The sequence below is a fragment of the Liolophura sinensis genome, chromosome 9, assembly GCF_032854445.1.
Source record: "Liolophura sinensis isolate JHLJ2023 chromosome 9, CUHK_Ljap_v2, whole genome shotgun sequence".
Lineage (NCBI taxonomy): Eukaryota > Metazoa > Mollusca > Polyplacophora > Chitonida > Chitonidae > Liolophura > Liolophura sinensis.
In genome coordinates, this window is record NC_088303.1 from 31,824,478 (window position 1) to 31,968,656 (window position 144,179).

A 144,179-nucleotide genomic window follows, 5' to 3' on the forward strand; every position below is an offset into this window, starting at 1 on the left:
GACAGTATTAACCGTCATCTAATATCTGTGTGTAATTCATTTGACACCTTTCCCTCTCTTGTGCTCTGTACAATGAGAATGGGGCTGAGCGCTCTTTACGGTGACCTCTTTAAATATACATTATCGACGGTCAGTCAAGTAGTGAATGTAAAGATAAATGTGAAAATGCATCTCATTATTTTCTTGACTGCCCAGCCTTTGCCACTCATAGAAAGCATATGCTAAAAAGTGTCCTAAGAATTATGTCTCCTGAAGTTCACCCTTCTGTACGTTTGACTAGTTGTTCTAAACACATTTGTACTATATTCTTATTTGCTTCACCTGAACTAAGCGTGAATAATAATCAGTTGATCTTAAAATCTGTACATAATTTTATAATCATGTCCAATAGATTCACCATCTAAGCCCAGCAGTAATATGATTTGATTTTGATCTTTCTTTGTTCCCATCACTTTATTCTGTACATGTACATGTCATTTGTTCTCTTTGTTGTCTATGTTATTTTATGTATATACTTTGATTTTATGTTGAGGAGATCCCCTCGTGACTATAGAGCTGTGGGAAATCCTCAGTAAACAAATAAAGAATTACAATTACACAAACACTACACACTACCTACAAGAAAGGAGATACACAGCGTGTAAAATGCAAAATGTAGTCCCTTCAACCCACTGAATGACAAATGGATGGGGAGGCCGACAGATCGACCTGCCACTATAATAACTTACCAAAGGACGGAGGGGCCAATTTACCGATCAATCTAAATTCTCTATGGGTAATCCTGTCCAAAGTGCGTCTGTAAATGCAAGAACGAAATGTTATCGGCTCTGCTAACTGTACTCAAACTTTCACAACATTGCCATGTGTTTAGACTTACGCATTTTGTATGCATCTCCTCTAACATTTTAAAGCGTCAGTTTTTTTAGGCTTACCGGTATAGGAAAACAGAGGTGTACGTACACATACAAAGACCCCCCTGGCCTACTATAAGGCACAGGTCTTGTACTCTTTTGCTTTTTTCATAAATTGAAGTCAATTCGGCCTGTGTAAGAAATATGTAGGTTTTAAATAGACCTATTTGGGTAAACGGTAGGGAGGGATAACATTTTGAGATGGCTGTTTAACAGTTAAGGCGCTTAGAGTTATCTCCCTTAAATAGTTGCTCCTATACCTTACTTCCACATGCTGCCATTCCACTTCCAGTAGCCTACATACAGGTGATGTCATTGTAGAATTTCATCAATAACTGATATTTGTTCCGTCTGTTCCCAAGCTGATCGCACATACACAGTTTATAAATCATTTTAAGCTATATATCATAATTCAGAATATATAGGTTGAGTGAAATTGTAAGACAGCTTGACCTGAATGCGAAGGCCCAAATGAAAGAGCTTAAGGAATCTTGCCGGTTGACGCCGGTTTTTTAAATAATGCCATATAAAGGCATCTATTCATTCATGTCATAAGTCAATCTGCTTAAGCAGAAAATGACGTAACGTTGTTATTATTAAAGCAAAAATGTTTGGAAGATGAAAACCTACCGTATACAGTTTGCTCAAGACTCGTTTTCAACATGTTTCAGAAATGCTTTACCGATGCCGGGTTTCACATATTTACGGTTGGCTCGTATCAGAGAATCGGTGGATAGCCAAAAAAAAAGAAAAAAAAAAACAAGGGTAGGGTCCGAGCAGGCCTTTTCCTCCTGGGTATCTGACCAACCTTTTGGCGTATCACTGTGATGTCAGTTTCAAGAAACATACTTACATGCTTCATGTTTTTACAACATATGTTGTGAAGGAAGTTAAGGCTAAATTTATGGCTGTGTGGGCTTCACGAAACCTGTCCATGCGTGGACATTCCTTGGCAATGTTTCGCAAAGGTTTGCGAGAGTATATATATTTAGTGTCTGCAGTGCTAAGTCCCTGTGGATATTGTACGTACCGGTATATTTATTTATTTATTTGATTAGTGTTCTAAGCCGTTTCCCAAGAATATTTCTCTCATATCACGGCGACCAGTTTTATGGTTGGAGGAAACCGGACAGAACCTTAGTTACGTACCTTTATATGTGTGCTGTCTGCGAACGTAAGTCTCTGTGACAATGGAACGTATGTGAGCTGTCTGCGACCGTAAGCTTATGTGACAGTAGAACATATATGTGTGTTGTCTGCGACCGTAAGGCCCTGTGACAATGAAACGTATATGAGTGCTATCTACAACGATAAATTCATGAGACAATGGGCGGCATATGTGTTTTGTCTGCGGCCATGAGTCCCTGTGACAATGGAACGCATATGTGTGCTTTCTGGGACCGTAAGTGCCTGTGATTCATTCATGAGTAAGGTCTCAGCACAGTGTATAACAGATAATGGTTATGACACGCCGGTTACCCAGACCATTGGTTAACCCTTTATATGTCCTTATCCTGACGACAATAACAGAATAAAAACATCACCACACCGAGTACGTCAAATCTGTGACTCACTAGTTTAACCTTTCTCGTGTCCAAATATGACAACTCTTCAGAAGTAAGGCTAACCCTTTATGGTTTGTTTACAAAATACTTCCAAGTATGCATTACCCCGAGTATAAACTGAGGATAATAGTGGTAACTATTTTGCACAGTGGTGCTTTAGTGGTAACTAAATAATGCTCAGATTTATGGCATCTGAAATTTATTATGTTCCATTTCTTTTGTGTTCGTAGATGCTTTTGACTGAAGTCCCGTTCTTGCAGCTTAAGACGACGCAGTTGGCTTAGATGAAGTCCCGAGTGCCAGTCTTGTTGTTGAAATACTGCTTTTAGGAGCACTTCCCTTTCGGATATCGCGCCCGTCAAATCAGAGCTTTCATTAAATCAGTTACTTTGGTAATTGTTTTTTCTTGTTTGCTTTTACAATGCTAAATAGCTATTTACATATGTACATTAGTTGTAAGTTTGCGTTTTTTTTTACAATAATATATTCTTGGATTATTGGAATGCATTCTAGAACTTAATTATTGGTGTATGAATAACAATTGAGATGAAGAACAATGAAAAGATGTGTTGACAGAAACAGAGGTAGAAGTGTTGATAGATAATGGCTCCCTTGCTTTCTGCTCATGTGACGTGATCGTCGATTGCTTTCGTCACTTATGCCGGACGCCGTCCACGAAAAACCAGCGTACTGGAAACATGTAGGTGAGAGTGAAGGATAACGGACCCTGGGGGCAAAACGGACTATAGCGCCACAGCTTATGCTTTTTGTCGTACCGTTTTTATGGTCATTTCTCGTGTTGATATAGCTACTTGTATAACACAAACGCTGCCATCAATGTTAAACAATAATTTGATCACCTTTAATCTATGGTAAGCATATTTTTACCCCCAGTGTTCAAAGATTTTGCGGGGGTCTATAATTGCATTAGTTTCATTAGTTTTCATGACAATATCATCAACCAAAAAATAAAGAAAAAAAGACCAAGAGGTAAATGATTGATGAGCTTCTTTTGAAACGTGTCAACTTAAAAAAAACATTAATGGATAGAGGGTGTCTAATATATGTTCAATTAAATGCCGTAATTTAGGCAAACACTCCCTAGTCTTTCAATAATACCAATTTGAAAACAACAGTCAGAAAATAGCAAATCAGAAGCCTAGTATTTATACAAACGTATGATGTATGTTGTTTAAAATATATGAAGAGTGTATAATGTAGACTTTCACAGCAGCCTGAAATGGTAGTCCACGATGAGAAATTGAACCCCCAGCACTACACATATTATTTTTCCTAATTAATATTGTAAAATTATCCAAGCTGAAAACATGTTACAAACTATACGCCTGAATATAGAGGATAGACCTGTATTTGACTTCTCATTCTAAAGTGCAAACTATTCCAGATTATCTGCCTGCACTAAGATGAATAACAAAGACTTAATATTGAGTGAGTGCTTGGGGTTTAACGTTAGGGTTAAGGTACCTAACAATTTTTCAGTTATATGACGACGAAGGAGTCCTTAGAGTGTATGTAATGTGCCTTCTTGTTGCACGACAGATTTCCACCGCTCCTTTAACTAGTGCTGCTTCTCTGAGACGCCTTACCAAAGGCAAGTAAACCGCCCCACCCGATTCATTATACAATTACAGGTCAACCAGTCGTGTCACTTCCCCCTAATGCTGAGTTCCAAGCGAGGAATCCACAACTGACCCAACCCAGGATTGAACCTGGATCTGCCGCACCTGAAGCGGACGCTCTGCCAACTGAGCCATCGAGACAGGTCAGACTTAATAGGTGCAATGTATTCAACGGTTAGACACCCTGTAAACTTTGGAACAGTCTGTTTCTTATCGATTCTATTTTATGTTGGTGCATGACAAATTGCTTAACCACAATAGCATGCACAGAGAAACATTTTATTTAACAAAAAACAGAACAGATAAATGAAAATGAAGGAAAATGTACCAACATAAGTATCTGCAATATATGCATTTAACAAAGAACTTTACAGGGATTCAGATTATTGCAACCTCTGATACTGCTGATCACGTGATCCGTGTATAATTCATTTTCAGCTGCATATTGCTATTTAGACGGATATACATATTTTAATCATCTATATGGATATATTTTCATTATCTACAAGTATTGGCCCCTATATATTTAAATCAACCTTTTTTTAATTTTATTTCAATATGTATAGTTTATCAAATAAAACGAACGAAAGAGAACGAAACAAGGCAGGGGCTCCATAGGTTAGTGAGTGTTGAAAATATACATTTTTCAGGAAAATGAATTACTTTAATAATGAAGTATATATGAATGTCATGGGACATTTCTTTGAAAATATGTTTTACTTTTAAACTGAAAAATATATTAAAAAATAAAATCATGCACTGGCCTACATATGTAACAACTGTTTTCTTATACGATAAAATAAGTATGCTTCATATATAAAATTCATCTGCTAATGAAGTGCGAAAAAAAGTTATTGAAAACACTGTATATAGAAGTGAAAAAAATGATATTTGTACCTTTTTCACACCGGTATGCATGTGTAAGTAGACCATCGCAGTTGTACGGCTATCTATATCATTTGCAGCTATGTATATTGTTCGATGTATGTTATAAATCGTTTGTTTACCTCATTAAAACGAAAAGAAGGAAAAGAATAATACCAGTGCAATTAGGTGTAAAATGTCTAATGGGGAAAAACGGATACCTAGGTTTTCTCAGGTAAGTATTTTTTTCACCTGCTGGCGGAACTGCATGTCGACATGTGAGGTTCCTGGCTATATATGTTTATGAAAGTTTACGTATAGTCTATTATAAGATGATCGTTTGAACACCATCATGTGGAACTACTGAGACTCGCACTTAAGCCTCCAAGGTTAACTAGTCCGTTATGACCCACTCTCCCCTATCTTAAACAAGTGCGACAAGTGCGTCCGTCTTGCGGCCCTTTTTATAATTGACGGTCTCCGATCATCAGCGGTGCCATCTAGCTACTTAGAATAAACTTATCAACAATCAAGACACAACTGTTGCACCACGCTTTACTCTCGTAACTCAAACTGTGACATTTACCCGATTACTAGAAATACCTGTGCAAAGATAATTTCACTCCAGAGATTATCTCAGTCCCATTCCACATGATTAATAACGTGTGAACAATTAATGTAGAATGTCTCTAAGGTTAAAATTATCAAGATTGTGCTTGGCCAAGGACGACGCCAAACCGGCGTCATTGTGAGCCCCACTGAGAAGCCATCATGAATTACGTATAGACGATTAGAATCAAGTCTTGCAGACGTAACCACAAGTATGGGCTCATGTTTATTTTGTCCCCACATTATTAATAATTCCTTATCGCGACATAATTAACATAACGAAAAGTGGTCACGTGGTAAATGACAAGAACACAACGAAACAAACGACTTCGCAGTTTGTTATCATCTTTATTATTGAAAGGAGTTGAAATACTCTAGTATAAGAGTATAAGAGTTACTACATTAATATAATTAAGAGTTACTAAACGCGGCTGGTTTGTAACACGAGATATAATGCGGAATATCCAGGGTTTCTACAGAGCTCTGGTACATTAATTCTAAAGTAGCTGTTTTACAGAATTTAGCTGGTTTGTACCCAAAGATATACAAATGTTATCAGTTGATTTAGAATTAATCATAAATGAAGTTGGTATTTAGGCATAAATGGTATGACATGCGATTTGATAGCTCATTGCCACCCTCAGAAAGCTCAAATGTGAAATGTTTCGAATTCAGCTGCATTCCAACAACCTTTATTATCTGTTCAACTTTCAGCTGTTTTTGTCTCCGCATTCGGATGTGCTTTCGTTGCAGAGAGGCCAGTATTGATACTAAGAAACTGCAAGTGCTGTATTTAACCTAAAATTTCGAACTTTTCAATGTAAGATGACAACTGTTTGGCAAAATGTATGTTTCAGAAAACCAAAACTAAGATTTTGTGATCATTATTTGCCTCAAAGAATGCTTTTTTAATGAAAATTTGTGGCGCATGTGCAGTAGATATACATGTATATGAATTGGCTTAGTTCTAATGGTTACTTAACGAAAAGTGAGGAAATGATTATATATATGTTTATATACTTTCAAAAAAGGTCATCCCGTCAAGAAAAAATAATAACTACGTGAATTATATATAGGTCTATTTTTACTTTTGTTTCAAAGAAGGATGATGGATAACTCTCCAGGTTCCGTTTCACATTGCGCATGTCACATTACCATGGTAACGCCATAGCCGCAACAATGGCTGCCGTATTTTCGTTCAGCTCGTTCGCTGTGTGAAACGTTTCCTGGTCAACACTTCATTTTCTGACTGTATGACGGGATAGATTGCGGACGACTGCTTTTTTCTGGATCCAGCTTAGGCGCCATCGTTACATGAACAGCTTGTGGGGCTGAGTATGAGGCCAAAGGCTCTACACTGTGAGCAACAGACCGGCAGGCCATTCACAGAGCCTGTGTAACTGCTGTTGCAGTTATCGCATTGCTCACCTTTCCAGCAGGAGGCATCGTTAATCACACCTGTGAAACACGGAAACACTTATTTAGGCATACTTATTTATTTATTGGATAGTTTCCTATAGTAAGCTCAACGCACTTTATAAACGTCCCATATGCCATACAGGGTTTGATAACTATTGCGGATGGATTTGTTTTTAAATTACTTAATGCTGTACCTTATAAGTACGACGTACCTTTATGATAACGATTGATTGATTGATTGATTGATTGATTGAATGATTGATTGATTTATTGATTGATTGATTGTTCGACTGCTTATTGTTTAACGCCATACTGGAGAATGTTTCTACTAAATACAATAGCAGTAATTTTATTGGCCGAGGAAACTGGAAAGCTCTGAGTTAAACCACCGGCCTTAGGCAAATTACTGACTATTTTTTTTTTTTTTTTTTTTTACGTGTGGCGTAAAGAAATGCACACCATTCTGGTGGAAGTCAAGCTGTCTTTAAAACCGTTGAACTGTGGAAATGGTCTCTCGATGGTGGTCAACTGCTTAAGTCAAAGCGTTATTCACGAATAACTAGATTGTATGAAGTCAGAATTACATGTGCTTGAGAATTAAAGGAAACTTGTTTTTGTGGGGTAGAACTTTGACATGCTGAAGACAACACACCTGAATAGAAGGATGCAGAGTTCTGAAAGCTAAATTGGAAAGAATGAAATACTTTTTGTGCATTACGATGGAGGTCAGTTTTTATGAATGGATGAACATGCAAGACCCAAGTTAATTCATTAACAAACTTGCTGCCTTGAAATCTATTTTATTTTATTTATATATTTTTGTTTAGGTCTTTCTCACTTACACTTTTTCACTTACTAGCCTATATACGATGGCGGTCAATGGATTTATTGAAGGAAATCTGAGTGATTTATTGAAGGAAACCACCGACATTTGGCAAATCACAGACGAACTTTCAAAACGTACTCCTGACGTACCGATTTGGCTGTTGTTGGAAGACAAGTGGTCTTTCAACGAACGTCAGGCCTCGACGGCTTCATGCAAGACCCCTCAAACAGCTAGAACAGCTGGCATTCACAAATTCCTTGTTCATGGCTGGGATTGAACCTCCAGCCGGCATCTTACATCTGTGGTACAGTATTGATTTGTGTGTATATATATATATATATCTGCATACTCACGGTCATATTGACATGTGCATGCTGGTGTAGGAGTGCTTCTGTAGCTGAAGTATTTACTGCTGCATCCTTTACAGCACACTTTCACCTGTACGAGAGGGTTGATCTGCACAATACCGTAATACCCCTCGGGACAATTGTCGCACGCACTCCCCACTCCACAGTTAGCTGGAAAAGAAATTGGAAACAAACTTTCAGATCAATCATTTACATAGTTTGATTTTACCGATGTATAAAAAAAATTTAAAAAAATTTTTTTTTTAGATTTATTCGCATTAGAAATGCAATTTTATGCCGATGTATATGCATTGCATCTGGTGTAATAAAATTTTAGATTTATTGTGATTAGAAATACAAATATTATAAAAAAAAGTGTGTAGCCTACTCTGTGCTTTGGTGAGCAGCACATGACAACCCAGGGTAACCACGGCGATCAAAATAACGGTCTTGAGTGACATCCTGGAATGTTGAGCCCAACTCTGCAAAAAAAAAAACAAAAAAAAAAACATAATCAATAAAAATATTATTGTCTGTGCTTTTTATTTAATTGTTTATTTATTTACCGCCCTACTCAAATAGTTTGGCGATTTGAAAAAAAAAAGAAAAAAAGATGGCGATTCGGTCAGTGAGTAAACGTAGGCGCGGTTTCTGGATTAAAATCATCTTTCAAAACCCGGTTCTTGTATAGCTTGAAAATCTTATGACTTTTAATACAGATCGCAATCAAACAGAGTATGTATCTATGTATGCTTGGGGTTTTACGTCGTACTTAACATTTCTCTTCAGCCGAAGAGTCATTATGTGTGTACATGCTGTGTCTTCTTGTTGCAGGGCGACAAAGTATCACGTCAATGACACCCGATATGACACCAGACCCTGTCCCATTACACTGACACCAATTCAACCAGTCCTGTTTCCTTGCCTACCTTCTCAGTTCTGAGCGCCCAGTGAGGCAGCAACAAGTAATTCGGACTAAGCTGAATTTTAACCTCTGTACTCGTCTTCTCGATTTTATACTTTGCTCAAAAAATGGAATGTATGTGTGTATATTCACGTATTTATTTCATTCTTGTTTACCGCAATACTCAAGAATTATTCACTCTTATGACTGATGTCAGATTTATGCATGGATGGAGGAATCAGGAGTGCATGCGGAGTTACACTCCAAAAATGAATCTGTTAAATTTAACAGACAGTTTTTTATCTGCGTGATGCTACATCTATTCTGTTATTGTAGTAGATTGTTCTGTTAATATAAAACACATATTGTATTAATTCAACATAACCATTCTATTAGACTAACATGGTATTATGTTGAATATGACACAGTATTGTGTAATAATAACAGAATACATTCTAGCTTCATGCAGACAAAACACTTTCTGTTTTTTGTTGTTGTCTTTTTTTTAGTGTACCTAGAACGAACTTCGTCGCCGCTCACTGTCACTGAGGTCATTTATTTATTTTATTGGTGTTTTACGCCACATTCGAGAATGTTTCACTTATACGAAGGTGACCAGCATGATGGTGGAAGGAAATTGGGCAGAGCTCGGGGGCATTTCGTATTTGAGAATAACGGTCAAAGTGTAACATTTGACAAAGTGTGAAAGGACTTGATCAATTTCCAACCCCAGTCCCACCCTACCCTCACCTTGATTTTTAGCTATCGAGCACTTTGTCCACTATTTGATATTACCTCCAAAAGCTAATATTGCTTTTTTTTCTTTCAGGACACGAAACATTCCCAGTACATACAGTACATACTTGATTTATCATAGGCATTTTATTTCCTAAGTTATTTATTTTTGATTAGGGTTGAACACCGCACCCAGGAATATTTCGTTCTTATGAACTTGGAGAAATCCACCGCATTTCTTCATTTATACCTGAAAGTATAATTAGTAATATGGCCACTATCGGTAATATCACTTTGGAAAAAAAACATTCAAAAATAAATTTTTGTCATACTCACTGCACGAAACAACCTTGAACAGTTTCTGTTTCCTTTGGGGATGAGCGCTGAAGATAAGAAATGTTTTCCGCTCTTGAAGTCATCTGAGCTTCTCGTGCTCTTTTATAGGGTCGGTTTACAGCGGGACTACAGCGAAAGCCTGTCACAATATGCCCCGCCCACTTTATATCGCCAACCCCTCCCCCTCACCCGTCCCAAAGCCGCAACAATATAGTCATTGAGCGCTGAAGGTGTGTGTTGTTCACGCCACACAATCCGTTCTAAATGTAAACAAGTTTGGGGGATTCCCCCTTGTATTCAGACATTTGACCTTCACTGGCGTTAACCTTCAGGCGTTGTCTGACATTCAGCATGCAGTGAATTTTCTTCAATAATACTCCTTTATAGGCCTGTATACAGAAGTTGTATGGATAAATAGGGCACAAAGTTTGAGAGAATTGCGAAATATGTAGAAGAAAAGACGTATACTGGTAATTTTCCAGCATGGAAGAACATGTGCATGTGGTTCATTCTAAATAAACCTTGAAATCAATTTTATTCCCAAAAGCTGTTAGCAGATCAAAAAGTTACACCAATGATAAATACTGAAGAATCTGAAAACAGTCAGAAAACTCTAAAGTACCAATTCAAGCGAAAGTGAAAGATAAACAAACTTATTAGTAAATACTGAAACATGAGAATGCATTCAGTCCCTGCTTTGTCTTTAATATTTATCAACGAAAGACATTTAGGGCAGGCATACATTGAATATATTAACATATCGTGATAAAAATAGTTTTCAAAGTAGTTACCACGTGTTCGTCCTTTTCATGGAATTTCGCAAGGTGTTTTTTTTTTTTTTTTTTTAGAAACGCATTGGTACTGGATTAAGACCTATATTATGATATTATGTATGGATGTGTTGTTAAATTCAGGTTAAGATGACGTCTTTTGCTGAGGTACCTTAGACCCTGCAGCTCAATGCAAGGCTTCGTAGCTATTGACCCTGTATAGCCTACATAAAAGATTTTACATTATTGGGTAGCGGCAGATTTTCCTCTCACAAAAGGTGGCGATAGTATGAATTAGGACTTGCCCGTCCCTGTCTCATGTTGTCTCCCATTCTATGTAAACAGACGCTGTAAACCCCAAGCCACATACAACTGTCAGATTTCTTAACACAGTTTTTTATGCACGATCCAATATTAACTGAACATACCTGGACAGGCCCATGCAAAATCTACCTTAAATGAAAGCTGTTTTTAGGCTTGCACATGAACGATGCTTTATATGATTGTGCTTTCATTTAAGGTACCAATATCCACCTTGAATGGAAAACATTTCATTTAAGGTAGATGTGGCATCTGAAAGAAAGTGTATTTTGGATATTCGTTTTGTCTCAGTTTGTTACAGGAGTTAGTTGAATTGTCTTTTGAACAATCGTTATGGATGAAAAAAAAAATCCATTTTGGATTCAAGGCACACATCGTACAATGCATGTTATATTAATTTGTTTGTTTTATTGATAGGCTATGTTCGAGAATTGGACTTTCACTATGGCAGTTAGTTTCTTGGGTACATGAAGGAAAATTTTAGAACGTCGCCTACAAAAGAAAATTCCATCGAAATCTCTGCATGACTTTTTCTGGAGATGGAAGGACAAAGAAAAAGACAGAGTAAGTAATAAAGTTTGTAAACCCCAGTGTTGCATGAAAGCAGAAAAGTTCGTTCGCCTTTTAAGGTCCTCAGCTGACTTACATAATTTTATTTGAATGGATTGTAATAGATATCAATAGTGTCTCAGTTTGTGTCTGCAGTTCTCCATTAACGTTTTCCCTATTATGGTCTTTTAATCACGAAACACTTGTCCACTTAGCACTTTTCGGCACGTAAATTTATCGACACTAATCACTTTTTAACACTAACCACTTTCGTCAAACATCATCTCTATTACACTCTAAATGATCATGAATTAATTTTACCCGTAGGCTCTAAGTGAGTAGTCTGTGTGATGCCGAAATTTATACTCTGATATGATGGCATAGTACTGTGTCACGTTAAACGTGCCATCCTATTAGTTTAACACAATCTTCGTGTTTAATCAATTAAATATGTGTGCTATTTTTAACAGAATACCCAGCTAATATATCAACAAAATACGTTCTAGCATCACTCAGCTACCAGATTTTCTGTTACATATAACACATCATTTTTTGAGAGTCGAAATAAATCAGACAGAGTAATAACAGACTATTTATGTGTGTACGTGCGTGTACGAATGCGTGTGTGTATGTGTGTACGTTCGTATGCGAGTGCGTGTGTATGTGCGTATGTGTGGCGCTCGATTCTCTCCACTCCATTCTCGCTGAGGGTGTCCCTGAATGGAGTAAAAACGAAATGAAATAGATGCATACCATTTACACAGGGTGCATGATCGATATGAATTGTACATTTTCAAGGGGAATTGTTTTAAGTAAGAGCATATCATCACCATTACAATGAAGTAAGTGTGCTTGAGATTTTGCGTATGGCGACGTGAAGTCATTGTATTGTGTGTACATATATGTGAACTGTGTCTTCTTGTGGCAGGGTGAGTTTATGCCGCCAAGGAAGTATCATGCCGAAGACACCAGACGTGACACTCCGCCCAGTCACATTATACTGACACGAGGCCAATCAGTCATATTTCCTTGCTCTAACCTCACAGTTCTGCGCACCAAGCGCGTCAGTAACAAATACACTGTAAATATGAACGACGCACGACAAAGTATTTATAAAAAACATGCGCATTAATGTGCAAACGCCTTGCTGTTTTTATTTGAACGCAGGCGACTTATCCATAAACGCGTTAGCCCCTTCATGTGTATGGTAGGATCATACATGCATACGTTTTTATTAAAACATAGACTGGCATCCTTGTATAACATTGACGTTTATCTTGATATCGATATCGATATATGATATCGTTGTCGTCTATACCAAACAATCAATGTCTCATGTGACCGTCTTTCGCCGCTGGAATCTTCAAAAATGAACAACAATTGTTGCTCTTGTGCGGGTAAACGATATCCCGGATGATATGACACCGGGATCTGAAAATCCGATTTTCGACAGCAAATGTTGTCCTTGTGCGCTGGACTGTAGCAATTGGAACACATTGGAGTCATACCGAACCCATTGCCGTCATAATTTTATGTCGAGGTTATCTGTCAACCAATCTGTGATTGGTTTGCTCTAATCACGTGCTGTTGATATCTTACCAACTGTGTTTTTCTTCGCTGAACTATTTGATATGATCGTGTCAGTTGCATGATTATCAATGGTATGAAGAGAAATCACAGTATAAAGGAAATTCTAAACAGTGGATCAAGCGACCTGTTTCTTACCGTTACGTCACGGACTGGGCAGCCTCGTTTTCAAATTCAAAACTTACACACGGAGTCAGGCCGTCTTCGTTACGCGTTACAGTAAAAAAGCTACACGCTTCCCCCCTTTCTCTGAATACTTAAACTACCCCAGTTCCTATCTATCTTTATCTATCTAACAATTAGACTGCAGAAAATGTGTAGATTCTTGGCAGTAATCCTTTAATCTCGTGTTATTTTGACATAAACGTAAGCACCTATTGTTTAAAACGTATATACGGCTGCATGACACAGAAATCTATTCAGTCAAACACCAGGGCGCATTACCATGTAAAAGTCTGGCGAATCTGGTAAACATTTCACATGTTCACAAGCAAGAATACAAATCAAATTTCAAGTGCCATATTCATGAATACTCTTAATGCTGAGGTAGAGAAGTGATCTCATATCTATGTCAGGCCAAAATGTGTCTTTTATGAGAAAAAAATACGCGCTGACTGGATATATAAATGGCCGAATGGGGTTGGATAGCATCAGAAGAGGAGATGTATGTCAAAACTGGTGGCAGAATGCTATATTTTGAGACATTCAGTATAGTTGAGGTAGGGTTAGGTGGGCTGGCGTTTCCAGCCTTAATTTTTTAGAAGGCTTATAGGGTATAGCATGGTATAAACACGGACGATCTACTAATTTGATACAAGGGACTGCGGCTGCTATGAAGCTCAGTGTAGACGAAGGTAACGATCTGTATTTGATCAGCTTTTAACTGAAAATCGTGCAGCTCTGAAAATAAGTTTATGCTACACATTGGTGGTTAGGAAGGAAGTGCTCCTTTCACTAATAAAATAATTCTAAAGTTACTAAACTAAACTAAAGTTAAAACTGGGTTTAACTGCTAATACACTTCTCGGCCCAGTTGTTCAAAACTGGTTCAAAACTTAATACAAGACTTAACTTTAAGCCAATTCTTCAGTGTCGCTCTTAGCCTTAAAATTGTGTAACGGTATGTTAAATGTGAACAAAAACTGCTGCTGTTATACTTTGTCGTCAGAGGAATGCACTGGCTGCTGAGTTTGGCTAAAAATTTACGTCACCTAATTCCTTTTTCTAACATTAGTGTTTCAAGAACTCATTACGTATAACTGTACAGCTCGATCCCGGATTTCTGTGGTTTTCTATTGAAGCGGATCCTCTACATTTGGGTCACCGCAATGCAGTTGTTGACGACCGAGAAAGACTGACATCGGGTCACTTGACGCGAAAAAAGGAAAACATATATCTTGCATAAACATGCAGTCTGGTTATACTGTAATAAAGGGGAATAAGAAAACTGTTTAGCTCGCACGAAGAAAAAAGTCCAAAAACATAATTGCATACAATCTATATATTGCTCAAGGAGCTGTTGCAGTGTTATGCTCTGTTGAACTTGGAGTGAGTGAGTGAGTGCTTGGGGTTTAACGTCGTGCTCAACAATTTTTCAGTGATATGACGACGAAGGAATCCTTAGGGTGTATGTGATGTGCCTCCTTGTTGCAGTGCGGATTTCCACCTCTCTTTTATCTAGTGCTGCTTTGCTGAGACGACTTACCGAAGGTAAATAAGCCCGCCGGAGCCATTATACTGATACAGGTCAACCAGTCGTTGCACTATCCCCATCATGCTGAACGCCAAGCGAGAAAATGACAATTTCCTCTTTTGAAGTTGAGGGGTAACTTGACCCAGGATTGATCCCGGATCTACCGCTCCCGAAGCGGGTGCTCTAAAAAAACTGTGCTCTCCGGGCCGGTTTGAACTTGGACAAATTGAATATTTATGACTGGACATACGCTGTCGCAATCGCCTGTCATCGTGTTTTTGTTGACTTTGTTGTGAAATCCGATCTCTTGTTAATTTATCTCCGCCAGGGATTGGTTCGGACCCTCCATGCGAATGCTTAAAACCTAGCCACCTACACGCTCCTTAGCACCATGACTTAAGCAGAATGTTACTTGCAATTCATTAGATGTCATGAAGATAACCAAAAGACAACTAATAACTTATGGGTGTATTTTTGTTATTTTTTCCTTTTTATCCGTGTTGAACCTGAAGGTAAATAATTGTTTACTTATATGACCTGTGAATCCTTAAAAAACCTTAAAAACATATTCAAATACATAAATAACTATATCCCTATGTGTCTATGAATGAAGGGGAAGGATGGACTATAATCTTATAATTCGGCTGGTTCACCCCAGTCGATGTAAATTAAGCTCAGAAACAGTAATATATAGGCTTTATAGGCTACGGACCGGATATAATTAATATAAACAGACGAACATCTGTTAACAAAACATGTACTCATGTTCATGAGTACCCGCACCCGGACATAGAATGAAATGTCCACATAGCTGTCCTCGATTACAAAACATCCGTTAAGGAAAATTACCGATATCAATACAGATTCAAATGTCATCGTTCATTGTTCAATGCGGCCTGTTAAAATGCGCGCTGAATTTGCATTGAAAGATTTCACAAGACTGGTGTTGAATAAAACCCCCCCATTTTAAGTCTGAATTGCTGACGCAGGGTAACCTTAAGTTATTGTAACTATTTTAACACACATTTGCATTTGACCTCAAATTTCGTGGGTGCCTAAAGATATTCATATTGTTCTATTTCTGTGAGCTTATGTTAAAAAGATGTTTTGAGATTTGGAAGGTAGGATATTAGCTTTATGGTAAATATATTTAAATTTCAGCAACAAAACTAATATTTTACGAACCTTAATTTGCATATGTTAAATGTCCTTTTTTTCCTGTGAAAAGTTATGTCAAATACCGTACATAGGGACATGCTACATTTCTGTATAAGGGACGGGTTTAAATGTGAATGGGGTAACCAGTTCCAAGTTTGAACTCTGTTAATGTTAAAGGTAAAAAAGTCTTATGCTGTACTATGTATTCAAAAATATTAGGTAAGTATTGTAGATATGACACTATGGCGTTTTACCATAGTTATCTTACGCAAAATTTGTAGACGTGTAAATTGTGGTAAATTTTGGTTATTGATGTAGACGTACCAGGGGAAAAATGCAGGAGACAAACGTTTGTGAACTTCGGGGGTTCCTGACCGTAAGTGGTGTCATTTGTGTTTCCGGATGTCGAGCAGACAAGTGAACGATTAAGTAATGTCTACAAAAGTTGCCTAACATGTTTGACAGTTCTCTTGATAACCAGTGATACTTTTACCTAAAAAAGATTTCAATCTCCAAACCGCCCTGTTATAAGATGCCTAAGGGGTATAAATAACAAACAAATGGTGTCATAAGTCGGCCAGCCGCGAAGCCGATTAAAGAAAGGATTTAACGTGACAAATCAATGCATGCCTGTAGCCAGAATTCTGAAGACAGAGTTCGTTCAATTAAAGGAAAGGCAAGAGTAAAACCAAAGCAACGACGATTGTGTGATAGCAGGCAAACGGTCACACGTGTTACCAGTGAAATCCGACATATTGTCAATCTACCTTATCAGCCAGGGCTTTGTTCTGACTGTTTTGTAGATATGTTAAAAAATTAGCAACGTACACTCTGTCTAAAAAAATGTCTAAAAACATTTCCCGTGCGTTATTTCGGGCGAAAATCACGAAAGTTAAATTCTTCTAGAATGTATACAAAATCCAATGTAATCTCAATTTCCAATGCACAACGTTTAATTCCGAGAGATCGCGGTGAGTCCATTTTTCTTCGGGAAACAAATATCATAGTAAGGAGAAATAACTTAAGAGAGTCAGTGGAAACTCCTTAAAGGACTTTTGCCTGTTTCGATAACAAAGAGAGTGCCTCTGTGGCCTGATGGTTAACGTGGTAGCAAACTACAGCGGCTCAGGAGCCTCTCAACAATGTGATCGTTGTGAGTTCGTCCAGCTCCTGCTGGCTTCCTCTCCAGTCGAACATCGCCTCTTGAGAAGGTCTTTCAGCACCGTGCGGATTTTCCCCGTACTCTGCCCGGTTTCCTCTTACCATAATGCTAACCGCCTTCAAATACGTGTGTATAGCTCTCTGGCAAACTTCAAAGGGGACAGGTGTGAGAAGGGTAACGGTATAAACGGTTGGCTTGTGTTTGGAAGTAAAAAGGCAGCTATAAAGCTATTCGATGGAAGGGATGACACAGAAGACCTGTTCTTGACCGCCATAGTAAAGTGGCGGGCGGAACGCATGGCAACACAGAGCAACCACGTGCAGCAGTTACACTGAATGCTGGTTATCCTCGAGGCTCATTCACAAGGCACACATACACATCAGACCTGTTTGTCACTGCCATGGTAAAGTGACGGGCGGAACGCATGGCAACACAGAGCAACCACGTGCAGCAGTTACACTGAATGCTGGTTATCCTCGAGGCTCATTCACAAGGCACACATACACATCAGACCTGTTTGTCACTGCCATGGAAAAGTGGCGGGCGGAACGCATGGCAACACAGAGCAACCACGTGCAGCAGTTACACTGAATGTTGGTTATCCTCGAGGCTCATTCACAAGGCACACATACACATCAGACCTGTTTGTCACTGCCATGGTAAAGTGGCGGGCGGAACGCATGGCAACACAGAGCAACCACGTGCAGCAGTTACACTGAATGCTGGTTACCCTCGAGGCTCATTCACAAGGCACACATACACATCAGACGTGTTTGCCACTGCCATGGTAAAGCATAAGAATCCATTCCTCGAGTCCTAATTGACACAAAGTGGCCGACGTGACAACGCCGCCTCCAGTGAATTTGTACGTCACAACGCAAAGAGACAATATACAGATAGTACATGCTGTGAGGTAGGAGATCAGGAATAGCCAGCTCGAGAGAAGTGATACCCCTAAAATACTTCAGTTGGTGGCCTAATGGCTAGAGCGTCCACCTCGAAGTCGGAAGACCCGCAATCAATCCGAGGTCGGGTCATACAAAAATGGTAATTGTTGTTATCTCCCTTGACACTCAGCACTCAGTGGTTAGAGTTACATGAGAGGCCAAAGCAAGGAAACATAATTGACTGGTTGACTCGGTGTCTGTATAATGTGACTAAGTGGGTGTCTTCGGTATGGTATTTCAGTGGCGGCAGATCTTTGGTGACATAAACTCGCTCTGCCAAAAGTAGAAACGGTATATCTACACACACCTAATGATTACTTGTCGTCATATGACCGAAAACTTGTTAAGTACGATGTAAACCCCAAAGCATACATATATGCACTTTCTCCAAGATTATACATGCATATAAAACCCTTACATGCCGACAATGCTGGCTGATAGCAGTGAGTTTCCTTTACCCATGGTAGAGGTCAGCCAAAGCTTATGCTTGACCTGACGCCTGTCACAGCAGTGTTTTCAAGGACTTCACATTCCCAAGAAGTTTAAATTTAAAATGTAGTCTGTCCAACCAACCTACCGGCCTCTACAGTGATGGACAGGTCGACGTTGGATGGGGGGGGGGGGGGCTGACTGACCGATCAACTTATCAACAAAAAAACAAGTTCTGTAATATTCACATTTTACATTCTACAGAAGACCGTCAAATCATTTTTACGTCACATACAAACTGCATTTTTGTAAAGGCAAGACTGTGACATCTCCAGGGCGCCACAATTAACATCAGTTGCCACGAGCACAAACTACTCTATAGGTAACCCTGCAGCAAATTAATATTCTTTTGCAATCCGAGATCGGGTCATACAAAAATGGTAATTGTTGTTGCCTCGCTTGACACTCAGCACTCAGTGGTTAGAACTGCATGAGAGGCTAAAGCAAGGAAACATAATCGACTGGTTGACTCGGTGTCTGTATAATGTGACTAAGTGGGTGTCTTCGGTATGGTATTTCAGTGGCGGCAGATCTTTGCTGACATAAACTCGCACTGCCAAAAGTAGAAACGGTATATCTACACACACCTAATGATTACTCGTCGTCATATGACCGAAAACTTGTTAAGTACGATGTAAACCCCAAAGCATACGTACATGCACTTTCTCCAAAATTATACATGCATATAAAACCCTTACATGCCGACAATGCTGGTCGATAGCAGTGTGTTTCCTTTACCCATGGTAGAGGTCAGCCAAAGCTTATGCTTGACCTGGCGCCTCTCACGGCTTGTTACTTGCATATCACGTGATGGCAATCTTTTCAAGGACTTCACATTCCCAACAAGTTTAAATTTAAAATGTAGTCTGTCCAACCGACTTAGCGGCCTCTACAGTGATAGACAGGTAGACAGAGGGGCTGACTGACTGATCAACCTATCCACAAAAAACAAGTTCTGTAATATTCACAGTTTACAGTCTGCATAAGACCGTCAAATCATTTTTACGTCACATACAAACTGCATCTTTGTAAAAGCAAGACTGTGACATCTCCAGGACGCCACAATTAACATTAGTTGCCACGAGCACAAACTACTCTATAGGTAACCCTGCAGCAAATTAATATTCTTTTGGCCATCATTGTCAAGTCTCATGGCCAGTTTTGTGAACAGCATTTCTGCTTCGTGGATACAGGCTGTGTCATGACGGGTCTGCAATCATTACCTTTATTTAATCATGTTCGCGATGTACGATGTCTATAGTGGGAGCATCAGCCTTTCTGACAGCAAGGCAACCACCATATACAGGAATGTGCTTTTGTTGACGTCACGGGCTAACTATGACGTCTTACCATAGTGACGTAACAATCGCACAATTCCAGAGTTGATACTGATGTTCAAGTATCCCGCCAAGAATGAAGATCGTCAGAGCATTGCCGATACTTTTGTTACTTATTGGTTTGAAGTGGGTCGCAGATACAACCCTTATCTTTCTTAATAATGAGTAAGTACATAATTCAAGCATTACATGGTTCTAATAGAAGTTATCTTCCATATAACAAACTGTAGCAGTTCCATTCATCTTTGAATTTTGCTTAAGTTGGACATGCTTTGTGACACCGGCTTTGATGAACTTGATTAAAACGTTCAAGTCTTATCTTTTGCTAATCTTAGGATAGGAATTTGACATTTAGAGGTACAATCTCCTTCAGCTCGTTCTCACCGCTTCAAGCTCAAATCAAGAAGTTAAGTAAAGTTCAACTTAAGACCGCCATTCAGACATCGCGGGGATATGATGTGATCAATATCGAACACCACAAAACCCAAAGATACCAAGGTTAAAGTTCGCCAGTTACTGGCCAAAGGACAATTGTCCAATTTCCTTTATTCATTAATCTTGCCTCCATCTGGTTTAAGCTAAAATGTTTGAATATTACGTTAAGTAACAATCAATCATAAAATAAGTAAATCGATAAATAAAGAATATGAATGACATGCAGTATTATGTGAATTTATGTCATATAAGTAATCCTATTTACTTTAATCAACTTAAAAGGTGCAGGAAACACTTGTTTCATTTCTTAATGCGTAGTATAAGCTGTGACCTAACATAGAAAAGTGCAGAAATGATTTTCGGCTACCTTCTTTGGGGCATAATAATGGCTTTAAACTCAACTTTTCTCAGTCCCCAGTGGTCAATCCAAATATTAAATACCCTACTATGGTGACGTCAATGGTGATAGCCGTCAGAACAAATTTGCTGGAGGGCGACTCCAAATTGGGGGTGCTGAGCTAGCCCCGCGTTCCCAATATGTTCATCCACTGACGGAAAATATTCATTAAACAGAGCGGATATATATTATGAAATGCACAATATTATTTTTTTGAACATATCTTTCTTCAATTTTATTAAAACCGTACTCTTCGTTTAATAGTACCTTTTCATGGATCCGTTAACCAAAGTTTTCTGAGAACTATATTTTGTTTCTATCCCAATAGGTGTTATCAGGAGGGGACTTTTGAATCTCTTTTCAAAAAACTTCTGGTTCTCCTCAGAATAAAGAACCCTACTGTACCAGCGTGGTGGGCGCCATTGTGCAGCCTTACAAGTATACAAGGTAAGGCATGCAGTATTTATCTTGCATATTCTGAATTTTTTGTTAATAGAAACTTCCAGACTTTATCTATATTGTTGTCTGAAAACAAATCTGAAATTTATGAAAATGATTTCATGTCATTTAAAGAATCAGAAGAAAAGAAATCAATTAATTTAACACATACAGCTATACAGAATTTAAAAAATATATTCAAACAGAAATAAATGTTATACATAATACATCATGAAAATAAGAAAGAATCCGATTTAATGTCAGCAAAAAGAGGCATAAATTTTGAAATTGTCTGCCTTTCTTTATTACAGGTTATTTTGATCCAGCATTCGCCATGTTGACCCTGGCTTGGTATCTGTATGCTTTTCTGCAGCTGAAACAGGGAAAAGGTATACTTCGGAAGGAAAAACGTTTTTTCATACACATGCATTGCATATATATTTCTGCCATATGGTTCCAAGGGTATTTGAGAGTAAACATGAACCACACTCCTTTCCCGTGGTGCGTGAGAAGGTCTGACAGCAACTTCCGGTTAGCCAAGATTTTCCCTCGGGCTCTGTTAGGTTCCTCCCATCACAATGATTTTGGAATTGTCTTAAAGGATTAGTGTCCATGTCCATTATGTATTCATAATTAGCTACCCCTGTATACCCTTTGTTAAATTGAGTTAAAGATATTACAAAAGGCACATTTATCTGATTTCATTTTCAGAAAATACATTACGAAGAAAATATTCAAAAGTACTATCACTTCGAGGAAAGAAAGGCAAACGTAAGTGGCAATTTTTCTTGTTTAATTGTTTTTGAACACCGCACTGATGAATTTTTCATTATATGGCGGCTTTCGGGTTTATGTGTGGTGGAAACGGATGTGCCCAGAGAACTGCCCTTCTCCAGGCATGTTGTAAAGCTTAAGCTCTAAACAGCATGCTATAAGTGGAAATAACTGGATTTGAACCTCCAACCTAATTGCCCAGCAGACTGACAGCCTCAGAAAATCAGGGATTTTAATCCCCTGAGCCAAGGAAGTGTCTCAAAACATGTATTTCTAAAGTAACAAAGTAAAACCGGAAATAAATTGTCATACGTGTCTTGTGATTTTGTTTTGTTCAATTAAATCTGTCTAGGAAAGCTTACCAAATTTATAGCTATTTATATGTTATATATTATTTATTCCAGGAAAGCGCATCTCCGAGTGGCTAGAAGTGCTGCCAAGAAAACGTAAGTTCTTCTTGGCGACTTCACGCATCATAAGCATCTTTTAGATTTGACTGTATTGGCATCCATTAACGTCGTTTTAGAAATGTAGGCATACAATTATATTCATTGGCTACTGTTTTAGTTAAATTCACATATATTTAATTCACAGATCTTTTAACTAGGTTGTCTATATCTTGCAGGTCCATGTTGGAACAACAACAACAGTAACTTCTGCAGGGCTTTGTTGCCCAGACCACCTGCCATCGATGGGAAAATATTTATCAATCATGTAAGAAATAAGTTGAGTCTCAGTGTAGTATATATTGTACCCCATTGTGGTATACAACCACATGCAAACAGCTACATGGCATCCAAAACAGTTAGTGGTTGCAGATTAGATTCCATTAGTTTAAATCCCGCTTTGCATATTTGAAATAAATGACATGAAAAGCTGTGATATATTTTAAACATAAAAACATATAGCAAAATTACTTGCAAAATGACATATTTGTAATTGTCATATAATTGAATGGTTTAATGGATAACAATATATACAATTTGCTTTTATACACGGGTTATACATGTTTAGTCAATACAAAAATAATTCGCTGATCGACGGTAAAGGCATATTTTGTTATTTTGCAATATTTTTTTCTGTTTTAAGGTAAACTCACGCAGGGAGCGACTGCACCAAATTCTGTTGGGGCCAGTGGCCAGGACGCTTGAGGCCATCCGGCTCGTCCTGGCGGCCACGTTCCAGACGCTGAAGATTCCGGCGTCAGCACTGGCCTGGTCGTCCAGGGTCGACACGCATGGGAACCCGGAGTTTCTGGGAGTCCGGTCCCAGGACATCCGGGTTGATGTGCTGCTGGACCCAAGACAAGGCATCAACATCGATGTACAGCGTCTGGGTCCAGCACGCGGCCGTCTTCGGGAGGTGGCTTATTGGTGCTACCAAGTGACCTACAGGGGCGTGGTTTGTACCGAGCAGGGTACTAACGTCCTGTATGGTTCACGCTGGGACCCTTAAGCCATTGGCCGTTTACTGGGAAGGGTGTCTGCTTCAACAGGCAAACTTTCGATAGCCACAATCTTCAGCAAAATTTCACAGTTTAAAGCCCAAAAATTACCTTTCTAAATAATTAACCTCTTCTCGAAAAACATTTTTAAGGATTGTACATTTTTCGAGCTAGTAATTTATTTTCACAGTCTATACCCTTCCCATTAACCAGCCGCTGACCATACCAGCTTGTCACCATGCTAAATTTCTTCTGCAAAAAACAAATCAATACTATTACTAAACTTTGCACCTTTCTATTCGTTTCGATACAGATAAAAAGCTGGCACTGGGATATTGCGGCTTTAAGACGAACTTGTATGGTTGGTTTTTCGAATAACGCCGTGTGCACTGTAGAACATTTTTCCGACATAGGAAACCCTTTCGGGTTGATAACGAGCCGGATTCGTGTACAATCGTCACTGGCCCTGGGATGCACAACATTCAGGAGTACTCAGCATCTGACCACACAGATATATATGCACTATACCTAAGGTTTCGTTGTACTTTCTTTATCCTTTACAAATAAACTCGTTATGTTGCTGTCAAGAAATGACTGTCTGTGGTAATTTTTCTTTCTGCCAGCTGTATATATAGATAAACAGATTGATTTGTTGGTTCATTGATTGGCGATATTCAGCTCAGAACAAAATCCCAGTTTGTTGGGTAGAGATGTATTTATTTTACATTTACATTTACTGAGGGAGAGGAAGCCAAGTATGAGCTGGACTTGAATTCACAGCGACCGCATTGGTAGGAGCTTCTTGGTCATTGCGCCGTCCTTGTTTGCTACACCACTCGGCCACGGAGGCTACCAATCTGATTTATGGGTAAAGGGAATCGAAAGCCGCGTTTGAATCACCGTGCATGTTTATACACTCTTACTAGTAAACACTCTTCCATCTGTTTCTATCTGCTGTGTTCATACTTAATAAAAATGTTTTCACTGAACTCTACATTTAGATAGATTGATTGAATATTTGGTTGATCGATTGGCGATATTCAGCTCGGAACCAGATTACAGTTTGGGGATAGAGATGTATTTACATTCAGTGAATTTTAGTATGGAAAAATTATTCGAGATTTTTTTGTATATTTTACGTATTTGATTATGTTTCATGCTGTATTGAAGAATTTTTCACTTATCTGATTTCTTTATTTATTTCATTGGTGTTTTACGCCATACTGAGAATATTTCTCTTATACGACTGCAGCCAGCATTTTGATAGAAGGAAAGCGGGCAGAGCCAAGGGGAACCCACAACCATCCGCACGTTGCTGTCACCCCTATCCACTTACAGCCGGAGATCAAGCCAGCATGAGTTGGACTTGAATTCACAGCGACCGCATTGGAGAGATACTCCCGACCGGCCACTGTAATAACTTACCTCAAGACTTACCGACCAACCTAAATTCTCTATGGGTAACCCTGCACCAATATAATACATTTTCGGTCATTACTGGCAAGTCCCACGGCTCCAATTACAAACATCACATCTCCATCATGGACATAAGTTGTCAATCACGGGAGTCTGTAAACATTATCTCTATCTAAATTTTAATCATGTTCACAACGTCCAACATCATCTACGATGTCCACAGCGCAGCATCAGCCTTTCTGACGGCAAGGCGACAAGCATATAGACGAGCGTACTTTTGTGAAGCTATATGACGTCACGGGAAACTATGACGTCTTACCATAGTGACGTAACAATCACAAAATTCCAGAGTTGATGTTAACGTACCAGTATTCCGTCAAGGATGAAGATCGTCAGAGCATTGCCGATACTTTTGTTACTTATTGGTTTGAAGTGGGTCGCAGACACAACCCTTATCTTTCTTAATAATGAGTAAGTACATAATTCAAGTATTACCTGCTTCTCATAGAAGTTATCTTCACTAACCATGGCATCTATACGAACAAACCGTAGCAATTTCATTCATCTTTGAATGTTGGTCGGGTCGGACATAATTTGTGCCATATGGGTTGATCAACTTGTCTTTAACGCCAATGTCTTACATTTTGCTAAAGACATGATACGATCTCCTTCAGTTCATCCTCAAAGATTCAAGCTCAAACTTTAAAAGTTAAACACGCCACTTCAGACATCGTGAGGATATGATAATTCAAAATCTAACGCGACAAGAGCCAAAGAATCGACTGTCACATGTGGGAAAGTTCGTCAGTAGCTTGCCAAAGGTCAGTGGTCCTATTTCCTTCACCCATCAACCTTATCGCAATCCGGTTTAAGTTAAAAATTCTTGAATATAACGTTAAGCAACGCCCAATCAAATAAATAACTATAAAACAAAGATTAAGAATGACAGTGTTGTCTGAAATCATATCAGCTGAAATGATCCATGAAACGCTTGGTTTGTATTTCTAAATTACCAGTATATAATGTGGCCTGGCCTATAAAATTACAAAAAATAAGCTTCTTAGCTTTTTATTTGGAGGGGGGACACAAAAATGAAAGCTACAGTTTTCCTCAAGCTCAGTGGTCAATCCGAAAATTAATTAAGTTGTGATGACATCAAAAGTGACACCGGAACAAATTTGTTGGGGGTCAGGGAGAGAGCCCAACTTGGGGGAGTGGTTTTACCAAGCTTGTCGTTCCCAGTATGTTCATCGATGACGTCCTTTCCGAATATTCCCGACTACTGACGGAAAATATGCATAAAATACAGGGGTCATTAAGAAATGCAAAATACTTTTTTGACTTATCTTTCTTTAGTTTCCTTCAAACCATACTCTTCGTTTAATAGTACCTTTTCATGTATCCTTTTATTTAACATAAGCTTTCTCAGTACTTTATTTTGTTTTTGTCCTAATATAGGTGCTACCAGGAAGGGATTTTTGAATCTCTCTTTACAAAACTTCTGGTTGTTCTCAGAATAAAGAACCCTACTGTACCAGCGTGGTGGGCGCCATTGTGCAGCCTTACAAGTATACAAGGTAAGGCATGCAGTATTTATCTTGCATCGCCTGAACTTTTTGTTAATAGAATCTTCCAGACTTTATCTATATTGTTTTCTGAAAACACATCTGAAATTTATGAAATTCATGAAAAAGTCATTTCAAGAATCAGTAGAAAAGAAATCAATTAATTTAACACATACAGCTATACAGAATTTAAAAAATATATTCAAACAGAAATAAATGTTATACATAATACATCATGAAAATAAGAAAGAATCCGATTTAATGTCAGCAAAAAGAGGCATAAATTTTGAAGTTGTCTGCCTTTCTTTATTACAGGTTATTTTGATCCAGCATTCGCCATGTTGACCCTGGCTTGGTATCTATATGCTTTTCTGCAGCTGAAACAGGGAAAAGGTATATTTTGGAAGGAAAAACGGTTTTTAATACACATGCATTGCATATATATTTCTGAAATATGGTTGCAAGGGTATTTGAGAGTAAGCATGAACCACACTCCTTTCCCGTGGTGCGTGAGAAGGTCTGACAGCAACTTCCGGTTAGCCAAGATTTTCCCCGGGCTCTGTTAGGTTCCTCCCATCACATTGCTTTTGGAATTGTTTTAAAGGATTAGTGTCCATGTCCATTATGTATTCATAATTAGCTACCCCTGTATACCCTTTGTTAAATTGAGTTAAAGATGTTAAGAAATTTACATTTATCTGATTTCTTTTTCAGAAAAAACATTACGAAGAAGATATTCAAAAGTACTATCACTTCGAGGAAAGAGAGGCAAACGTAAGTGGCAATTTTTCTTGTTTAATTGTTTTTGAACACCGCACTGATGAATTTTTCATCATATGGCGGCTTTCGGGTTTATGTGTGGTGGAAACGGATTTGCCCGGAGTACTGCCCTTCTCCAGGCATGTTGTAAAGCTTAAGCTCTAAACAGCATGCTATAAGTGGAAATAACTGGATTTGAACCTCCAACCTAATTGCTCAGAAGACTGACAGTCTCAGAAAATCAGGGATTTTAATCCCCTGAGCCAAGGAAGTGTCTCAAAACATGTATTTCTAAAGTAACAAAGTAAAACCGGAAATAAATTGTCATATGTGTCTTGTGATTTTGTTTTGTTCAATTAAATCTGTCTAGGAAAGCTTACCAAATGTATAGCTATTTATATGCTAGTGACAGATCAGAGCTTTATCATACACCTAGCCCTACATGTATATTTTCTGTTCCAGGAAAGCGCATCTCCGAGTGGCTAGAAGTGCTGCCAAGAAAACGTAAGTTCTTCTTGGCGACTTCACGCATCATAAGCATCTTTTAGATTTGACTGTATTGGCATCCATTAACGTCGTTTTAGAAATGTAGGCATACAATAATATTCATTGGCTACTGTTTTAGTTAAATTCACATATATTTAATTCACAAATCTTTTAACTAGGTTGTCTATATCTTGCAGGTCCATGTTGGAACAACAACAACAGTAACTTCTGCAGGGCTTTGTTGCCCAGACCACCTGCCATCGATGGGAAAATATTTATCAATCATGTAAGAAATAAGTTGAGTCTATATAGTTGTAGTATATATTGTACCCCATTGTGGTATACAACCACATGCAAACAATTACATGGCATCCAAAACAGTTAGTGGTTGCAGATTAGATTCCATTAGTTTAAATCCCGCTTTGCATATTTGAAATAAATGACATGAAAAGCTGTGATATATTTTAAACATAAAAATATATAGCAAAATTACTTGCAAAATGACATATTTGTAATTGTCATATAATTGAATGGTTTAATGGATAACAATATATACAATTTGCTTTTATACACGGGTTATACATGTTTAGTCAATACAAAAATAATTCGCTGATCGAGGGTAAAGGCATATTTTGTTATTTTGCAATATTTTTTTCTGTTTTAAGGTAAACTCACGCAGGGAGCGACTGCACCAAATTCTGTTGGGGCCAGTGGCCAGGACGTTTGAGGCGATCCGGCTCGTCCTGGCGGCCACGTTCCAGACGCTGAAGATTCCGGCGTCAGCACTGGCCTGGTCGTCCAGGGTCGACACGCATGGGAACCCGGAGTTTCTGGGAGTCCGGTCCCAGGACATCCGGGTTGATGTGCTGCTGGACCCAAGACAAGGCATCAACATCGATGTACAGCGTCTGGGTCCAGCACGCGGCCGTCTTCGGGAGGTGGCTTATTGGTGCTACCAAGTGACCTACAGGGGCGTGGTTTGTACCGAGCAGGGTACTTACGTCCTGTATGGTTCACGCTGGGACCCTTAAGCCATTGGCCGTTTACTGGGAAGGGTGTCTGCTTCAACAGGCAAACTTTCGATAGCCACAATCTCCAGCAAAATTTCACAGTTTAGAGCACAAAAATTACTTTTCTAAATAATTAACCTCTTCTCGATAAACATTTGTAAGGATTGTACATTTTTCGAGCTAGTAATTTATTTTCACAGTCCATACCCTTCCCATTAACCAGCCGCTGACCATACCAGCTTGTCACCATGCTAAATTTCTTCTGCAAAAAACAAATCAATACTATTACTAAACTTTGCACCTTTCTATTCGTTTCGATACAGATAAAAAGCTGGCACTGGGATATTGCGGCTTTAAGACGAACTTGTATGGTTGGTTTTTCGAATAACGCCGTGTGCACTGTAGAACATTTTTCCGACATAGGAAACCCTTTCGGGTTGATAACGAGCCGGATTCGTGTACAATCGTCACTGGCCCTGGGATGCACAACATTCAGGAGTACTCAGCATTTGACCACACAGATATATATGCACTTTACCTAAGGTTTCGTTGTACTTTCTTTATCCTTTACAAATAAACTCGTTATGTTGCTGTCAAGAAATGACTGTCTGTGGTAATTTTTCTTTCTGCCAGCTGTATATATAGATAAACAGATTGATTTGTTGGTTCATTGATTGGCGATATTCAGCTCAGAACAAAATCCCAGTTTGTTGGGTAGAGATGTATTTATATTACATTTACATTTACGGAGGGAGAGGAAGCCAAGCATGAGCTGGACTTGAACTCACAGCGACGCATTGGTAGGAGCTTCTTGGTCATTGCGCCGTCCTTGTTTGCTACACCACTCGGCCACGGAGGCTACCAATCTGATTTATGGGCAAAGGAAATCGAAAGCCGCATTTGAATCACCGTGCATGTGTATACACTCTTACTAGTAAACACTCTTCCATCTGTTTCTATCTGCTGTGTTCATACTTAATAAAAATGTTTTTGACTGAACTCTACATTTAGATAGATTGATTGAATATTTGGTTGATCGATTGGCGATATTCAGCTCGGAACCAAATTACAGTTTGGGGATAGAGATGTATTTACATTCAGAGAATTTTAGTATGGAAAAATTATTCGAGATTTTTTTGTATATTTTACGTATTTGATTATGTTTCATGCTGTATTGAAGAATTTTTCACTTATCTGATTTCTTTATTTATTTCATTGGTGTTTTACGCCATACTGAGGAATATTTCTCGTATACGACTGCAGCCAGCATTTTGATAGAAGGAAAGCGGGCAGAGCCAAGGGGAACCCACAACCATCCGCACGTTGCTGTTACACCTATCCACTTACGGCCGGAGATCAAGCCAGCAACAGTTGGACTTGAATTCACAGCGACCGCATTGGGTCGGGTCAATCGGGTCAATTTTCTTGCTTTAACCTCTCAGTGCTGTGCGACAAGCGAGGCGGCACTGAGTACCAGTTTGAAAGTCTTTGTTATGACCCTACCCGTGTATGATCCAGGGGTCTTTGAATTTCCAGACTAACCCTGTAAGCATTTAGCCACCGAAGCGGCCTCACTCATTAATTTGGTCAGGGCCTTAACCGCCAGAGCCATATATAATATGTTATGTCATTTCCAGCAATTCCGTGAGAACTGCGGATATTGACTCATATCGGATAGAGTCTAGGAAACAAAAACACCTGACAGACATAGCAGGTCCTACTGACCATCGTGTGGACAAGCGCTCACAGCTATATACAACCCAGTCTCTAACATGAGTTTAGGTGCAGATAATATTTCGTGAACACCTATTCATTTGAAGTATTTGTGTCATTTTAATGAGAAACACTCAGGGAAAGCATGCACTTCATGGATTTTGATGGATACACTGATGTATTATTAAATATTGAAGATAAAACTATGTGCTTTTTCAGATGTACAATTATGTGAATTTGAGTTCTGATCAGGAAGATGTACATATTTCCATGCAGTGTATAAAACTAGCTATCAGGTTATCGTGGTGAGCATAGATGACGAGTGATGTGAAATGTGACACGGGGTTACCCATGCATCTATGCATGCACCAAAGATTAAAAGAGTATATGCAAAGCACTTGTAATTGTATCCTGAAATACATGTCTATATAGCATAAAAGGGGAAAATAGCAATTTGGTTAGCATGGTAACTCCAGAAATAGACAACTGTAACGCACGGATACATCGTCATATCTGCATATATCAAATTCAAGATGGCAGCACTTCTGACGTCAGCAATGGAAAACTCGTAAAACTCCTTCCAGCCTGTACCAAGACGCTCCGAAGTTGTGAACTCACTTGTTCTTTCCTTTATTACGTCCTAATTATTGGTGTACGTGTGCTCAAAAAACAAATATATAGTACATACACGTATACATAAATATATAGTATAGTACACACGCACTGCAACGACATAGAAGAAAACGAAGCGTTCTACTGTCATTTGGACCGCCTGTGTGGCTTTTCCTCGAGTCTCCCATAACATTTATTGACAAGAAAGGAGATACATAGCATGTAAAACGCAAAATATAGCCCATCCAACCGACTGACTGACAAATGGACGGAGGGGCAGACAGATCGACCGGCCACTGTAATAACTTACCTCAAGACTTACCGACCAACCTAAATTCTCTATGGGTAACCCTGCACCAATATAATACATTTTCGGTCATTACTGGCAAGTCCCACGGCTCCAATTACAAACATCACATCTCCATCATGGACATAAGTTGTCAATCACGGGAGTCTGTAAACATTATCTCTATCTAAATTTTAATCATGTTCACAACGTCCAACATCATCTACGATGTCCACAGCGCAGCATCAGCCTTTCTGACGGCAAGGCGACAAGCATATAGACGAGCGTACTTTTGTGAAGCTATATGACGTCACGGGAAACTATGACGTCTTACCATAGTGACGTAACAATCACAAAATTCCAGAGTTGATGTTAACGTACCAGTATTCCGTCAAGGATGAAGATCGTCAGAGCATTGCCGATACTTTTGTTACTTATTGGTTTGAAGTGGGTCGCAGACTCAACCCTTATCTTTCTTAATAATGAGTAAGTACATAATTCAAGTATTACCTGCTTCTCATAGAAGTTATCTTCACCAACCATGGCATCTATACGAACAAACCATAGCAATTTCATTCATCTTTGAATGTTGGTCGGGTCGGACATAATTTGTGCCACATGGGTTGATCAACTTGTCTTTAACGCCAATGTCTTACATTTTGCTAAAGACATGATACGATCTCCTTCAGTTCATCTTCAAAGATTCAAGCTCAAACTTTAAAAGTTAAACACGCCACTTCAGACATCGTGAGGATATGATAATTCAAAATCTTACGCGACAAGAGCCAAAGAATCGACTGTCACATGTGGGAAAGTTCGTCAGTAGCTTGCCAAAGGTCAGTGGTCCTATTTCCTTCACCCATCAACCTTATCGCAATCCGGTTTAAGTTAAAAATTCTTGAATATAACGTTAAGCAACGCCCAATCAAATAAATAACTAAAAAACAAAGATTAAGAATGACAGTGTTGTCTGAAATCATATCAGCTGAAATGATCCATGAAACGCTTGGTTTGTATTTCTAAATTACCAGTATATAATGTGGCCTGGCCTATAAAATTACAAAAAATAAGCTTCTTAGCTTTTTATTTGGACGGGGGACACAAAAATGAAAGCTACAGTTTTCCTCAAGCTCAGTGGTCAATCCGAAAATTAATTAAGTTGTGATGACATCAAAAGTGACACCGGAACAAATTTGTTGGGGGTCAGGGAGAGAGCCCAACTTGGGGGAGTGGTTTTACCAAGCTTGTCGTTCCCAGTATGTTCATCTATGACGTCCTTTCCGAATATTCCCGACTACTGACGGAAAATATGCATAAAATACAGGGGTCATTAAGAAATGCAAAATACTTATTTGACTTATCTTTCTTTAGTTTCCTTCAAACCATACTCTTCGTTTAATAGTACCTTTTCATGTATCCTTTTATTTAACATAAGCTTTCTCAGTACTTTATTTTGTTTTTGTCCTAATATAGGTGCTACCAGGAAGGGATTTTTGAATCTCTCTTCACAAAACTTCTGGTTGTTCTCAGAATAAAGAACCCTACTGTACCAGCGTGGTGGGCGCCATTGTGCAGCCTTACAAGTATACAAGGTAAGGCATGCAGTATTTATCTTGCATCGCCTGAACTTTTTGTTAATAGAATCTTCCAGACTTTATCTATATTGTTTTCTGAAAACACATCTGAAATTTATGAAATTCATGAAAAAGTCATTTCAAGAATCAGAAGAAAAGAAATCAATTAATTTAACACATACAGCTATACAGAATTTAAAAAATATATTCAAACAGAAATAAATGTTATACATAATACATCATGAAAATAAGAAAGAATCCGATTTAATGTCAGCAAAAAGAGGCATAAATTTTGAAGTTGTCTGCCTTTCTTTATTACAGGTTATTTTGATCCAGCATTCGCCATGTTGACCCTGGCTTGGTATCTGTATGCTTTTCTGCAGCTGAAACAGGGAAAAGGTATACTTCGGAAGGAAAAACGGTTTTTAATACACATGCATTGCATATATATTTCTGAAATAATGTTGCAAGGGTATTTGAGAGTAAGCATGAACCACACTCCTTTCCCGTGGTGCGTGAGAAGGTCTGACAGCAACTTCCGGTTAGCCAAGATTTTCCCCGGGCTCTGTTAGGTTCCTCCCATCACATTGCTTTTGGAATTGTTTTAAAGGATTAGTGTCCATGTCCATTATGTATTCATAATTAGCTACCCCTGTATACCCTTTGTTAAATTGAGTTAAAGATGTTAAGAAATTTACATTTATCTGATTTCTTTTTCAGAAAAAACATTACGAAGAAGATATTCAAAAGTACTATCACTTCGAGGAAAGAGAGGCAAACGTAAGTGGCAATTTTTCTTGTTTAATTGTTTTTGAACACCGCACTGATGAATTTTTCATCATATGGCGGCTTTCGGGTTTATGTGTGGTGGAAACGGATTTGCCCGGAGTACTGCCCTTCTCCAGGCATGTTGTAAAGCTTAAGCTCTAAACAGCATGCTATAAGTGGAAATAACTGGATTTGAACCTCCAACCTAATTGCTCAGAAGACTGACAGTCTCAGAAAATCAGGGATTTTAATCCCCTGAGCCAAGGAAGTGTCTCAAAACATGTATTTCTAAAGTAACAAAGTAAAACCGGAAATAAATTGTCATACGTGTCTTGTGATTTTGTTTTGTTCAATTAAATCTGTCTAGGAAAGCTTACCAAATGTATAGCTATTTATATGCTAGTGAGAGATCAGAGCTTTATCATACACTTAGCCCTACATGTATATTTTCTGTTCCAGGAAAGCGCATCTCCGAGTGGCTAGAAGTGCTGCCAAGAAAACGTAAGTTCTTCTTGGCGACTTCACGCATCATAAGCATCTTTTAGATTTGACTGTATTGGCATCCATTAACGTCGTTTTAGAAATGTAGGCATACAATAATATTCATTGGCTACTGTTTTAGTTAAATTCACATATATTTAATTCACAAATCTTTTAACTGGGTTGTCTATATCTTGCAGGTCCATGTTGGAACAACAACAACAGTAACTTCTGCAGGGCTTTGTTGCCCAGACCACCTGCCATCGATGGGAAAATATTTATCAATCATGTAAGAAATAAGTTGAGTCTCAGTATAGTATATATTGTACCCCATTGTGGTATACAACCACATGCAAACAACTACATGGCATCCAAAACAGTTAGTGGTTGCAGATTAGATTCCATTAGTTTAAATCCCGCTTTGCATATTTGAAATAAATGACATGAAAAGCTGTGATATATTTTAAACATAAAAACATATAGCAAAATTACTTGCAAAATGACATATTTGTAATTGTCATATAATTGAATGGTTTAATGGATAACAATATATACACTTTGCTTTTATACACGGGTTATACATGTTTAGTCAATACAAAAATAATTCGCTGATCGAGGGTAAAGGCATATTTTGTTATTTTGCAATATTTTTTTCTGTTTTAAGGTAAACTCACGCAGGGAGCGACTGCACCAAATTCTGTTGGGGCCAGTGGCCAGGACGTTTGAGGCGATCCGGCTCGTCCTGGCGGCCACGTTCCAGACGCTGAAGATTCCGGCGTCAGCACTGGCCTGGTCGTCCAGGGTCGACACGCATGGGAACCCGGAGTTTCTGGGAGTCCGGTCCCAGGACATCCGGGTTGATGTGCTGCTGGACCCAAGACAAGGCATCAACATCGATGTACAGCGTCTGGGTCCAGCACGCGGCCGTCTTCGGGAGGTGGCTTATTGGTGCTACCAAGTGACCTACAGGGGCGTGGTTTGTACCGAGCAGGGTACTAACGTCCTGTATGGTTCACGCTGGGACCCTTAAGCCATTGGCCGTTTACTGGGAAGGGTGTCTGCTTCAACAGGCAAACTTTCGATAGCCACAATCTTCATCAAAATTTCACAGTTTAGAGCACAAAAATTACTTTTCTAAATAATTAACCTCTTCTCGAAAAACATTTTTAAGGATTGTACATTTTTCGAGCTAGTAATTTATTTTCACAGTCCATACCCTTCCCATTAACCAGCCGCTGACCATACCAGCTTGTCACCATGCTAAATTTCTTCTGCAAAAAACAAATCAATACTATTACTAAACTTTGCACCTTTCTATTCGTTTCGATACAGATAAAAAGCTGGCACTGGGATATTGCGGCTTTAAGACGAACTTGTATGGTTGGTTTTTCGAATAACGCCGTGTGCACTGTAGAACATTTTTCCGACATAGGAAACCCTTTCGGGTTGATAACGAGCCGGATTCGTGTACAATCGTCACTGGCCCTGGGATGCACAACATTCAGGAGTACTCAGCATCTGACCACACAGATATATATACACTATACCTAAGGTTTCGTTGTACTTTCTTTATCCTTTACAAATAAACTCGTTATGTTGCTGTCAAGAAATGACTGTCTGTGGTAATTTTTCTTTCTGCCAGCTGTATATATAGATAAACAGATTGATTTGTTGGTTCATTGATTGGCGATATTCAGCTCAGAACAAAATCCCAGTTTGTTGGGTAGAGATGTATTTATATTACATTTACATTTACGGAGGGAGAGGAAGCCAAGTATGAGCTGGACTTGAATTCACAGCGACCGCATTGGTAGGAGCTTCTTGGTCATTGCGCCGTCCTTGTTTGCTACACCACTCGGCCACGGAGGCTACCAATCTGATTTATGGGTAAAGGGAATCGAAAGCCGCATTTGAATCACCGTGCATGTGTATACACTCTTGTAAACACTCTTCCATCTGTTTCTATCTGCTGTGTTCATACTTAATAAAAATGTTTTCACTGAACTCTACATTTAGATATGTTGATTGAATATTTGGTTGATCGATTGGCGATATTCAGCTCGGAACCAGATTACAGTTTGGGGATAGAGATGTATTTACATTCAGTGAATTTTAGTATGGAAAAATTATTCGAGATTTTTTTGTATATTTTACGTATTTGATTATGTTTCATGCTGTATTGAAGAATTTTTCACTTATCTGATTTCCTTATTTATTTCATTGGTGTTTTACGCCATACTGAGAATATTTCTCTTATACGACTGCAGCCAGCATTTTGATAGAAGGAAAGCGGGCAGAGCCAAGGGGAACCCACAACCATCCGCACGTTGCTGTCACACCTATCCACTTACGGCCGGAGATCAAGCCAGCATGAGTTGAACTTGAATTCACAGTGACCGCATTGGAGAGATGCTCCCGAGTCATTGCGCCCTGCTGGGTACATATACTGTTTCTTCTTCTGGCAAGCAGCCAAAGTACTGCTAGCACTGAAATATCGTGCCGAAAACACCAGCCGTGACACCACACACAATCATATTACACTGACACCGGGCCAACCAATCAATTTTCTTGCTTTAACCTCTCAGTGCTGTGCGACAAGCGAGGCGGCACTGAGTACCAGTTTGAAAGTCTTTGTTATGACCCTACCCGTGTATGATCCAGGGGTCTTTGAATTTCCAGACTAACCCTGTAAGCATTTAGCCACCGAAGCGGCCTCACTCATTAATTTGGTCAGGGCCTTAACCGCCAGAGCCATATATGAATATGTTATGTCATTTCCAGCAATTCCGTGAGAACTGCGGATATTGACTCATATCGGATAGAGTCTAGGAAACAAAAACACCTGACAGACATAGCAGGTCCTACTGACCATCGTGTGGACAAGCGCTTACAGCTATATAGAACCCAGTCTCTAACATGAGTTTAGGTGAAGATAATATTTACGTGAACACCTATTCATTTGAAGTATTTGTGTCATTTTAATGAGAAACACTCAGGGAAAGTAGGGCCTATGCACTTCATGGATTTTGATGCATACATTCATGTATTATTAAAAAAAATATGTTAAAACTATGTGCTTTTTCAGATGTACAATAATGTGAATTTTAGTTCTAATCAGGAAGATGTACATATTTCCATGCAGTGTATAAAACTGGTTATCAGGTTGTCATGGTGAGCAAGGGATGTGAAATGATGCTTGATGTGACACGGGGTTACCCAAGCATCTATGCATGAACAAAGAATTAAAATCGTATATGCAAAGCACTTGTAATTGTGTCCTAAAATACGTGTCTATATAGTATAAAACGGGAGAATAACAATTTGGTTACCAAGGTAACTCCGGAAATGGACAAGTGTAACGCACGGACACATCGTCACATCTGCATATATCAAATTCAAGATGGCAGCACTTCTGACGTCAGCAATGGAAAACTCGTAAAACTCTTTCCAGCCTGTCAATCACGGAAGTCTGTAAACATTATCCCTATCTAAATTTTAATCATGTTCACGACGTCCAACATCATCTACGATGTCCACAGCGGCGCATTAGCCTTTCTGACAACAATGCGACAAGCACATACACGGACGTAGGCCTACTTTTGTGCAGTTATATGACGTCATGGGAAGGTATACTTCAGTTTATAGTTAAAGTACAGTATTTTGCGATATACATATATTTTTCTGTTGCTACAGTTAATTTTTTTCTGAGATTCTTATTGTCGTGGTGTTGCAGGAGTACATTTACATCGATGTTAATGTATGTGTTTAAATATTAACTCCTAAAAGGGAAGGAAGGGGAGATAACTTTTTCTTTTTTGCGCCTCCTGGTGGATGGTTCGTGAGCTCAAAGAATGAACCTTAACTCATAAACGGGAGTGCTGAAAATCTTGGATTAAAACATTCGGCATATATGGTAATAAGACCCACCCCCTTTGAAGTTTAGAAAAGCTTTTCTCTGACCTTAAAGACTTACACATGACTTACACCCTAATCTAAGGTGGGAGAAGAAATGGAAGAAAATCCGCGTTCGCTCATTGAAGAAATCTCCGGGTTTTACCTCTCCGACAGGAAACTTGGTGAAGGAGCTCAAGGTGGCCTCGGACCCCCATTAATTTTCCATAAGCGACAATGTTAACGTCTAGCGCTGTAGCTCAGTCCCAAACATTCCGTGGCCATTAAGCTTTGGTGCATACCTGGCCCAGCCTGTGAGAAAGAAGCCATAAAAATCTTGACATAGGTTGACCGTCAAAATCTGGACCTTTCCATGCCGGCAGCTGGGAGGCGTGCCTAGCAACGCCAAGGGGACGTCACTCGCAGCCTCATCACTACCTCACACCTTGTGTCCTCTCGCCCAGAATTTCAAACTTTCATCAATAAAGCTCATACCTCCTCAAAGTTTAGACAGTTTCCAGCATTTTAATACCAAGCATGCACCTGTGCACCAAAAATTGACGCCTGGGAGCAAAAAAAGACTTTATACCCTAAAATTCACAGAACTACAATCGTCCCTACCGAAAAACAGAAGTTGTAATGGGGGTCTGTGTCCTATCACACCAGCCACCTTTTTTCAAAATCAATAATTTTTGCACCACACAATTCCTGACACTTTTGAACCTCACAGGCAAAATTAGGGCTTGATACATGCAGAAACTTTGGAGTTGAATGAATTCAAGTTGGGGTACCCCCATCTTGAACATGTGTCTTTTTTCCAGGGTGAAAAAACTCTGAGGGGTAAACTTTGAAGCCTTGCAGTGCATATACCGTTCGAGATATCTCCATCAGGTCAACTGTTTTGGAAAGACAAGATGTTTATCTGCAAGAAAAGTTAAAAAAATCACATTGACAGAGCACTTTAGACTTTTCAAAAGCAACCATTTAGAGAAATATACATTTTTAAGAAGACTTTTCTACTCAGAGCAGCTTTAAATATCAAAGTTACAAGCCAAAAGTGTCAAAGCATACATCAAAATATAGGTAATTTATCTGACAATTAAATGTCAAAATATAAGACATTTACTTCAGCAACTATGTGAAAAAAATTGACTGACAGTGTGGTAGGGGGTATCAAAGCGGATTGTCACGATTTCGGAACAATCACTTGTGACCAAAATCAAAGCAAGAATAATGCCTCAAGGTGATGAAGATCTACTCACAGGCACTTTTTTAGTGGACAGGACTTAAGAAAAGACTAGTATCCCAGTTCCCCACTGAATAACATGATGAAACCCTTTAAAAGACCACCCAGCCAGGCACCCCCCCCCCCTGCCCTCCTCCCCCATGACTGCTGATTGGCTGACCAGCTCACCATGCAAAAACCTCCCTGCACCATTGCTGTTGTCTCACAGCAGGTTATTACTCTGCACAGTAACATCAAAGGGTGTCACATTGGCATCTACAATATATAAACAGAGAGGAAAAATATGAATTTAACATTTCCAATCAGGCAGCCACCAAGTACACCTATATTGGTCAGTCTGACAGTTAACAAGGCAAACAATCTACCCCAAAACACCATGAAGGGAGACAGAAAGAGGAAACAGTCTAGATTTCAAGCTGGAAAGGCCCAGAATGGCTCAAATAACCTGTCAGCAGTTACAGACATGCTGAATCCTGTGCCTGGGTGTTCCTTGATGGACACAGATTTCCAGCCCAATCAGGAGGCTGTAAGAACACACCAGCCTGACACAAAGAGAATACAGCGGCCAAGACGGTGCAAGGTAGATTCCACGGCTGGATCAGACAGAGATACACATGAGCGGGAATGGGCTGCTGAAGGAATGCGACTCATAGATATACAGAAAATGGTGTGTATATGGAACAAAGTTATGCTTGAGCACAGTGAGACCAAGGACCACTGTCCACTGCCCAGGTTAGAGATAGCTGCAGAGAAAAAGTGGGGTTTAGCCTGGGCGTTCAGTTTTAAGTGCTGTGACTGTGACTATGTATCTGGCTTCCACAAATTCTACAAAGAGGTAGAATGCAACAGACCTGGCCAAAAAGCTGCGGCGGTGAACCGAGCTCTTCAAGTAGGCCTCCAGGACACACCAATGGGGAACACCCGAGCCAGACTCCTATTTGCAGCGATGGACGTGCCGCCTGCCACTCGTAGGAACATGCATCGCACTGCAAACCATGTCGCATCTGCAATCGCAAAGCTGAACAGAGAGGATATGGCAAATAAGGTGGAAGAGGTAAAGGCATACAAAAGGCAAAGAGGAGAGGATGACAGCACAATAGATCTGGCCACAGACACTCGCTACAACAGCATTACCATAACCAGTCCCAAGAAACCGGGCCAGAATGCTTCACAAGCAATTTCCCTGGCTGTGGAGACATCAACAGACAACCAATACATTGTCTCCGCAGCACTGAAGAATAAATTGTGTTGGACTGGGTCCTGGCTAAGAGGAAAAGGCTTCCAAGTAAAGTGCCCTGGAGGACACGAGGAGTGCACAGCGAACACAAACCCACATGCCCCCTGGTCCGAGTATAATATGGGGAACGAGATTGGCGAGGGATTGGCGAGGCAAGGTGTTTTTGCCAAACATGTAACCACAGACGGCGACTCCAGGTCAGCCAAGGGAGTGGAGGACGGCATCCGACTGGTCGAGCCACTGTGGGAGGTCGAACGGTTAGCAGACCCCACGCACCTTGGTAGATCCCAGTTCAAGAAATGTAACCAGGCTAAGTTCAGCGATGCCATGTTCGAAGGACAGGGCCGAACGAGGGAAGCCAGGAAGAAAGCACAGAAGGTGTTGAGTCAGGATGTTAAGGCCAGGTGTAGCTTGATATTTTCTCAACTTATGTCTGAGCACATTGGTGACATGAGGAAAATAAAAACTTGCCTACCCAGGGTTGTGGATGCAACGGTCAGGTGTTACGGTGGGGACTGTTCCAAATGCCGCAGGAACAGTGTGGTTTGCTCCGGAGGGGAAACCAGCAGCTGGTGGGAGAGGTCCCTGTTTTTATCCACCAGTAAACTCTGCCCTTTTAACATGGATGACAACGACACGAAACTATTGACCGAAGTACTGCACATGAGGTTGAGCGAGACAGCCGTCACCAGTCTCCGGATGAACACCAGCACTCAAAAGTGCGAAGCTGTCAACAGATCACTCAGCGTCTCCTTGCCCAAGAATGTAAACTACAGCAGAAATATGGAGGGAAGGGCGGCGTCCACAATCCACAGACTTAACAATGGCCAGGACAAGTCCACGGCTGCCAAACTCCAAGCTGTCGGCGCCAGTATTTCACCTAGGAGCGAGAGAACAGTACAACAGATTGAAAGGGTGAACCAGTACCACAAGGTTTATAAGAAGCGACAGACAGTTAAGGGGAGATCACTCCGCAATGCAGCCAGAAAACTTCGAGTGCACATTGAGTACAGGCTTTCAAATCCAGAAGAAAAAACTGACTATGCCAAGGGACAGCTGGACAACACCCAAACAGATCACACATACACTAGATATTTGTAACCGCCAATTTTGTATATAATTTGTCACTGCTGTTGTTGCTTATGAAAGAAATTAAAAAATGATAACAGAAATTGAGCAAAATCTAAAACAATCTGTTATTTATTATTTTTAATGAGGGGAAACCAACCTGCTCAGTCTTAAATGCAACATGCACCTTGCATACTGCCCATGGCCGAGACAGCAGTGCTGCCTGTTATTGTTAACACAATGTGGTTCCAAGCTTATGTGGTCCACATTTACACAGCGTGTGTTGTGGCACACGTGTGAACAATCAAGCTTGGGATCTAAATGTGACAGCCCCTGTCTGGCCATATAAACAAGTCTACTGATGTGTTTCTTCTTCCATCGATGTGTGACGGGGTCTTTGTAGGAGGCAAGACCATATCGACCATCCCTCGTCAATGGTCCAGTCCACACTCGACAGGCTCCGTTTTCACTATAAACACTGAAACTTTCAATTTTTGCAGCAATTTCTGCTCTGAACGTCTCCATTTTCAAGCGTAGGAATACTAGAACGTTGCATGTTGTTCATTTCAGGATGCCTATACACATGCTACCCTACGCTGAACAGCATTTTACCGATTTTTCATCAAAATGGATATTTTCAAAATGTAAATAGCCCCAAGAAGCTATGAAACGGCCCAATCAATGCAAAACACATCACAGACATACCCACCAAAAATTATCAGGCTGCTGCGAAATCTAAGCGCATAGTGACATTTTTCACATTTTGGTGACTTCGTCAGTACAGGCCTCGGACCCCCATTAATTTTCCATAAGCGACAATGTTAACGTCTAGCGCTGTAGCTCAGTCCCAAACATTCCGTGGCCATTAAGCTTTGGTGCATACCTGGCCCAGCCTGTGAGAAAGAAGCCATAAAAATCTTGACATAGGTTGACCGTCAAAATCTGGACCTTTCCATGCCGGCAGCTGGGAGGCGTGCCTAGCAACGCCAAGGGGACGTCACTCGCAGCCTCATCACTACCTCACACCTTGTGTCCTCTCGCCCAGAATTTCAAACTTTCATCAATAAAGCTCATACCTCCTCAAAGTTTAGACAGTTTCCAGCATTTTAATACCAAGCATGCACCTGTGCACCAAAAATTGACGCCTGGGAGCAAAAAAAGACTTTATACCCTAAAATTCACAGAACTACAATCGTCCCTACCGAAAAACAGAAGTTGTAATGGGGGTCTGTGTCCTATCACACCAGCCACCTTTTTTCAAAATCAATAATTTTTGCACCACACAATTCCTGACACTTTTGAACCTCACAGGCAAAATTAGGGCTTGATACATGCAGAAACTTTGGAGTTGAATGAATTCAAGTTGGGGTACCCCCATCTTGAACATGTGTCTTTTTTCCAGGGTGAAAAAACTCTGAGGGGTAAACTTTGAAGCCTTGCAGTGCATATACCGTTCGAGATATCTCCATCAGGTCAACTGTTTTGGAAAGACAAGATGTTTATCTGCAAGAAAAGTTAAAAAAATCACATTGACAGAGCACTTTAGACTTTTCAAAAGCAACCATTTAGAGAAATATACATTTTTAAGAAGACTTTTCTACTCAGAGCAGCTTTAAATATCAAAGTTACAAGCCAAAAGTGTCAAAGCATACATCAAAATATAGGTAATTTATCTGACAATTAAATGTCAAAATATAAGACATTTACTTCAGCAACTATGTGAAAAAAATTGACTGACAGTGTGGTAGGGGGTATCAAAGCGGATTGTCACGATTTCGGAACAATCACTTGTGACCAAAATCAAAGCAAGAATAATGCCTCAAGGTGATGAAGATCTACTCACAGGCACTTTTTTAGTGGACAGGACTTAAGAAAAGACTAGTATCCCAGTTCCCCACTGAATAACATGATGAAACCCTTTAAAAGACCACCCAGCCAGGCACCCCCCCCCCCTGCCCTCCTCCCCCATGACTGCTGATTGGCTGACCAGCTCACCATGCAAAAACCTCCCTGCACCATTGCTGTTGTCTCACAGCAGGTTATTACTCTGCACAGTAACATCAAAGGGTGTCACATTGGCATCTACAATATATAAACAGAGAGGAAAAATATGAATTTAACATTTCCAATCAGGCAGCCACCAAGTACACCTATATTGGTCAGTCTGACAGTTAACAAGGCAAACAATCTACCCCAAAACACCATGAAGGGAGACAGAAAGAGGAAACAGTCTAGATTTCAAGCTGGAAAGGCCCAGAATGGCTCAAATAACCTGTCAGCAGTTACAGACATGCTGAATCCTGTGCCTGGGTGTTCCTTGATGGACACAGATTTCCAGCCCAATCAGGAGGCTGTAAGAACACACCAGCCTGACACAAAGAGAATACAGCGGCCAAGACGGTGCAAGGTAGATTCCACGGCTGGATCAGACAGAGATACACATGAGCGGGAATGGGCTGCTGAAGGAATGCGACTCATAGATATACAGAAAATGGTGTGTATATGGAACAAAGTTATGCTTGAGCACAGTGAGACCAAGGACCACTGTCCACTGCCCAGGTTAGAGATAGCTGCAGAGAAAAAGTGGGGTTTAGCCTGGGCGTTCAGTTTTAAGTGCTGTGACTGTGACTATGTATCTGGCTTCCACAAATTCTACAAAGAGGTAGAATGCAACAGACCTGGCCAAAAAGCTGCGGCGGTGAACCGAGCTCTTCAAGTAGGCCTCCAGGACACACCAATGGGGAACACCCGAGCCAGACTCCTATTTGCAGCGATGGACGTGCCGCCTGCCACTCGTAGGAACATGCATCGCACTGCAAACCATGTCGCATCTGCAATCGCAAAGCTGAACAGAGAGGATATGGCAAATAAGGTGGAAGAGGTAAAGGCATACAAAAGGCAAAGAGGAGAGGATGACAGCACAATAGATCTGGCCACAGACACTCGCTACAACAGCATTACCATAACCAGTCCCAAGAAACCGGGCCAGAATGCTTCACAAGCAATTTCCCTGGCTGTGGAGACATCAACAGACAACCAATACATTGTCTCCGCAGCACTGAAGAATAAATTGTGTTGGACTGGGTCCTGGCTAAGAGGAAAAGGCTTCCAAGTAAAGTGCCCTGGAGGACACGAGGAGTGCACAGCGAACACAAACCCACATGCCCCCTGGTCCGAGTATAATATGGGGAACGAGATTGGCGAGGGATTGGCGAGGCAAGGTGTTTTTGCCAAACATGTAACCACAGACGGCGACTCCAGGTCAGCCAAGGGAGTGGAGGACGGCATCCGACTGGTCGAGCCACTGTGGGAGGTCGAACGGTTAGCAGACCCCACGCACCTTGGTAGATCCCAGTTCAAGAAATGTAACCAGGCTAAGTTCAGCGATGCCATGTTCGAAGGACAGGGCCGAACGAGGGAAGCCAGGAAGAAAGCACAGAAGGTGTTGAGTCAGGATGTTAAGGCCAGGTGTAGCTTGATATTTTCTCAACTTATGTCTGAGCACATTGGTGACATGAGGAAAATAAAAACTTGCCTACCCAGGGTTGTGGATGCAACGGTCAGGTGTTACGGTGGGGACTGTTCCAAATGCCGCAGGAACAGTGTGGTTTGCTCCGGAGGGGAAACCAGCAGCTGGTGGGAGAGGTCCCTGTTTTTATCCACCAGTAAACTCTGCCCTTTTAACATGGATGACAACGACACGAAACTATTGACCGAAGTACTGCACATGAGGTTGAGCGAGACAGCCGTCACCAGTCTCCGGATGAACACCAGCACTCAAAAGTGCGAAGCTGTCAACAGATCACTCAGCGTCTCCTTGCCCAAGAATGTAAACTACAGCAGAAATATGGAGGGAAGGGCGGCGTCCACAATCCACAGACTTAACAATGGCCAGGACAAGTCCACGGCTGCCAAACTCCAAGCTGTCGGCGCCAGTATTTCACCTAGGAGCGAGAGAACAGTACAACAGATTGAAAGGGTGAACCAGTACCACAAGGTTTATAAGAAGCGACAGACAGTTAAGGGGAGATCACTCCGCAATGCAGCCAGAAAACTTCGAGTGCACATTGAGTACAGGCTTTCAAATCCAGAAGAAAAAACTGACTATGCCAAGGGACAGCTGGACAACACCCAAACAGATCACACATACACTAGATATTTGTAACCGCCAATTTTGTATATAATTTGTCACTGCTGTTGTTGCTTATGAAAGAAATTAAAAAATGATAACAGAAATTGAGCAAAATCTAAAACAATCTGTTATTTATTATTTTTAATGAGGGGAAACCAACCTGCTCAGTCTTAAATGCAACATGCACCTTGCATACTGCCCATGGCCGAGACAGCAGTGCTGCCTGTTATTGTTAACACAATGTGGTTCCAAGCTTATGTGGTCCACATTTACACAGCGTGTGTTGTGGCACACGTGTGAACAATCAAGCTTGGGATCTAAATGTGACAGCCCCTGTCTGGCCATATAAACAAGTCTACTGATGTGTTTCTTCTTCCATCGATGTGTGACGGGGTCTTTGTAGGAGGCAAGACCATATCGACCATCCCTCGTCAATGGTCCAGTCCACACTCGACAGGCTCCGTTTTCACTATAAACACTGAAACTTTCAATTTTTGCAGCAATTTCTGCTCTGAACGTCTCCATTTTCAAGCGTAGGAATACTAGAACGTTGCATGTTGTTCATTTCAGGATGCCTATACACATGCTACCCTACGCTGAACAGCATTTTACCGATTTTTCATCAAAATGGATATTTTCAAAATGTAAATAGCCCCAAGAAGCTATGAAACGGCCCAATCAATGCAAAACACATCACAGACATACCCACCAAAAATTATCAGGCTGCTGCGAAATCTAAGCGCATAGTGACATTTTTCACATTTTGGTGACTTCGTCAGTACAGGCCTCGGACCCCCATTAATTTTCCATAAGCGACAATGTTAACGTCTAGCGCTGTAGCTCAGTCCCAAACATTCCGTGGCCATTAAGCTTTGGTGCATACCTGGCCCAGCCTGTGAGAAAGAAGCCATAAAAATCTTGACATAGGTTGACCGTCAAAATCTGGACCTTTCCATGCCGGCAGCTGGGAGGCGTGCCTAGCAACGCCAAGGGGACGTCACTCGCAGCCTCATCACTACCTCACACCTTGTGTCCTCTCGCCCAGAATTTCAAACTTTCATCAATAAAGCTCATACCTCCTCAAAGTTTAGACAGTTTCCAGCATTTTAATACCAAGCATGCACCTGTGCACCAAAAATTGACGCCTGGGAGCAAAAAAAGACTTTATACCCTAAAATTCACAGAACTACAATCGTCCCTACCGAAAAACAGAAGTTGTAATGGGGGTCTGTGTCCTATCACACCAGCCACCTTTTTTCAAAATCAATAATTTTTGCACCACACAATTCCTGACACTTTTGAACCTCACAGGCAAAATTAGGGCTTGATACATGCAGAAACTTTGGAGTTGAATGAATTCAAGTTGGGGTACCCCCATCTTGAACATGTGTCTTTTTTCCAGGGTGAAAAAACTCTGAGGGGTAAACTTTGAAGCCTTGCAGTGCATATACCGTTCGAGATATCTCCATCAGGTCAACTGTTTTGGAAAGACAAGATGTTTATCTGCAAGAAAAGTTAAAAAAATCACATTGACAGAGCACTTTAGACTTTTCAAAAGCAACCATTTAGAGAAATATACATTTTTAAGAAGACTTTTCTACTCAGAGCAGCTTTAAATATCAAAGTTACAAGCCAAAAGTGTCAAAGCATACATCAAAATATAGGTAATTTATCTGACAATTAAATGTCAAAATATAAGACATTTACTTCAGCAACTATGTGAAAAAAATTGACTGACAGTGTGGTAGGGGGTATCAAAGCGGATTGTCACGATTTCGGAACAATCACTTGTGACCAAAATCAAAGCAAGAATAATGCCTCAAGGTGATGAAGATCTACTCACAGGCACTTTTTTAGTGGACAGGACTTAAGAAAAGACTAGTATCCCAGTTCCCCACTGAATAACATGATGAAACCCTTTAAAAGACCACCCAGCCAGGCACCCCCCCCCCCTGCCCTCCTCCCCCATGACTGCTGATTGGCTGACCAGCTCACCATGCAAAAACCTCCCTGCACCATTGCTGTTGTCTCACAGCAGGTTATTACTCTGCACAGTAACATCAAAGGGTGTCACATTGGCATCTACAATATATAAACAGAGAGGAAAAATATGAATTTAACATTTCCAATCAGGCAGCCACCAAGTACACCTATATTGGTCAGTCTGACAGTTAACAAGGCAAACAATCTACCCCAAAACACCATGAAGGGAGACAGAAAGAGGAAACAGTCTAGATTTCAAGCTGGAAAGGCCCAGAATGGCTCAAATAACCTGTCAGCAGTTACAGACATGCTGAATCCTGTGCCTGGGTGTTCCTTGATGGACACAGATTTCCAGCCCAATCAGGAGGCTGTAAGAACACACCAGCCTGACACAAAGAGAATACAGCGGCCAAGACGGTGCAAGGTAGATTCCACGGCTGGATCAGACAGAGATACACATGAGCGGGAATGGGCTGCTGAAGGAATGCGACTCATAGATATACAGAAAATGGTGTGTATATGGAACAAAGTTATGCTTGAGCACAGTGAGACCAAGGACCACTGTCCACTGCCCAGGTTAGAGATAGCTGCAGAGAAAAAGTGGGGTTTAGCCTGGGCGTTCAGTTTTAAGTGCTGTGACTGTGACTATGTATCTGGCTTCCACAAATTCTACAAAGAGGTAGAATGCAACAGACCTGGCCAAAAAGCTGCGGCGGTGAACCGAGCTCTTCAAGTAGGCCTCCAGGACACACCAATGGGGAACACCCGAGCCAGACTCCTATTTGCAGCGATGGACGTGCCGCCTGCCACTCGTAGGAACATGCATCGCACTGCAAACCATGTCGCATCTGCAATCGCAAAGCTGAACAGAGAGGATATGGCAAATAAGGTGGAAGAGGTAAAGGCATACAAAAGGCAAAGAGGAGAGGATGACAGCACAATAGATCTGGCCACAGACACTCGCTACAACAGCATTACCATAACCAGTCCCAAGAAACCGGGCCAGAATGCTTCACAAGCAATTTCCCTGGCTGTGGAGACATCAACAGACAACCAATACATTGTCTCCGCAGCACTGAAGAATAAATTGTGTTGGACTGGGTCCTGGCTAAGAGGAAAAGGCTTCCAAGTAAAGTGCCCTGGAGGACACGAGGAGTGCACAGCGAACACAAACCCACATGCCCCCTGGTCCGAGTATAATATGGGGAACGAGATTGGCGAGGGATTGGCGAGGCAAGGTGTTTTTGCCAAACATGTAACCACAGACGGCGACTCCAGGTCAGCCAAGGGAGTGGAGGACGGCATCCGACTGGTCGAGCCACTGTGGGAGGTCGAACGGTTAGCAGACCCCACGCACCTTGGTAGATCCCAGTTCAAGAAATGTAACCAGGCTAAGTTCAGCGATGCCATGTTCGAAGGACAGGGCCGAACGAGGGAAGCCAGGAAGAAAGCACAGAAGGTGTTGAGTCAGGATGTTAAGGCCAGGTGTAGCTTGATATTTTCTCAACTTATGTCTGAGCACATTGGTGACATGAGGAAAATAAAAACTTGCCTACCCAGGGTTGTGGATGCAACGGTCAGGTGTTACGGTGGGGACTGTTCCAAATGCCGCAGGAACAGTGTGGTTTGCTCCGGAGGGGAAACCAGCAGCTGGTGGGAGAGGTCCCTGTTTTTATCCACCAGTAAACTCTGCCCTTTTAACATGGATGACAACGACACGAAACTATTGACCGAAGTACTGCACATGAGGTTGAGCGAGACAGCCGTCACCAGTCTCCGGATGAACACCAGCACTCAAAAGTGCGAAGCTGTCAACAGATCACTCAGCGTCTCCTTGCCCAAGAATGTAAACTACAGCAGAAATATGGAGGGAAGGGCGGCGTCCACAATCCACAGACTTAACAATGGCCAGGACAAGTCCACGGCTGCCAAACTCCAAGCTGTCGGCGCCAGTATTTCACCTAGGAGCGAGAGAACAGTACAACAGATTGAAAGGGTGAACCAGTACCACAAGGTTTATAAGAAGCGACAGACAGTTAAGGGGAGATCACTCCGCAATGCAGCCAGAAAACTTCGAGTGCACATTGAGTACAGGCTTTCAAATCCAGAAGAAAAAACTGACTATGCCAAGGGACAGCTGGACAACACCCAAACAGATCACACATACACTAGATATTTGTAACCGCCAATTTTGTATATAATTTGTCACTGCTGTTGTTGCTTATGAAAGAAATTAAAAAATGATAACAGAAATTGAGCAAAATCTAAAACAATCTGTTATTTATTATTTTTAATGAGGGGAAACCAACCTGCTCAGTCTTAAATGCAACATGCACCTTGCATACTGCCCATGGCCGAGACAGCAGTGCTGCCTGTTATTGTTAACACAATGTGGTTCCAAGCTTATGTGGTCCACATTTACACAGCGTGTGTTGTGGCACACGTGTGAACAATCAAGCTTGGGATCTAAATGTGACAGCCCCTGTCTGGCCATATAAACAAGTCTACTGATGTGTTTCTTCTTCCATCGATGTGTGACGGGGTCTTTGTAGGAGGCAAGACCATATCGACCATCCCTCGTCAATGGTCCAGTCCACACTCGACAGGCTCCGTTTTCACTATAAACACTGAAACTTTCAATTTTTGCAGCAATTTCTGCTCTGAACGTCTCCATTTTCAAGCGTAGGAATACTAGAACGTTGCATGTTGTTCATTTCAGGATGCCTATACACATGCTACCCTACGCTGAACAGCATTTTACCGATTTTTCATCAAAATGGATATTTTCAAAATGTAAATAGCCCCAAGAAGCTATGAAACGGCCCAATCAATGCAAAACACATCACAGACATACCCACCAAAAATTATCAGGCTGCTGCGAAATCTAAGCGCATAGTGACATTTTTCACATTTTGGTGACTTCGTCAGTACAGGCCTCGGACCCCCATTAATTTTCCATAAGCGACAATGTTAACGTCTAGCGCTGTAGCTCAGTCCCAAACATTCCGTGGCCATTAAGCTTTGGTGCATACCTGGCCCAGCCTGTGAGAAAGAAGCCATAAAAATCTTGACATAGGTTGACCGTCAAAATCTGGACCTTTCCATGCCGGCAGCTGGGAGGCGTGCCTAGCAACGCCAAGGGGACGTCACTCGCAGCCTCATCACTACCTCACACCTTGTGTCCTCTCGCCCAGAATTTCAAACTTTCATCAATAAAGCTCATACCTCCTCAAAGTTTAGACAGTTTCCAGCATTTTAATACCAAGCATGCACCTGTGCACCAAAAATTGACGCCTGGGAGCAAAAAAAGACTTTATACCCTAAAATTCACAGAACTACAATCGTCCCTACCGAAAAACAGAAGTTGTAATGGGGGTCTGTGTCCTATCACACCAGCCACCTTTTTTCAAAATCAATAATTTTTGCACCACACAATTCCTGACACTTTTGAACCTCACAGGCAAAATTAGGGCTTGATACATGCAGAAACTTTGGAGTTGAATGAATTCAAGTTGGGGTACCCCCATCTTGAACATGTGTCTTTTTTCCAGGGTGAAAAAACTCTGAGGGGTAAACTTTGAAGCCTTGCAGTGCATATACCGTTCGAGATATCTCCATCAGGTCAACTGTTTTGGAAAGACAAGATGTTTATCTGCAAGAAAAGTTAAAAAAATCACATTGACAGAGCACTTTAGACTTTTCAAAAGCAACCATTTAGAGAAATATACATTTTTAAGAAGACTTTTCTACTCAGAGCAGCTTTAAATATCAAAGTTACAAGCCAAAAGTGTCAAAGCATACATCAAAATATAGGTAATTTATCTGACAATTAAATGTCAAAATATAAGACATTTACTTCAGCAACTATGTGAAAAAAATTGACTGACAGTGTGGTAGGGGGTATCAAAGCGGATTGTCACGATTTCGGAACAATCACTTGTGACCAAAATCAAAGCAAGAATAATGCCTCAAGGTGATGAAGATCTACTCACAGGCACTTTTTTAGTGGACAGGACTTAAGAAAAGACTAGTATCCCAGTTCCCCACTGAATAACATGATGAAACCCTTTAAAAGACCACCCAGCCAGGCACCCCCCCCCCCTGCCCTCCTCCCCCATGACTGCTGATTGGCTGACCAGCTCACCATGCAAAAACCTCCCTGCACCATTGCTGTTGTCTCACAGCAGGTTATTACTCTGCACAGTAACATCAAAGGGTGTCACATTGGCATCTACAATATATAAACAGAGAGGAAAAATATGAATTTAACATTTCCAATCAGGCAGCCACCAAGTACACCTATATTGGTCAGTCTGACAGTTAACAAGGCAAACAATCTACCCCAAAACACCATGAAGGGAGACAGAAAGAGGAAACAGTCTAGATTTCAAGCTGGAAAGGCCCAGAATGGCTCAAATAACCTGTCAGCAGTTACAGACATGCTGAATCCTGTGCCTGGGTGTTCCTTGATGGACACAGATTTCCAGCCCAATCAGGAGGCTGTAAGAACACACCAGCCTGACACAAAGAGAATACAGCGGCCAAGACGGTGCAAGGTAGATTCCACGGCTGGATCAGACAGAGATACACATGAGCGGGAATGGGCTGCTGAAGGAATGCGACTCATAGATATACAGAAAATGGTGTGTATATGGAACAAAGTTATGCTTGAGCACAGTGAGACCAAGGACCACTGTCCACTGCCCAGGTTAGAGATAGCTGCAGAGAAAAAGTGGGGTTTAGCCTGGGCGTTCAGTTTTAAGTGCTGTGACTGTGACTATGTATCTGGCTTCCACAAATTCTACAAAGAGGTAGAATGCAACAGACCTGGCCAAAAAGCTGCGGCGGTGAACCGAGCTCTTCAAGTAGGCCTCCAGGACACACCAATGGGGAACACCCGAGCCAGACTCCTATTTGCAGCGATGGACGTGCCGCCTGCCACTCGTAGGAACATGCATCGCACTGCAAACCATGTCGCATCTGCAATCGCAAAGCTGAACAGAGAGGATATGGCAAATAAGGTGGAAGAGGTAAAGGCATACAAAAGGCAAAGAGGAGAGGATGACAGCACAATAGATCTGGCCACAGACACTCGCTACAACAGCATTACCATAACCAGTCCCAAGAAACCGGGCCAGAATGCTTCACAAGCAATTTCCCTGGCTGTGGAGACATCAACAGACAACCAATACATTGTCTCCGCAGCACTGAAGAATAAATTGTGTTGGACTGGGTCCTGGCTAAGAGGAAAAGGCTTCCAAGTAAAGTGCCCTGGAGGACACGAGGAGTGCACAGCGAACACAAACCCACATGCCCCCTGGTCCGAGTATAATATGGGGAACGAGATTGGCGAGGGATTGGCGAGGCAAGGTGTTTTTGCCAAACATGTAACCACAGACGGCGACTCCAGGTCAGCCAAGGGAGTGGAGGACGGCATCCGACTGGTCGAGCCACTGTGGGAGGTCGAACGGTTAGCAGACCCCACGCACCTTGGTAGATCCCAGTTCAAGAAATGTAACCAGGCTAAGTTCAGCGATGCCATGTTCGAAGGACAGGGCCGAACGAGGGAAGCCAGGAAGAAAGCACAGAAGGTGTTGAGTCAGGATGTTAAGGCCAGGTGTAGCTTGATATTTTCTCAACTTATGTCTGAGCACATTGGTGACATGAGGAAAATAAAAACTTGCCTACCCAGGGTTGTGGATGCAACGGTCAGGTGTTACGGTGGGGACTGTTCCAAATGCCGCAGGAACAGTGTGGTTTGCTCCGGAGGGGAAACCAGCAGCTGGTGGGAGAGGTCCCTGTTTTTATCCACCAGTAAACTCTGCCCTTTTAACATGGATGACAACGACACGAAACTATTGACCGAAGTACTGCACATGAGGTTGAGCGAGACAGCCGTCACCAGTCTCCGGATGAACACCAGCACTCAAAAGTGCGAAGCTGTCAACAGATCACTCAGCGTCTCCTTGCCCAAGAATGTAAACTACAGCAGAAATATGGAGGGAAGGGCGGCGTCCACAATCCACAGACTTAACAATGGCCAGGACAAGTCCACGGCTGCCAAACTCCAAGCTGTCGGCGCCAGTATTTCACCTAGGAGCGAGAGAACAGTACAACAGATTGAAAGGGTGAACCAGTACCACAAGGTTTATAAGAAGCGACAGACAGTTAAGGGGAGATCACTCCGCAATGCAGCCAGAAAACTTCGAGTGCACATTGAGTACAGGCTTTCAAATCCAGAAGAAAAAACTGACTATGCCAAGGGACAGCTGGACAACACCCAAACAGATCACACATACACTAGATATTTGTAACCGCCAATTTTGTATATAATTTGTCACTGCTGTTGTTGCTTATGAAAGAAATTAAAAAATGATAACAGAAATTGAGCAAAATCTAAAACAATCTGTTATTTATTATTTTTAATGAGGGGAAACCAACCTGCTCAGTCTTAAATGCAACATGCACCTTGCATACTGCCCATGGCCGAGACAGCAGTGCTGCCTGTTATTGTTAACACAATGTGGTTCCAAGCTTATGTGGTCCACATTTACACAGCGTGTGTTGTGGCACACGTGTGAACAATCAAGCTTGGGATCTAAATGTGACAGCCCCTGTCTGGCCATATAAACAAGTCTACTGATGTGTTTCTTCTTCCATCGATGTGTGACGGGGTCTTTGTAGGAGGCAAGACCATATCGACCATCCCTCGTCAATGGTCCAGTCCACACTCGACAGGCTCCGTTTTCACTATAAACACTGAAACTTTCAATTTTTGCAGCAATTTCTGCTCTGAACGTCTCCATTTTCAAGCGTAGGAATACTAGAACGTTGCATGTTGTTCATTTCAGGATGCCTATACACATGCTACCCTACGCTGAACAGCATTTTACCGATTTTTCATCAAAATGGATATTTTCAAAATGTAAATAGCCCCAAGAAGCTATGAAACGGCCCAATCAATGCAAAACACATCACAGACATACCCACCAAAAATTATCAGGCTGCTGCGAAATCTAAGCGCATAGTGACATTTTTCACATTTTGGTGACTTCGTCAGTACAGGCCTCGGACCCCCATTAATTTTCCATAAGCGACAATGTTAACGTCTAGCGCTGTAGCTCAGTCCCAAACATTCCGTGGCCATTAAGCTTTGGTGCATACCTGGCCCAGCCTGTGAGAAAGAAGCCATAAAAATCTTGACATAGGTTGACCGTCAAAATCTGGACCTTTCCATGCCGGCAGCTGGGAGGCGTGCCTAGCAACGCCAAGGGGACGTCACTCGCAGCCTCATCACTACCTCACACCTTGTGTCCTCTCGCCCAGAATTTCAAACTTTCATCAATAAAGCTCATACCTCCTCAAAGTTTAGACAGTTTCCAGCATTTTAATACCAAGCATGCACCTGTGCACCAAAAATTGACGCCTGGGAGCAAAAAAAGACTTTATACCCTAAAATTCACAGAACTACAATCGTCCCTACCGAAAAACGGAAGTTGTAATGGGGGTCTGTGTCCAGGTCACAGGTATGTGTGACATTATTCAAATCTTACCGATCGTAACTGTAGATATTGATGTTGAAACAAAACGTTTATCCAGTCTTGTTTTACGCTAAATTTTTAACCATACTTTGATTATTTCTTTGAATGATGTTATAAAAAGAAGCGTTTTTTTTAATAAGTTTATTTCAAGGAAATTGAACGACAAAGACTGATAGGTGCTACAGGGTAACTTTCCTAAACGCGTTTGCACAAAGTGAAGAGATTCGCAGTTAAGTTTTCAGTTAGTATTTCAGCTGGTATTATGTATATTTACTTAGACGAGTCAAGTGAAGTTTCCGTAGTGCAACTGTAACTTTCAGTTTGGTGGGCCTACGATACCTAAAATAAGTCAGTTCACGTACACACATCGCGCATTGAATTCTGTGAAGATCAAATCACACACTAGGGAAGAAGTACGTTGGAACACTTTTTAAACGCTGAAATTTATATCTTTTGATGTGTAGCCATCGAATATGAAAGCTTATCAATATACTTGTGTTGTTTGTATAAATAAAAGTTGGTAAATTGAAATTTTAATAAACAACATTTGAATGTCAAGCATTGAAAAAATGGACATAGAATCCTGTTATATTTAGTTCAATCAACATCAGGGATTAAGCTGATATGCATATAGGCCAAGAAATAACGTAATTTGAACAACTAAATGGCGTTAAGTAATGGGTCAAAATGTTTTGTCTCGCACATTTTAAGAGCTGAAAATAGAAATGATGACCACTCATTGAGTCAAAGTCATCACAAAAATAATTATGGAAATATTCAAGAAGACAGTTGAAGAATTAGTGTACTCAATTTGTGTAGAATTTGTGGGTAGTAAAGTGTTATATTGTACTTTTTATCAATGGGTTAGTAAGTATGTACTTTCGTGAAAAGTTGTGTGAAAAAGGATAATACCTGATGAAATAGTGTGACTATAGGCTATAGTTTTACTGATGAACTTTTTTATTAAATTGTAGATTTTTATAATCTGGAGGTCATTTTTTCTAACAGTTGAACTTGAATTTTAGACTGGCATATCTGTAAACTTTGTAATAGTTGGCGACAAAATGACAAAGTCATAATAACTGAAAAATTGTTACTCTGATAAAATGCAATGCAGTAAGTTTCATACAAATTGTTGACAAATGATTTTGAAAGGAGTTTGTGAATGATTGCGTCTTCATTCCATATACCTCTTTATTTTGCAGATATACTCTTGATTACCCATTAACATGCAGACCAAAGCCCTATTGAGACAAAAGGCAAGTCATGAGTGACACGGAATTCAAGCACTGTGCAAAGGGCAGCCAAAATTTTCAAGTAGTTCCTTATTTATATTGTTGAGACCTCTATCGGGCACTATTCGTTGTTCATTGTGAAATACTGTAAAAGTACATGTTATATACAATGTGAACATTTGTAAATCCAGGTCTTGGGCAGATATTTTGTAGACCAGTCTCGCAGTTTGGTGGGGCGTTGAGCCATGGTCACAATGTAGAAAGTTTACCCCACTAGTCTTTCTCAAATATGGCCAACAAGTCATTGCTTAAGCTGATACTATAATGTCAAACTTGACTTTCTTGGATGTCTATCCAAGACATGTGAGCGTAGTTTACCTGTTTTATGTACTCAACCAATTCTGATAAACACATGTGCATATATGTGTCAATCTCAGGCAAATAGCCAGTTGAAATACAACTGAATTGTGAAGTACATGACACTCTGTCAACATCACTAATGCAATGCATTGTCCCATCCTTTTATTGACTTAAAAACATTAAGCAGAAAGGTGGAGTTGACCTGCAAACTGATTGTATCTTGGGATAGGATAATGAGAGTAGGTTACCGTTTTGCTCTTCTGCTTTGTGAAACAAGAACTGGGTTTCTTATGTGTTGATATAACATTATTTTAAGAAAATGTAAGTCTGTCATTATCTGGTTTTAGATGAATAAATAAATTCTTGTTTTATAAATAGAAAGGATAAATATTTTGCTTTGTTTAACATTTACTGTTAGTAGTATGGTTTGATGAATGTTTAGCATGAATTTAATATAATATCTTCTGTTTCATGTATAATTTCAGATAGATGATGTAGGCAATATTACGAATAGAGATATCCACTCAGCTGATCTTAGCCCACCTGAGCTGAAGGTGTTTACCAGTAAAGGCAAGTTTCTAACCTCTTACCTGCTTGCTGACAGGCAAACAATATTTGCTCAAACAGGTAATCTTCTAGACAGTGTAATTGTTCTTCTTATTATGTTTTGGACTTGGCTTATCCCCAGATATACTTGCAATTTTCTGGACATCATCCAGCACTAGGTCTTAAGAGATTCCTTTACAGATAAGAAAGTTGAGAACTGGATAAAATTTTCAGATGATCTTAGTATACAAGAAGACATTCCATAACAACACGTGTCTACTGGGAGTCTGGGACACCTTAATTGACACCAGTCTGTTGAAATCTACTAGAAAACTAAATCACTGAGCTACTGGATGGTAACTGTGTGAATGAAGTGATTATGTATTTCTTCATCAAGACAAGGGCATAAATTTGGCTTTCAGATTGGCATATATTGAAATTTGTTGATGTCCTTCACTTGTATTTATGGTTTTGCCGCTTGTATAGGCGTTTGAAAATAAGGTACATGCACATTTCCTTGTAAACATTTTACCTCAAGGGAGAACTGTTAATTATGAAGACATGGACAAAGGTGCACAAAGGTAACTGTTTTATTTACATATGTTTGGATTGAATGGGTGAATGGGGTGTTTTCTTCATTTACTGTAATGGTTCAGTTTAAATCTATTAAACCAGTCAGAGTAAAATACCTACTTTACATGAAAACTTCAACTGTGTTTGACTGCCAATAGTTAATTCTTGAGACAGTTCCCAACAACTGACAGCTTTCTTCACTGGTTGTAGTGAATGACAAAATGTATACTGTTTTCAGTGCATATCTGTTGGCTACTTGAAATATATTTTAATACATTATAACAGTGTTAATGAAATGTTTGAATCACCCATTAATTGTAACCGGTGTGGATTTTATGTGATCAACACAATCTTTTATGGTGAAGTTCCATGAAAATATGAAAAGGTGTTGTGTGGCGTGAAATGTATGACAAGTTGTGGCAGTAATAGCATGGTTTCTTTATGTTAGATGTGTAGACTCCCCTGCAGGAGTTAGAAAAATTTTATTGAAAGCTTCTGTGTGGCTTTTGTCAGAAATACATTCTCATATGCAGTAGCTTCACTACATATACCTCTTAAGCCAGTGTATACTTGGACAAAGTTTCGTTGTCCTTCATGGAGAGTGAATTTACCTGCAGACATGGATTTCCTTCTTAGCAGAATTAAATCACAGATATCAGGCACTATGTTAAATATCATTTAAGGCTCTCCCAGTACTAACGCTGTTACGTGTAACATATCTTGGTATAAATGCCATTTAAATATTAATTAAGTGTTGCACGACTTTCAACATGTAATGTTAAAATTATAACACCAAAAAGTCTTAATATTAAATAGCATTAGTGTTTACGATTTAACACTTTAACGCATACATGTGTTAATTAATTTGAATGTGCAGTGTACTTGTGATAGAGCTTTATCATATACTTAGGCCTGCATGTATATTTTCTATTCCAGGAAAGCGCATCTCCGAGTGCCAAGTGCTGCCAAGAAAACGCAACTTCACGCATTTGACTTATCCATTAAGGTCAATTAATGCAGGTTTATGATAATATTCATTGGCTACTGTTTTACTTAAATTAACATGTATTTAATTCACAAATCTTTCAACTAGGTTGTCTGTATCTTGCAGGTCCTTGTTGGAAGAACAAAAGCAACTTTTGCAGGGCTTTGTTGCCCAGGCCACTTGTCATTGATGGAAAAATATTTATCAATCATGTAAGAAATAATTTCAGTCTTCCTCGGATATACTGTATTTATTTATTTTATTTATTTCATTGGTGTTTTGCGCCGTACTCAAGAATATTTCACTTATATGAGGGCGTTCAGTATTACGGTGGGAGGAAACGGGGCAGAACCCGGCGGGAACCAACGACTATCCGCAGGCTGTTGACTGACCTTCTCACGCCCCTGTATGTATTGTACCCTATGTTGGTATACAACCACATAGTATCCAAAACAGCTAGTGGTTGCAGATTAGATTCCATTAGTTTAAATCTCGCTTTGCATATTTGAATTGCATAACGTGAAAAGCTGTGATATATTTTAAACATAAAAATATATAGCAAAATTCCTTGCAGAATGACATTTTTAAATTGTCGTATTATAGAATAGTTTAATGGATAACTATATAGACACTTTGCTTTTATACACAGGTTATATATATTTAATCAATACAAAAATAATTTACTGATCAGCGGTAAAGGCATATTTTGTTATTTTGTAATGTCTTTTTTTTTTTTTTAAAGGAAACGCATGGAGTGGGCGACTCCATCAAATTCTGTTGGGGCCAGTGGCCAGGACGTTTGAGGCGATCCGGCTCGTCCTGGCGGCCATGTTCCAGATGCTGAAGATTCCGGCGTCAGCACTGGCCTGGTCGTCCAGGGTCGACACGCATGGGAACCCGGAGTTTCTGGGAGTCCGGTCCCAGGACATCCGGGTTGATGTGCTGCTGGACCCAAGACAAGGCATCAACATCGATGTACAGCGTCTGGGTCCAGCACGCGGCCGTCTTCGGGAGGTGGCTTATTGGTGCTACCAAGTGACCTACAGGGGCCTGGTTTGTACCGAGCAGGGTACAAAGGTCCTGTATGTTTCACGCTTGGACCCTTAAGCCAATGGCCGTTTACTAGGAAGGGTGTATGTAACAAGCAAACTTTCGATTGTCACAATCTTCAGCAAAATTTCGCAATTAAACGCACCAGAACTGGCTTTTGTAAATAAGTAAAACGTTGTCGAAAAACGTTTTTATAGATTGTACATTTTTAGCGGGATTAATTTATTTTCACAGTCCATACCCTTCCCATTAATCAGCCGCTGGCTATACCAGTTTGTCCACCATGTTAAATTTCTTTTGCAAAAAATAACTAAATAAGTAAATAACCCCAACAGAGAAGGTTATGACAAACTATGCACCTTTTTGTTCGCTTTGATATATATATATATATATATATATAAACCTTGAACTGGGATATTGCGACTGTAAAACGAACTTGTATGGTTGGTTTCTGAATAACGCTTTCTCCTCTGTAGCGCATTTTTTCCCACTCGGAAACTCGTTGACAGCGAGGCGGATTCGTGGATTATGGTCACTGGCCCTGGAATACACACATTCAGGGGAGAATATTCAGCCTCGGGCCAAACAGACATGTATACACGCTTCCCTCTGTTTCAATGTCCTGTGTTCATCCTTCACAAATAAACTCGTTATGTTCCTATTATCGATGTCTGTCTTTGGTATTTTTTTAAACCAAACTGCATACTTTGATTCATTCATTCGTTGGTTGGTTGATTGGCGATATTCAGCGTAGGACCAAATCACAGTTTGATAGTACAATGAACGAATGAGTGTTTTGGGTTTAATGTTGTACTTCAAAATTTTTGAGTCATATGACAATGAACAGTCATTAGGTATGTGTACATATTCTGTGTCTTCTTGTGGTAGGGCGAGTCCATGGCGCCAAAGTGCTGCAGTTTTCAATGATGTCGGAAAGACGCAAGATATGTTCTAGGCGACTAAGTGAAATAGCATTCAAATTGTGTACCGTGTGAGAATGTTAGTTGTCGATAACAAAATGTGTATCTCTGTTGCGATTTGATTGCAACTGTTCATATATCCAACGTGGCGATCTAATTCAGCACGGTGGATATACAGCCACCAACCCCGCGTTAAACGGAATTGGTCACAATCATTAAGCACAGATTCTGGACGCTCTGTCCATATTTACTGACAAGCGAATTATACTCAATGTAAAACTTAAGGGACATGGAGTGAAGGCGTTTGATGGAGTAATCTTCACACACGGTTTTGCAGTAATAACTTGCGATGTTGCTTGAAACACGCAGAATCTAACAAGTGCTACAAGGCGAGATAAGTGCACGCCATATGCAGGATCCTTCGGTATATTGCTGTCCAAGAAAGGATAATTTACAATGTCAAAATTGGAACTATCCGTTTTTTCCTTTCTTCAAATATAGGTCCACATAAAGTGCACCATCTGGAGAGTCTGTGGTTTCTTTTAAATCCATCGAAGGTGCTGTAAATATCTTTCACAGGCTTTGCTATAAATATGGATTGTTTAAAGCCAGCAGATCACCAATATACCATTAAGTGAATGAAAAAGAAATATCATGCCAAAGACACCAGACATGACATCCCACTCAGTAACATTATACTGACATCGGGCCAACAAGTCATGTTTGGTGCTGAGCGCCAAGTGAGGTAGAGATGATTTATATTCCGTTATGTATTTATATTCAGGCAATTTTTAATATCGTGGGATTTTTCAAAGATTAATTTATTAATTTTATGTATTTCATTGTGATTAATGCCGTACTGACGCTTTTTTCACCTATATGGCAGTGTAGTAATTCAGATTTATGGGTAAAGGGAATCGGAATGCTTGCAGTAAAGCACCGCTCTTTACCAAGTACCTGAATAACACTCCCGATATAAAGCAGCAATTGGATCAATTTGGAATAGTTGCAGTTGATGAAAACACCTGTGTGAAGGTGTGGAAGTGTGGTCGAAATTAAAAATGTTGAAACCTGCTTTGTGAGGCGTATGGCAGCGTGGTCCAAATTGTAAATGTTATAGCGTCTTTGTGAAGATTTGGAAGTGTGGTCGAAATTGTAAATGTTGAAACCTGCTTTGTGAGGCGTATGGCAGTGTGGTCGAAATTGCAGATGTTGAAACTTGCTTTATGAAGTGTATGGAAGTGTGGTCTAAATTGTAAATGTTGAAACCCGCTCTGTGAAGTGTATAGAAGTGTGTTGAAACCTGCTCTGTGAAGCGTATGCAAGTGTAGTCCAAATTGTAAATGCTGAAACTTGCTCTGTGAAGCATATGCAAGTGTGGTCGAAATTGTAAATGTTGAAACTTGTTCTGTGAAGCGTAGGCAAGTGTGTCGAAATTGTAAATGTTGAAATCTGCTATGTGAAGCGTACATGCAAGCGTGTTGAAACCTGCTCTGTGAAGCGTATGGAAGTGTGGTCAAAATTGTAAATGTTGAAACCTGCTCTGTGAAGCGTATATGCAAGTGAGATGAAACTGCCCTGTGAAGCGTATGGAAGTGGGGTCCAAATTTTAAATGTTAAAATCTGCTCTGTGAAGTGTATGGAAGTATGTCGAAACCTGCTCTGTGAAGCGTATGGAAGTGTGGTCGAAATTGTAAATGTTGAAACCTGCGCTGTGACGCGTATGCAAGTGTGGTCGAAATTGTAAATGTTGAAACCTGTTCTGTGAAGCGTATGCAAGTGTGGTCGAAATTGTAAATGGTAAAACTTGCTCTGTGAAGTGTATGGAAGTGTGGTCAAAATTGTAAATATTGAAACTTGTTGCGCAAAGCATATGCAAGTGTGGTCGAAATTGTAAATGTAGAAACCTGCTTTGTGAAGCATATGCAAGTGTGGTCGAAATTGTAAATGTTGAAACTTGTTCCGTGAAGCGTATGCAAGTGTGGCCCAAATTGTAAATGTTAAAACCTGCTCTGTGAAGTGTATGGAAGTATGTTGAAACCTGCTCTGTGAAGCGTATATGCAAATGAATTGAACCCTGCTCTGTGAAGCTTATGCAAGTGTCGTCGAAATGGTAAATGTTAAAACCTACTCTGTGAAGCGTATATGGAAATGAATTGAAACCTACTCTGTGAAGCTTATGCAAGTGTCGTCGAAATGGTAAATGTTAAAACCTACTCTGTGAAGCGTACATGCAAGCGTGTTGAAACCTGCTCTGTGAAGCGTATGGAAGTGTCGTCGAAATTGTAAATGTTAAAACTTGCTCTGTGAAGTGTATGCAAGTGTGGTCGAAATTGTAAATGTTGAAACTTGTTCCGTGAAGCGTATGCAAGTGTGGTCCAAATTGTAAATGTTAAAACCTGCTCTGTGAAGTGCATGGAAGTATGTTGAAACCTGCTTTGTGAAACGTATGGAAGTGTCGAAATTGTAAATGGCGAAACATGGAGAGTCCTTGAAACCTGTACAGTGAAAAATATTGTGGCCGAAAATTGTAGTTGTTGAAACCTGGACGCCGGAAATAAGAAAAGGAAAGAGGAAAGGCTGGAAAAAAGCGCACACGTACAGGTCTAGTGACGACTGGATGCCAATACTGGATATCCTAACTGGTGAAGGGCAATTATCACTGGTTTTTGAACAGCTTGGAAGCTGAGAGTACCAGCATTAACTATTTCTGAAAACATATATATTTCATTTTGCCGCACATCGTATACCAAGCACATGAGGTACTATGAAAAAAAATATGCCTGTGTGGGGATATCATGAATATATATTTAATACAAAACAAGTTTCCTGTGAAAACCACAATTTGTTAGAAAATTACCCATTCTTACGAAAGCATAATACCTGGAAATGCTGTGCGTCTGCGTGACGAATGCAGAGGAAAACTTATTTTCATCTTTTCAGACAATTGTGTAGATATCTACAGTGTAGATACAAAGTGTGCCAATGTATCACCGGAGAGGTCTTGAACTCTTGGGTTCCACGTTTTGCAGACTGGGTATAACTAACGTTAAACGAGCGATTCTGTTTACAAAGAATGAATGAATGGTTATTTATTTATTTGATTGGTGTTTTATACGATACTCAATATTTCACTTCTACAATGGCAGCAAGCATTACGGTTAGAGGAAACCGCATGGAGCCGGCGGTGGTTCGCAGGTTGTTAGCAGACCTTTCCACATACAACCAAGAAGAAGTCAGCATTAGCTAGACTTAAACTCACATCAACCACACTGGCGACCGGCTCCTGGGCCATTACACCGCACTGGCGTGCTTATCACCTTGGCCCCCATGAATGCTTGTGGTCACTTACATTGAACTCAGATATCTCATCACAAAGTTATGTTAGTTTTCTCTGCTGATCAAAACTGGGTGGTAACCTGATTTGTTTCTATCTGAAATGTAACTGCTGAACAGAAACACAAACAAGAAAGGATAAAATTTTAATCGCTTCTCTTTATTTAGCATAGATGTGTTTGGATAAAGCAGCAAATTCTTGAAGAATAAAGCCTACACGTGTGTTTCTGACACTACGTCAACAAGTACATTATTTACGGTTTGCAAAGGCTTCAATCATCTTTAACTGTATACTGCTGTTTTGTAAATGAAAATCTGCCAAGAGTCCATATTTGCAAGAAACTGCACAATTAATTCATCATCTATGTAGCTTACATTCACAGATTCTGCTAGAGGCAATCAGCTGGGTACAGCATAACATGATTACTGGTATGTCAGCTGTGGTAAACATTAAAGAAATATTAAAAAATATTCTTATTGAAAAATCAGCACAACTGTTACAAATCAATATAGGCTATATAAATGTCAACTGTCTGAAATAAACAAATAAAATGCAAATCAAGAGATGCTCCTCAGGGAAGCTCATACGCTGGAAATTATGACTGATGTACTGTTAAAATGATAACCACAAATGTTAATGTACATATAGTGTGGGAATAGCGGAAACCCAGGTAGTGGTATGGTGATGGGGTTATCTCCCCTTGTGATAGGGGTTATCTCCCCTGGTCGTGCTACCCGATAACTACGTTTTGGACATGACATCATCTGCACAAACACAAAAATTATACTGCATACACATGGTTCTCGAGGACACTGGATTGCACAGGCTCACCCATTAACAGAACACCATTAAAAATTATTTATAAGTGAGCCAAGTATTGGTTATAGAATCAAAAAGACATTATCCTTCCAGTTTTTTTCTATTGGACCCTACATAGAGACTCCCATGACTCCAACTGAGCCAAAACTGTAATCAAATCAAGTGATTATAATTTGTATAAAGGTCTAATTAATATTCATGATGTAGCAGGAGCCAAAACCAATCGGTAGAGGAGAGCAGCTGCAATTGCCACACCCAGTGGGAGGAGCCAACTTGTCCAGGAACTAAAAACAGAAAGAAAGAGATAATATTGTGAAAATCTGGGATTCAGGTACACAAAAAATTTAGCAAAATGATGCACATACATTTTTAAATGGGGATTATTTGTTATCTGATTAGTGTTTAACATTGCAGTCAATGATTTTTCAGTTGGGTTTGTAAATTGTAGAAAATGTAGTAACGAGTACCCAGAGTAATCCACCGTCCTTTGTTTGTTTTTTTTTTTGCTGTTGTTTTGAATGCGAGGACAAATGATCATTTTTCTTTTTTTCTTCACATATATATATCTTATAATATTAAAGGCCAAAAAAAAAAAAAAAACCATCATACACTGTCCTGGAAAATAGTTCAACTTATTTTATTTACCCTTTTTGTAACTCATTATTTAAAATATAGGATTCTAATGTGGTCTGTCTGGACAGAGGGTATCAATGACGTCCCTCCTAGTTCATATACACACAGAACTTAAGCGTAAGTGAGCAGTGTTGAAGCAGTGGTTGAAATTACTCTATAAAAAAGTCACTTGGTACATGTATTTCTTTAAGCGTTTTACGTCAATATCGGGTGTATCTGCCCTGAGCCTGGATAATAGCCTGAACCCTTCTCCTCATACAACCTGTCAGCCTCCTGATACTCTAAAGGGGAAGTCGCTGCCATTCCTCATGCGAGGCAGCTTCCACTTGGGCCTGATCATGTACAGGTGGATCACTTGCTTGAACACGACAACCATCTGGCCCAATTAGGAGCTGCCTTGCACAAGGAATGGCAACAACTTTCCTTTCCGAATAACAGGAGGCTGAGAAGCAGTATGAGGACAAGGGTTTAGTTTGTCAAGTCTGGTGAACAGAAACTGACAAAAAAACACTTTAAGAGATATCAAGTGATGTTTTTGCTGAGTAATTTCAACTGCTGCTCACTCCAGAGGTCCATACTTGTAACGTCAATTTTTCACATCAAAACCAGTGATGATAGAAATGCATGTGTGTTGTCATTAAAACATGTGGATTTCAATCATTCTGTCTTTTTTCAGCAGCCAAAGAGTCACACAATTCACAATCAATCACAATTTACACTATTTTGATACAGAAGAACATGTGTACAAAATCGCCACAGGAAGGGGGGGGGATTTAATTAAGTTCTTTGTGTATAGCTTGAAATAGTTCTTTTCACCGTCCATTCACCGCTAAATACTGATGTGTGTGGCAACAATGAAGCAACAAGCTAACAGCAACAAGTTAACAGCAACAGTGCAGCAACAAGCTAATATGATGTCACTGGTCACAATATGGTCAGAAAAGGACACCACTGATTCAAATGCCATTTGCTAGGTAGAAGAATATTCTAAAAAAAAATATCGTTCTAATGTCCTGGACAGAATTTAATGTTTTTTTCTGAAGTATACTTATGGTATCTTTGTCTTTTATATAATGGTATTAAAAATAATGTGTTTTAGTCACTGACTTGCACACACAGTGATTTGAAAACATACTTACTTCGAAGAGTCAGAATCAGGTACACTGGGGCCTGTGTTTGTTTTCTGGGAAAAATAACAAAACAACAAATTTACTGAAGAGTTTTGAAAGTGGAAATTCCACAGATGATCATAAAACATAAAGCTGGAGGATTCAGTCCCGAGCTGCATTTGGCAACTTAGATGTACATGTATTATGCTAATGTAGACTTGAAAGACAACATTTACTTGTGGTGTGCCAGCAAGTTGCAAATGGTCTTGGGTTTCCCCCTGGGCTCGGCCTACCTCATTTAATCATGCCATAATGCTGGCTGCCATCGCATAGAAGCGAAACAGTCTTGGGTACTCCGTGTATGTAGAGTACCATTCAAATAAATAAACAAAATAAATAAAGGCAGAACTTCACAGGTACATGTACGGCTGGAGAGCAAGCCAGCATAAGCAGGAATTGAACCCACAGTGATCGCACTGGTGAGAGGCTCCTGTACTGCTGTGTTCATTACGGGTACAGCTGATGTACTTGTAAGTCAGAAAAATATATCTCCACAGTGTACTCCTGTACGCCACACAACATGCCTACTGCATCTTTAGTCTTTGCTGTGCAGGATTTCCATAACACAGACTCAATCTTAATGACAGCCATCTAAGGTTAACCTAAAATGACCATATTGTGCTGGGATTAAAGACTTCTCCAACATCAACCCATCTCCCCATGCTGTTTCTGGTGCATTCAAGTGCCCAGCAGAGTTTCCATCATGGTTCATGCCCCAGCTACACAGTCACATGCCACGCATACAACACACCTGTATGGGGAGTTAACAGTGAAGTGGAAAGTTGTAATCTTCAAGGGAACTTTCACCCTGACGTCTATAGATTATAGCTCCATGGGACAATACAATTTATGGAAAAGTTGCAAAAAAAATTGATTTAAGCACAGGGAAGTGAAAAATTGTAATCCTCAGGACCAATTTTCCATCTGATAACAATTTATGGCAAAGTTGCAAAATTGATTTAAGCACAGGGAAGTGGAAAATTGTATTCCTCAGGACCAATTTTCCCTCTGATGCATATAGATTATAACGCCATAAGGCAACAAGATTTATGGGAAAGGTAACAACATTGATTTAGGCTCAGGGAAGTGGAAAATTGTAATCTTCAGGACCAATTTTCCATCTGATGTCTATAGATTATAATGCCATAAGACAACAAGATTTATGGTAATGGTAACAATATTGATTTAGGCACATGAAGCGGAAAATTGTAATCTTCAGGACCAATTTTCCATCTGACGTCTATGGATTATAACGCCATAAGGCAACATGATTTATGAGGAAGGTAACAACATTGATTTAGGCACAAGGAAGTGAAAAGTTGTAATCCTCAGGACCAATTTTCCCTCTGATGTCTATAGATTATAATGCCATAAGGCAACAAGATTTATGAGAAAGGTAACAACATTGATTTAGGCACAAGGAAGTGAAAAGTTGTAATCCTCAGGACCAATTTTCCCTCTGATGTCTATAGATTATAACGCCATAAGGCAACAAGATTTATAAGAAAGGTAACAACATTGATTTAGGCTCAGGGAAGTGAAAAATTGTAATCCTCAGGACCAATTTTCCCTCTGATGCCTATAGATTATAACGCCATAAGGCAACAAGATTTATGAGAAAGGTAACAACATTGATTTAGGCACATGAAGTGGAAAATTGTAATCCTCAGGACCAATTTTCCCTCTGACTTCTATAGATTATAACGCGATAAGGCAACAAGATTTATGGTAATGGTAACAATATTGATTTAGGCACATGAAGTGGAAAATTGTAATCTTCAGGACCAATTTTCCCTCTGACGTCTATGGATTATAACACCATAAGGCAACAAGATTTATGAGAAAGGTAACAACATTGATTTAGGCACAAGGAAGTGAAAAGTTGTAATCCTCAGGACCAATTTTCCCTCTGATGTCTATAGATTATAACGCCATAAGGCAACAAGATTTATAAGAAAGGTAACAACATTGATTTAGGCTCAGGGAAGTGGAAAATTGTAATCCTCAGGACCAATTTTCCATCTGACGACGATTTATGGCAAAGTTGCAAAACTGATTTAGGCCCAGGATCAAGAAGCGATCTTTTACAAAGACAACATTTTAATCATTAAATTTGACATGTTCCTTTCTGTTGTTTTAGTTGAAATTTTTGGCACAATAACTTACCCAGAATTTACGCAATATTTTTATGATATATTTTGACCTGGTTACATGAGAAATAATTTTAAAGTGATTTCAAATTTTGAATTTCAGTCTAAGATCGCTTCATGATCCTGGGGCAAGACCTCAGTTTCACTTTGTACATGTAAATCAATATTTCTTAAGCTTCATTCGTCATTGTTTGACCTTATGGCCATTTGCTGTGAATCCTTAACCTTTTCAACCACTAAAGCCCTTTTTTTCAGTGGAATTTATGCATACCCTTATTATGAAAATGATGTTGAAAATGATTCCTTTGTGTTACAATTCAACAGAATTATCATGGAGGAGAGGGGGGGCAGTTCGGTGCGGCGGGGGGGGGGGCAGTTCTGTTCGGGGCAGACATGAACAAACGCATGTTTCAAGGGTGTGAAGAATCTACATGAACTTTGTGGTGTTTTTGGTGTATGAAGTCTATCCTACCCTCAAATGAAGAATCTGTTCAGCCAGGCTTACAGGATTGCACAGAATGATCTCCATTTCTGAAACAGGAGAATGGCCACTGTACAACATGCGGGGGGGGAAAGAACATATTCTGTGCAAGGCATGAGCCGCTAACTATGCTTGCTTTACATCACTGTGCCAACCACTACACAACCTTGACCTCTGGAGCCTGTGTGAGGCAGGTGGTCTTATCTAGGCTTAGCCTCACCCTTGCATGGGCCTATTTGATCACCATTTATGAATAAAATTGTTGCAGGTAATGGTTAAAAACATGTTTTATGCACCTTAGATAAAGAGAATGCATGTTTAAACAAAAGGTATTGTGAGAAATAAAGGTTGAAACAGTTTTTGTGTTTTCCGGCATCACTTCCAGCTTCATCACTGTGACCTCTGAACTCTGTGTTGTTTAAGATTTCTGTACAAAACTTGCTAGTAGTGGCAGTAATGTAAAACAAAAGCAGAGGGCGGCACATGCCCTGTTACGAGTATGAGGAAGGGAGGGGAAGAATGGCGAGGAGGAAGGTCAGCTTTTTTTCTCAACTACCAAGACCACAACATGGCATTCCCTAACTAAACACTTCAGAAAATTCCAATGGTGGCATGTCACAATATTCCACTAGTATTGGTGAAATTATTCAACTGAATTTTCAACATGTAAAAGGCATGTTTGATTTGCCAAACGGTCTTGGGGAAAGTCAAAAAAGCTGTCATGACATATTTTCTTTTTTTTCTTTTCTCAGCAATTGCAATATCTACAGGAAGTCACGCAGCAGACCTTGCTGATTCTGGAAGCTTTGGCTATAGCTATACCAAAGCAAGTAAAGAGTTGTTCTTGCTGAGGCGACTGTTGACTGACTAGTCTTTACTCTGACATGCACATAAACTCATCATTGTTTTGCATGAAGTTGAAGATTGCTTAAATACTAAATACCAAAGCAAAGAGTCCTTTTCTTTGCAGTTATATCTCAACACTACACAGCTTCTCATGACCAGACTTCTGAGAACTGCTGGTACAGGCTACACTCCATGATTTATGCTTCTGGGTCAGACAAACATAATCCTGTGCTATTTTCAGCTATGTTCTATTTTGCCTATTGAGGCTTATTGAGGCATTTATCCTTTTTCTGCTTGTTGGGTGGTATCATTTTGTAGCGAAGGCTTCAGTTTTATTCCAAGTATAAACTGGTGTGTTTTTTGTGAAATGGAGGTGAACGCGCACCAGGCATTAGTGATAAGTATTGGCTGGCCAGCCTATGACTTCGGATTTCCCTAACCTATCAGGAATTTGAGAGGATTTATTTCAGGGGACCAGGTGTTCGCATATTTAGGGACATTGCTAAAAGGACAAACATGTCATAGCAATGCTCACTATTCAACAGCACCTCTGTTATTAACATGAATTATGTCTCATGCGCAAGATGCACTGTTTATGGATGATAAAAACATGCACAGCAAGTACATTATGCCAGGAGAGCTACAGTGTAAAGGGGCACAACTCTGCAGACTTTTCCACAGTAAACCGTCATCTGGTATGGAAAGTAGATATATATTTTAATACAATATAGGTAATATGATGCACTATTATGGTAAAGGAAACAGTTCAAACCAATCCAGTGAATACTTTTGATTAAACTTCCCTAGCCTCAACCACACCTGTCCATGATGCTACCATACTGGTTATTAAACAAAATACAGGTAAATCCAGATAGTCAAAGATGGGCTCTGATGCACAAGGAAAATGACTGCAGAAATTAAGTGCCCTAGTAAACAATATGATTTATTCGTGCATTACTACTTGGTAGTTTGGAGACGTAGGACAGGATCATGCTTAGATGGCAAGCTAAGAAGCTGAGATGAGGGAGAACCTGCTACCTGTAAGAGCAAGTGATCACATCTTACCTCTGAGGCCTGATCGACTAACTGACTGACTTAACTCTGGTGACAGGAGGGAGAGGAGGGTCAATATTAAGTAAACAACTCAAATAATAAATTTACAATAAACTGATGACATGGGATGACAAAAGCGACAACACATCATGTCCACTAATGGTAATGAAGTACGAGTAGTGGAGACACCAGGGCAAGCAGGTTTTACATGTCTGTCTGAACCCAGTGACATTGAATTGTGGAGATGTAAAATAGGGCAAATTTTTAACTTACTCAAATAATATGACAAATTGCAGTCAAGTATCTTCTTAAATGGCAGTTTCTGCGCATAAGAATTAGCCAGTTAAGAGTTCCCTCTCCTTCAGGCTCTGCACATGGGGGAGGGCAAATCTACAGTGTATGTAGGGAACTTTTGGCTTGAGTTCAATGTGGAATTTCTCTGTGTCATTCCTTATTCTTCACTACTATAAGTATGCCCTGGGCATCTATCCAAAGAGTACACCGCACTTCACACTATAATGTGAATACATGTAGTACTTACGCTAGTTATTTTAGTGGAAGTTTCACCCCTTTTCAGTGAACTAATAAGTTCAAAGAAAATGTGGAGAATAAAAACTCTGCATAGAAATAAGTCTATGCAATCTACACTTACATGTAAAGGTACGGGGGAAATAACATACCAAGGACAAAGGTACACAGTTTTTATCCACAGAGCCTTAACCTGACAAATGGCCTCCACAAAATTAAATCTCAGACAAAAAGTAGTTTGATGGACAAACACTAGAGCAATTCATAAGCATAAAGCACTCATATACAGTAATAAGCCCTTGCACCACTTCAACTCCTGAAATGCAGCACACCAAAATTGGCTTGCAACTGTTCTTTCCAAAATTACCTCATTGCAAACTTACACATACATGTATAAATGTAACTCCAACTCACTGCACCAAAGTACCCATAACATGTACCAACGTAATTACACCAAAAATACACAATTTCACATGCACAAAGATACACTTCTCTATGTTATTTTACCTGGTGTTGTTTTGAAGTCCTGTCATCCTAAAAACAGAAAGGTAAAATGTTATTCCATATCCATTATATGTATGATTAACAAACAACTATCCAGTTAGTCCAAAATCATTTGCAAATATGCTCTTAAAAACTACAGAAAGTAACCTTTCCTATGTTATGAATTTTCAGTAAACCAAATTATTGAATCAAAATATCAAAAGATCAAAATAATATCACAGTTGTTTGCAAGTTATATGGACAAGCAGACAGATGAACATTTTTTAAATTTCAATTTATCTGGAATTTAAACATTTAGGCTTACTAAGGTACAGTATGTATGATTCAAATAAAAAGCTAAATTAATTGAATTAAATTACGTTCAAATGCAGTCAAAGCGTCAGTCAAAGAATTAAAGTGATAATCCCTTAACATGCTTATCTCCAATCTTAATATCTACTGACAATTAGACAGTCGCTATCTGCACACATCAGCTGCTGAAACATAATCATTATTGTAGAGAATGCAGTCACTGCAGTAGCCACTCACTGCGTGCAACTCCCCGATCAGATACGTTTTCATCAATTCCCGCGCATCAGTGGAGTGACCCACATCTTCAAATGCCTCTGTCCCATCACAACCTGAAACATACACAATATTGCACTGCATAACCATCATTAAATCTTTCACCCCAAAATACTAACATTTTACATTTTTGTGAAGTTAACAAAACTTTTTTTCCAGCTAAATTATTTTTTTTTTCATGTTGATTAGTTCCTTTATAGTTGACTCCTACATAGATTTTCATGAGCCCCAAAACACATGCACCTGTGCTCCTTTATTTCAATCAGCCTCTTTAGACCCCCTCAAAAGCAATGACTCTTTCATCCAAGCCATCCTTTCACCAACACAAGCCTTTAATGCAATATACCCTATAGAACAGCATTCGCACCAACCTATGTTTCCATTTCATTTCCAAGTATGTTATGCCAGGACTGCCTAGCTAACTGTATGTATTTATATCATAGGATTGCCTAGCTAACTGTATGTATTTATATCATAGGATTACCTAGCAAACTGTATGCATTTATATCATAGGATTGCCTAGCAAACTCTATGTATTTATACCATAGGATTGCCTAGCAAACTGTATGTATTTTTATCATAGGATTGCCTAGCAAACTGTATGTATTTATATCATAGGATTGCCTAGCTAACTGTATGTATTTATATCATAGGATTGCCTAGCTAACTGTATGTATTTATACCATAGGATTGCCTAGCAAACTGTATGTATTTATATCAGTACATCATTTTGTTACCCTTGACACACGTTTCATTTATCTGACTGATGTTTCGACACAGATGAGCATACAGGCCAAAAGCATATTGGTTAAATTCATAAGGGTAAAACTTTAACCAGATTCTGAAGGCAGTAGTTTTAAGCCAAGAAATGTACCACTTGGCTGCAAATAAATATATACATGTAAAACATTAAAATATAGATTTTCATACCTAAATATTTTCATTTGAGTATTTTAATACCTCAAAACACTAAAGAATTTTAAATCATACATTAATAAAATGTACATAACTGTGATACACCATTCAAAACTATAAATATTTCAAGTATATTGCATGAAAATCTCCACAAAAAAAAAATAAATAAATAAATTGCCTCAAAAACTGTTGTTTCTACACTTTACAAAATACATCTAAATCAACATGGCTATATTAGTAATCTAGTTGCTTGTCTGAGGTAAATTATTGCAGGCATACTTATACTCAAGTGCTGAGTCTTAGCTGTAAGGTTTAGATTGGACCAGTTTATATATGTGGGGTTGGATCAGTCCAGGGTGAAGAATAAAACACACATTTATTATTGGGCATGTCCATATACAGAAAGCCGGTCAGAAAGTAAGAACAGGCATTTGACCTACATATTTTTATAACAACCCAACTAGTGTGACAGTGCTTCATTTTGCTAACTTCACCCAAACAGATGTGGTTTACCGCTGGCTAAAGAGTACGACAAGACTAATATAGACATAAACATAATTTATAATGATAATAGTAACATAATTTATGATGATAACAGTAAGCTGATTTTGTGTTGTAATCATTCTGAAAGTATTACAAAGGTAATACATGTTCCATAGTGGTTTAAGCAGTTAAAATAATACAGCCACGTGTACATGTATGTCAAAGCCCATGAGAGAGCAAAAACCGCTATAATGGACGCCACGACTTGAAACTCAAACATGATCTGTGACTTGCCATTTTGAAACTAAGTACCGAGTTTCAATATTCAGTCTCATGAACCGCCGAATAATTCAGGAAACTGCCAAAAACAGAACAAAAACAGAATATTGTGACAAGTGGACTGGATGAAACTGGTCAGTAATTGATCACTGTGAAGCCATGTATATGTATCAAGTTTCATTTCACTATGACCGACCTTTTCAAAAATAGTTTGGTAACTGAGTCATGATGAGGTCCCCTCTGGTACTGAAATATATTGCCAATATGTGAAGTAAAGTATGTGTGTAGTAAAGTATATGGGTGCACTACCTGTTGTGACCAATCCAACAGGTAACATGTATTTCATACTACATGTATATACATGACCAGAGAGAACCCTACATAAGCTTCAGTCCTAATTTTTGATCATATTCCATGTATTTCTTAACATTAAAGTTTGCCAGAATCTTAAATCACTTATCAACTGTGACGACTTCCACCATAATGCTCTCCATCGGTTGTAAAAAGTGAAATATTCTTGAGTCCTGCATAAACAACAATTAAATAAATAAATAAACAAATAAATCAATAAATCTTGTATATGGGATGAAATTACATCACAATGGGCAAATTTTACAGGAACTGCCAATGATTTTGTTTTTGAGGAATCATGTGCAGTGTACCAGGGAGTGAGTGAGTGAGTGCTTGGGGTTTAACATCGTACTCAACAATTTTTCAGTCGTATGACGACGAAGGAATCTTTAGAGTGCATGTACGTGTAACGTGCCTCCTTGTAGCAGGATGGATTTCCACCGCTCTTTTATTTAGTGCTGCTTCACTGAGACGACTTACCGAAGGCAAGTAAGCCGCCCCGCCCGAGCCATTATACTGATACAGGTCAACCAGTCGTTGCACTATCCCCTTCATGCTGAACGCCAAGCGAGGAAGTTACAACTTCCTCTTTTAAAGTCTTAGGTGTGACTTGATCAAGGATTGATCCTGGATCTACTGGTCCCAAAGCGGACGCTCTACCAACTGTGCTATCCGGGCCGGTCAGTGTACCAGGGAGGTGTAATTTTTAATTACTTGATAAAAACTTCAAAATGCATATTTACCCTCCTTTCTTGATAGTTATACCATACATGTACCTTACGCACATAGAGAGATGTGAAGACCACTGTCTAAAAAATGTACAAATAAATTTGGAGAAATCATTCCCATTTGGGACATTACTGGCTGCAAATTGGGAAACAGACCACTGGAAATATGGCCAAATATTGGCACTTGCAGCATGGGTAGAATATGCGCTGTAAATCCTCGTAATGACATTGTCTGGGTTGTAGCAACATAACAGACGATGTCAACTACGAGATAAGTTACGAAAAATTGATTTACGAAGTTTTGTGACAGTGTGTCATGGTATAGGGAAAAGTTTGCAAATGAGAAAAGCCACTGCTGTCCAGAACTGGTAACAGATGTCATGTGAAATGTGTTGTATGAACAACTACAAGAACAGCTGTTGACACCGACAAACACAACCCCAAATCACAGTGCGGAGGATATGTTGTCCCACACCCGCGATATAAACATCCTCAATGGTCAGACCAATTCATAACAACTATCCCAATATTATTTGCTTAAAACAAACGGCACTTAAAAACATCACCTGTAACTTTTTATTTATTTATTTAGCCGAAATGTGACATTATCAGACTGGTTCTAAACTGAGTTCTCAAGAACATTTCACCTGTAAAACAGAGGTCTGGTTTATGGAAATTTATAAAAAAAATCTTTATAAAAGATTTATATAGATTAAATTAAATTAACCCCGTCAAATTAACCTAACTAGAACTGCCTGCAGTTTCATGACTTCCAAGCAGTCTTCACAATTGATTTCAGCTTCTGCTTCAGAAGAGAGCAGCTTGAGACATGATGATGTTGTAACAATTGATCAGCTGCAAAGCCATGCTGTTAAGATACACAGCCTGTTTTGGGAAATCATGGCCACTTAATTATCAATAAGCGTCAATAACGTTCAGATATTAAGCGGCAGTTTTGGTGGCAGGGGTTTTGGTTAGCGACCTGCAGCCAGATACACCCAGGACTGCACAGTGCCATGTCTATCAAAATAATGTATCTATATTGTGTATAAAGTGTATCTTCCAACAGGGTCTTCTTCTGGTTTTAATTATGGATTGTAGACTACATAAAGGGTTGAAGGCCTTTAGAGCCCTAGAGTACATGTAAGTCATATATGGGCCAGACAGTCATTGATGGGTGTCAGGGCACACATATTTTTCAAATGGTCAGATGTAACCTGCAGGTTAGAATTAAATTTCTAAATGAATATTTTTCTACAATGCAAAAGATTATCACAGATCTTAAGGTATGTTCTATAAGGTGAATTAGGCCATGCTAAAGGCATCAGTGTTGGTTAAGCCATGTTCACAATTCTTGTCAACTCGTCAAATTTGACAAGTGCAATGGAAGAAGGACAAGTCTATTCTGTGCGCTGTATTTGTATCCTGTAAACGTGGCTATACTGGGCAAGTAATCGGAGAACAACGGTATCCTAGTAATGCAGGAAACAAACACAAGTTACCCTAACTGTTACCCTCGTGGAGTTCCTCATTTCCCTGTTGGAAGGGGTAAAAAAAAGCTGATTATGTTCAGGACTATTTATGTAACTGTGTCAAGCAATCTTTCCTCTGGAGTTCAGTTAACATGTCCCTGTACAAATGTTTTAAGGTATTCTTTATGTTTTTCGAGCTGTCACATTTAATTCTGTCCCTGAAAAAATAAGAAATATCTCACCTGCTTGTTCTAATAACACCTCCTCCCCACCGGGATGCTGTAAGGACAAACACAGAGTTTAGATACACACAGTGTTGTAAAATACATGTATATACTACATACAAGTACATGCATGTTTGGAAACAACCTTAGGCACTTCTTCTGTGTCTGCTGTAAAAGTACAGGCCTCCACAAATATGCACGCTATAATTTCGGTGGCCTCACATTTATTCCTTAGCAGGCTACCCTAATTCTTCTAATTTTGGGGGCAGATATTCGTAGTGCTGAGAAGAAGAATATTTCATTTCTTTCCTGGCTCATTGGAAAAGTAAAAATATGAGCATGTTGTTCATTAGATGGTCTAACCATGGGAGAAAGAAAAAAGTAAATAGCCCTGAGCACTACAATTACACGTATACTGGCTAAAAAGAGCAGACCAGATGTACCAAAAATTAGATGAAATAGGGTAATGCCCTCAGTACAGTTCATTTGAAGCCTGAAACCGCTTTTCACCATACAAATCATTGTTGGCAGGTTTTTGTTTTACCATGGGATGATGATCTTCCACTCCGCCAAGGTACTAAGGAATAAATGAAAGGTGACCAAAATTGCAGTGCTCATATTTGTGAAGGTAAGTATTTTTGCAGGAGACATACGCAAAGTGCCTGAGAAGCGCGACGGCGGTACTGTTGTATTTCTTTAACCTTTTCACATGTTTGCAAGGTGTTTATTCAAGCATACACTGAAGGCATTATTCTGTGTAGATGATAAAATTGTGAATTTTTCGTGAAACCCTGAAACTTGCCAATACAACCACTGCAGTTCTGTCTCAAAAATCAAATTAAAAATGTCCATAAATTGCACCATCAGTGGCTCTTTCATACATGTATGTGGAAAGGTTGAGAGCATGCCAAGAAAAACATGTGGAATCTTGTATGACTCCACTGGAATGACATCAAAATCTAGGAGCAAAAATTGGCAGAGGCAGCCATAAATGTGTAAGATTCACAAGGAACACGTAACGCTGTTTACACGCGCAGTTAACCTTCCCTATCCAGCCCAAAGTGGCTATTTCAGTGCCTCTCTTTGTACTGGGTTGGTTGAGTATTACAGCCACAGAGGCAGCCTATGGTAAGCCAAACACTGATTCACGTCACGTCTGATTAAGTCCTTTCTAAACCGTGTCTGCAGTCCAAAACTGGTGTCATCTGTGGCTCTTACCTGTCAGCTCACCCACAAATGCATATTTCACTCACTTATTCACAACACAACAACCTACTTCAAACCAAGTCTGCCATCAAGCATGTCTTTTCAGGGTTAACGCCCATGTGCCATTCAGGAACGACAACTTTTGGTGAAAGCAAAATGGTTGGTGCTTCAGCAGTGACAGTCTCATGATTTCAAAGAGCCACAGTTGATGCCTGTTTTGGACTGCAGACATCATTTAGAAAGGACTGATCAGACATGGCGTGAATGGTGTGTAAGGTTTACCATAGGTTGCCGTAATACTCCGTAAACCAGTTTGAAGCAAGAGAGGAGTTGAAACAGCCACCTGGAGCTATTCCCTAGCATATACGTCCACCGAGTGACCTATACCTATACCACTGAATCTTGTACTTCACCAATGCAGTGACAGAAAAATACAAGACTGAAGGCGGTGTCAAGTAGAACTAAGGCTGATGCAACGTGGGTGGTTATTGCAGTATAACTACTACTTTGGCATATAAAATTTATTAACAGCTGGAATTCAAATAACTGAACATCAGCTGTTTTGCACAAAAACAATGGTGACAAAAACATAAAATACGGAATAAGGTGTTTTTACGTCGTTCAAAATGGCACTCGTTGGATTCCTGTCAGGGCATTTTCAGTGCACGTTGTTGTTGCAGCATGTGTGTCGGACTCACCTCTTCCAAAAACTTGGTCACGTCGTAAACTTGATCGTGGATAATCAACCAAGTCGACTTTGAATCTTTGTGCGACTTTACTTCCTCCAGACGGATAGTTTTAAGACTTGAGCTTCCTTCGGACATTTTGAAATCTGTGCAATCCACCGAAAAATGACACGGCTAGTTACGCTTTCTGCCTTCCCAACCTAAAAGCACCTGTCTTCGAATGACACGGGGTTGGAGAGTACAATTTACCGTACCAAATCTATTTTGCGCAAATATCGCATTTATACACTAGAGAACAGACAACATGCTTTGGTATTGTTTGTTCTTTTGCGTAATTTGCAGCAAATGCTACATTTATATTAATCTTTGAACAGATTTGTACTCATCTAAATGACAGCTTTTAAGCAGAGAGTATTCATCGTGACATCAGAGGCGAGCCCCCAATATTGACCAATGGGTGACGAGGTCAGCCAGACCTTCCCGCATCGCGTGGACGAGAGGCAGTGAAAACAGTTCAAGGTGTTTGTTCAGTGGAGAAACTCAAGGTAAGAGCGGTAAACTTTGAGGAAGTGCTGTTACAGTTGTTTGTAAAGCAGTTTTCAAAGAGATCCATCGAACATTGTCAGCTGTCGTGGAATATTCTTCTTTCAAGACGTTTTTACAATTGGAACTGTCAGGGATGCTCTCTGTTGTTTTCTTATGTTCTCAATCCGTATGTGACCTTAGGCTTAACACAAGCTGTGGGGTTGTGCGACTTAATGGTCATAATACAGCGTATCGATCCGTTTCAAACTGCGACATTTGGCAGCTTGCGATGGAATGCTCTGCTGTGGGTTAAATGATGGTGCTGTATTTATCGTTTTCATCAGACATAAGTTAAAAAAGTTAATGCCGATGATGGTACCAGTGCAGCAGAGGTGAAATCAAAATTTCTATGATAGATTAAATTCCTGTAGGCCTAGCACTTTTGGTGAATCATTTACATGTGAATGTGTGAATACATAATTACATTCTTAGCGTAAAGAAATTTTAATCAAGGGCCTGTCACTTCATTTTCATCAATTTTGGTCTCACTGCATCTGCCAGATTGGAAGTTGATCAGACATTGGGTGTTAAAAGTAGTTACATATAAAATAGTCATCATTCAACCATTAAGCTTTAGACTGTTCCAGTGTATTTGAATTATACACTATCTGTCATGTGATGATGTCTTGATTTTTGGCCATCAGCAGATGAAATTTTGAGTTATTACAATTTATTGTTTATTTGATTGTTGTTTAACACATTACACAGTATGTTTTCATATGCATCAAGGCAGTCATTTTCATGGGTAGAGAAAGCCAAAGTGTGTGTCCAAGGCCAGGACTGAACCAGCACTTTGTCATGACACCCCCTCTCCCCCCCCCCCCCCCCCAGCCCTTTGCCTTTGAAAAACAAAATTGGAAGCATTTTACTTTTCTTCTAAAGAAGTTATTGGATGTGAAAATAAGTTCAGCATATCATAAAACAGTGGCCATGGATGTCAGTAGGTATATTCAAGTGTCCTCAGCTCTTGTCTTTCGTCAATATGGAGTTATTTCCCCTGAGGCTTTCTTGATCTGAATGTGAACATGAAGTCGTGCATTAATTTTAATATGTGTATAATGTGGTTATGTAGACACAACATCAGTATAAATGTACATTTATGTATATTTCTTGAGCATCATTGCAAAGATATATATATATATATATATATATATATATATATATTATATACATATATGTTACCACACTTGTTTAACATTGTATGGCGATGTGATATGATAGTACGTGTGGGTGAATGGGGGAGTTGTTTATATAACATAATGACGTGAACATTATTAAAGGGCCAGGGATTCCAGGTGTTGCACTATGGTTACGTCTATATTATAGTTAGATTTCATTGTGCCTGTGCCTCTTGTTTTGACAGTTCATTATCTGAGAGTTAGACGGATTGTTATGTCAGTGATTTATGCTGGGTGGTGGTGTGATGGTACATTGTATACCGATATGTATTTTACAACACAATGGTCCAAATGCAACCACAGAATTAAGGAATGCCTATATTAGATGAGAGAAGTTTAATTTACCTGCCACTTATGTACACTTATACCCGCACAAATGGAAAATAAATAGTCAGATATATAAAACTTATAACATATACAGCCTGGCCTGCAGGCATGCCAGACTTGAACTGCAGGTATATAGGCACCATATGCATATACATGTATAAATTTATGCTTTGTGACACCTAAAAAAGACCTTAAAAAAGAGGAAGGTATAACTTCAGCATTAGGGGATAGTGTGATGACTAGTTGACCCTTATCAGCATAATGGCTCGGGCGGGGTAGATTACCTGCCTTTTGTAAGTTGTCTCAGTGAAGCAGCACTAGATAAAATAGCACTGGAAATCCATCCTGCAACAAGGAGGCACATTGCATACACTCTATGGACGCCTTCGTCGTCTGAAAATTGTTAAGTACAACTTTAAACCCCAAGCACTCACTCATTGAATGTATTAATAGACAGGGATTGCTCTCTATAAATAGAGATTTTTATTGAGAAATAGTGCATACATAAGATGTTTATTATGGTACCACTATCTGTATTTTGGTTCAGTCATGTAGAATGTTAAATGTGCTCCGATACATTAGCAGACAAAAATGTACATACATGTATACAGACATTTTCAAATTATTATTTATACCAATTCTTGTACATTAAAGGAACCTATTATCTGTATTTTGCTTATTTCTGAAGGCATCTAGAACAAGAGTCAGTTAGCTTAAGGTAAATTTTTAAAGTTTCTGAATGGACAAAGTACCATGAGATAAGGGGCATTGAGCTGCCATACAGGGTTATCCAAAATGACAAGTCTGTTGACATGTAGTACCTATGGCTTTTTTTTAGATATGGACAATGACAGCAGAACTGATTCATATTTATGGTTAAGCTGCTTACAGGCTTAGTTAACTTAATAGATTATTCGCTATATAAGGAGAAGGAATGTGGAATGGTTATAGATGTGTCTCTCTACATATCAGATAAGAGGATGTTGACCCTGTAGTATTAAAGCTTCAAAAATGAATGGCCATGAAGATTATCATACCACTGAAGCAACTTTAAGCTCTCATGTTACAGACTTATTCATTTGTTAGGCATATTTCCTGTGTCATTCTACAGGTCAGAAGTCAGGGGTCAAGGGCTGAGTAGGTGTTCTTAACAGGTCACTTTGAAGCCTGCATGCATGTATGTATAAATGCTAATTGACACCGACCTTAAGCTTTGCCCCAAAAAGTACATATTTAGTGGCATATGCATTTCACAAAATATTAATCTTGGTACTGTGACTTATTTTTCCACTAGGATACGTGAGCCTACAGCTATCTTTTAAATAAGTCTCAAACACAATTTAAGATATATAAAACTCTCACAATCGGACATGAGTGTGCTGCTTGGTCAGGGGCAACATTTTAAGTCATTTACAGTAGCTCAGGTAATTGTGTCTACAGGATACTTGATGTTCACTTGATGTTGCTTATGAAGATGCCATAGAGGTATACATTATCTTAAATTAGGTCAGCATCCTTTGTAATGCTTTAAAAACAACTCCGCTGATAGTTCAGTGCTCTGTATTTTCACATTCCTCATCCACTCTCAAATTGATAGTTGCATTGCAACACTGACTTTAGGCTGTCGTTATATATATTTGTGTTACACCTGGGATTAAGATCTTAATCTCACGTTTGACCTTCGCTTGTGGTTAAGCGCAGTAGGTCTACATGTATAACTGTGAAGACTTTGAGAGGGTTGAATTAGAGTTACAACACCTTGTCTGAATTCTAACAGATTCTAGAAAACAAATTACATGAGTTTAAACTATGTGCATTTGAAAATCTGCTTTGAGCAGAAAAAAAATTGACAGTGAAAATATTGGGAAATGTGATAGCATAAATGTTACCCATTTAACATTGTTAGATGCTATGATCAATATTTTTTTTTTTTTACATGTACATGTATATTACTTTGGTCAGGTGTAGGAGATAGAGGAAACTTTAGCACCCGGATTAAACCATCGGCTTTTCTCCTGACTGACCGAGGAGCCTCTCACCAATGCGGTCACTGTGAGTCCAGCTCATGCTGGCTTCCTCTCCTCGTCTGTACGTGGGAAGTCTGCCAGCAACCTGTGGATGATCGTGGGTTTCCCCCGGGCTCTGCCCGCTTTCCTCTCACCGTAATGTTGGCTGCCAACGTATAAGTGAAATATTCTTGAGTACAGTGTAAAACACCAATTAAATAAATTTCTCCTGACTTAAGGCTGCATCCAAAACAGTGAGAGCTGGAGGCGGACATGCACTCTCATTCGTCAAAAGTTTGGTAACTATAGCAATCGAAGCACCTTACAACCATCTGAACCAGCAAGGCCCCACATACAAATGCTAAGTACATGTGTCAGATAAGCACCCGTGCTGTATATGCATGTACATATGATTATTACAAGTATTACATACATGTGGAACAAGCATAAACAATAGGTGTTGTAGCCCTACATGTATATTTGATTGATTTATTTATCTGATTGGTGTTTTACTCCGTACTCAAGAATATTTCACTTATACGACGGTGGTCAGCATTATGAAGGGTGGAAACCGAGCAGAGCCAAGGGGAGACCCACGACCATCCGTACATTGCTGCCTGACCTTTCCTTGTACGTGTACATGTATAAAAAAAAAAACACAGGGAAACCTTCTCAAATTTCTACATTGGGGTATTCCATCTACAGTTGGAATGCAATGATGTAGAAATTTGAGGTTTCCTGGTTTTGTTCCCTGTACCACCTGTTCAACACATCAGAAAATTCAGTTCAACTTTTTACTTCTAAAAAGTTTAACTTCTACATGTATGTATTGTAAGCCACATGAGGCTAAGGGTGGTTTTTTTTTCCCCAGGTGAAATGATCAGTGAATTACATGTATTAATGTAAAGCGCAATAAAATATTAACAGGATGCTACATTCTGGGAAAGATAAGGATTTTAAAAATGTCGGATATCCAGCAAAATATTTGTACAGTGTATAACCTCTAACTCTTATCTAGCGACAATCCTAAAAGTCATGACCTGGTCACATGGTTACGGGAAATTGTGTCATACAGAGGACTCTGGTCTGAGAAAAAAAGTTAAAAAAAAAAAAATCGTTTTATTTTTGTATAAAGAAGTTCCATTTAGACAATTTTTTAATATAATCAAAATGAGTAATTCATATGGCAGATATAATTTAATGACCTTGATTACCAAATTTATTCTTTCTGAATAGCCGCTTCAATGAATTTGCTTAAAACTTGGTTAAGCTAGTGGTAGATAGAGTTAAGTTATTGCAAGATGCATCAAACATGTTTAAACTCAAACTAAATTTGCATTAAAGGGAAAGAAACATTAAACATTTTGACTGTAAGTCTTTATGGATTGCAATGATAATGCAAGAATGTTTTATCCAATCAGCTTAATTCTGTAACAGTTTTTGACTTTTGATTCACAGCGCACATTGTTAAGCTAAATCACATGGTTGTCTGTTAAATTACTTAGGTCAGTATGTCTGCAAGCTTGAATTATTTTGGTTCAGAGACTGGTCACATTAGACTAGCTAGGTCATAGTGTTTGAATTAAGCTTGCTGACCAAGAATAATGTCACATTATGACCCAGAGTATGTTCAGTTATATTAACCTGAATTAACGCCAAAAACTAGTTTGACCAGTCCATTCCATGTACAAAATTAGGTCAGTTTTAGAAAAAGAGAAGTATTTAAATACAATTGAGATAGGTGTAATAAATCTCCCAGAATGCACTGGAGGCAGTAGTGACATGAAGTATATCAAAGAAAACATTTAACTCTCTCTCTATATATACATATATCCATGTATATATATAACAAGTAACTTGTACATGTGGCCAGAGAAAACTATGTGCCTACTCTGATGTGGGCTAGACCAGTTTAAAAATTTTTTTAGAACTTAAGGGAAGTCTTCATTTTCAGTGTCTTTTACTTGACTCTAAATTGGACAAATGTGAGTTACTTTGAACCCATCATTTTTTGTTAAATTCACGTACAGTTACTTTGTACAGATACTGTGATCAAAGGAAACCTGTAAGTTTTATGAACCGATATACCTGTAGTGCAATTTTATGCTTGCTTGCAAAGGATTGTTATTTTGTCTCAAGATCTTCTAAGGTTTGAAAAGACAATTCCCTGCCAACTGGTTACATATACATTGTACATGAGTGTAGAAGTTCAGGAAGCGACAATTATTAGATAACCCTTCTGTTAGATAACAAAGGCGTTCAAACTACAAGCTGTTTATGGTATAAATGCTAGAAGAGAAGTTCTTTGTGTGGGTATCTGCTTTCTGTAGTACATGGCATGTACAATATATTGCATACTTGTGTACAGCATAACAAGATTGCCAAACCTGATATATGTATTTATAATGTGATTTGTGTGTAGTCCTTGTGATTTTCCTTGTGTTATATTTTTTTCCTTCATTTTGAACAACTATAAATTATGTCAGTACAGGTGTAAATCATATACATGTAAAAGTATGCAAGAAGCTTGTTTAAAGTTTACATATTTCTAAGTGATATAAATCTCTCTGAGAAGTTTGTGTAAATTTACAACACAGTACATGCCCATGCTCAGTTTGACAGTGACAGTAAGTTTAATGCGTATATGCCGAAATGAAGGTAAAATAGACTGGAAGGATTACTGATGAACAGGGTGAGGTTTATTACACGAGGTGTTCCACTTATGCCTAACGAAGCGTGATGGAGGAGGAAACTCAGTGGTGTGAATCTTCAGACTAAAAACAGGCGTTAGACAGACTTTCAGATGTTTTTGTCATAATTTAGAAAATTGACAAAACATCCAGTTTTTTGTCAAAATGCAAACAGTGCATGACTGTAAACCCTCAATCTTTTCAACCACCACTTTTTTTACAGTGGAATATATGCGTATAAATATTAGGTAAATGATGTTCAAATTATTTGCTTGTGTCATTAAAGATGGAAGCTGCATAAAACTGCACAGATTATTTCTCCACACCCCATACTTCTCACAGAATGTTTGAGTCAAAATATTGGTTGCAGAGGCGATTGAAAAGGTTGAAGAATTAGGGTAATTATGTGAGGTAAATGTAGGGTCAGTCATGCAGGTATATTTCAGACTTTTGATATAGGGCTCTGAGTTTCAGTTTTTTTCCAAGGTCACGGTAGCCTATATTCATGTCTGGGCAATAACTGAAGGTCAAACCTGTGGCTGACTCTGTGTGTCTGCGCTTGGCTGGCTGGCAGCTGTCACGTGACCTACAAAAGTCACGTAGGCACAGTTGAATTGTGCTCACAGGTGTGTTGTATTGACCATAGTAACATGATAATCTAATTGGGTTAACCATTGTATTAAGTATTATTACATCATTGTACAGCAGGGGTTAAATACTGGCCTTTCTCAGTCACTTGAGTGTAAAACTCAGACTTGCACATACATGTATGTACATGTATCTTGGGATTAAGATACCAGGAGTTCCAGATGTATCATAGATGTCAGGACAGATGGCTATATGCTGTAAACATATATTTACATCCATTTGTCAGTTAATTAATAGCAAATAACAGTTTAATTTGAAACTTTTTTTATTTAATTTGAAACAGTTTTGTTAACGTTTCAATTTTGAGCTAAATATAATTTGACTGGTTGAGATCAATACGTCTGTACATGTTTCTAACAATATCTCAAAATCTGTACATATTTTTTAGAATTATTTTAGAACTACAGTATTTTAATAAAGAATGGTCATGTCTGAAAATAATTAGGCAATTTTTGTTGCCAATATCTCCAGCAGCAATGCACATACATAGGCCAGTTGTAAATAGGTTTCTGAATGTTGAGAAAGGATGCAGAGTTGATACATGTAGTTCACAGCATTGGTTCATGTAGTTCACAGGCATTGATAAATGTAGTTCACAGGCATTGATAAATGTAGTTCACAGGCATTGGTTCATGTCGTTCACAGGCATTGGTTCATGTAGTTCACAGGCATTGATAAATGTAGTTCACAGGCATTGATAAATGTAGTTCACAGGCATTGATGCATGTCGTTCACAAGCATTGATACATGTCGTTCACAGGCATTGATGCATGTCATTCACAAGCATTGATACATGTCGTTCACAGGCATTGATACACATGTCATTCACAAGCATTGATACATGTAGTTCACAGGCATTGATAAATGTAGTTCACAGGCATTGATACATGTCGTACACAGGCATTGATACATGTCGTTGACAGGCCATTCACAGGCATTCATACATATCATTCACAGGGATTGATGCATGTCATTCGCAGGCATTGATAAGTGTAGTTCACAGGCATTGATACATGTCATTCACAGTCCATGACACATGTAGTTCAGAGGCATTGATAAATGTCGTTCACAGGCATTGATACATGTTGTTCACAGGGATTGATGCATGTCGTTCACCGCAATTGATACATGTAGTTCACAGGCATTGATAAATGTAGTTCACAGGCATTGATACATGTAGTTCACAGGCATTGATACATGTAGTTCACACAGATTAATAATGTAATTCACAAAGACTGATACATGTAGTTCACTGACATTGAATAATATGTACATACAAGTGACATTTAGTTGCAATATTGCTTTAGTTCAGTTACTAATGTTATTACACCAGTTGTTTAGTTTTCATGTTAAATACATTCCGTGGGAAACAAAACCACATGTGTTGTCAGCTTTTGACAGCACACAGTGTTCTTCACGCTATATGGCAACAGGTTGACAGTTAACACTTTTCACGGGGGAACATGAGCAGTGAATGGAGTTACCCGTACATGTAACATTTGTCAAGATCAAACTGATTTATATTTCCAAACATACATGCACCTCTCCCCGCTGTCAAAGCTCAGTAGTTGCTGGTGTTGATGGTCACTGCAAGCCTGTAGCTGTGACGCATGATGTTTTTACCCTTTTGGATAGATCTGTAGTCACAGTGAGTGTTAATTTTAAGTCATGCATTCCCATGCGTAAATGCGTATACAAAAGTCTTTGAGTGCAAATGCAAAACAAAATCTAATATGTTTTTTTATTTAAATGAAAATTTGAAAAATTGTTAAAAAAAGAACTTGGCGGGAAAATTTGGCACATACATGTGCAGCTGCGCTGTATTGATATTAAATTATGTGTTGTATTGCAGGATGAATGTTTGTGAATATAAGTGCCTGCTGGTTGACATGGTCTGCCTACCTGGCATCCAAATTATTAACTGATCAATATCTTACCCACATGTATGTCACTCAGTGGCATTTTACCTACATAATGTTTGAGTAAGAAATGGCCCTGAAGAGTGTAGAGTAAACAAGTCAAAACCTACCTTGTGTATTAATACCCTAATATGGATAATACTGTCTCATACATAATGTACAATGAACATAATGTCCGTATTATATTCAGTACAGCTTGTGTTCATGTAGGGGAAATGGGCATGTCAGTGGAGGCATGTATTACATATATTTACAGGTAACACAGGTTGAAAACCTGCACATGTAGTTCATGTCTGATTCAACGATCTACATGTATGTTTGAAGACTTCCTCGTACTGGTCACGCTGAACAAAGATTTGCTTTACACATCATCTACGTCAAGACATGTGTTACCATTTATGAATAATATTATAAGACTGGAAATGTTTATTTGATGCAAAGATGGATTGAGTAATTACATACACTGTAAATGCACATAAATGTAGTAAGGTTAAATTTGTTCATGTGTAGTTATACAGGGTTGCTTCTGAATAGACGTAAATATACCACTTGTATATTCGTGCTAAAACCCTAACCTGTTCTCAATTTAAGAGATTGTTTGTATCAATATATACCTACATGTATGACCATATCTGGACAGTACAAAGAAGGTGAGGACCTGACTTCCATTGTTTGGCTGACTTACATGTACGTGTTCTTTGCTAGGCCACATACATGTAATTTGATTCACTCAAAGTGGTGGGAGCAAGATATTGTCCATTTATGATGGTAATAAAATGGCCTACATTTTTGCCCTAAAAGGTGCATTTTTATTACGCATTTTACAGATGTCATAAAATATTAAATTTGGTGTAGTTCAAACGTTTGTTCGGTGGGGTATCATCCTACCATCCAAGCGAACATCTTTCGAACATCAGTAGAGTTAACTCTCAGAATCAGTCAGAACGAGCAACTTGGTCATAAACTGACGAGGGCAATTTGAGGGCATGTACTGCATTGCGCCAGACATTATTTATTTATTCATTTAATTGATTGGTGTTTTACGCCATACTCAAGAATATTTCACTTATACGACAGCGACCAGCATAATGGTGGGAGGAAACTGGGCAAAGCCCAGGGGAAACCCACGACCATCCACAGGTTGCTGGTGGACCTTCCCACTTACGGCTGGAGAGGGCCAGACATTAGGTATAGTATACAATATACATGTATGATTCTTCTGAGGAGAACACATGTGTCTACAGTTTTAATTGTACCTAAAATATTTATAAAGTTTGATTAACATTCCAGGTAACATTTAACTGTTAATCAGAAGGTGAGCAGAATGGACAAAGCTAAGAAGACAATGAAGAGATATGCCCCAGAATGGCATGTACCTGCCTCCAAGATGGCCAAGAACACCTTCAACCCAATCAGGAAAATCGTTGACGGCATGAAGTTGACTCCCAACCCAGACAAAGAAATGATTGCCCTATCTATAGGTACATACACTTTTCTGATCTTCTTTATATAATAGAATTAAAAGGCCATGAAGTTATTTTTGGCGATGATGTCAAAGGCATCATAATTCAGAAATAATGCAGATGGTGCATATGCTTTTTGGCTGGGATAATTTATCAACTCAGAACATGGTATTCTGAAAATAAGCTTGTGAGTTATGTTAGATCGTGAATTAATGGCAGTTATGACGGCTTTATTTTAAGTGAAACTGACATTTGTAAGAGAGTTTCTTCAGACATCTTCAACAAAAAATTTTCTTCAAATTTTTTTTTTCACCAGTTAATACATACTGAAAATCACCCAAACTTCCGTCCATCTCTATTTAAGTTGCTCATGTTTGCGAAATTCAGGAAGTTCAGTTGATCCTAGAAAAGGTTTTGAGGATTGTGCAGAAGCTGGAATAATTTTTATCACCACAAGTAAAATTTTATGATATTAATTTGCGTCACTTTTTGCACTTTTTGGGAGCACATTTTTAGATCCCTTACAGTGCTAATTATGTTCCTGGGTTGTGTTTGGAAGATCTATTTTGGCGCTAAAGTTGAATGTATGATTCTGCTTTCACACTACAGGTGACCCAACTGTGTTTGGGAACATGGCCCCATCAGAGGAGTCTGAGAACGCTGTGATGAAATGCATGCAGGACAGAAAGTACAATGGCTACGCCCCCTCTATAGGTATGTCACCATCTAGATCTGAGATCTGTTTCATTCTTCGCAGCTTACATGTAGCTTTGAGAAATACAGATACAAATTCACTAACCTGGAACTTGGGTTTTTCAAGTTTACTGTCCTCAACATCTTAAAGCTGTGAGCTAACATCTGGCTTCCTTTAATCATACACTAATTAAACAGACTTCTTGTAGTTATTCGCTAATAATCATTAAGACCATAATGTTACAATTAACACCAATGTACCTTGCACATCAACAACAAACCAAACTTCGCTAACCCCTGTTCACAATTTGAACTGGCTGCACTTGATATTGTCCCGAAAATGGTGGGAAGAAACACCCAAGCTTATGGAACGGTTGGATTGAAATTATTGGATGATTGGAAGATAATTGAAAGGCTGATTAACATCTTTGTTTGGGATCTTACAAACACTCCACAACCTCAGTGTCTGAAAAAGTAAATTATGCATGCTCAACAGTAGAGACTCTTGTATGTATTTAAAGTGGTAACAGCCGCAAGAAAAAAAAAATGTCCTTTTTAGGTGCTTTTATTTGCATTTGATGACGTGATTGTGTTTGTTTGCTATACCTGTACAGGCTATGAGAAGGCACGGGCTGCGGTAGCTAACTACGTCTCTACACCAGACACACCTGTTACCGCACGTGTAAGTTTCTGACGATAATGACACTTAGCAGGACTTGTCTCATACATATGTATGTCTCCTGTTCTGTGTGTAACATATCAGAATGGTAATTTATATGCTCAATAAACTGGCTAGAATTTCATTATTTTATAACATCCAAAGCAGCTAGAAGATTAAAACTGGTTATGTCTTGAATTCCTTGATAATTGCAGAGTAGAACTCTTGTAGTGTAAACATTTTTATTTAAAAAAATGAAAAGCGGATGGTCGCAGGTTTCCCCCCAGGCTCTGCCTGGTTTCCTCCTACCATAAGGCTGGCTGTGGTCATACCAGTGAAATATTCTTGAGTACGGGGTAAAAAACCAATCAATTAAATAAATAAATAAATCATTTTTTAATTTGAGATGTTTGTTGAGGGTGACCTGGTGTTCTGCTCCTTAGGATGTTGTTCTGGCCAGTGGTTGTTCTGGCGCCATAGACCTGGCCATCTGTGTACTGGCTAACCCGGGTCAGAATATCCTCATACCACGCCCTGGATTCTCCCTCTACAAAACTTTGGCTGATTCCCTTGAGATAGAATCTAGACACTATGATCTATTGGTAAGTCTCTAGTCTTAACAACAACATGTGTTCTATATTCTTTTTTTCTTTTATGACCGACGTTTTCTATTAAAGTTAAAATTGAACAATTATACAAATGAAATGTTCTGGTCTGAAAAATCTTCTGCAAGCAGAACATGTAGCTTGAAAATTCAGCCTTTTCAGACATGACTTCAGCTATATTTGTTTACTTTTCCATAGTGCTGGAAAGACTTTTTTTATCTGTGATAATTCAGAGTATTTTACACTTTAGAGAAGTTTAAAATAACCTTTGTTTGTTAAGCTAATAAACAGTTGCATATAAAGTGAGTACAGTGGGCTACATGTAAGTTGGGTTGTGCTAAAGTTATCTCCCCTGATGCGCCTGAGCCACACAATGGGGGAATAACTCTGTGCAGCAAACTGTTGTTTAATGAAGTTTACACCGGAGATATTTGGTTATTGTTTGAATAAACCATTTGTACCAGAGTGTTATCATTCAGTGCTGGACAGGATGTATTTTTGATTCACAGGTTTCTTTGCAAGGGAATACTTGTAATGTTTTCACTGCTTTGATGAGATTTTCTTTCCTTATTGTTGGTAAACTTTCTTTTATGGACTACTTAGATGAAATATGGCGGATTCAGGTTGTAGTCATTATAATTACTCTTCAGCTGTAGAACTCACAAATTGCTGGTGAAAGCATTTGTGTGCATGATTTCTTATGTTATTTCTTAGTCTGTTTTTGTATTTTAATAGTCTATGATATTGTTGCCTCTTTATAGTTTATGTGTTTGAATGATGGTGGTTATCCAAGCTTCTGTACAGTTTTAGAGACAGAAATATTCTTATCTGAAAATGATGATTTCTGGTATCAGTTTTTCACTGATATTTTAAGCATTTCAATTTACTGTAAACCTTGTAAAATTTTGTCTGTGACTACTTGTTCATTATTTTATTTTTCCGCACCCTGAGAGTTCTTTTGATGATAGAAAGGTGCTTTAAGGTTAGTTTGGATGGTAAGATGATACCCTACCAGTAAAGTGTAAATTTCAGCACCTAAAATAATATCTTACAGCATTTGTTTGCTTCTGAAAATGCACTTTTTGTGGGTGAAATATTAGGTCATTCAGGGTAGTTCATATATAGAGCTATTTCAAATGTTTCATTATATTCTCTTTGCATATTGCATTAGTCAGCCTTATTTTTATGTGATGTTTAAACTTGAGTATTTGTCTGTTTCCATGACAGCCTGATCGTCACTGGGAAGCTGACTTGGACCACATGGAATCCTTGATTGACGCCGACACAGCAGCTATCGTTGTCAACAGCCCGTCCAACCCTTGTGGCTCCGTCTACTCTAAAGGCCACCTGCAGGACATACTGGCAGTTGCGGAGAGACACAAAGTCCCCATCCTCTCAGATGACGTCTACGCTCATTTTGTATGTTTGGTGTTTCATGTCCATATTTAGTGTGGCCATGTTCATTTTAAAATTGCAGTATATTATGGATCATAGTATACTCTCTGGACATTAATAATTTGAACATCAAAATAAGTTTTATTTAATTTTAATCATAAGCTTAGCTTAGTAGTTTACTTTACCGTGTGCTCATGGTGCTTTGGTACTTAATGTTGTGGGAATGAATTTAACATTGTACAACAGTGAACCTTACTCACCAGCTGCAGCTTTACGTAAAAAAGAATTTATGAGTGTCAGGGGCCTCCATGGCTCAGATGGTCAGCGCACTAGTGCAGCGTAATCGCCCATGATGAGGGTAATGAGCACGGCGTAAAACACCAATCAAGTAAATCAAGTTCATGAGTGTGACCATAGTACACTAACAAACTGAATAATCAAAGTCATAACCTCTCTGTTTTGCAAGTGTTTGAGGGTCACAAATAAAACAGGTTAATGAGTGTGACCATAGTACACTAACAGACTGAATAATCAAAGTCATAACCTCTCTGTTTGGCAGGTGTTTGAGGGTCACAAATATCACTCTCTGGCCTCCCTTACAGACACAGTTCCTATTCTCTCCTGTGGGGGTCTCACCAAGAGGTGAGTGGTCATTTCTGCACTACTCCAGAAATGTTTTTGTAGAAAATAATGTTAGTGTATTTTAAAAGTGTGGCATGTAAAAATGCAGTTTCAGATGCATACAGAGACCTTAAAGTGAAGCTTTTGATACCAAAACTTGCTACGACAGCACCAAACATTACGATGTGTGTCTGATTGTTGGATCTCATTGTAACTGTTAAGTCATTAATTCTGTACTATCTCCGGTTGTGGGTTTCTCCCGGGCTCTGCCAGGTTTCCTCCCACCATAATGCTGGCCGTCGTCGTATAGGTGAAATATTCTTGAATACGGCGTAAAACACCAATCAAATAAATAAATAAATAAATAAATTCCATACTATTCAGTAACTGAACATATATCATCAGCTCTAACATATGGAAATATACGTCCCCAATGTGACTGCTATGAACAAGTGAAAGCATTGTATATTTGTGTGGCCTATACCCAGCTTCTTCCCACCATATTGCTAGATGCCATGTTCTAAGTGAAGTGTTTTTGAGTATAGCATAAAACTCCAATCGGGTAATAAATAAATAGTTTTTGTTTGATGCAGGATAAAGATTTAAATTGTGCAGCAGTTTTATTTATCCCACACATCTACTTCCCATTTTCTCATGTTGTTGTTTACTCACACTTGTATAGTAATTATGGGAGACTTTTTTTGATACTTATTCATTCTGCTTTCCAAGGTTTATTGTACCAGGGTGGAGGATGGGCTGGGTTGTGGTCCATGACAGGAAAGGTATCTTTGACATGGAGGTAAATTTCTCTGCAACACAGAGTTTTTTTTAGTTTTTACTCAGATATTTTGAAAAGTCCAAACGATTCCATAATGAATAAAACCAAAGAACAACTGTGTTGTTTAATTTATCCAAAAATTCCAAGATTAGTATTAAGGCTGGTAGTAATAAAAAATACACAGGTGTATGGAACACGAGAAGTGAGAGTTCAACCCCAGACTTGGACAGGAAATCCTCCACTGTTTCTGGAGGCCTCCACTGTTTCTCCACTGTTTCTGGAGGCCTCAACTGTTCTTGAGGCCCTCACTGTTCTTGAGGCCACTGTTTCTGGAGGCTTTCACTGTTCTTGAGGCCCCCACTGTTCTTGAGTCCTCCACTGTTCTTTAGACCTCCACTGTTCTTGAGTCCTCCACTGTTCTTTAGACCTCCACTGTTCTTGAGGCTGTGGTGGTAATAAACAGTTGAAAGTTCTTGTGGAGCCATTGACATGGTCTTACATGAAGTTTGCTTGAGATCACCTGCCTCCTGACAACGTGGCATACATGAAGTTTGCTTGAAATCACCTGCCTCCTGACAACGTGGCATACATGAAGTTTGCTTGAGATCACCTGCCTCCTGATAACGTGGCATACATGAAGTTTGCTTGAAATCACCTGCCTCCTGACAACGTGGCATACATGAAGTTTGCTTGAGATCACCTGCCTCCTGACAACGTGGCATACATGAAGTTTGCTTGAGATCACCTGCCTCCTGACAACGTGGCATACATGAAGTTGGCTTGAAATCACCTGCCTCCTGATAACGTGGCATACATGAAGTTTGCTTGAAATCACCTGCCTCCTGACAACGTGGCATACATGAAGTTTGCTTGAGATCACCTGCCTCCTGATAACGTGGCATACATGAAGTTTGCTTGAGATCACCTGCCTCCTGATAACGTGGCATACATGAAGTTGGCTTGAGATCACCTGCCTGCTGACAGTGTGGCATACATGTAAACTTTGAGCCTGCTCTTTGAGTGAAAACCTGTGTGTCACAATCTTGTGTCATAGTTTGTCACTTACAAGTACTTGTCAAGGACAAGGCTAGGGTGATATAGTGTGGACAAAAAATCTTGACTGTGGCATGAAACTGAATCAAGATCAACCTTAAACACCTGTATTCTTTTAGTGAATAAGTGAGGACATGTTTGGTGAATCTGTTTCAGACAGTGCAGGGATCTAACAATCTTCCAGCAGATCTTTACCCATGCTAATGATTATACCTGCATTTACCTGTACACACCTTTATTTACCTGTGCACAGCTGTATTTACCTGTATACATCTGTATTTTATGTGTTAGGTGAGGACAGGACTGATGAATCTGTCACAGAGCCGAACACCCTGATCCAGGCAGTCTTAGAGCAGATCCTTACCCATCCTAATGATTGCACCTGTACTCACCTGTATTTACCTGTACACACCTGAATTTTCCTATATGCACCTGTATTCTATGTGTTAGGTGAGGACAGGACTGGTGAATCTGTCACAGAGAATCCTGGGACCTAACACCCTGATCCAGGCAGCCTTAGAGCAGATCCTTACCCAGACCCCACAGAGTTATTTCCACAAGACTGTCTCCATAATTCAGGTAAGACAACAGTAGTGTGAGTGGTAAGAGAAAGTGTCTGCTAACAAAATGTCTAACTAAAATTCCATTATTTGTTTCAAGGCAAAGCAAACATGAGAATAATGTATGTGTCAGATGAAATTGAAAACTGAAAAACAGCTTTTTTTTTTCAAACCCAATAATTGCTTTGCAAACATTGGAATCTACAATTGCCTGTTAGGCTCAGTTGTGTATCACTGACATGTATTTTGTTTGAAACAATTTGTTTCTGATGAAAACCTGATTTGAAGCCAGTGGTTTCAATATAGACAGAAAAAAACATCCCCAGAATCAGATGTTTCAAATGCAATTCACTCAGTCCAAAAAAATGTAATAAAAAAATAGATGATACTTTCCTTGTTCTTATTTAATGCATTTCATACAGAGAAAAGACTTTATTTGAACATTATATACATGTAGTTCAGAAATACTAATTTTTCAACCAAATTGTTCAGTGATTGATTACCCTATTTCCTCAACCTTTTTGCATGTGAAAGATCAATTTTCAGTGTAATTTATGCACATATTTAATTTGATTAATTTGACAAAACTTTATTGAATGGATTAGCCAATTTCAGGGATTCATAAAAAATATAATTTTTAATTAAAAGTCTACACCGAATATTATGTGCAGAATATGCTCAAGTAAACCCCTTGCAAACATGCAGAAGTGCTGAAGATTTCCAGTATTGTCTATATGCCTACATTGTATACATGTACATGGTGGAGAACCTCTGCTTGCTACATGTACTAACCCCTGTTGTTGATTATCTCCAGACCAATGCAGACCTGACTTATGGGATGTTGAAGCAGATCCCCGGACTGGAACCTGTCATGCCTTTTGGAGCCATGTACATGATGGTAAGTCATGTGGACAGATTCAGCGTACAGTAGCATAGTTGCAAACTGCTATTATATCCCAGCGCATTACAGGCGGGTAATGCAATGCTATGAATCCAGCATCATACAGATTAGCCAAACAATCTTATAGGTTGGTGACCTCCTTGGTAGCCTAAATGTTAAAATCCTAAAGGATCAAACCCGGGTTGGGTCATACCAAAAACATTAAAATTGGTACTTTTTGCTGCTTCGCTTGGCACTCAGCACTCAATGGTTATAGCAATGAAACAGGTCTGGTTTGCCCGATGTTAGTATAATGTGACTGTGGGGTGTCATGTCTAGTGTCTTTGGCATGACACTTCAGTGGTGGCTGCATTTTTGCTACCCTGCTATAAGAAGACACAGTATATGTACACACCTATTGAGTCCTCATGAACATATAAGTGAAAAATTGTGAAGTAAAATTTAAGCATACACGCATACATACATATTGGCTCATCAACGCAACAGTCCAGTTTCATACAGGCTGTCTAAGCTTCTGAGTAAGGTAAAAATCAGTAGAGTTTCTTAACTGAAACTTTTGAAAGTATTTACATGTACAAATGTGCGCAAAACAACTTTGTGACAAATCTGGGGGACATATTTGTGTGCTTTTTGTACTGAAGCTTGTTATAATGGGATAGAGGTGTAGTCCACTATAACCTAGATAACTGCAGGGCGCTATATGAGAATACTGACGTAACATTGAGGTTTGTTCTCATGGATGGGACATTTTCTCTTCCAGGTAGGCATTGACATGCCAAAATTCCCGGCCTTCAATGATGACTTGGAGTTCACTGAGGCATTAGTGACAGAGGAAAGTGTGTTCTGTTTGCCAGCCAAGGTGAGACACAAACAGTGGCCACTGGACAAACATCTATCAATACTGATGTGAAACCTTAGGAATCATATGAAATATGTCTTGATTCACAATCTGAGACCTGTCAGTTGAAGCAGGCGACACTAATGTGTCAACATGACAGGGTGTACCATATAGATGACATCTATGCAAATACTGCATTTAAATGATAAGGACAATTGTCCTGGTATTGTACTTACACTGAGGAACACTTTATGTGTCCATACATGTAAACTGATAATCATGTGTGCGTGTGATTAATGTAAAGAGGAACAAAATCCAGGGGAATCTGTGAAAATTGGAGTTCCCCAAGGTTCTATGTTCGAACCAGCTTTGTTTATCTCACCTCCACATGATTGATTTCAACACATAATATAAATATTTGTGATACTGAAAGTTTTCCAACAAATTTTAATAGCGTGTAATATTGCTGTTGAAAGTGGAAATAATTGTCACAGTTGATACAAGTATGTATTTAAATCCAGGTAAATTGATATTAAAATCTCACAGCAACATATCAGAAGTAGTATTTTTATTTATATTATTTGATTGGTGTTTTATGCCGTACTCAAGAATATTTCACTTATACGACGGCAGCCAGCATTATGGTGGGTGGAAACCGGGCAGAGCCCGGGGGAAACCAATGACCATCCGCAGGTTGCTGACAGACCTTCCCACGTACGGCCGGAGCGAAAGCCAGCATGAGCTGGTCTTGAACTCACAGCAACCGCATTGGGGAGAGGCCTCAGGGTCACTACGCTGCGCTAGCGCGCTAACCGACTGAGCCACGGAGGCCCCCTATCAGAAGTAGTAAAAATGATACTTTAAAAATATTACCTGAAGTAGGGTAAGATAAAATGTTTTTTTAAAAAATCATCTGAATGAAACTCAATCAAAGAATACTGATGAGCCAAATTGCACGATCAGTTCTTAACTGAAGTTCCTGTTTCTTTTTTTAGTGCTTCCAGTATCCAAATTTCTTCCGTATTGTGCTCACCCTGCCAAAAGACAAGATGGCTGTGGCATGTGAACGAATTCGCGAGTTCTGCATGCGCCATTATCAGGACTGAGTCGCTGGAAATGTTCAGAAGTGTGTCTAACATAATTAGTTGGACTGAAACTGTGGAACATTGAGAACTGCATGTTCCTTTGGCATTTTCCAGACTGAAACTGAACATTCAGAACTGTGTGTTCCATCATTAGCGACGTAGATACCAGGAGTAGGAAGATGAAACCTGGACGTCCCCAACAGAAACACATTGCATCATATGCTGTACATTTTACATAGACCTGTCCAATGGAATCTCTACTGCTGAAAGATATCTTGTCTTCTCAGGTTGTTAATTGATAGCTCTGTTGGTTTTAGACCACATTCGGGCGCATTCCAATCTCAGGGGACAAAATATAAAGCCTTAAGACTTACCCTACAGCTGTCAGGCGCTAACAAAAAGTGCATACACACACACACTTGCTAGACACCTTAACTTCCAAAATAATAAGATCTCATAACAAGATTTTATCACATGCACATGCCATATACAGTGCATCAATTCTCCATATCACAGTGTATTGAGTGTGCAATGAGTAGTTTATTTTTAATGCGTGACAGTTGGAAAATGAAGTTTGAAAATATATTTTATTTTAATACATGTGCATGTAATAGAAATATTTACCTTTCTTAAATAAGTCGTTTAGATGATATTACAAATATTGTATACATGTATCTATATGTATGTGGGTTGATTTATCATGTTGGTGTATGTATGTACAGGTGTATACATATATTTTTCATTTCTGTTTGAAAGTACATTTATTTTTAACATGTATTCTGCATTAAATGCATTATGGGTTAGTCAGTATATAAAAATTCGTATCAACAAATGTATTTTATTTTAGTAAAAAATCATTCTTGAAATAAAGCGCTTGAGATAAACATATTTGTGATATATGCAATATTTATATTCACAATCAAAAACTATCTGTATGGAATGGAACTTTGAGTCGGACTTTGTGGTGATTTTCATGTGAGGTGAAAATTACTGAAGCATTTGGAACCTCGAAATGTTTACGCATAATTTTTAATGATGGTTAAACTTTCCACACATTATGTCGTGAATGAACCTCCTTGAAAATAAAAGTTAATTTATCTGTTATGTTTTTGCCATTCAGTTTGTTGTCTAATTACTTGATTATTGTTAAGATATGTTGTTACAATATTTCTGTTGACATTTTCTGTATTTGTTTGTGATCTTTTGTTTTAATTATTTGTTGTGATGATGATTTCTTGCCACTTACATTTAGTGTCACATGAATGCCATCATAGAATTTTTTTGTAATACAGTACAACCTGATGCTGGTTCTGTCATGATGAACAAGATAAATCCCCCAGTCAGTCAGTCAGATCTTTTCATTGATTTGTCAGATGTTTCATGCAGACGTGCAACATACATGTTTATACCTGTAAGTATTAAATTTCTGATCCATCCCCATTGTTGAACATTGTACACCTGCATGTATGCTTTGCGTTAAACACAGCATATTTTTCTTATTTCAAAAACATGTTAGATCTCTATCTAAGATATGAAAAGAAAAAAACATTTCTGACCAATATAGTATGGAATAGTACATGTGTCACTTTCTGGTTTACTGTAATTCTTTAACCATTTTGCATATTTGGAAGGTTTTTATTCAGGCATATTCTGAAGGCATTATTTTGTGTGGACTTGAAGCCCTGAAATTAGTCTACCCAGCCAATGTGATTTTGTCTCGAAAATCATATTAAAAATGTGCATAAATAGAGCTGAAAGTTGCCCTTTCATACACGAAAAGGCTGTGGAATTAGGGTAAGTGTATTTTGTATGAATCCCTAAATTTTCAGCTACAATCTAACTGTAAGTGAAAGAATCAGTAATTTGTACAACAATTCACCCAGTTCCCAAGGGAAGTGTTGAGTATTAAAAAAAAAATACAAATTATAGGCAATGACCTCATTTCAATCGCACATTTTTTGTTAACTTTTGAATGAATACTACTGGCACATGAAATGAAGACCTGCCATTTGTAATGGGCGTGGCATATATGAATTATTTTTTGAAGACCAACTGCACATGTATGTGTATGTATGAATTTAAGGGAATAATCTTTGAATCATTATGATCGTGTAAATCACAATCCTGGCCCTGTATCTTGTATATTATTAACAAACATTAATCTACATGAACAGGATATTAATTCTTCCACTGAAATATGAAATATGAAGAAAGTTGACTTGTGTAGCAAAATTTGACATCTTGCCACTGAATCATGAAATTTGGTTGTTCTTGATGGATCATTAGTTTTATTCAATAAATATTTTATACTAGTCTTTTATTCCAGGTATTAAAATAATGATTTATGAAGATAATGACAAGTTATGCAAACTTCCACATATACTAGTAACATACATATGTAATTTTATTATGACTAGCATTCCAGATTCAGTTTAGTGAACTTTTTCAAAGGTATAAATTTTATTTGAATATCCTGTGTGGTCAGTTTTCAAAACATTTGGCTAATTTGGCCTATGCTGAAACTACCAGTATTACTGTACGCTGTTCTTGTAGTATATGAATTTAAAGAATTGTCTTTGTTCTGAATGTTTTTCCTTTAGGCTAAGGTACATTACTTGTTCTCCATGTATTCACTTTGGATATAAAGATATATTTAGGGTGTGAGGCTTTCCATTGTCTGGCCATTTGTTTCAAGAAATTGTAACTTCTGTCCATTTCTATTTATGTTTCCTCATACATTGTATGTATATATGTATGGTCTATTTTTGCATAATATCTCTTCACATGCTTTATCTGTGTTTAATTCTTATAGGAAAAAAGGAGTAAAATTGTACATATCAGTTATATACTTTGGTTGTTATGGTAAAGGTTTCTGAAATACATTATGGTGATGTAATTTGATGAATCTTGGAAAATATTCCATTTTATGATCTACCATAGTTTGGCAATGTAAAAAGAAGGTGTCGCCAAATATATTAAAATTAATTTTTGTATGAATGCAAATTTTAATTTTCACTGCAATATGAGTGTATTTTTTCTTTTTTCTTTTTTTTGTTCTCGTATAAACTGAATCTCGAAAAGTGCAAGTATTTTAATAAGTGATTTAAACTGTGTTTTTAAGGTCAAATATTACCTTTAGTCATAAATATGAATTGTGATAAATTGACCGGTGTTTGTTGTGGATTTAATCTTCTATATTTTATAAGATAAAATATCCGGGTATAGAATAGCTGTAGGTATAAATGTACCTTCTTGTGTGAAACTGTATTTTTATACTGGGAAGAAAATACATTCAGCTACCCGGAGAATTTTGGGTGTTTTCCAAAAAGTTCACTGAACTATGAAAATGTAAATGAGGCCGTATGCAACTGTTTGCACATATTAACTATGGCAATAAAAGTCTGGCTTCATTACACTTCTGTGTGAATGATTGTTTTTCAGTAATACTATAATAAGTAAGTCATAATGTGATGTGGTGTCATCAGCATGGCTTTTCAGTGAGGCAGCAGTATAACTGATCACCCCGATGTCCGTAAGTATGGTATGGTGTCATGAGCATGACATAACATTGAAGAATAATGTGGTGACATTAGCTCAGCATTCCAGTGAAGCATCATGAGTGTGACATTCTAGTGAGACAGCAGCATAACTGGCCAGCCTGATGTCAATGATATGTGTCATAAACATGGCATTCCTTTGAGGCAGCAACATAAGTGGTCAGAAGTATGGCATGGTGTCATCAGCATGACATTCCAGTGAGACAGCAGTATAACTGGTCACCCTTGTGTTAGTAAGTGTGTTGTTTTGTCATGACATTCCCACCGGACCGTGGTATAATTTCGTTGGCCTGGTATCATTATATTGTGAATTATGATGTTGGATCATCAGCACTAATTGGTGAGATTGGCGTCATTAAAATGTGACTGAAGAAAAATGTGGTGCCATCCTAATGGCGTACCTGTGAGTCAGCAGGATAACTGGTCTTCCTGGTGTTAGTATGAGGTGGTGTCTTCAGTGAAGCAGTATTATACTGGGTCATTCTGGCGTCAGTGAGTACGATGTGGTGCAATCATCATGACATCCCAGGAGTATAACTCGTCAGCCTGGTGTTCATAATATCTGACAAAAGTACAATGCTGGGGTCATTAGCATGGCATTCCAGTCAGGCACCAGTATAACTGCTCAACCTGGAGTCAGTAAATGTATGCTGTGGTGTCATCAACATGGTACTCCAGTGACACACCAGTGTAATTCATCAGCCTAGTGTTAGTATATCGTGAAGTATGATGCGGGGTAACCGTAACCAGCGTGGCATTCCGGTGAATCTGATCTTCTTGAATATCGTCCTAAAAACATATATATTTCATTTCATTTGGAATTTCCAAATATTTCATTGTGTTTTATATCATACATTAAGGTACTTCACATTGTGAAAATCCATTCTGTATTTCACAGAGTTCGTGAAAATAATGAAATGTTTCTGCTTGTAATGTCCTTACCTGCTAACTGAAAGCACAATTCCAGATGTATTTGCTTATTTATTTATTTATTTGATTGGTCTTTGACGTCGTACTCGAGAATATTTCACAAATACGACGCCGGCAAATATTATGTTGGAAGGAAACTGGGCGCAGCGGATTAACCCACGGCCATCCGCAGGTTGCTGTCAGACCCCCCACTCCCCACGTACCGCCGGAGAGGAAGCCAGCATGATTTGAACTCACAGCCACCACATTGGTGAGAGGCTCCCGATTCCAGATTAGATTTGGTATGCTTTCCTGCCTCCTGACTTCACAAAGAAAGTAAAGGATATAGCTGAAAATAATACTGTTGTTTGCCATTCACGTCCTTACACCGGCCTATTAATTGATTACAACATTTGAAGTTTTTGCTGATTATCACGTCCTTACACCGGCCTATTAATTGATTACAACATTTGAAGTTTTTGCTGATTATCATGTCCTTACACCGACCTATTAATTGATTACAACATTTGAAGTTTTTGCTGATTATCATGTCCTCATTTGTACATGTACCTACTACAGAACTTCAAATTTGGGGTTTGTTAGACGCCCAAAATAGGTGGATTATATACCTCAGGTATTGAAGGCAGTTATCAGGTAAGGACCTGATAACTGACTTCAATACTTGAGGTTTATTACATGTTCAAACTATTGCTGATTATCATCTGACACTTACCTACTAAATGTAACGATGTGGACTGTTATGTTCCTACATGTATACCCACAAAATGACTTCAAAATTTGAAGTTTGTTACATGTTCAAATTACAGCTGATCATCATGTCATTACATATACCTATACTACAAAACCTCAGATCCGAGGTTTGTTACATGTCCATATTATTGCTGATTATCATGTCAGTAAAATTACCTCTTACATAACCTCACAATGGAGATTAGCAGCCTGGTTAAAATATTGTCGGTTGTAATGCGCTTTCCTGGTTAATGATACATGCACGTGCTAATTCAATCCTTAACGGCGTAAACAGGTCATGTGAACAACTTTGAGTAAAGTATATATCTTGATAAAGTTAAATTTGTTTGTTTTTTTACGCCTATCTAACTGAAATATAACTGATTAAAATATGTCTCAATTTTTATAGTATTGACTACTCACGTGCACTAACACAATTGTGCTTTTATTTAATTACTTTTCTTATTTCACGATATTATAAATTTTAAAGACGTCTGTAAATAATTCAGGCTCACAATACTCCCTTTAGCGTCGGTTCCTCTGGGGATGTTGATGGCATCGCGTCTGTCACTCCCTCAGGTCCGTCTGTGGCTAAATCTCATCTCTTCTGACATCGATTGTCGTGTTTGTTTACCAAGCATTGCATGAGAAAAGCGGTGTTAACTACAGATGATAAGTTAATATAATCCCCCGTCAAATGAGGCCGAACTAATGAACACCCCATAGGGCGGGGTCACAAGCCACTCTCTCCCCCGTTGTACAAGGAAAACAATGAGCACCCTTGATCTACTCATTCAGCCTCCCCCAGAGCGGCGTAGAGTTGACGTAAGAGCTTAACAATAACAACGATGCCTTCTGCACTCGCTTCGGATTAAGCGCCACTTCGTTATTTGGATTTCCTAGCGTTTTAATGTTTGGGATATTAGCTAAATAGTCTGAAAACAATGGCTGCTTTTGGGCTCGATTGTAGAGAGGACATTTCAGCCCCCTGCCGTAAGACTGGCGTTCCCATCTAGCACGGCCGTCCCCTTACTCCCAGACCCTCCCTCAAGGGAAGGAGACAGGTGGGGTAGAGCCTCATCTTGCCCGGGACGCGTGGGGATGTGTTTACACTGGGCTTTCCACGAAGACACGCGATGTTCGTTTCACAGCCAAGATTTATTTTACCAGGTTAAAGGTTAACAGATTTAAAAATATTCTAAAAGGGGGTGTTAAGTTGGCCTGAGGATTTACTGTGGTTACCGTCCCATGGGTGATCGGCTGTAAAATATGGTGACCACATCAGGCAACATCTGCTCGAGTGGTCGGCAAACAACACGAATGAACAGAATATCAATAAACATGCTTTATGAATGGGGAGCATAGGCTATATACTGTATTAACAAACTTTCTAGCAACTTAAAAGAGGCTGTGCCCTAGATTTCTGGTTAAAAAAAATCCATATTCGCTAACCCCCCCAAAATTTTCTGTAATTCAAACCCTTTACTTTCATCAATGCCCAGCTGTACTATTACTAAAGTTAAAACCTGATGACTCTTCGTCATCATACATATGACTGAAAAATTGTTAAGCACGACGGAAAACCCCTAGCATACGTAATAGACGTCCTAATGTTAATATAATTCTTAAGTTTGAAGCTTCCCTCAGGCTCTGTCCGGTTTCCTCCCACCATAATGCTGGCAGCCGTAGTATAAACGAAATACACTGGAGTGCGGCGTAAAACACCAATCAAATAAAAAAATAAAATAAATGAACTAAATATGACTTGAAAAAGTTATACATTGTATCTTGAAAAAGTTATAATGGGACCCCTGTATAAATGGTAGGAATTTTATTATCGAATTTGATCGGCAACATATGCACAAACGTTATTATGTGCGCTCATCCAAGTTTGGCTAAAAATATCCGGAAAAGCCTTTTTATTGACAAAACTGCGGACTATACATGTATCTATATAATGCGAGCTTTATTTGAAGTGTATATTTTCAACTTTACATGATTTCTTTACGTAAAAACAGTGCAGTAATTAAAGTTCATTGGCGGTATATTGGATAGAAACATCCCACCAATTTTGCCTTTTTTTTTAACAAAAATAATTTCTTAACGCCTGCGAGCTGAAATTGTGAAATAAGCCTCTGTATGTTGATTATGTTCGTGGAGTTAGTTGCCAGTTCGATGTTGCCAGTTCGATATATTCAGAAAAGATAGATTCCAGTTGCTATAGTACGATATTCAAGTTTAAACAGTAATACATGGGTGTAATTTCACTCAATGATATTGCAAAACTACGTTTGCACACGCACACATGGGCGCACTTTCGTGGCCTTACAGTTTACACTTTCGTGTTTGGCATTAGTTTCGGACTACCCAAAACCATTGCCACGAAAATGTGTCCCGTGTGTGCGTGTGCAAAAGTGTCAACTTCGGTGGCCCTGTGATGAATGAAGTGGAGCCCTTAATCCACTGTGTTGAATGGAAGTGGACTCATTAACCCATGCAGATGCCAATTCAGATACCAGTTGCCAATTCGCTCCCCACATACATGTATATAACGGCGAAAGTGCTCCGCGTGTACGTGTGCAAGCTTTCAGGGATGTTATTGCTTGGAGTTATTGCTATAAAATAATGATGGTTTAATATTAACGTTTCGTTTTCGGTGGCCTAATGGTTAAGTTCGGCATTGGGGCTCATCGCTGAGAGGTAAGAGCAAGGAAACAGGACTGGTTGATCCTATGGCAGTAAATAGTGTGATTGGGCGGGATGTCATGTCTGTAGGCTTCGGAATGATACTCCATTGACGGCAGGACTTTGACGACATGAACCCGCCCTGGCACAAGACCACACAGTATACCTACACAGACCTAAAGGGTCCTCGTCGTCATACGAGTGAAATATTGTTAGGTATAATAAGTACGACGTAGAACCCAAAGCATACATAAATGCCCATACCCAAACATATACACATACATACATACATACATACAAACATACCCATCATCCGCCATTCCCCCACAAATCAGACTTTTTTCGGTTTATATTGTATCGATATTGAGTTGAAACGTTTGTCTTTTGTTCCTTCTATATATTAAATATATAAGGCTTATAAATAGCTAAGTTTGCTGGTCTTGGATTTCCTCCACACTCTGCACGGTTTCTTCCAACCAGGCCATAATGGAGAGATATAATAGCTGTTGCCGTCTCAATGAATAGGCCTGAAATATGGGGACATTCTCATAGGGTGAATATACACCACATGCATGCAGAATAACACACAAAGAAAAGTATAATTTGTTTCGTTCATTCAACGGGTATTAAAACACAAGGTTTTACAACGAAAGGACATTAAAACTAACCATCCATTTTTAAATTTCTCTTCGTCTGCTTACACCAGTCATGTGTAACTCATGTAGTCAGTATCTCATTAATCTGACTTTAATACAATGTATCGGTACAACAAATAAAGGCTGTCGCCAACGCTTTTCACACTGAAAGTTCTTCAATATAGCCCAGTTATGAAGCTCAAATATGCTATCACTAATAATTCAAGTGACCACGGCTTTGTACATATGAATATAATTAAGTCTTATATCACTGAAAAGCTATCACGATAACGAATTTTCTCGGCTTTATGCTGCGAATGAGTTGTACATGTTCATCTGTTTCCTATAAATAAATCTATACTCATATAATGTATGTTACTTCACCACTGTACACTGAATTTTGATCTTTAACTTAATATCGGTAAACTGTCATAATTTACACTGTTGGGATATTTGGTGACACCATCTATCAATTGTAGATGTAATTACATACATATATATCCAGTTCCTCCGAATTTTAACAGATCAGGATAATTGTGCCAATGTGGACGGGAGTATATCCCTTTTCTTACGTGTCTTGTTGTTTTTTTTTTGTTTCTTTTTTCATTCCCCTGTAAATTTAAGGCATACCGATAGTTACTGTATTTACATTTTAATTATTTCCATACATTGTTTTAAACTGAATCATTAGCATTGCGTTTTTATAACTTTGCTTGACCCCGAGTTATCAAAAATCCACCTCACGGGTTGTTTGGTTTGATGAGCTGTTATACATAGTATTGTACAGAATCGTAGTTTAATATAAGCGTACATATGCCTAATTCTAAACTCCTAAAGCCGGTCAGGCCTCTGTGACTGTCAACGTATACTAAAAGATGCTGTCAAGTGCAGGTGTCAGTACGCCTGCAACTGTGAACGAATTTACTTTATTTTTTTTCTTTTGACGCTCACGTCTAATGATTGGCATTTGGAATACAGCTAGACCATTTACCTGCATTAATGTAAATTAGAGTTTTGTGTGTTAATTACACTGCACGAATGTCCCACGTGGACACATGTGTGCTTTATACGTTACAGAAAGTCACGTCAACCTTTGGCCGCGCCCTGACATCCGGTGTAAATAAAGAAAATGGCGGACGATTGTGATTTGGAAAGTGTTCGAGATTTCATATTATCAAATGGAGGCAAAATTAGGAATGCTGACCTGGTCACTAGGTACAGAAAGTTTTTGGACAACCCACAGAGTAAAGGTATGTGCTTGAAAGTGATATTGTTCTCCTGGCCAAAATCTCCACAGGGTTTATATTTAAATGTTACAACAACAACAACACCAATGTCATGTTATGGTGTCTCAATTCGAGAAGTTATGAGTCAGCTCTTCACACAGTGTGACACAACGTTTGTCCAGTAATACACCCAGGTATGTCATTTACCGCTGCCCTGTAGTATTTACGAAAGGAAATGCTGCTGAAGCATCTGTTGCCTGTAGAACATACATGTACCTTTAAAATTCAGGGAAGGAAAAATTTAAATCATTTCTATATCGAAACAAGATTTCGAGGGTTCAGATCATATTCAGATCTGTTTGCAGATCATCACAGTAGACACCCTGTCATTCTTGAGAGCCAGTGTAAATGTGATTTGTATGGTACAACTACACACTAGTAAAACAATTTAAAACAAAACAAAACACTGAGAATAAGCTTTACAGCAAAATATCTATCTCCTCCTCTCAGTGCATAGATTTAATTCCTGCTGTTTCTTCCTTTGTTGTGTCATGTAGTGTAGTCCGTAAAATCAAAAGCTCATCCAGTGAAACACTAAAGAACACTGTACACACATCGACATCCATTTCTGTTGAACTAGGGAACCCTTGCCGTAGAAAGTAATCTTTCAAAATATAGTGTTAAAAGCGACACCTGTTTCCAGATTTATGCAGAAAACAAAGGGGCATATTGATCGAAATAAAGAAAAAATATAATTGAGGGACTATGCATATTTTACCAAAAATAGAATAACCTCCATTACATTTATAGCTCTAAAACAAAGGCAAACAGCGGCAAGAATATATGACGCCTAGAATAAATTGCCATCTTTGATTATGGCATACTGTCATGCATATTTCTAAACCAACTGGTGGAGAAGACAAGATGGGGTCAGACAGCCCTTCTAAATGTCCAATTTCATTCTATTTTCACATATACTTACGTATTGTAAAAAAATGTATCGAAAAGCGTGTCACATAAATTCTGTATCTTTGTGCACTGGTAAAGGCTCTCGACTTTCAATTTGGGATTGGCCGAAAGAGCCAGCGTTCATTCTGGCTTTCAATGATGCGCGGATCTATTATGTCTACTGAGAACAGCAGTCCCCCTGTATCTATGTATTAGAAACACTGTGAAGCAAAATGTTTGGTTGGAATCTTAAAAAGTATTGGATGTATTGACCTGAAGTTTTACGTGTATATAAAGCAGATTGACGCAAGGGGGATGTTTTATCACCGATGCTCTGTGAGCATATTAATTACTGTAATTTACCAAATTCACGATTTCAGTTCTTTATGCATTGAGCTGAAGCTTTGCATTCATGTGTCTCATACAGGCGAGGTCTTTGGTAACCTTGCTACCACTTCCAAGTTTAGTTTTGACAGCTGACAAAGACTAAATTCAGAACAAACAGTTTCCTGATCGTGGTCAGCTGGACATGATATAAATTCAGTAAATATTGCTTCAATTTTGACATTGGAGAGACATTATTATGAGCAATAAGTCTGTATTGGTTTAAATTTGACCTCCTTAAATGGCTAGACAGGGTCTTAAAGTGACAAACTGGGTCTCTGTTCATGACTGCCAAAATAACCCAATTAACAAAGTCATTTTAGGATGTGAAAGAGTTGAAGGTCAAAGCTAAAAATAATTTTCATTATAGATCATTATAAGATCATTATATTGGAAAGTACTGGAGAATAGTAGGAATTTTCTGAACCAATATGAAAGGCATAGTTCATCTTATGTAATTATTTTCTTAATGTGGTTTGATTTGGGGTTTTTTGAATTTGATATGGAACTGTGGCATGGTTTTTGTGTTCTGTGGGCAGATTTTGAAAAACAACAGGAGTCTTTCAGTTTCAACTTTCACACTGTTTGTTAATAAATACTAGAAGCCAGTGGGCAATTTCATCCTGCTTTATAGTGCATATGATTTATCATTTTTACCTATGCGTTTGTACTTGTTCTTCATGAATTTCAAATTCACATACATTTTATTCACAATCATATGACATGTAGATAATGACATGTATTGAATGATAAGTAGCATTGTGTATACAAAAGATATTTATTGCTCTTCATGTAAGCTCTGCTCTTGAGCGGTTAAGATTTAGAGTGAGTGAGTGAGTGAGTTCTTGGCGGGGGCAAGGTTTAACGTCGCACTTAACAATTTTTCAGCGATATGACGACGAAGGAATCCTTAGTGTGCTTGTAAAGTGCCTCCTTGTTGTAGGATGCATTTCCACTGCTCTTTTATCTAGTGCTGCTTCACTGAGACGCCTTACCGAAGGCAAGTAAGCAGCCCCGCCTGAGCCATAATACTGATACGGGTCAACCAGTTGTTGCACTATCCCCTTCATGCTGAATGCCAAGCAAAGAAGTTACAACTTCCTCTTTTAAGGTCTTAAGTGTTACTCAAACCAGGATTGACCCTGGATCTACCGCTCCCAACTGCACTATCAGGGCGGGTCGTTTATATTTCGAATTTTACTGCGGGGCAAATACGATACTAAAACAAAACTACACTTATAGTCAATTACTGTTCACATAAACTGCGATATTTGTAAGTTCCAGAACTCTGACAACCAAAACAGTCAAAGGGAGACCACTCACACCGTATGAACGGCAAAGAAAATACCATCGTGAAGTATATGTAACATGAAAGACCAATAAAAACTATCCAGGAAAATAGTTTGATTTATTTTTTTGAATTTTTCCAACCAAGTAAAATGGTATTACAACATCAGATTCTACGGTGGTCTATAGTGAGCCAGAGGTTATCGGCCATATCACCTCCATATTATTTGCTTCAAATTGCTGGTTTTAAGGTCCATGCAGTAAATGTATTCATAAATCTAAAAGCACTACATATTCATTTTTATTAATGAAATGTAGCAGCCTGTGTGTGTTATGTGGCAAAAACCTGATGTGACATCACTGATTCTAGTATTGTCAGAAATGGCCACTGTTCAAACTCCCAATGCATTTTAATAGACTGAAAAAATATTTAAAAAAATAAATCAAGCTGTTTGTAAAGATAGTGTTTAATGGTCTTTCAACTGACCTACATGTACATGTATACTTCGCATTAGTGTTTTCTTTGCCTTTCAAGCAGTAGGAGTGGTCTCCCTTTGACTGTTATGGTTGTTAGAGCTCTGGAACTTATAAGTATTGTAGTTTATGTGAACAGCAAATAAAATACTGATGGTGGCTGTATGTTATTACTAGTCTTTTTTACTCTGTAATATTGTGAAATTTGTTGAAGATTCTTGTTTGAATTGATTGTGTATGAGTACAGTGGAAATGGGAATTTTTCAATTCATGACACATTTAGTATTAGATAATGTACAGGATCTCTTTATCACCTTCAAATGGACTCTTCCAAAAAAATCAGAAGGAATCAAATGAAATTTTAGCCTTTGGCATATTCAGTACTTGTGAAATAGGGTCTTGATGTTTATGCCTCGATCTTCAGTCAGAAGGTTTATCAGGGGTTGAATGATGTATTTGTTGAAACTTCCCCTTTACTTATAGCCCTGATGCTGCCCCTAAGAGTGAAGAATTGCCCGTATTGTCTATCCTGTATTTACCAATCTAACTCATGGTCAAAAACCATTCACCTGTAGCCCATGGTATACAAATGTTTGTTTTTACATGCAGATAGAATCTTTTCACATTGTGGTAGGAGGGTGTACTGTAAATATAAAAATTTAAACTGAGAAATATAATTTAATTTTTGGGAAATGTGGACTGTCCCAGCAAGTGTTCCTGTTAAAGGCACATTTACATGATTGAAAAGCCATGATTGAAAATCATATCAGGCATAGAAATAAGATGTACTACAAAGGTGGGTTTTCATTTGTGTTATTATTACATCTTTAGATTTGTTATGTGTCAGGTCGCCAGTCAAACACACAAAAAAATTGGCAATAATATATTGGAAAATAGCAGAAGCAAAAATACTGATTCTGAAGTTGTGCCTATGGGAGACACATGTGTGCTTGATGATGTTTGGGGGAGGGTGTTGACCCTTGACCTCTACCAAAACACCCAGACAACCTGTACTAAACATTGACATTTTTACTCCAACAACTGTGACTACAAACATTAGTCAGGCTGACATGTGACACAAAACCCAGCCATTTTCTCAGGCTTTTACCACCCAGGGGAAAAATAAACTGGAGGGCTGAGGATAGTAAAAACACAGAGATTTAACATGAACACTGGTTCATGATGCCTTTAACAGCTGAGTATAAAGGTGTGTGTAAGTTAGAGTGTTGGGGGTAAGGGTGACAGTGTCCATATATGTGACATGTACGGATGCCTGTTTTTTTTTCTGGTTTGATCCATGTGCAATTGTTAACGCTGACCAGTTCACTACATTCAGCATATGGTGGAGTAGTCTGTGCCCAAAATCACTCATCCACTAACCTCATGACTTAAATCGCAACGATATGGCTGAAATACTGCTAATGTGGCATAAACCATTCAATCATGACTTACAAAATCCAGAACATCCGGTGACAAGTTTCGAGTAATAGTTAAATACACATGTAGTGTAACTCTAAAAAAAAAAAAGAAAATCTTCATTTTGACTCATTATTTCTGCATTTTATAGTGCGATCATCATCAGGATATAGTTATTATTGTGTCAAAATGAATCTTTCATTTCTTGGAGTTACACTACTTGTCATCACCTGCATATAGATGTGCATGCTTGCATTAGTCCCCAATCATTCATACATTCAAACATCACTTTAACTTTTTAATGACATGTACCTAAAAAGTCAATCTCACCTGGTGTTCAGCATTAAGGGGATAGTGCATCTACTGGTTGACCCGTATCAGGATAATGGCTTGGGTGGGGTGCCTTACTTGCCTTTCATAAGTGGTCTCAGTGAAACAGACTCCTTCATCATCACATGACTGAAAGATTGTTAAGTACGACATTAAACCCTAAGCACTCACTCGCTCACATGTCAATCATTTGAGGTCTTACGAAACAACTGGTCTATCATGCCACCTGTGCATTTAAATCAGTTGTTCAGTGAAGTTATGTATCAGTCTTGTCACCCTATAAGTGAGTGAAATAAATGAATCAAACAATCGCTTAAATCGTCGACCATTCGATAATTCAGGAAATAAACCAGTCCGCCAGTCAATCAATCAATCAGTCAATCTGTTCATGAGTGGATTTGTCTGAAACACTAAACAAATTTCCCTATAAAAGTGAAACATGCCTCATTTCCCTGTGCTTAAAGATTACAGAATGTTGGTTGCATCTTAATCATTAATTATTTATTTATTTGTATGATTCTTGTTTAACAGTACTTCATGTGTCATGCCTCACCCCACACCCCCCCACCCCCACCCTTCCCCCCACCCCTCCCAAATCCGTCTTCTTCCCTTACACCCTGCCAACTTGTTAGTGTACATGTAGCTATATCAGAGAGGTGGAGGCCTAACCGTGGCAATTATGCTGTCAAAACTCCGTGCACAATCCACACGTGCGAAGGATTGCTGGATGCAAACAGCTGCATTAAGCATGACTTACTCATGCTGGTGGGAGAGTGTGGGTGTAGCACTGGCAGGTCATGTTGATGTTAAGGAAAGACAAGATGGTGAAACACAGGAATGGACTTATCCTCTGAGATCTGCTTTTAATTTCCTGATGGTGGCTCGAAATGCCAGCTATCACTCATGACAAAACGCCACTCGTCTAACCACAACAACATCTCCATTATGTGAGACATTATCCATTCTACACTCTGTATATATAGATATGTACACAGTATCATTTACTTTCAAGTCAGCAGTGATGTAAACAAATTGTTATTTTTTATGTTTTTTGTTTTTTTTTTACCTTTCAGCTGCGAACCGAGAGAAATTCAAAGACATTGTAAATACCTTGGCAACCATAAAAAAGGATGAGGTATGAGCTAGTGTGTGTTTATTTGACTGATGCTATCTGTTGATGGTGGGTAAATAAAGAACTGGTGTCCTGCCAGTCATAATTCCTATATCCTCACTCTCCTGTTCGCTTCACACGAACTGGTAGGTGTACTACAACAGTTCGTGGAGCTACAACACATTCCTGCAGTCCTGATCGTGTTGATAACATTGAATCTACCCCTGAGCTTGCATGTTTGTGCGCTGAGTGTTTGCGCACTGATGTGTACGGGGAAAAACAACTCAAAATATTATCCTATACACTGATGAAATCTGTATCAGTAAAGGCTTTCATTTGTATTTTAGAATGACTGTATTTCACCCGTTGTTTAGCATTGTTCAAGTGACACATTTTGCTTGATTCTGATTGATTCATCCACTGTTCGTACAGGATCACTTGAGAGATTTTTTGTGAAGTTTGGTTAATTTTTTATTAGAAAAACTGAAGTGTTGACATTAAAAGTATGATTTTAATGCATGCATGTGCTTCTGAAGATGCATTTTTACATTCTAAACATCTAAACATTTACGTGAAGAAAACACAACATTTGTTCATACATGTAAGTAAAGATGGAAGTAGATAGAGTTGGTAAGGTTCCATTCGAAATTTAGCTACACAGGCTATCATTGTCCGTGGCCCTATATTACAGTTGAAACAGTTGAGTGTATTTGTGTTGATAAAATATCTGAGAAAAGTGTTTCACCTGCAGTTTGGTATGTCAAAATGCACTTTCAGAAGCACATACATTTAAGGGCATTTACCTAATGCTTTTAATGCCAACACCTTAGTTTTTCTAATACCAGTAAGAAATTAACCAAATTTCACGAAAAAAGCCTAAGTGGCCTTATAAGGTGGGTGAATCAAATAGAATCAAACGAAATGTTCCACTTGAAAAATGTAAAGGTGAAAAGTTCTCCTTTCGATGATTTTTATCCTTGGGTATTAAAAGGTTATCCATTCATACTAAATACATTAAGATGAAAGCACCATATGCTCAGGGGTGCGATGTTTACAGCTGATGGACAGAAATGGTTGCTTGGATTTCCCCCCATCCCAGATCAGTGGGCCATCACTTGTCTGTTAGGGGAGGAAATGCCACAGGAAGGTCGCTGTTGATCGGAAGTTCACTGATCTGGAAAGGCTGTGGAGGCCATTTGCAGGGCTCTTTAGTCACCCCAATGAGATGTAACTTAATAGCTGGCTCATTTCTCAACATCTCAAGTGTTCAGTACTTCACCCCTTATTTCCTGGGCTGTCTGGAAAATTAGGCAATCACTAAAAATATGTTCATTGGTTGTAACCTGTCCGAATCTTAAAAATATTTTTTAAATATACCTCTCCAGTTTAGAATCTTCAAAACCCTTGCCATTTTCATTGTACAGAATAAACTTTTTTTTTTCAAATAGGGTTAGGTTACATGTATGTCCAGCAAAAACTTCTTTAAGGATGGCCTTAAATAGTGATTTTATATTAGCGTGAAATTTACTACTGTGATTCTCACGATCTTTCAATATAGTAAGTACAGTTCTGCAAGTGAAGGCCCGAAAATTAATGTGAAGGGAAACATAGAACCTACAAGCAAACAGACAAACAAACTATTGGAATCAGAATTCAAATCATGTATATAGTAAATCATTTATAATGTTGTGGAATGTTTTCACCAAATAATTGTGGTTCTGTACAAACATTTTAGTACAGAAGGGTGATTACATGTATTTGGTGACTATCGCCATAAACGTATGGCCACAAACAGTTTAAAATTTCTGATATTTAAAACTTATACCCCTTTTTGACATAGCAGTATTTTTTTTCATGTCATCACTTTATTTGAAGAAAATGATTTCGATCATCACTGTCAAGCCTGATTGCATTGTCAGATATGCAGTGTGCCTCAATGGACATGCAGTATCTTGAGTGTCCAAAACTCTTGTTATGATGCATTGTTTTTATCGTATAATTTGCTTATATGTTTTCAGTCTGGGGAGAAGGTGTTGGTCCTTAAGAAGAAATTCAGAACAGGATCCATATCTGCGTCCAACCTGTCCAAATCTTCAACTGACCTGGCAAGAGCGCAGTCAGAGCCTCCCAACCAGCCCCCCTCCCCACAGGTCGCCCGCGCTAGGGAGGGGGAGACTGACGCCATGATGCGCGTCAAAAGCGAGGGGAACTTGGGAGATTCCTCAGGAGGCTCTAACCCTTCTGTGGAAACTGTTAGTGCCAGCTCCTTGTCCACAGCTGATTCCTCGGTAATTTCTGTCCCCTGGGCTTCATTGTTCAAAAGTGTATTAAGAGTTAAGCCAGGCTTAAATCTTAATACAAAACCAGTGTGACTTTAGTCCAGACTCAAGTTATTACTGAGGCTAACTACTAATACACGTTTGAACAGTTGGGCCCTTGTCCTTCAATGATTACAGATGTGTTCTCCACACTAACCACTAGGAACGCAACTGGCCAAGGCAGATTGTGTTCTTTCACCACTTCATAAAAACTTGCACTAAAGCAGGAATACTTGTCCAAACAGCACTTTCGTGCAACGTTTGCCACTGCAGGGATACGTGTCAGAGAGCACCTTGTACAAACAGCAATTTGGTTGGTTAGTGCGCTAACACAGCGTAATAACCCAGGAACCTCTCACCAATGCGGTTGCTGTGTGTTCAGTGAGTCGCTGTGAGTCCAGCTCATGCTGGCTTCCTCTCCGACCGTACGTGGGAAGGTCTGCCAGCAACTTGCAAATGGGCTCTACCCGAATTCCTCCCACCATAATGCTGGCCGCCGTAGAATAAGTGAAACATTCTTGAGTACGGCGTAAAAAACCAATCAAATAAATAAATAAATAAATAAACAGCACTTTGCTACAATCTTTACCACTGCAGTGAAACATTATCACAGAGCATCTTATCTTAACAGCACTTGTTACAGTCTTTACCCCTTTTTTCTATTGTGGGGATATGTGTAAAAACATGTCTTGTCTGAACAGCACTTGTTACAGTCTTTACCCCTTTACCATTGTGGGGATACGTGTAAAACCACATCTTGTCTGAACAGCACTTCTTACAGTCTTTACCTCTTTACCATTGCAGGGATTCATGTAAAAACGCATCTTGTCTGAACAGCACTTGTCACAGTCTTTACCCCTTTACCATTGCGGGGATACATGTAAAAACACATCTTGTCTGAACAGCACTTGTTACAGTCTTTACCTCTTTACCATTGCGGGGATACATGTAAAAACACATCTTGTCTGAACAGCACTTGTTACTACAGTCTTTACCTCTTTACCATTGTGGGGATACATGTAAAAACACATCTTGTCTGAACAGCACTTGTTACAGTCTTTACCTCTGTACCATTGTGGGGATTCATGTAAAAACACATCTTGTCTAAATAGCTCTTGTTACAGTCTTTACCCCTTTACCATTGTGGAGATACGTGTAAAACCACATTTTGTCTGAACAGCACTTCTTACAGTCTTTACCTCTGTACCATTGTGGGGATTCATGTAAAAACACATCTTGTCTGAATAGCACTTGTCACAGTCTTTACCTCTGTACCATTGTGGGGATTTATGTAAAAACACATCTTGTCTAAATAGCTCTTGTTACAGACTTTACCCCTTTACCATTGTGGAGATACGTGTAAAACCACATCTTGTCTGAACAGCACTTGTCACAGTCTTTACCCCTTTACCATTGCGGGGATACATGTAAAAACACATCTTGTCTGAACAGCACTTGTTACAGTCTTTACCTCTTTACCATTGCGGGGATACATGTAAAAACACATCTTGTCTGAACAGCACTTGTTACTACAGTCTTTACCTCTTTACCATTGTGGGGATACATGTAAAAACACATCTTGTCTGAACAGCACTTGTTACAGTCTTTACCTCTGTACCATTGTGGGGATTCATGTAAAAACACATCTTGTCTAAATAGCTCTTGTTACAGTCTTTACCCCTTTACCATTGTGGAGATACGTGTAAAACCACATTTTGTCTGAACAGCACTTCTTACAGTCTTTACCTCTGTACCATTGTGGGGATTCATGTAAAAACACATCTTGTCTGAATAGCACTTGTCACAGTCTTTACCTCTGTACCATTGTGGGGATTTATGTAAAAACACATCTTGTCTAAATAGCTCTTGTTACAGACTTTACCCCTTTACCATTGTGGAGATACGTGTAAAACCACATCTTGTCTGAACAGCACTTGTTACAGTCTTTACCTCTGTACCATTGTGGGGATTCATGTAAAAACACATCTTGTCTGAATAGCACTTGTCACAGTCTTTACCCCTTTACCATTGTGGGGATACATGTAAAAACACATCTTGTCTGAACAGCACTTGTTACAGTCTTTACCCCTTTACCATTGTGGGGATACGTGTAAAACCACATCTTGTCTGAACAGCACTTGTTACAACCTGTAATAAGGTAATCAGATAAATGCTAAAGCAGATTTTGTTCTAATATCACTTCATTAAAGCCTGTACCACTGAATGGATGCATGTCAAGCTGATCTAAACGGTATTTCCGTACAATTTTACCACTACACAGGCCAAAACAGATGGTGCACTAACAGCACTAATGTACATCTTCTTCCAGTAATAAATCGGCCCCGATAGCACAGTTTGTAAGAGCTTCCGCCTTGGGAGCGGTAGATCCAGGGTCAGTCCTGGATGGAGGCACATCTAAGACCTTAAAAGAGGAAGTTAAACTTCCTCGCTTGACGTTCAGCATGAAGGGGACAGTGCAACGACTGGTTGACCCCTATCAGTATAATCGGCCGGGGCGGCTTACTTGCCTTCGGTAAGGTGTCTCAGTGAAGCACCACTAGATAAAAGAGCGATGGAAATCCGTGCTACAACAAGCAGCCATATTACATGCACTTTAAGGATGCCTTCATTGTCATATGACTGAAAAATTGTTAAGTACGACGTTAAACCCCAAACACTCACTCAATCTTCCAGTAACGCTTTATTGTCGTCATATGACGGAAAAATTGTTAGGTATGACATACGTGTAGAACCCGAAGCATTTCCTCAACACAACAATGATTACGTGCTCCAATAAAAAGAAGGTAATAATAGGGCATCTCTTACTTGTAGATGTCAGCAGAGGAAGATGAAAAGGATAAAGAAAACCTGGCCAACATGAGTGTTAAGGAGAGAGCAAAACACCTGAACAAGATTGAGTCACAGACCCAGCTGGAGAAGGCTGCAGGCGGCGGAGGCAGACGTAAGGAAAATAAGGTTAGTGACAATGACTGCCACGATCTCACCTGTCTGAGGTAGTCACCTACCGTGCTAGAGAAGGCTGAAGGTGGCAGAGGCAGGCGTAAGGACAATAAGGTTACTAACAATGGCTCACAACATCTTACCTGGCTAAGGTAGTCACAGATCCAGCTGGAGAAGGCGACAGGTGGCAGAGGCAGGCGTAAGGACAATAAGGTTAGTGACGATGACTCACAACATCTCACCTGATTAAGGTAGTCACATACCTAGCTGGAGAAGGTGACAGGTGGCAGAGGCAGACGTAAGGACAATAAGGTTAGTGACGATGACTCATAACATCTCACCTGTCTAAGGTAGTCACATACCCAGCTGGAGAAAGTGGTAGGTCGCAAAGGCAGGTGTAAGGACAGCAAGGTTAGTGACAGTGACTGCAAAGATCTCACCTGTCTAAGGTAGTCACATACCCAGCTGGAGAAGGCAACAGGTGGCAGAGGCAGGTGTAAGGACAATAAGGTTAGTGACGATGACTCACAACATCTCACCTATCTAAGGTAGTCACATGTAAGATAGTCGTTGACCCAGTTTGGTAAGTCAGATGATGGACATGAACTGTAGTGTACAGTATTAATCAAAATTTTATTTTGCATGGAATTCCTAAATGGCTCTTATGAACAGATCTTATTTTAATATATTACCTTAACATATATTCTTGAGCTCAAAGTCCGCTTCAGGAGCGGTAGATCCAGGGTCAGTCCTGGGTCGAGTCACACCTAAGACTTTAATAAAGGAAGTTGCAGCTTCCTCGCTTGGCGTTCCACATGAAGGGGATAGTGCAATGACTGATTGACGTGTATCAGTGTAATGGCTCGGGCGGGGCTGCTTACTTGCCCGCGGTAAGACGTCTCAGTGAAGCAGCACTAGATAAAAGAGGGGTGGAAATACGTCCTGCAACAAGGAGGCACATTACATGCACTATAAGGATTCCTTCGTCGTCATATGGCTGAAAAATTGTGAAGTATGACATTAAACCCCAAGCACTCACTCACTCACTGTACCCATGCATCTTGGGCTCATTTAAAACATAATGTTCTTCATGATGACATCATTGTAGGTGACTTTCATGAAATGAGTAAGGTTTTAGGGGTTTTCTGTGAGATTTTCTGTGAGGTTTTCTGTGACAAAGGTATCGTTCAGAGTTCAAAAGAAAAGCATGAAGCAGATGTCTAAACTATATCCTAATACATAAATTGACTGCTTTTTAGGCTTTGCTAGAAACTTAAAGTAGGTACATGTAGATCTACTAGATGTGCCTTCAAAGCCATTAATCATCACGATTTGGATGAAATATTGCCGAGGTGGCATTCAGCCTTAATCATTCATTCAAAGCAAGTACTGTAATTCCTCCAATTTTAGAACAGATATTAGTAGTGCAGAGAGAATAAAATTACAATCCTCTAAAAATTACAAATTTATTTTCAGAAACAACAACGCACACCCTGATTCCTGTTTCTACCTGTACATTACCTGACATACAGAGTTAGCTCCCCTCCACCATTACATGTCACTTCCTCTGTCACACCTGAGATACACCTGGAGACACACCTCTGTGTTGCATTGTTTTCTAAGTATTAACGTTGTTAATGATTAATCATCTTGTATGGAATTATAATGCAGTTATGTTAGTGAGGAAGATTCATAAGTGCAAGATAATGATGATAGCCTGCAGGCTCAGTGGTTCGGGACATCTTTTGCTTTATTGCGCTTCTATTGTCTGATGATCTTTATCAGGCGTCATTGATTGCGTCTCATAAACCCAGGCAAGAAATCAAATGATATTAATGGTAAAGATGAAAAGGAAATGTTAGACAGGTGTTAATGCAAATTTCATCGTGTCAGATTATGTGTTTATAAGTCCTTCTTTTTGAACGACAGGTTTCTTTTGTGGCCTTTGTTCGTGCCATGATTAATTGGGAGCTGATCTTCAGTTTCTGAAATGCAGGGCTAAGTGGGAATATATATGGCTGGTATGATAGGCCTTTGTGATAGTTCACTGAGAGCATTTGAACCTGGAGATGGTGAATAGACGAGACATGATAGGCAGGCCTGGTTTATTGACACCTTTTTAGTGCTGGATGTGATGTGAGGCGTACACGGCAATGATAAGGCTTTCAAGCTGAATCCAAACCAAGGTAGATCAAAAGCCTTGTGGTTGTCTCTCGTCCACAGAGCCATTGTGTCTTCGTGCAGTGCTTCATATCACAGCCGATATCATTGTCACAGCTTGCCTTTGATGCCACATCTTTAATAAACCTCTAGTCGTAACAACCACGTAATACGTATTTTCTTTTGTAAAGGTGCGGTGTATTAAATGCATGAGGCATATTATAAGTGTTAGTTACACATATATGGACTGTCTGCACCAAGAATAGGTGTGCTAATAGGCACACCTACGTGCTGCTTCAGTGTTCATACAACACTTATTTAATAGGACAGCCCCGGTTTCCGTTGTATAAGTAAAATATTCTTGAGTACGACGTAAAACACCAATCAGAGAAATAAATAAATAATAGGACAGCACATGTGTGTTTAATAGGATTTGTGATATTTCTGTATTATTGCACTACTTTAATACATTGACATATTTTCACTTAGATTGCCCAGTGTTCCTTGATTTCAAATTGTCAGTGGCATTGAATTGTCAAGAGAGCATGTGTGGTCCAGTGGGCAGGCCAAAAATGTGAAAAACAGTGTTCAAACAGCCCAAAGAGCATGGATCTGCCCCATTAGGTCATTTTGTAGAGAGGGGTTGGTAGGTCCAATGTCAATTCTGAGTTGGATCACACACACCTAAGACCTTAAAAAAGGAGGTTGTAACGTCCTCGCTTGCCGTTCAGAATTAAAAGTATAGTGCAATGACCGGGTGACCTGTATCAGTATAATGGCTTGGGCGGAGTGGCTTACTTGCCTTTGGTAAGTCATCTTTTTGAGGCAGCACTAGGTACAAGAGCAGTGGAAGTCCATCTTGTAACAAGAAAGCACACTACATGCACTCTAAGATTCCTTTGTCATCTGATAACTGAAAAATTGTTAAATATGACGTTAAACCCCAAGCACTCACTCACTTACTCACACACTCACTCGCCCAAAAAGCATGGTGTCCAGATTTCATTGTTTTTTAACGCTCCCATGTAAAAGTGCTGAAAAATGTCATCCACATACATGTAGTACTAATATTTTTGTGTTTTATTTATCCACTTGAACATTAGGGCAGGTGTCTGGCTATAACTATAGTAAAACCATTTGATGTAGTCTTACATAAAGTTTCTTGAATCACTTGCCTTCTACCAGTGCACCAGCCCGGATAGCACTGTTGTTAGAGCATCTGTTTAGGAAGCGGTAGATCCAAGTTAGTCCTAGACACAATAGTGCAACGACTAGTTGACCCGTATCAGTATAATGGCTCGGGAGGGGCGCCTTACTTTCCTTTGGTAAGTCAGTGAAGCAGCACTAGATAAAAGAGCGATGGAAATCCATCCTGCAACAAGGAGGCACGTTACATGCACTTTAAGGACTTCTTCATCGTCTTATGACTGAAAAATTGTCAAGGACGATGTTAAGCCCGAAGCACTCACTCAGTTACCAATAGCCGAGTTACGAGGATATGGCTTGTGAGGAATCTCTAGTGCTGTGTAGGACATAATGTAAATTTTCAATGACTGTAGCACTTTCAATCAGTGGAATTAATGCTTACAATTATTATGAAAAATGAGGCTATCATGATTCATTTGTGTCATAAAACTGTGTAAATTATTTCTCTACACCTGATACTTGTAGCTCTCTCAGAATGTTTGAAAATATTGGTTGCAGAGACGGTTGAAAAGGTTGAAGAATTATGGTACATTTTCTTGAGTGCCAGTAGTTAATTTGCTAACATCAGTTCAATGAATGAACGCTTTTAGCTTAAAGTCGTCTCAATCAAAAGGACAAACATGTATACATGTACATGTGATTTAATAGGTAAAAAAGGTTTGTCTGTCTTCATACAGTTGGTAAATCCAGAATTTCATTTAAATTGTTATAATTAATCATATATTATTACAGTAATTAAAATAAATCTATTAATAAATATGCCCCCCTCCCGCCCCCCCAAAGAAAGATTTTATGATGGTAATTAGTTTACTGAAAAAAGAAAGAATATATAGCTGAATATACCAGTGTACACGTACAAGTACCTTACTATAGTACATGTAGGTAAACAATTATGACAACTCAACAAATGTTGATTGATATTAAAGATTTTATAATTGCATTAGTACTGAGAAAAAAGATGGATGACTTGAAATACCAGCATACACAACTTGCTTTAAGCAAATAATGTTGAATAAGGTTATTAAAACGTTGATAAAAGTGATATTTATCGGTGGTTAGGACAAAGGCGTTTTTCAGATTAATGGGTGACGAGGAGAGATGCGTAGCTTGGTTAATTACAGGTGTTATCAGGTATTAAGTGTTTATTGTGCCAGTCATTAAGCTGCTTCTTACACTTCCCATACATAGGTGTGGATAGGCTGTAGCTGTTACCTGACAGTAGTCTTGTATCAGATTGGGGATCAGAGAGAAAGAGCGAGGGAGATGGGAAGATCTCTCATGGCCTCTCTCTGTTTATGTGTCGTTCTTTGTGTTTGTGCATGTTTGCGGTAAACTCCTGCTGACAAAGTCACACAGATTGGGATCAGGAGTGCTGTATGTGAGCAGGCTTGCCGTCTGGCTGTCTGTCTGCTGGTTGGTCCCCCAGGGGACAATGTTCTCTCTACCGTGGCACTTTTCACTCTTTCCTGTACAAGTCATTTTCAAGTTTGCACTTTTAATAATCAGCCAGTTAAGCTGAAGTTCTACCTTATTAAACATTAAGCACCATGATTTGAATACAATACTGACAATGTGGCCTATAAATGTAAAGGATACCTATAGTGTTTTTTTTAAATATAGAGTATTTGATGTGGCCTAACATTAAAGTACACAAAGGCTTCTTAGCTGTATTCTTGGTGCTTAAACGTGGCTTTAAACTACAGTTTTTAGGCCCCAGAGGTCAGTGGGTTAAATATGTACCTGCTGTTGATAACGGTTCATCAGTAACGTCATTTCTGAATATTTCAGACCACTGATAGAAAATATGCATAAAATAGAGGGGCTATTAAGAAATATAAAATATGACTCAAAAATGATTTTTTTTCCTTCATGCTTTCCTTAAAACTATTCTCTTTGTTAAATTACTTTTTCATGTATACTTTAAGCCATAATGCTCCATTCTCGTTTTTAAAAACAGAATTTGCTGAGTCATTGGTAAAAAGCTGTTGGAATTATGTATTGTGTACATAAGAATTTCTGATGGTTCTTGCAGTTCATTGCAAATTGTTTCTGACCCATCATATAAGTATCATGCTGGCTTCCTCTCCGGCTGTATGTGGGAAGGTCTGGCAACAACCTGCGAATAGTCGTGGGTTTCCCCAGCGCTCTGCCCAGTTTCCACCCGCCATAATGCTGAACGCCGTCATATAAGTGAAATATTTTTGGGTATGGCGTAAAACACCAATCAAATAAATTAATAAATAAATAAATCATGTAAATATGAGATTTGAAGCCATATAGTGTGATACTTTTGTTTTGAAGGACCTCTTTGTATGCCTTGGGATCATGAAGCGATCTTCGACTTATAAAGTCGAACTTTTAATCAATTTGGTTTGTCCTTTTGGACAGTCTTTTTCGCTGAACTTTTAGTCGAAATTTGTTGTACATGTACAATAATTCTCCAAGAATTTACATTGTCAAGCAGTATTTTAACCTGGCTACATCGGATATAACAATTTTAAAGTTATTTTGAATTTTGACTCAAGTCGAAGATCTCCTCATGATCCTGTGGCCTGGAGTATTATTTATTTGAGCGGTGTTGAATGTGGTTGTTTTTTTTCCCAGTATTATCATTATACACTGCTTTATACAGTATTATCATTATATACTACTTTATACAGTATTATCATTATATACTACTTCATACAGTATTATCAATATGTACTTCTTCATACAGTATTATCAATATATACTACTTTATACTCATACACACGTGAGCTCAATAATAATAATAACGAAGAAGTCAGAGCATCATCATATAAATGTAAAAGACTACACGCATGACATACGCTTTCCATCCTCTTGCTGGGATATACCTATAGTAGATGTGTTAACATAGTTTGGGATTTGACAATTAGGTGCCTGATTCTTTGCTAGAATCTGTGCTGAACCAAGAGAGTTTAAATCCTGAATACCAATAACACTGCAAGGCAATGAAATATTTGATACATTTGCATTTGTATTTACATTATTGTTTGATATAACTGTATTTATACTCCCATATAGATTGTGTGTGCTTGGTTTGTTTGGCGAGTATTAGTGAGAGTGAAATGGTTTTTATGTTGTTCAGCACATGCACAGACATATACAAGCATCTTTAGTGCGTCTTCTTTCGGCATTAATACCTTACACGTATGTTGTAGGTTTAAAGGTTTGTCTTTGAAAACATTTCTGTCATACATTTCACATTTAATCTGTCTATTGACTGGCTTGAAGTTTCTTGTCGCTGGGCGGCATTTTTATACAACCTTTCAAATTCTGCACGTATCTCTCTATTTCTTTTACAGTACATGGACTGATTGTGTTTCTCTTTGTTATTGCAGGGAACAAGTGATGGCGATGATGACAGCCATTCAGGATTTGTGACAGTAAGGGACTTTATGTTAATCAGATGCTACACTCCACCTCCCCTCTCATCTCATCCCATCCCCTTTTTGCCTCTCTCAGCCCCCCCCCCCCCCCCCCCTCCAAGTCGCTTTATACTGTCTTATTACTATATCATGAAGTCCACTTAACCTCTGATCTGTTGGTCAGGAGTCAGGAATAACTGTAGGGGGTATATTCTAATTTCTCAACTGTTTTGCATATAAATTTGTTTACTCATAACATTAAATGTAGACAATTTTTATTTATATTTAATAGATTTATGATATGATTGTTTTGATAGGATCACTTTCTCAGAATTACCACAGCCCATTAAATCTGTCTGCTTTACAAGTACTGTTAAAACATTCTTTTATGTCCATTAACAATTAAACTGCAGATGTTCTTGTAGCTCATTGGCCAGTGACATTGACCACGCTTGTGGGCTAGCCAGAGGTGTCCAGATAACAGCTTAACTGTGGACTGTGACACCCTAGTTGACCATGGGCGATTTGAACATTACCACTGATAACAGTCTTCACAAGTGTGGCCTGATGCACTGCTTGACCCTTCCACTCTCATGCCCCCCCCCCCCCCCCACTAACCACATCCACTCAAGATGGTCACACTCTTCAGCTATTATCCTTTTCAACAAATACTGTGTGAAACTGCACACTGTAGTAATTAAATCTAACATACACTATTGCTGTAGGCCAGTGCCTTAACCAGTATCACAATACAAATACATCAGAGAATAAACAGTTGAGTATATACCAGTAGCTGATCATACCATACATGTAGCTGATTTTTAATGCCTTATGCATTTTTGAGAAAAAAAAAAAGAAAAATCAGACCATAACCTTAAGAAAAAGGATGGATATATTTGTACAAATTTGATGTAAAAACCTGGCAGTTTTAGAGATCAAATTCTACCTACACGTAGCTCTCTAGTGTGAATATAACATTAGGTAACCTGACAAAGCATTTGGTTTATATATTGTATTGTTACAGATTAGTCACAGAAATAAAGCCAAAACCAGAACTTATGCAAGCTATGACAGAAAAGTTCATGATGACATCTCATGGTACATAAAGTACATGTATATCTGAGTATTTCCCATTAATTGTCTTTATTACGGAAAGTTTCTCTGCAGTTCATGATATTTTTTAAGCTGATATAGCTGCTAATTTTTTTGAGCATTTATTAGAATAAAAGAAAAAATTAGTTGAATTGTCAAGATAATTTACCACTGAGTCATCAGTAATAGGTACTGAGTTCATGTATGCTTGGTTTATGTGTAAAATGCTCATGTTCACAGATAGGCCCCAAAGAACGCGAGTGGCTGCTGATTTCTAGTTCTGCTGACTATCACCCAATGGCCAAACTTCTGAATCATAATCCTTCACTGGTCAGGCTGCGGGTAAGTGCTAAACAACAATCCCTCGCACATCAAACTGTTGAACTACAATTTGTCACTGAGCAAATTGCTGAATTATAATCCCTCACTGATAAAACTGCTGACCATAATCCCTCACTGATCAACTTGCTTACCGTAATCTCTCACCGATTAAACTGTTGACCATAAGCTCTCACTGATCAACTGCTAACCATAATTGCTCACTGATCTGACTGCTAACCACAATCCCTTTCTGATCAAACTGCTGCAGCACAATCCCTCATTGATCAAATTGTTGAAGCCAAATTTCTCACTGATCAAGCTGCTGAACAACAGTCCCTTTGATCAAAATTTTGAGCCCTAATCCCTCACTGATCAAACTGCTGACCGTAATCCCTCACTGATCAAACTCCTGACCATAATCCCTCACTGATCAAATTGCTGAAGTGCAGTCCCTCACTGATCAAACTGTTGAAGCACAATCCCTCACTGATCAAACTGCTGAACAACAATCTCTTTCTCGTATAACTGTTGAGCCAGAATCACCACTTAACCACAATGCCTCCATTGTTAAAATTCTTAAAACTGATTTTGTTGTAAATGCTATAGCATATGGTAAAATTGAATTACAAAATCTTGACAAAATGACCCCTCTCTAACACCATCAGTTGATTTTAGAAGAAGTTTTATTACTTGGTTTTGTCATACACAAAGTCCCTTTTATAGGGATTTTTTGTTTGTTTTTTTTTTTGCGTGAGGGTGGTAGAAGTTTGTCTTGTGGCTCTTGGCGGGTCAGGAGAGCTAGTAAATGGTGATCGAATGTGCGTGTTTGGATCAGTTCCAGACTGACCAGTCAACCATGCTCCTCTAATGGCCTAAAGCAGCTTGAAGGCCGAGTGTTTTTCTCGCACCATCCATTTCCGTGCCATTCTGTCACAGTTGAACTGCTCCTCTGGACTGCTCCCCTGCGTCCAGACTTATGTAATGTGGTGTGGCGCTGGCTTTGGCGACGTCAATTAGCCGGATCAGGGAGGTAAATGAGCCGGGTCACGGCTCTCCTGGCCCATCCGTGCAGGGTCGCCCTAGCAGCCGCACCAACGGGAAGCCCTCTTAACAGGCTTTTTACATGCCAATAGGCTGTTTAGTGGCAGTAAGACATTTCAGTGCACGGCCTGCTCATTGAATTAGTTCATCAACCCTCAGCTTTTGCAGGAAATTTGACACAGGGGCTGTGAAAGAATTAGCATGAAGACAGATTACAAAGGTGGAAATGGACATGTGTACATCTGCTGGGGAAAGCGATTCAGCACGATCGATCGCCGCGCCGCTTCCTCGTTAAATTTTCTCTTACATGTGTTTGATTTTAAGAGTGCATTAGTGGCCTGAGCTGAAAATCAATCTGCGCGGATCATCAAAGATTTTACCAACTAAAACACTCCCCTCAAATATACTCCTTTCGGCTTTTTTTTTGTTTCGCCCATTCGCCAGTTTGCCGGCTTGGGAAACTGGAAACTTGCGTCCTTTTAAGGAAAGGAGAGGAAAATCTATTTAGAGCACTCGTCTTAAGCCGGCGGAATTAAGACACCATCTCTCTTTATTTTCACCAGCTGTCCTAATCGTAATGAGGCGTTATCACTGTGGGAGGATTCACAGCCTTTTTTACTTGGAAGCATTGTGTCCTGTATTCCTACACAACCAACATTGACCCTCAGCTACCCATTAACTTCCACTGACGAGATTAGCCCCAGCCACAGCCAGCCTTTTATGTGTCCATTCAGACGCTGTGCAAATTAAATCTGAGGACAGTCTCTAATTGTAAATGAATGTGTTGGCCGGCTGGTTGTGAGGAATCAAGGGACCATGTGCCATGACAGAGAATTCATCTGCCTTCGCTTTCTGCATTGCCCTCCATAACTGACCCATTCACGCAGACAACAGGCTTCCCCCCTCCCCCTTTCTACTGTGCTGTGGCCTTTGTCCTGCCAATGGTTGCTTACAAACGCTGGCAGTGTCTGAGCAAAGGGAAACATGGTTAACGGATGTCATAGAAAGTGAGACAAGCAACAATCTTGGGGCACACTAAATTGTAGATTGACAGCAGGGCTCTAGAACTGAGCACTGGATCTTAACTACGACCCTTTACAAAAGAGCGTGTCACTCCGTATTGATGTCCTCATTTGAATCTTTCCTCAGCAAAACCTGTTATTAATGACTTTTTAACTCGGACTGGAAACTTGAGTTAAAGGTTTCCCTTGTCCTCTTCAGCTAATGTATAGTCTATTACCCATCAGGTCCTGTCTGAGAAAGTAGCGCATGCAAGCATGCAGTCACATTTGATCTCTCTATTCTTGTCCTCCACCTACATGTAGAGGCAAGCATTCTGGCTGTCTTATGCAAATATATCGATGACTGAACAGAATCACTATTTTCGCTGCATATTTTGGCCGTTGTGTCCTTGCCTCACACCCTTGTAATCACACACAAATTTATTTGTTTGATTGGTTTTAAAAGCCAATAATTACCCAAGAATTCTCTCAAAGGGCCTGGGTGAAGGAAACTGAATTGCCCTGAGTAAACTAATGCTCTGTGCCATGTATCTGACAAAGCTCCTATGTAAACTTACGTTTGTCCAAGACAGTTTGATTGTGCATATAGCTACTCTGATGTATAGGAAGTAAACTCTGTTGAGATAGTCACATGGTATCAAGTAATGAATTCCATTTGTCTTTAGGATATATTGAACCTGCGGATGGTCGTGGGTTTCCCCCTCTGCCCAGGGCTCTGCCCAGTTTCCTCCCACCGGCGGCCGTTGTATAAGTGAAATATTCTTGAGTACAGCGTGAAAAAACCATTCAAATAAATAAATAAATTGGCATATGTAGTAAATATTCAACCTCTTTGACCTCTAAAGCACTCTTTTCTGTTGAATTTATGAGTACAGTTATGATGAAAATGACACCAAAATGATTTGTTTGTGTCACTGAAGATGCAATCTTCATAAATCTGTACAGATTATTTCTCCACACCCCATAGTTCTCTCAGAATGTTTCAAAATTTTCTTTTCAGTGGTAGTTGTAAAGTTCAAATAATTATGGTAGCTTTTCGTGTATTTTCTTGAACATGTAGAATCGCCCACAAAAGCAGTTTATAGCTGTGAAAGAAATTTTTCAACATTTAATTTGTTTTGTCAGTGGGTGTAATTAGTTACAATATTCTGTTACAGTTTCAGTTTTCAGGTATCAATTTTTTTCACTGTGTAGGTAGTGTTTATTTTTTGGAGAGGTGGTAGCGGGGGGTGGTGGCGCAGTCTGCATTTTGAGTTGAGGAGGTGAGATAATGGTGTTAGGGAGGCAGGTTGGGGGTTAATGATAAGTGATTGCCTGATCATGACAGCCTGCTGTGAAAGGGTGGGGCAGGTGGATCTTTAATTAGGCCTATAACAGACACCCTACATGTACATCCACACAGAACAACTGTGAACTTCTGGCACACAAGCGATGACATGCCATCCTAAGTGTTATCTCAAATTCATGCCAGTTTGATGTATCTTTTGCTGTTACTATGAAAGATCTGTTTTGAAACGCTACCAGTCTTTCCCCATGCGAATCAGGCATCAGGCTTCTCATCAGTAGACTGAGAAGCTCTTGCTGCAGGTTTATTAATCTTTTTCAAGTGACATAAAATGTTGAAACAGCACGCCTTGAATCATATATACTTATGCTGGCTTCCTCTACGGCTGTAAGTGCGAAGGTCTGTCAGCATTCTGCGGATGGTTGTGGGCTTCTTCCGGGCTCTGCCAAGTCTCTCACCATAATGCTGGCCACCGATGAATAAGTGAAATATTCTTGAGTACAGTGTATGCAATATACAAATCAAATAAATTATTAGATGCATATTTCAGTATGACAACTTGCACATGTTCACATGTTCTTGAAGTTTGGCCATGTTTCATCTTCATCTATGTGCTATATTGCTCCATGCAGTACCATAATGCTAAGACAGTGTACGCTATATCCCACAATCATCCTATATGTACATGGATGGTGATAGCTTCTAAATCTTGATCGTCGTCATATGACTGAAAAATTGTTAAGTACGACGTTAAAGCCCCAAGCACTCACTCACTCATTCACTCTAAATCTTGACATTTTTCTCATCATCATTTTCCTCATTGATGTTTTCCCCACCACATATCTTCCCCACTGCAAATTGTCCAAATATGAGTGTTCATATTTACAAATCAAAATAGTACTCATAATAATCTAATAATTTAATGCCGAAGACATCAGGTCTGTGATGTGCTTATCTAATCATAAGGGCCATCCCTCATGTACGTTCATACTTTTAGAAATATCCTGCCATCATACATCCGTAATGTCCTTGAAACACCCACTGATAAATGAACTGCCCACCTTTTGTCAGAAAGCTTTTTATATTTTTATTTTATTTTATAGTAAGTGAAGCATCCAAAATACAGACTCAGTTTAGACTGTAAACTGGTGAAACAATATTCAAATTTAAATTCCCAGAAACCATTTGTTGGTATTAAATTAATATCATTATATCTTACATGTATACATATACATATAGTGAAATATCATATAATGGAAGACATGGACCTGTAATATTGTCATGAACATACATGTACACTCTTCAGAAAAAAAGGAGCCATTTATATGGAACCATAAAGGTTCTTTGTCACGATGCAATTAGGGAACCTTTTTTTAAGTCCCATATATTTATTTCATTAGTGTTTTACTCCGTACTCAAGAATATTTCACTTATATGATGGCGGCCAGCATTATGGTGGGAGGAAACCGGGCAGAGCCCGGGGGAAACCCACGACCATCCGAAGGCTGCAGGCAAACCTTCCCACTTACGGCCAGAGAGGAAGCCAGCATGAACTGGACTTGAAACTCACAATGATCGCATTGGTGAGAGGCTCCTGTGTCATTACGCTGCGCTCGTGCGCTAACCAACTGAGCCACAGAGGCCCCCCAGTCGCATATAGAACCTGTCAAATGGGTTCATTAAAGAACCCTTTCAAATGGGTTCATTAAAGAACCCTTTCAAATGGGTCCTTTAAAAACCCCTTTCAGATGGGCATATTAAAGAGCCCTTTATTAAGTCAAGAACAGAACATGCTTCATTCAGTTCATTTTTACTGAAATCATTTAAAAAGTTCTCTGTAATTCTCTCAGGATTCCTTAAATCCTTAAGAAAAGTAGCTTTAGTTTTTTTCTTACAGACTATTTTCCTCATATTCAACATCACAGTTAAGGCAAAAGTAGGTGATTTCCAGTTGGCAGTTCAAATCCTGTATTAGCAAATTTGTTAGCATTTTTCAATTCATAGCATTTTTTTTGCAAGAAACATGTATTTTAAAGTTGAGTTTGCCTTGGATTGCTTTTATAAGTTAGTATATATATATTGCACAGGGAAGGGTTGTGTTATTAATGTAAATTTAGCTGCTTCCTCAACCCAAACAGTATATACAACGGTAGCTTAGTTACACTTCTGTAAACCAGATGCCAAGGAATGGTACTTTTTTTTTTATTGTCCACATACACCGTGCCTGTTGGTGGTGTCAATCAACCAAGTTGAAGTTCCTCCAAACCTTGTTCGCTGCGTACCCTTACCCCTCTGATAGACTGTTTGTTTTGGGGGTAAGGGAAATACGGCATGATGTTATCAAATGACAATTAGCGTCAAGTGGGACTGTTTAAGTTTCCAGCTCATATCCCCCTGTCTAAGTGACCAATTTGTTTCTAGTTCCATATTGGCCCTTGCTGGCTATCCCGCTGTTAACCTCAGCAACAACCGCACTCCTCTTTCAACTCCCCTAACAACAACTTTCTTCTTTTTTTTTTGTCCTCTGTTAGTGAGTTTTTTGTCAAAGGTGAAGCTGGAGTTTTTGGCTGTAGTTCTAGAGGTTTCCTGCCAAATTAAGTGATGTTTTTGGAGCACCTTGCTGTGTCTTTCATGTCAGTGTTTACCCAAGATGTACGCAGGTGTAAAGGGTCCTCACTCTGAGACCCCCATCAGGCCCTCTTCAAAACGAGGAACCTTTAGACGGCTGATTTTTAATTGTTTATTTCTCATGATCATTTTTATGATCAATAATTAAGCATGTGTGTTGACTGCTCATGTATTATTTTGAAAAAAAAAATCTTTGTCTGGTCCATAAGAAACAACTCCATTATTATTTTTTTTTTTAACCTAGATTGTGTTGCAAGTTTACCCAGAAATTAATAAATACAGTATTATAATTATTGCTTATATCATCTGTGAATATATGAAGAAAATATCATGAGAAACAAATAATCAATCAACACTGGCATTACTGTATCCTACCATCAACCAGAACAGAACCTTGTTGAGCTGAAGATCCTGTGACGTGTCACATCACCCTGTTATTGATGTCTGTCTGGCATTCTGGTGTCAAATTGCAAATGTCATTGAGCATGTTTCACTACTTTCCATTAGATTATCTGAATCTTGCTTTTAGTCGATTTGTTATTTCAACTGAAATAGGCATGTTTCCTTTTGCAGCATTATTCACGGTTTATATTTACTCATAGCTAATGTATATGAATAGGAAAAGTATTTAGATTTTATGCAAATCCAGAAGGTCACAGATTTAGTAGAAAACAAAAATACAACTAGTATGATTGTTCAGTTTAACTGAAATAACATTGTTTCACAGTGTCATGATGCATGTGTTCTTTTTTTATTGTAATAGGTATTGAGTAGTTTCAGTCTGAAAATGAGTCGAACAAGGCGGGGGGTAACTATGGATGTTGTAAACATCATTTGTTTGACATTTTCTGACATGGAGGGCGATGTAAAACTTGTGTTTTAAGGGTGTGGGTCTAAAGGCCTGTTTATTATGATGCCATTCCCCGAGTGGTGTGTTTCCCGTTAGGGGAAGCAATCAGCAGGGTTTGCAAAGAACAAAGTCGCTTGATAGTGCAGGCACTGTTGTTGTTTACAACTGTTTCTGTTTAACCAGAATAAAGTATGTGAACAGAATCATAAGGTATGCCTCTCATCTACTCTCTGTTTTGCTCTCTAACTTAATACAAGGAAAGTAATGATGGAAACATTTCATGCAGTGATAAAGATAGGAGCAAACTACTTCCTCTCTTTGCGTTTTTTTGCAATACTGTTCCTGCAGGTGCTTTGCCTCATATACACATGTTCATTTGTGTACTCTATCTGTGTGTTAGCTGGTTTGCTTTTCTGCTTTTGACCTTAATTTTGGTCTTCACTTCACAAAATTTGTGTTGAAAAACAAATTAATATATTTTTGACAAATTATTTCTTATCACTTTTCTTTTCTGTACTTTAAGGTATAACGCATGTGAATCTCTCATTAACTTAGGTGAGAGCTTCCAGCAGATCAGTGTGGGTAGTTCTGTTAAAAAATATCAGCCATGCATTTTTTATTTGATACGAATGTTCCATATCCATAATGAGATTTGAAGTATTATTTAACAAATTTACACAGCGAAGAACAAAATTAGTGTATATTTTTTAAGGTGTTGGGAAAGACAGTATAACTATGTCAGGGCCTCCGTGGCCGAGATGGTTAACACACCAGCACGCGCAATGACCCAGGAGCCTCTCACGAATTCAAGTCCAGCTCATGCTGACTTCCTCTCTGGTGGTATGTGGGAAGGCCTGTCAGCAACCTGCGGATGGTCGTGGGTTTCCCCTTGGCTCTGCCCAGTTTCGCCACACCATAATGCTGGGCACTGTCTTATAAGTGAAGTATTCTTGAGTACGGTGTAAAACATCAATCAAAAAAATAAATAAATAAATAAATATAACTGTGTCAGTCAACCAGTGATGTATACAACATGATTGATACAATTGTGGACAGTGATTATAAATTTGTTCAGTGATAGTTTGATTGGATTGGAAACATATCCCTTTTATACCTGCATGATTGCAAGAATGCCTGTATTGTATTGGTACGATTGGAGACATATCGTGTGTATCCATTCAGTATGTTAGTATAACCAAAAACCTATCGATTCATTGTCGGTATGATTGGAAACCTATCGATTCATTGTCAGTATGATTGGAAACCTGTCGATTCATTGTCAGTATGATTGGAAACCTGTCGATTCATTGTCAATATGATTGGAAACCTATCGATTCATTGTCAGTATGATTGGAAACCTATCGATTCATTGTCGGTATGATTGGAAATCTATCGATTCATTGTCAGTATGATTGGAAACCTATCGATTCATTGTCAGTATGATTGGAAACCTATCGATTCATTGTCGGTATGATTGGAAATCTATCGATTCATTGTCGGTATGATTGGAAACCTATCGATTCATTGTCGGTATGATTGGAAATCTATCGATTCATTGTCGGTATGATTGGAAATCTATCGATTCATTGTCGGTATGATTGGAAACCTATCGATTCATTGTCAGTATGATTGGAAACCTATCGATTCATTGTCAGTATGATTGGAAACCTATCGATTCATTGTCGGTATGATTGGAAACCTATCGATTCATTGTCAGTATGATTGGAAATCTATCGATTCATTGTCGGTATGATTGGAAACCTATCGATTCATTGTCAGTATGATTGGAAACCTATCGATTCATGGTCAGTATGATTAGATATATATGCATTCATTGTCAGTATGATAGCAAACATATGCATTCATTGTCAGTATGATTGGGGAAAACATGCATTCATTGTCAGTTTGATTGGAAACATGCATTCATTGTCAGTTTGATTGGAAACAAATGCATTCAATGTCAGTATGATGTCAGTATGATTGAAAACATATCTTTTCAAGATCACAATGATTGGAAACATATCTTTTCAATATTAGTATGATTGGAGGTGTGTACACCTGTCAAGGATTGCAAATTGACGTCTTGACTGTGATGGTTTGATTGGAAGCATGCATATTACTGTTACAGTTGCATTACATGTACGGTGTGTAGCAGCTGGTAGGCCTAAATGTTATATACAGATTTAAGTGTCCAGTTAGGTATTATAGGCCATGAGCTCGAGTTGAGTGCTTCAGCACTGAGTGAGAGTAGTAAGCTATTCATTCTCACATCTTTATTACATGCGTGACAGACCTGTGAGAAAATGAGTGTATATTCACAGCAAATTTGAGAGTAATGCTGGATTACCTTTGGTGCTGAACTTAAAGAGGCTTTGTGTGCACTCCTGTCACAGAATGGCTCAGTTTATTCAGCTAATATGTTTAGTGAAATTATAAACAGGATGTGCCTTCAATAGCCACTTGGGTGGGGACTATTTTCATTGTGCGTTTATGGTTTGGAAGTAACTTTGCGAACATGGGCTTCAGACAAATGCAGTGTTCTGTAAACGAGAAGGGTTATTTCATGCATCATTTATCGAAATTGTTCACATCTGTTGCTCGGCTTTTTAATTCTTTCAACATGAAATTCCTGCCGTGAATGGATTTATAAAAAATTTATTTTTGGTTGGTTGCACATTTGACACACAATTTTTCTCCCAGAATTATACCCCTGGAGGTTTTGACTGAGTGTCAAGTAAGATTTATCGGGAATTTAATGGGATGTGAAGGGATTAACAATTGATTCTTTTCTTTAGAAATGCTCTGGAAGATTATTGTCAATGGACAGGTCAAGCTCTTCAAATGCGACTCGGCAGAATAATGTGTCTTACCCTTCTCAATATTTACTGTCGCCTTTGCCCGGATTTGTTTTCCACAAAGTAATGTTAGCACCGATGGGTGTTTTTTGTACGGGCTGAACATGTGTTTTCTAGCAGTTCATTGACTCAATCATGCTGGTAGGAAAATGGTTTTCACAGGAGCATCCCTTGATGGGTTTCTCTAGGCAACCTCAATCCAAGTGCCCAAATATTTTCCTCGCCATTTTCTGCCACCCTTAATGGCCATTTAAAGCTTGTGCAGAAGAATGTCCAACCCTTTTCCTCTAGATGCACCATTGTGTGTGAATATACCTTCCCCAATCCCCCAACCCTCTATTCCCCAAATTTGGGGGCTTAAAACCCAGTTAATATCTGTGAGAAAGATATTCAAGAAAGAAAAATTGGGATTACAGCTGTAAGATGTGTCTATAGGGTAATCTTCACAATGGCAGTGTCAGCAAAAGGGTTGCCAAGGAGTGTTCGATGTGCCATGGAGACATGTCTGTCAAGGTTAAATCCTCAAATGGTTGCCCACGTACACATAAACCAAGAATGTCAGTTAATTTATAAATCAGTATTTGATGCAAACACAGAGCTGTATGAAATCTAAGAACTGTTGTACTGACTTCAGAATTTATTGGTTTTACATATATAGAATATTTTTTAGGGACACTAAAATACACGAACAGCTCCCATGAAGTAATTATTCCTCTTAGTTATCTTTTTCAAAACTCATAAGTAAATTCTTTATGGAAATGAAAATGATATTGATGTGGTAGATCATTGCAGAACTTAATTTTAAGGTGAAAGCAGCAGTATACTGTAATTTTTGCATGTTTGCAAGGTGTTTATTTAAGCTTATTTGGAAGGCATTTTTCTTTTTTTGACTGATAAAAAGTATGCTTTTAGTGAAGTCCTGAAATTGGCCAACTCAGCCACTGTGGATTTGTCTCCAAAATCAAATTAAAAATGTGTATATATTGCACTTGAAGTTGCTATTTCATATGCGAAAAGGTTTAGGGTATTCTCGTTGAAACTGTTAAGACTTTTCATATCTTGTTTTGTTTTGCAGTATATTAAAGACAAGAAGGAACTATTTCACTCTAGTAATTCAAACAACCATGTAGTCTTCTTTTGTTTTGCAGTATGTTAAAGACAAGAAGGAGCTATTTCACTCTAGTAATTCAAACAACCATGTAGTCTTCTTTTGTTTTGCAGTATGTTAAAGACAAGAAGGAGCTATTTCACTCTAGTAATTCAAACAACCATGTAGTGTTCTTTTGTTTTGCAGTCTATTAAAGACAAGAAGGAACTATTTCACTCTAGTAATTCAAATAACCATGTAGTCTTCTTTTGTTTTGCAGTATATTAAAGACAAGAAGAAACTATTTCACTCTAGTAATTCAAACAACCATGTAGTCTTCTTTTGTTTTGCAGTATATTAAAGACAAGAAGGAACTATTTCACCCTAGTAATTCAAACAACCATGTAGTGTTCTTTTGTTTTGCAGTATATTAAAGTCAAGAAGGAACTATTTCACCCTAGTAATTCAAACAACCATGTAGTCTTCTTTTGTTTTGCAGTATGTTAAAGAGAAGAAGGAGCTATTTCACTCTAGTAATTCAAACAACCATGTAGTGTTCTTTTGTTTTGCAGTATATTAAAGACAAGAAGGAACCTAGTAATTCAAACACCCTAGTAATTCACCCTAGTATCACCCTAGTAATTCAAACAACCGTGTAGTGTTCTTTTGTTTTGCAGTCTATTAAAGACAAGAAGGAACTATTTCACTCTAGTAATTCAAATAACCATGTAGTCTTCTTTTGTTTTGCAGTATATTAAAGACAAGAAGAAACTATTTCACTCTAGTAATTCAAACAACCATGTAGTGTTCTTTTGTTTTGCAGTATATTAAAGACAAGAAGGAGCTATTTCACCCTAGTAATTCAAACAACCATGTAGTGTTCTTTTGTTTTGCAGTCTATTAAAGACAAGAAGGAACTATTTCACTCTAGTAATTCAAATAACCATGTAGTCTTCTTTTGTTTTGCAGTATATTAAAGACAAGAAGAAACTATTTCACTCTAGTAATTCAAACAACCATGTAGTCTTCTTTTGTTTTGCAGTATATTAAAGACAAGAAGGAACTATTTCACCCTAGTAATTCAAACAACCATGTAGTGTTCTTTTGTTTTGCAGTATATTAAAGTCAAGAAGGAACTATTTCACCCTAGTAATTCAAACAACCATGTAGTCTTCTTTTGTTTTGCAGTATGTTAAAGAGAAGAAGGAGCTATTTCACTCTAGTAATTCAAACAACCATGTAGTGTTCTTTTGTTTTGCAGTATATTAAAGACAAGAAGGAACCTAGTAATTCAAACACCCTAGTAATTCACCCTAGTATCACCCTAGTAATTCAAACAACCGTGTAGTGTTCTTTTGTTTTGCAGTCTATTAAAGACAAGAAGGAACTATTTCACTCTAGTAATTCAAATAACCATGTAGTCTTCTTTTGTTTTGCAGTATATTAAAGACAAGAAGAAACTATTTCACTCTAGTAATTCAAACAACCATGTAGTGTTCTTTTGTTTTGCAGTATATTAAAGACAAGAAGGAGCTATTTCACTCTAGTAATTCAAACAACCATGTAGTGTTCTTTTGTTTTGCAGTCTATTAAAGACAAGAAGGAACTATTTCACTCTAGTAATTCAAACAACCATGTAGTGTTCTTTTGTTTTGCAGTCTATTAAAGACAAGAAGGAACTATTTCACCCTAGTAATTCAACAGTCCATGTAGTCTTCTTTTGTTTTGCAGTCTATTAAAGACAAGAAGGAGCTATTTCACCCTAGTAATTCAAACAACCATGTAGTCTTCTTTTGTTTTGCAGTCTATTAAAGACAAGAAGAAACTATTTCACTCTAGTAATTCAAACAACCATGTAGTGTTCTTTTGTTTTGCAGTCTATTAAAGACAAGAAGGAACTATTTCGCTCTAGTAATTCAAATAACCATGTAGTCTTCTTTTGTTTTGCAGTCTATTAAAGACAAGAAGAAACTATTTCACTGTAGTTATTCAAACAACCATGTAGTCTTCTTTTGTTTTGCAGTATATTAAAGACAAGAAGGAACTATTTCACCCTAGTAATTCAAACAACCATGTAGTCTTTTTGTGTTTTACAGTATATTAAAGACAAGAAGGAGCTATTTCACTCTAGTAATTCAAACAACCATGTAGTCTTCTTTTGTTTTGCAGTATATTAAAGACAAGAAGGAACTATTTCACTCTAGTAATTCAAACAACCATGTAGTCTATAAATAGTTTACGAATTACATGTGTTGATATTGTAGTTTTGTCTGACTGACTATCTTTTAACATCGTAGGGTAACCCCCAAAATTGCAGAGATGATGGCTGATAAAATGTTGGAATAATCAATCACATTCACACTTGTGTATTGGGTAAAAACTTCATCAGTGGTACCAGAGGATTTAAAAAAAAAATTGATACATGTAGGTTTGTGCAGAAATTTACTGAGCACCCAAATTAAACTGGTAGTGTAAGTTTATGGGTTTTAAGCAGGGTACATGGTATTGTGTGAATTGTTCTGATCCTTGATATGATGTAACCCAGGGTACATATGCTGAAGAGACAACCACATAAGTGTATTACTGCATTTAATTGCTGCAAACTTACATGTATAATGGGCTATGATTTAGGAGCTATTCTAATCTCAGTCTAGTAACAGCTAATTATTAATTTCATATTTTGTGTCATATCATGCAGTTGGAGAAATAAACTAATATTTACTTTTTTCTTTCTTTGTTTCATGTTACCGTGAATGGTTAATAGGACATCACAAATGTAAGTATGATACCGGTAGCATCTCCATCAGTGTTGTATTGACATAGGTTTTGGCAATTAATTACATTTGCCAAGGGTTATTATTGACAGTTTGTTGATTGGAGTGCGACTGTCACCAGCTTTTGTCGGACACAGGAAGAAGAATTAATCAGGGTACGGGCAGAATGTTTTGTTGTGGTTATATGGCCGAGAACAAAGCACGATGAAAATCATGTCCAGTGACAATGCGTGATCAAACAAATGAATTGATTATCCAAAAGTTAGTTGTCATGTTCCATGTAAATTCACTCTTTATTTGCTTTGATAAATGTGTTTTTTATGTTACGTGTAGTGGGGAATTATTGACCATTGTCCTGCTGTTGAGAGATTGAGACTGGTATTGATTACCTGTAGATTTCTTTTTTTTTTTTCTTTTTTTTTCTGTTTATGAAAGCCCAGGTGTGAAAGTGTTGAAGGTCCAGGCAAACTCAAAGGCGCATGCATGTGGTCACTGTACTACCTGTACTTAATAAAGATATTGCGGGCCTGTATGTCAGCGTAGAGGGGGATCGTGTTTATTTAGCATGCCATCAGAAGGCAAGCGTTTAGCCGGCAAAACAAATCAGTGGATTGATAGCTATTATTATGGCCTTATTTAGGAGTCGGACATTGTGCGAGCAGCCCTTTGCCTTAAGCCTGTACATTAACAAGTTTAGACGGGTGGACAATAGCTCTGTGCAGAGCAGCGCTGATGTCCTACCGCTCAGCCATTGTCCTCCAACAGCTCAACAGAATTATCTCCCGTTGTCATGCTGATGCCTTTGTGGAGATGAATAGAACGTGTGGTAGGGCCTTCGCACCCGTCTTCCTCTCCGCCTTCTCCCAGCTGTCTGGGCCAGCCCTGGTGTGAGCAGAATACCAATGATCTGGACTCCTCACACTTTAATATCACAGCCTCCCTAACTCTGTACCATTTACACCTGAATCTTGACAGCCATTAAGCTCCAGTAAACTGTCATCAGTGATGTATAACTGCAGCGTGGACATGGGTCAGCATCATGTGGCCACTCATTAATGGTGACTTGTCCAGCAAATCTATTAAACTGACCTACTCAATCTGGCTATAAATTGTCCTAGATTATTTTTCAACTCAACTGAAGACTGGGATACAGTCTTGCCCTGTTCCTATTGCTGATAGTTTTATATTTCAGTCATTTTACAGACATTTATTCACTGTATTAACTCAACAGACGTTTTTATTGTACATAGAATTAGCAAGAATGAAATAAAATTAATAAAGATACAATAATCTTTTTGAATGACTTCTCCATGTAGGAATTCTGACAGCCTTTTAAAACTTAGTCGTCCTTTGTGAACCTGATCTGGTCTGAAAATTTATAAATTGTATTTCAAAAGTCAAGTTTGATTATTTATTATTAATTATTTGTTTATTTATTTCTGTTTCATATTTTCCTTGGCGTTTGGAATTCCAGGGCGTAAGTATTTGTCACTGTTGTAGACAGTATTTAATATTCATTAAAAACCAATTATGAATTTTATAAGTTCGTTTTAGGGGCTGTTGAGAAGTTAAACTTAATCTGGTTGAGTATGTTTGTTGATTTTAATTATCAACATTCTTCTGATGCTGAAAAAGTAAGATAGTTAGATTATGTCTGCTTGGTTTTATAATAAACTTCTTTTATTCTTTGATTCTACCCCTTAACAAGTGTATTTACGCTAAAAAGTTCATCAAAATAGTGCATCTTGGAGGCAAATAAAGGTCATGAAATATTATTATTTGTGCTGAAACTTCATATACATTTTTCTCAGAACTTCTTATAGGATCAGTGGAACTCTTAAAATGAGTAATTTAGTTGTGGACAATATTTTTGGTAGGATACATGTACAGTAATTTAATGTGAATTAATTTTTGAACAAAGTTCTAAAGGAAAGTTTGCTGTGGATATCTGGCT

The 144,179-nt window shown here is 38.9% G+C and overlaps 4 protein-coding genes and 4 long non-coding RNA genes across 8 annotated transcripts; 2 read left to right on the top strand and 6 right to left on the bottom strand.

Moving 5' to 3' along the window:
* Window positions 1–5,921: 5,921 nt before the first annotated feature.
* Window positions 5,922–10,213, bottom strand: LOC135475404 (uncharacterized). The gene is made up of 4 exons (XM_064755288.1): window positions 10,157–10,213; window positions 8,570–8,661; window positions 8,188–8,352; window positions 5,922–7,047 (listed from the first exon to the last, which is right to left on the bottom strand). Exons 2-4 carry the CDS (start codon window positions 8,640–8,642, stop codon window positions 6,887–6,889), a joined length of 399 nt encoding a protein of 132 aa, XP_064611358.1. The 5' UTR covers window positions 8,643–8,661; window positions 10,157–10,213; the 3' UTR covers window positions 5,922–6,886.
* Window positions 10,214–38,866: 28,653 nt separating this feature from the next.
* LOC135475102 (uncharacterized) lies at window positions 38,867–42,943 on the bottom strand. Its single transcript, XR_010445028.1, has 4 exons — window positions 42,478–42,943; window positions 41,176–41,580; window positions 39,632–39,718; window positions 38,867–39,139 (listed from the first exon to the last, which is right to left on the bottom strand). It is a non-coding gene; the product is annotated as an uncharacterized LOC135475102 (long non-coding RNA).
* Window positions 42,944–42,998: 55 nt separating this feature from the next.
* On the bottom strand, window positions 42,999–47,075 carry LOC135475099 (uncharacterized). Its single transcript, XR_010445025.1, has 4 exons — window positions 46,610–47,075; window positions 45,308–45,712; window positions 43,764–43,850; window positions 42,999–43,271 (listed from the first exon to the last, which is right to left on the bottom strand). It is a non-coding gene; the product is annotated as an uncharacterized LOC135475099 (long non-coding RNA).
* A 55-nt stretch (window positions 47,076–47,130) lies between these two features.
* LOC135475100 (uncharacterized) lies at window positions 47,131–51,207 on the bottom strand. Its single transcript, XR_010445026.1, has 4 exons — window positions 50,742–51,207; window positions 49,440–49,844; window positions 47,896–47,982; window positions 47,131–47,403 (listed from the first exon to the last, which is right to left on the bottom strand). It is a non-coding gene; the product is annotated as an uncharacterized LOC135475100 (long non-coding RNA).
* Window positions 51,208–51,262: 55 nt separating this feature from the next.
* LOC135475101 (uncharacterized) lies at window positions 51,263–55,384 on the bottom strand. The gene is made up of 4 exons (XR_010445027.1): window positions 54,874–55,384; window positions 53,572–53,976; window positions 52,028–52,114; window positions 51,263–51,535 (listed from the first exon to the last, which is right to left on the bottom strand). It is a non-coding gene; the product is annotated as an uncharacterized LOC135475101 (long non-coding RNA).
* Window positions 55,385–64,568: 9,184 nt separating this feature from the next.
* Window positions 64,569–79,804, bottom strand: LOC135474661 (cytochrome b5-like). Its single transcript, XM_064754199.1, has 6 exons — window positions 79,534–79,804; window positions 77,648–77,684; window positions 73,142–73,233; window positions 72,617–72,643; window positions 67,022–67,065; window positions 64,569–65,533 (listed from the first exon to the last, which is right to left on the bottom strand). Exons 1-6 carry the CDS (start codon window positions 79,657–79,659, stop codon window positions 65,446–65,448), a joined length of 414 nt encoding a protein of 137 aa, XP_064610269.1. The 5' UTR covers window positions 79,660–79,804; the 3' UTR covers window positions 64,569–65,445.
* A 186-nt stretch (window positions 79,805–79,990) lies between these two features.
* On the top strand, window positions 79,991–102,909 carry LOC135474660 (tyrosine aminotransferase-like). The gene is made up of 12 exons (XM_064754198.1): window positions 79,991–80,066; window positions 90,165–90,355; window positions 90,947–91,051; window positions 91,645–91,712; window positions 92,132–92,290; window positions 93,521–93,712; window positions 94,248–94,330; window positions 95,039–95,108; window positions 96,591–96,719; window positions 97,515–97,598; window positions 98,362–98,460; window positions 99,435–102,909. Exons 2-12 carry the CDS (start codon window positions 90,199–90,201, stop codon window positions 99,543–99,545), a joined length of 1,257 nt encoding a protein of 418 aa, XP_064610268.1. The 5' UTR covers window positions 79,991–80,066; window positions 90,165–90,198; the 3' UTR covers window positions 99,546–102,909.
* Window positions 102,910–109,181: 6,272 nt separating this feature from the next.
* On the top strand, window positions 109,182–129,089 carry LOC135474707 (ankyrin repeat domain-containing protein SOWAHA-like). Its single transcript, XM_064754270.1, has 6 exons — window positions 109,182–109,310; window positions 115,199–115,260; window positions 117,255–117,524; window positions 120,387–120,530; window positions 127,244–127,288; window positions 128,603–129,089. The coding sequence occupies exons 1-6, from the start codon at window positions 109,190–109,192 to the stop codon at window positions 128,780–128,782; spliced, it is 822 nt and encodes a 273-aa protein (XP_064610340.1). The 5' UTR covers window positions 109,182–109,189; the 3' UTR covers window positions 128,783–129,089.
* The last annotated feature ends 15,090 nt before the right edge of the window (window positions 129,090–144,179 follow it).

What these genes read in the sequence shown, in the direction of transcription:
- LOC135474707 (XM_064754270.1), top strand. Translation starts at nt 109,190, where the DNA reads ATGGCGGACGATTGTGATTTGGAAAGTGTTCGAGATTTCATATTATCA. An exon ending in TGTCCACAGCTGATTCCTCG is followed by an intron (nt 117,525 to 120,386) that starts GTAATTTCTGTC and finishes TCTTACTTGTAG; the next exon opens with ATGTCAGCAGAGGAAGATGA. An exon ending in GCCATTCAGGATTTGTGACA is followed by an intron (nt 127,289 to 128,602) that starts GTAAGGGACTTT and finishes TCATGTTCACAG; the next exon opens with ATAGGCCCCAAAGAACGCGA.
- LOC135474660 (XM_064754198.1), top strand. Translation starts at nt 90,199, where the DNA reads ATGGACAAAGCTAAGAAGACAATGAAGAGATATGCCCCAGAATGGCAT. An exon ending in ACACACCTGTTACCGCACGT is followed by an intron (nt 91,713 to 92,131) that starts GTAAGTTTCTGA and finishes TCTGCTCCTTAG; the next exon opens with GATGTTGTTCTGGCCAGTGG. An exon ending in TGTGGGGGTCTCACCAAGAG is followed by an intron (nt 94,331 to 95,038) that starts GTGAGTGGTCAT and finishes CTGCTTTCCAAG; the next exon opens with GTTTATTGTACCAGGGTGGA.
- LOC135475404 (XM_064755288.1), bottom strand. Translation starts at nt 8,642, where the DNA reads ATGTCACTCAAGACCGTTATTTTGATCGCCGTGGTTACCCTGGGTTGT. An exon ending in GCTGCTCACCAAAGCACAGA is followed by an intron (nt 8,353 to 8,569) that starts GTAGGCTACACA and finishes TTTCTTTTCCAG; the next exon opens with CTAACTGTGGAGTGGGGAGT. An exon ending in ATGCACATGTCAATATGACC is followed by an intron (nt 7,048 to 8,187) that starts GTGAGTATGCAG and finishes CGTGTTTCACAG; the next exon opens with GTGTGATTAACGATGCCTCC.
- LOC135474661 (XM_064754199.1), bottom strand. Translation starts at nt 79,659, where the DNA reads ATGTCCGAAGGAAGCTCAAGTCTTAAAACTATCCGTCTGGAGGAAGTA. An exon ending in GGTGTTATTAGAACAAGCAG is followed by an intron (nt 73,234 to 77,647) that starts GTGAGATATTTC and finishes TGTATGTTTCAG; the next exon opens with GTTGTGATGGGACAGAGGCA. An exon ending in TGATCGGGGAGTTGCACGCA is followed by an intron (nt 72,644 to 73,141) that starts GTGAGTGGCTAC and finishes TTCTGTTTTTAG; the next exon opens with GATGACAGGACTTCAAAACA.